This window comes from Antennarius striatus, chromosome 14 (assembly GCF_040054535.1).
Source record: "Antennarius striatus isolate MH-2024 chromosome 14, ASM4005453v1, whole genome shotgun sequence".
Classification (NCBI taxonomy): Eukaryota; Metazoa; Chordata; class Actinopteri; order Lophiiformes; family Antennariidae; genus Antennarius; species Antennarius striatus.
The window spans coordinates 10,858,860-10,993,472 of NC_090789.1; the positions used below are offsets into that span (position 1 = coordinate 10,858,860).

General features: G+C 39.7%; 6 protein-coding genes and 1 pseudogene across 18 annotated transcripts; 4 read left to right on the forward strand and 3 right to left on the reverse strand.

Moving 5' to 3' along the window:
• Positions 1–4,122: 4,122 nt before the first annotated feature.
• On the reverse strand, positions 4,123–19,135 carry khdrbs1b (KH domain containing, RNA binding, signal transduction associated 1b). Of its 3 annotated transcripts, none has more exons than XR_011037976.1 (11): positions 18,752–19,135; positions 17,092–17,213; positions 16,029–16,145; positions 15,494–15,640; positions 11,811–11,944; positions 10,936–11,173; positions 10,266–10,333; positions 9,898–9,956; positions 9,362–9,550; positions 7,221–7,290; positions 4,123–5,496 (listed from the first exon to the last, which is right to left on the reverse strand). XR_011037976.1 is itself a non-coding variant. In XM_068333180.1 (9 exons), exons 1-9 carry the CDS (start codon positions 18,843–18,845, stop codon positions 9,444–9,446), a joined length of 1,086 nt encoding a protein of 361 aa, XP_068189281.1. In that variant the 5' UTR covers positions 18,846–19,135; the 3' UTR covers positions 8,275–9,443. The 3 variants fall into 3 exon arrangements, 1 of the variants encoding a protein (XP_068189281.1); XR_011037975.1 differs by having other exon boundaries at positions 4,123–5,499; XM_068333180.1 differs by lacking the exons at positions 4,123–5,496; positions 7,221–7,290 and having other exon boundaries at positions 8,275–9,550.
• A 20,711-nt stretch (positions 19,136–39,846) lies between these two features.
• Positions 39,847–51,552, reverse strand: zgc:91944 (uncharacterized protein LOC436941 homolog). 9 transcript variants are annotated; one of them, XM_068333658.1, is made up of 11 exons: positions 51,262–51,552; positions 50,004–50,105; positions 48,262–48,685; positions 47,871–47,956; positions 47,221–47,331; positions 45,865–46,089; positions 45,249–45,405; positions 42,878–42,960; positions 42,295–42,390; positions 41,965–42,083; positions 39,847–41,686 (listed from the first exon to the last, which is right to left on the reverse strand). In XM_068333658.1, exons 2-11 carry the CDS (start codon positions 50,083–50,085, stop codon positions 41,543–41,545), a joined length of 1,527 nt encoding a protein of 508 aa, XP_068189759.1. In that variant the 5' UTR covers positions 50,086–50,105; positions 51,262–51,552; the 3' UTR covers positions 39,847–41,542. The 9 variants fall into 9 exon arrangements, with proteins under 9 accessions (XP_068189759.1, XP_068189761.1, XP_068189760.1 ...); XM_068333660.1 differs by having other exon boundaries at positions 50,004–50,108; XM_068333659.1 differs by having other exon boundaries at positions 51,132–51,271.
• A 4,063-nt stretch (positions 51,553–55,615) lies between these two features.
• On the forward strand, positions 55,616–57,184 carry LOC137607387 (gap junction beta-4 protein-like). Its single transcript, XM_068333108.1, has 2 exons — positions 55,616–56,288; positions 56,389–57,184. Exons 1-2 carry the CDS (start codon positions 55,753–55,755, stop codon positions 56,672–56,674), a joined length of 822 nt encoding a protein of 273 aa, XP_068189209.1. The 5' UTR covers positions 55,616–55,752; the 3' UTR covers positions 56,675–57,184.
• Positions 57,185–58,685: 1,501 nt separating this feature from the next.
• LOC137607849 (gap junction beta-3 protein-like) lies at positions 58,686–60,756 on the forward strand. The gene is made up of 2 exons (XM_068333871.1): positions 58,686–58,878; positions 59,397–60,756. The coding sequence occupies exon 2, from the start codon at positions 59,471–59,473 to the stop codon at positions 60,200–60,202; it is 732 nt and encodes a 243-aa protein (XP_068189972.1). The 5' UTR covers positions 58,686–58,878; positions 59,397–59,470; the 3' UTR covers positions 60,203–60,756.
• Positions 60,757–61,737: 981 nt separating this feature from the next.
• On the forward strand, positions 61,738–69,453 carry LOC137607848 (transmembrane protein 54-like). Of its 3 annotated transcripts, none has more exons than XM_068333869.1 (6): positions 61,738–61,981; positions 62,587–62,780; positions 63,644–63,703; positions 65,080–65,271; positions 67,575–67,721; positions 67,852–69,453. In XM_068333869.1, the coding sequence occupies exons 1-6, from the start codon at positions 61,966–61,968 to the stop codon at positions 68,188–68,190; spliced, it is 948 nt and encodes a 315-aa protein (XP_068189970.1). In that variant the 5' UTR covers positions 61,738–61,965; the 3' UTR covers positions 68,191–69,453. The 3 variants fall into 3 exon arrangements, with proteins under 3 accessions (XP_068189970.1, XP_068189969.1, XP_068189971.1); XM_068333868.1 differs by having other exon boundaries at positions 61,738–61,978; positions 62,492–62,780; XM_068333870.1 differs by having other exon boundaries at positions 61,738–61,978.
• A 334-nt stretch (positions 69,454–69,787) lies between these two features.
• On the reverse strand, positions 69,788–117,863 carry LOC137607805 (hippocalcin-like protein 1). Its single transcript, XM_068333799.1, has 5 exons — positions 117,502–117,863; positions 82,473–82,638; positions 79,531–79,812; positions 73,417–73,522; positions 69,788–72,800 (listed from the first exon to the last, which is right to left on the reverse strand). Exons 2-5 carry the CDS (start codon positions 82,566–82,568, stop codon positions 72,703–72,705), a joined length of 582 nt encoding a protein of 193 aa, XP_068189900.1. The 5' UTR covers positions 82,569–82,638; positions 117,502–117,863; the 3' UTR covers positions 69,788–72,702.
• A 446-nt stretch (positions 117,864–118,309) lies between these two features.
• On the forward strand, positions 118,310–118,410 carry LOC137607913 (U5 spliceosomal RNA; annotated as a pseudogene).
• The last annotated feature ends 16,203 nt before the right edge of the window (positions 118,411–134,613 follow it).

Consider the following 134,613-nt stretch of genomic DNA (forward strand, 5'->3'; position numbering starts at 1 on the left):
TGCAATAAAACTGTCAATCTACAGTTCCTTTAGACTGTAGCCTCAACACTGAGAAATTTAATAATGCACATTGATTTATTTTTGGTATAGAAAACATTTCTTTTAATATTTCAATTGTACATCTATATAAAGGGCAGGCTTTGTGATCATTCTCAACATCGGTTTGGCCACTGAATTTTGTGACTCCAATACCTTTTTTTAAAAAGATATAGCCATAAAAATTTATTTAACTGATCCTAGATGATCAGTCCGATCCTATAGATCTAGAGGCAATTTGAAAACAAGTTATTTTAAACTATGTTTAAAACAATCTTTCAGGAGCTGCTAAGCTAATGGTGTTAGCATCAATGAATACATACACCAGTAGATGATATCAGTGTTCGTAGAGCTCTGTCCTCTGTGGATCACACAATAAAAGAGAGAGGTAAGTACAAATCAAAAATTCTCTTTCAATGTGACTGAACCTCTCCATTCATAAATTGTTGCAGCCTCCTGTGAATCCATCTGCAAAATCTACACGGCTACAAAGGCCGGGACGAGGGGAAGTCACTTCCTGTTAGAAATCAGAAGTGGCAAAGGAGCAGGAGGACGTCACAAGCTGGGCCGGCTGGAGCACTGTTGTGTTTCTGCCTATGCTGAGCTGTCAGTGCATTAAAGAAAAGGCTGACTTCAGTGCAGCACAAGTCTCATTGATCTTTGCCTGCCTCACGGGGGAGTGTAGGAATTCAACATGTGAACATGTGCGCACAAAGACACAGTTCTGAATATCAATGAGATTAGTAAAAGGTCTGGCTGTCGTCAGCTTTCAGCTTGTAAATCACACTAAAAGACAGCTGTGTTGCTCTTTAAATGTGATCTCGCAACTTGATAAATGTTATTTAGGTAACATGACAGGTATGACATTCTCCAGCAATATCATCCCACACGCAGATGTAAAGGCTCTTCCTCGTTCTATTTTGCTTTCTATCACCCTGTCTTTCTGCAGATTCTGGTACACTTCTATGCGGCAGCACTCACCGTTCTTCTCACTATGTCTTTTATTAATAAACAACCCAAGCTGTGCTTCCAGTCTCTCTATTGCATGCCTGCAATCTCACAAATCACACACAGGCTTGCTCCAGTCCATCCCACATTGCACTGCGATATCTAGTTAGTCTTCCATGGCAACCACTTCAAATGTAAGGTTCATCCACTTTATATAGCTGGCCTAATTTGACTACTACAGGCCCCACGGAGCACTGCCATCCGTGATGACAACCATGCCCTGCAGTTTGCACAGGAAAGAGGGGGATAGATTCCCTAAGTCACGCCAACAAAGTATGTGTGAAACTTCTGTGTTCTATTTAATGCTTTTTAGAGACCTGAATAAATATGAAACGGAACTGTTTTAGTATAAAAATACATGTTAATGTTGAAGTTGTTTATACCTAAATTGCCACATGAAGAAACAGAGAAGCTTTTTCAGTTAAGGACCTGATCATAAACACAGTTCATATAAAAGCTGTCCAACACCTACAAAGGAGCAGCAGCTCTAAATAACTACAAATAATAATACAGTAATGACTACAAATGGCAAAGCCTCATCCTTCATAACCATTTTGTATCTCTTTTTTTGTGTCTCTGTAGTTTGAATGAATTTCCAACAAGAAATGTTAACATTCTCTCACAAACAGATCCGCCTGGAGTCTCTTGATAGTTCACACCCCTGGGCCCTTGTCTGGTTTACCGTCTCCGTAATCAACGCCAGGAGTCGAGTCCCGTCATCATCTGCTTTAAATATCAGACTCCTGGTTCCAGCATTCTGATGGCAAAGAACTTCTGTCTCATTCTTCACTGGCAAGCAACTACTCAGGGTTTGCATTCACCCAGAAAAAGTGGTAAATGAGAAGAAATCATTTATTTATTGTTTTGTTAAGCCTCATGACAAGAAATGGTTGAAGTGCAGAATGCATCAAGACAGATGTAAAAAGCACACGTTCCTATTGGGAATGAAGGAAGACAACTAACATGTTTTAGGATTCCCATCAGATTTAGCTTTTTGAAATTGATAGTACCTGCTACAACATATTTTGTTAAGTTTTGCGTTGGGGTGAAAACTTGAAAAGTTTTGAAACAACTTGTTCATTTGACAACTGGGTCAGCAGCCTTTGAGATGGCACAATAGCACAAGGGCCATTCCTTGTTTATTGAAGCTGAATGCACCATAGGACGTGGCATATTTATAGGTACTTATACAAAAATATATATCTATTTATAATGAAACCCAACTAGTTTTGGTATCTAATGTGACATTTTGCAAATCTGTTTTACATTGCACAAAACCTTTTTGTTTTTTACCAGTGACTAATGGAATCATTGCAGTATTCACCTTTGACTAATAACGACTGTAGACGGCCTGTAGATCTATTATTGCCACCTCCTGGTGATACTGTTCACCTTTTGGCAACTAGCTGCTTTTTGAATCTCCTTTTTGAAACATTGTCAAAGAAACACCATTCTACTGCAAAATATCATCAGCAAAGACTAACAGCTGTGTTTTCAGATTTATGATGCATTTCTCAGCTAAGCCAAATGTTTTTGTCAAGGCATTGTTTATCTGGAAGAGATGGATATTATATCGACTCATGAAAACTCATTTTGTACTTCCCTTTTATCAGAAAAATTACTAAAATTATTTAACTGCAGATACATGGTCATGATTTGTCAGTCAGCGGGACGAGTGATGAAAGGACTCAAAATAAATCATGCTCATTTCTTATCTTTCATTAGATCATAGCTTATCTTTCATTAGATCATAGGAGACACAGAAATCATTATTTTAGACATAATAGCACATAAAGACTGAAAAATTATTTGTTTGGGACATGGGCCATTACCATTTCATCTCTGCAGCACTCATGTTCACGGTAATGTCAACCAGTATGTCACTGTGGAGCTCCACGCCACAGAGGAATAACATGCTTGTATTCTTATTGATACAATTAATGCTTTGTTAATGTAGGTGTTTTTAAAGGTTTTGACAATCACGTGGTACATGAGGTGGAGTGATCATATCAGAATCTTGTGGATTGAATAGGGTCCATGCTGTAGTGTCTGTCCTCAGGCAAAGGTACATTGTGAGTTGTTGCATGAAAGGTTATAATGCCAGACAATACATTTTCCTTAGATGAATGATCATCAGCACAACAGATGGGATGAATTGATAAACTTTCCCAGCTGAAACACAGCTGGATAGCATGGTCAAAAGTGTGTAGAGTGGAGTAGACTCCACTCTACACACTCCTGTATGCAGAGTGGAGTTTCCCCTCGGGGATTAATACAGTTAATAAAATTTTTAAAAAAAAACAATCCTGTAGCATGGCTGCTGTAATTGAAGGCAGATTGATCCTGTAGTGATTTTTACAACCTACCAAAAAACAAGTACATATTCCATGGATATTAACATTTGGCAAGGAAAATGCATGATTTCGACAGTCAGCTGACCGGTTTTAGCTCTCGGTTCCTGCAGCTTTCTCAAGACGACAGGCTGAGAACGTGAAGATACTGTACACAAAGGCTTTCATGTACTTCGATATGGTATTTTTGGCTAAATTATATGTGCACCAATGGAGCTTTTGGTTGTATGTGGACAAATTTGTTAAAATACTGTGAATATTGGGCGTTACTTCGGCCGCCCCAACTGAACTGAAAAACCCTTCATCTTTGTTCATACATTGTTGTACGTCACAGAAAATCCTGTGAACATTTTTCTTTAGGGTGGTAACATTCAAGTGTACGACTCATACAATCATTACTATAGCAGACATCCCTGTTCATTTTCCAAGCTTCCTTGTGTGACACCGCTGCTGATGAAGCAGGCTGATTGTCACCCACGTCATCAGCAAGCTGTGCGCCTGTGATGGTGTGATCAGGACAAGAGGATGTCTATCCATGTCTACCCATTGCTTTTCTACCTTTCACTCATTTTAACACGTTATACTCATGATTGCCCCACCCTCATCAAAAAGACAAGACAACTTGGCCTCCTGTCCCTCACTTGAATCGTCCTCTTCTCCCATTGTGAATGCACCACACCAGTGAACCACAGGATGTAGTTGAGGCCTCTACTGCTACAGAATGATGCCAGGATCAATCATATTCAAGTCTGCTTTTATTGATTATTGAATGGCAACAATATACTTTTTTCTTTCCACGCTCACACTCTTTGACGGTTCATCCATTCAGACATAATAGAACATAAAGACTGAAAAATGATTATGTTTGGATATGGCCCGTTGACATTTCATCTAAAATGACAGTTTCTATCCTAATATCTAATATTCTATCCTCAAAGCTGGTAGGTTTTTCAATAAACTAAATGGAGCCTCTGACTTGGCTAATGCTGCCTCTGACCAGTGAGTCGAGACAGAGAAATGTGTTTTTAATACAGGAAAGTGCAGTTTTGACCTCTAAATGCAACTCAGCACCACAGGCAGGCGTAATACCATCAGTGATAACAGCAGAAAATAGCATAGAGGGGAATCGAATCAACAGAGACATGATGGATTGATGGATAGATGGAGGAGAGTTAGTGATGTCTTCACCCTCTGTCCTTTTTCTCACATACAGCTCTCCTCCTGGGTCCATCACACAAAATTATCATACTTGCATGTTAAACCACTGAGAACGGGACACATTTGGTTATGAAAGTGTTGCACATTTGCAGGGAGAGTGTATGCAAATAAGACATAGCATTAGCATCTGATTTCCTCAAGGCTACATAGAGTGATGCCAAGTTATGGCTGCATGTGTGGGCACAGGGTAAACTCTCCTATAGTTAGATAGTAATCAGTGGTCTTGAGGCATCTTTAACTCTCCAACACTGAGTCTAATTTCAAGTGGTAACAAACAACATAGGGACAGATCATTAGAGAATCAAACACTTGCACTTGAAATGCAGATTTCACACCATTTCCCTTGATACGCACAGCTTGCCTCTTGTCTAATTTGTTAATTTGGGTCAATAGAAATTTTAAACAATTTCACAGCCTATTACAACAGCAGAGCCTATTTTATGGAAATAGGACTGTAACAATTACATTTGTTGGGAACAGGGTGGTCTGAGAATGTCTGGTGCTGCAGTTTGCAATCAATAAAGGCTTTTAAGTGGGCATAGAAAATAACTACCTGAGGATCCAGCATGGTAATTCAATAGTGCCATTGAATCTAGACAGAGAAAACAAACTATGTGAAATGTTTTTTTTGTCAGTCTCTGGTTATGCTGCAGTCCCTGTGAGCTGAAAACTTTGCTGACCAGCTGCTGTCTGAGTCCGGAGGGAGACTGAGCCACCTCCTGTCCTGCGCTACATCGACTTGCTTCTGGGGGTCGCCTGGCTTCCAGCCACCGCAACCCTTTCCCTGCCAGAGACAGTACTGGGTCTCCTTTCAACAGGGTGCCCCACGGGACCTTTGTCTGGCCACCTTCTTCTTGCTGAGCTGCTCCTGTGCACGGCCTCGCTGCTGGAGACAAGAGCAAAGGGGAGGAATCGGTATATGCTCACGTGTAAACACCAAACTACGGTTCTTCAGGTTGCAAATCCTCTTCTGCTTTGGTGACTTAATGACAGATAAGAGGCAGCATTTGCCTGCTTTAATTTACTCTCTATGCAAAGGCTGTATAATTACCAAGTAATTTTCTTGCTAAGCAGCACAGCTCGACAGAAGGAGTTAAGCAACATTTTGCTCGGTAAGACATAATTACTGGTGCGACTGCTGAATTTATACCAATATATTAATATTTCAATCAACAGCAAATGTGGTCACAAGCTTCAAGGATCTCATTTTTGATTGTTTTACAGCTCTTTTTTTTGTCATCTCCTTTCTGAGTATGATTATTTGAAAAAGGCTTTCTCTTGTTTGATACTAAAAACTGGAGGTAGTCATGGTGTGGACATGCAAGCATCCCTTCTATTGAAAAGCATCACAGAAAGGGACAGTTTTGCTTTCCGAAGTCTGACAACTAAGCTTTACTTTCACAGTTGTCATTTAACTTTTCCCTTCCTTCAAGGCGTGGGTAAAATGCCATGTGATAACCCCGTGACAACCCTCTCCTCCTGACGGTTCCATTTCAGGAAGCAGCAGTCCTTCCTCTGCTGTTTTGCTGCTGTCGGAGAGCCTTGAGCTACATATCCTCATTAGTCACTTTCTCCTAGGTTACACTGACACCGGCGACACATCCCTCGCTCAGACCTGCTGAAGGCCAGTGCTGCCACACACCAGTTCACAGACACTGTCATAACCAGTGGACTTACAGGAACTGGGCAATCATCAAAATCAGCCAACCTTTGAAATGCTCTGAATACCATGAACATGCTGCTGCATGATGGTACACCCACAGATATCTGCAGAAATTTCTTGCGCAATGATCTTTGGGCAAAATGAGGTAATGTTAAAGACTGTCTCAGTGGTTTTGAATGTTTTAGACCATTGCTTTCAAATTGCATTTATTTTACATTATAGATTCAGAGAGCTTATCTAGCAGAGAAGACATTGGTCAAACTTGTTTAGTTATTGCGCAAAAAGGGAGAAAAATGTCCCTTCTAGAGACTATAAAAGAATAATGGATTTGAAATTTTGCTGGAAAACTCTCAACAAATATGTTCTGTCAGGACTGTACAGCAAATATGAAGCTACACCCAGCCACTAGTTAGCCTAGTTTATCGTATTTCAACTTTGCTTTTTCTGAAATGGAGATTAAGCATCGAGTGAGAGAAGAATGACTGACTAAAGTATTTTAACTCTAGGTTAAATTAAATTGTCGCATCATATTTGCTTTGCATGAAAAATGTTGAAACATGAAATTTCTTAATCTGAAAATAATCCTCTCAAAAAAATTCCGCCTGGAAAGAGACTGTTACATCTCAACGATTTCCATGAATGCACCATGAAAGACTCCAAATTGAGCTCTGCATAAGACAAAGACAATTTGATAAGGTTTCAGAAGAATAACACAGGTGAAGAAACTGGATTTCATTCTGTGATAGGCGACACAGTTCATGCAAGATGACATGACATTACCAGATATTAATGGCTGCTGCAAAGGTTGAAAAATCAATCTGTAGGTCTTGCAGTATGGATAACGACACAATGGAAAGTGTGTAGCTTTTCATTTATGTACCATAGCATACAAAAACCAGGTGCATGGTCCTTTAAAATGGAAATGGGTGCAGCAGTAGACCAACCTGAGGTGTGTATGGTCTCAGTTCAGCAGACTGTCAGTCTACAGGGGAGCTCGGTGACCGATAGCTGTGCCTGGAGGAAGGACAAAACTCAAATCAATACCCCGTCTAAAAACACTGGGGGGAAACTTGAAACAAAGATCATGCAATGTCTACAGGAGAAGATATGCTCATGCAACTCAAGCTTTCTTTTTTGGATAATGTTGTAATTTTTAAATATTACAGTAAAAAACCTTTACACAGCAAACAAAAGGTAACAGCAGCTCAACTGTACAGAAGATATTGACATAGATTTGGCTTTTTTCATTTTAGCAAGAGTTGCATTAACACTATTCTATTTTGTTAGTACACAGAACAGTTATTTTGGTACATAAAATACACTACTGTATGATATTGGAAGTTACTTTTTTCTTACTTTTAAGTCGATTCTTTTTTTTTTGTTGCAATGACTGTAATGTTATTTTAAGAAACTATGCATTTACCAGCAAGTTTATGTCAATGGATAAACACATTGCGAAATTAAACATTTAGGGTTAGGTTACCTTTACAGTGGAGTTCTCTAGGTTAAAACCATCCTCTCCATTGCACTGCCATTACTCTACTAAAGTAGCCATCGCGCCAGCGTCTTTCATGACAATGAAGCCTAGACCTGAATGGTGGTTTGAATTCAGTTAATTTTCAGATGCTATAAAAGCAATTCTCACTAACGATTACGACCACAGGTAAGAGGATTGAAAAAGTCTTATACATACCCAGGCATTCAATGCTTTAGAACTCTATACACATTAGGAAGCTATCCAGGTTATTTTAGAGGTCTTACCTCTGGGTCCTTTTTAAAAAGTATAGAAAGAGAGAGAAAGAATAAGTTGTGCTCTTTTGATAATCAATCAAGACATCATTTAGTAGGGTTAAAGTCTTCAGGCGTCAATACATTCATTTAGATTTAAAATGCGTTTTTGAATGAGAAACAAAGGAAAACACCTACATCTGACTGCTGAATGTTGTTTTAAAAAAGCCATTTCAGAATTTTACTAGGACAGGAAACAAATAAAGCAAGTTAAGTTTCATAAAAAACAAACTAAGCTTTATTGACAAACTGCTGCAAAACATCTTTTGGACAGATTTAGTAACCTATTTAGGCAAGCTTACACATGTAGCATAATGCATTTTATGGAGAGGGTACAGATACTAGTGGCAGAATAAGTACAGTTAGGATGTTTTAAAATATATACAAGAGTTAGGATTGAGCTGCAGGATCCCTTCTCTATAGAAATAGAAGACCCATGTGGAGATTTTTGTCCCAATCCTTCTTTGTGTACTTTGTGCATGCAGTTTATAGAGAATCAGATCACAAAATGCAGACCTGAACTTTTTTTTATCATAACAAGAGGCCATCTCTCAGCCGTGTTCATTAAATAAACATTTTGTGCTTTTAACATGTAAAACAAATTGAGGATATGAGGACAGTCCATCTCAACAGTGTCTATTAGGGCTATATTTCAAAACTCTAAGTACAATGACAAATATTGCTTCCTAACCATTAGAACTATTTAAAAACAAACCATCAATAATGAATTGTGCTGATTCCATTAACACTGATTATTTAACCTTCATTTAATTTATGATTGTTTTTTTGTTTCTATATTACATACTTGAAAGTTTAAAAAGTTTTTTATTTTGTTATATTAACAGAATTTTGAAATGTAGCCTAAATGGGAATCTGCAACTGACCCTCAACAGATTCTTTGTATTTAAAAAAACAATTAAAATGGATTCTTTTAACAAGCGGATAATGAGCCACTAATTCCACTAGAAGACTACTCCCAACAGTTAAAAAAAATGTATGATCAACAATGCAAAAAAGCCAGAGAAGGGTGAAAAGGGTCAGAGAAATAAAATACAGCAAATAAACAAAACTCCAAATGGAAAATAAGAAAAAAAGAACACCAGCTTCTCCTCTCTAACCCATCTAAAAGCCGCTTTGGTTGGAAGGATTGGTGGCTGGTTGGTTGCCGGTGCGACAAAGTAGGGGTGGGAGATCGGGGTCAAATCTCAAAAACCAGGTCCGATTTTCAGTTCCCAATTTTTCTCTCGTATAAAGTCCAGTGTAAAAAAGACCAAACCAAGACAAAACAGACAATTACTTTTGTTGGGCTGCTTAAAGCGAGAGCTGCCGTGGTAGACAGGCGCTAGTCAGGGTGACACATTAAGGGTGGCGAGTCTGCTTCAGTACTGTCGGTAGGGGTGCTCCCGGTAAGACGTATTGGCACCTCTGGAGGGAGGAGGGGCCTTTCCTGGAGTTGTCCGCTGGGTCCCATTCCAGTCATCCTGACCTTCAAGGTTTACACAAAATCACAAGGCTTACATAGTGTGGTGGAATACGACCCACTAATAAAAATATTACTCCATGGTTGAAACAGTGGATTAACACTCAATATGCTAACTGGTGGCAGATTTTGGATAGCCATCTCAAGAAGTCAATATTTCAACTCACCAAACAAAATTACATTTATTCGGCTATACACAGACTGACAAGACTTAAGGGGGGGAGACGACGACGACAAATAAGCTACATTTTTCGCCAAATCTTCAGCTTTGGGGCCATATTATTCCTATCACTTTTAATATTCAGCATCTAAATGAAGTCATCTCTGCTGACAGGAAAAAACTTTCTCCTTACCGTAAGACTCGTATGACTCTGTGGTTTCTCCATGTCCGTAGTCGTAGTATTCTGGTTCCCTGGTGACCAGAACAAAGAAAAAATGTCTTAATCTTTGAAAACATCAAGTACCTGGTGAACGTAATGTCTTTGGGATGATAACTGGCTTTGAAAAATCAGATCAAGCTCTCTAACATGGCTCTCTAACATGGAACATGTAATTCCTGATCATTCTCTTGAATGACCATTCAAACCTTTAAAACATGGAGTACCATTAGTGCTAAAGCATCACTGCTGCTCTTGAACGTTCAAGTGCAACCAGCAACATAGTAATATGTGTGAACTTTGTGAAACGCAGGTGAAACAAAAGAGACGTGTGATTCACTCACGCCTGCGGCTGGTTGTAATAGTTGTCGTATGACTCGTAGGACGTGTCTGTGTAGCTCTCGTCGTAGCCCTGGAGAGAGACAAAAACGTAGTCAGATTTAAAGAGACTTGTTCATGAATCATGAATGTCAAGGTGTCCGCAGTGCTACACTTGTATTAAAGCAGACACGCTCCCTCCTGTCCTGAGCATCCCAAATCACTCAGGAAGTCGACAGACTCAATTAAACAATGCCGCCCAGAGGAGACCTGTTGGAGGTCACATTTAGCCGTGTCAGAACCCAAAGGCATCTAGTCTCAACAAAAACCAAAAACTAATCATATGGCTGTTGGTTATGTCTACATTATCGACTCGACATTTGTCTCCATGGACACAGACGCTCCTAAACCTTGAATACGAGACAACTGGCACGACTGAGGACTTGGTTCACCTGTGCATGAAGAAAACAGTTTGTAGATGCACACCTTTACGGCTCAACAAAACAAGTGTGAAATGTCACTTAACCCTGTCCGAGTGATTCCTACAAACTGAAGAGTGGAACCCAATACGACCTTTTTCTTTCATGGAGCATAAAATCTAGTTCACACTGATAATTTACAAACTTAGAATAATCGTATTAAAAGATATCCAAATGAAACTGACATTCACAGTTATGACACGCTGTCAATACTCACATATTCCTCATAGCCCTCAGCAGCTGCAGGGGTGTGCTGGTGAGGAGGTGGAGGTCCCATCCTCTGGGGGGGTCCGCTGGCCGGAGGCCTGGCACGGGCTGCTATGGCGCCCCTGGCAGGTGCTGAAGGGGGTCCTCCTCGGCCTGTTGGGGTACCTCTCACGGCACCTCCTCTGGCCGGACCTCCTCGAGACAGCCCTCCCCTTGGGGCAGAACCGCGGGGAGGCATTCCTCTCCCCCTGGAGAGAAAAACTGCATTACTTCTGTATTCTTTTACTTGAAGCAATCAGAAATCAGAATCAGTCGACATTCGGGGGGGGGAGGGGGTGCTTAATCACGTTCTTGCTTAATGTTACACAGATCAATACCATTAAATATGACGCTAGTTCCTGCAACCATTTGGCTTGGATTAGCCTGGAAATAGATGGAAACAGCCAGAGCAGCTCTCTCCAAAGGCAAGAGAATCTTTCTATCTTACTTGCTTAAATGACAAATGTGAACTTCTAATATGACTGGCAGGTGTATTTTACCTGCAGACTAGATATTTTAGCTTGATTTGAATCGTTTGACGCTAAACCAACACGCCTTGGCACCAGCTACATATTTGTGGTGCAAAGTAATAATGATCATCTCATCCAACTTGTAATTAACTGTGAGTCAGACAAAAGTAAATTCTGTCAGGAATGTCAAAAGCATTAGCAAGAAAATTGTCCAATTACAGAAAGGGAGTTAATATTAGTCTTCTAGTCTTGCTCACAATTTTCACAGATACAATGATACAGTAGTAAATGAACAATGTCTCTGTACTTCATTTTTTGGTCCACCAGCTGTTACACAAAAAAAAATAATCTGTGTCTTCTGCATGCATCTCCACACCTGTGAACTCCAGCAGGAGGGATGCCACGGCCCCTGACTGGCATGCCCCCTCGGACTCTGGCTCCATGCTCTTGGCCTCCGTTCAGGTAACTCATCTCCATGAACTGCTCCTGGCAGATATCATCCATCATATCCTACACACGCACGAAAAGAAAAACAGATGGTGAGAAACAGGAGCACACTATATGAGAAAGGCAAAGGTGCACAGATGAAAAGCAAAAAGGTGTGTAAGGAGGTTACAAAAGGAGACAGTGTGAAAGAACAAGTAATGAATAAAAGAGTGCAACACTATTACAGAGCTGTTTTCAATGCAACATCCTCCCAAGCATTCTTAGTGCCAATGACTCAGTGTTAAAGAGAACGGTGGTCCTGGATGTGGGAGGTTGGAAACCGTCCATCCACCCTCCCTGCCTTCCTTTGCCAATCTCCACCATGCACAAAATGTAAATCACTTCTCGACAAGTCCTGTGTGAACGCATCAACAGTTATCTTATTCTCGCCACAAAAACAAGTTTGCTTGTCTGAGCAGCACTGGTGTTTCTTTTGAGCTCAGTCCTTGGATCAGTGATGGAGCTCTAATGATGAGGAGATACTAGACTGTGCGACGCAAGAGGTAGAGCTCCTTATTGGAAGCAAAATCAAGCAAACAAAAATATTTTAGAACAAATTCATTTGATGAGGTGCAGCATACCTGCAGCTGCATTTAATAATAGTCCAATGAGCCGAATCATCTTTACCAACCAAGCAGTTTACAATACTGTGACTATTACAGTCTGCAGAAAATATTTTCTGAAGAGACAGTGTTGAGGATCTCCAAATCCTTCATGCAGGAGAAAGGTTCTGCTTTGTATTTACACTGGTAGACATACAGGTACAGTGATATAAGCCTTTAGCATTCAAGCCTTCAAGAAGATAAATCGCACATATACCCACTTTCTGAACATAAAGTGTGACTCAGTGACAACTGAAAAGCCTGACAGCAGGGAAAGTTATATGACATCAAACTAATATCACATTATCAACTGAGATGTAAATGGCTGTTTATCTTATCCATCTTCATCTTTTTTCTTTAACTCTGCCTAAATAGACCTGATCTGCAGACACAGAACCGTCTGAGAACATGTTCCCTTTGCTGACGCCTCTCAAAATGACACAACCATTACCACGAACACAATGTCACAATAACTTCATTCATTTTATGTTTACACTGTAGCATGAAGGACAGACCATATTCTGGGCTTGCGCTAGCCTTTCGCCACTTCGCCGTAGGCAAAGTAAATTCTAGATTGGCTACAAGGTTTTTAGACTGTGTAGCCACAGTGGCGTTCTTTTTTTACGAAAAAAGGCTAAAACTTAAAACTTTGTCGCTCGCTAGCACTGCTCGCCATTTCCGCTTGCGAGCAGCACTAGCCATTTCCGCTAGCGAGCGGCGCTAGCGCTAGCTATTACCGCTAACGCCGCTGTTTCCGCATGCCGACGGAATTTAGCCGAAGCATGCCGACGGAAATAGCCGAAGTGACCTGAACTCTCAATCACTAAATATGCACTCGGGTCATGACCACCTCTCGTCCAATGAAAAACAAAATATTGTTTTTTTACAAGCTGAACCCGCGAATTGGTGTACGACAAGGCGAGGACAATCGATCAAAAGAATCCAGTGTTTGTATAGTACAGTTTGTGTTAAAGTCCTCATTAATAAACAAATGGTGAATGCTGAGAGGGGGGAGGAGTGGTGACAGACCGATCAGAAGGTAAATGAAAGATATTATCAATACTTGTTTGTAGTCTTAGACTTTTGATACCTATGACTGGCAGGAATAACCAGTGATGCATGTAAATATGTATTCACCTCGATTGCTATTTTTCATGCCTTTTTAAATTGAAATGAAAAATCATGTCGTTGAATTAAAATAAATAAAATAGATCAAATAAACTATGGCATACCAATGGTGTTGGTGGTGGTCAAAGTCAAAATGTCTTCTAGTCTAAGTAAAACTTACAAGTAAACATTGAGTAATATTTTGTATGACTGTATCTTCACATAGTGAATGCAAGTTTTCAATTGTTGAATCTCACATCTATACCTGCATAAAGTAGGACAGAAATAAAGATAGTTAAGCTTGAACTGTTGACTTTAGTGCATTTTTGTAGGTAAACTGAACAGAAGATTTTGTCCTCAGAATGCAGGAAAACAACCCCATTTTCTAAAACATTTCCCGGGGCAGGCCCCCCGGACCCCCCCCCCAACAAGAGTCGTTCGTCTGGCCACTACGCCACTGTCTTGGAGACAAAATGTGGCTATTTGTGGCTTGCTCAATTCTTCTACACTGAGCCACAGTGGCTTAGTCATACTACCTCCTAGTGCAAGCCCAGATATTAGTGTTGAAAAATAGAATTAGAAATAAGTATTCATATTACATTACAGTCTGTTACTATTTTATGAGGGGGGAGGGCAGGGGCACTTCCTCCTTCTGGCGAACGATTCTTTTTTTTTTTTTTTGCCGCAAATGTATAACAGAAATTTAATGGGTGTATTAGGAAACTATTTTACCAAATCAAAATTATGCAAAATACATTTTGTAACAGGAAACCTCCTGTGCCCGTGTCTGCCAACTGCACCAGGTATAGTGTTTGTGATGACTACCCTTCAGGATCACAGAAAACTCTTTTGTATAAAAAGGAAATATTAAAAGTTAAAAAATGACACAGCCATTCTAATAAACATATGTCCTCATAACTTTTATGTTGGAGGGTATAAAAACGTCTCATGAACCTCTGGGCTTCAGGTGGCTTTGACAGCAGACAATATTGGCCCACACCCAAGAAGATCTAAACATAGAACCAATAAAGACAGTGTAGGCCCTGCACATACCTCTGGAAGCTGCACTGTGTATGTCCGATTTTCTACCCTCACTGAATGTAAAGGTACTGTGATGGAAGTAGATTTACCTTACAGTGATTCAGTGATGTCCAAGATTCTCACAGCTCTTGTACCGATTTCATGATATTTTTTAAATTTGGATGTGGAATGATATTAAATTCTGTTTGTTTTTTTAAAGAAAAGAGAGGAGATCTCCTGATGGTTTTTGTCCCTGTTTGAAAAAAGACCACTAGAATATCCCGAAAATTTATTTAGCTGCAGCTCCCTCACGTGATATCAATATTGCCTGCAATATTAATTTTCTTTTTTTGGGGCTATGCACTCCTGATGGTTTACCTCTACTTGTGCTTCCCACATGGATTTATTTACGTGGCTCAAATACATTATTCATTCATCCATTCATTAAATGAATAAATGACGATAAATCGATTCCAACAAAAAAATAACACACTGGACGTTGGAAAGACAAATGTGTATTTTTCTTTTTTTTATATCGATATTTTATTTACTGAAATTAATCAAGATATGAAAAAAAAAATTGAGCTGTTTTCAACTTGTCAATTAAATGCCTCAGGGAAAATAACTCAAATCTAACATTTGATCTTAAAGATGTTAATTGGGTACCTGCTACTTGTCTCGATTGTCAATTTTGACATTTTACAGATTAAGCGATTGCGCCACCAACAATATAATGACGTGGACAAAATAGTCTTTAAAAATGTTTAGGGAAAGGTCCACACAGAAAAGTCTAAAGACAGTCTCCTACAGGACCACACCAACGCACAAGCAGAGTCGGACTCACCGGGAACAGGAACTTCTTGACCTCCTCCATTGCATGTGCCATGCGCAGGTAGGCCTCCGGCACGGGAGCGAACACCTCGACAAATACATGCAACTCCATGGACAAGTGTGCATACTTGGGCTCGCCGCCTTTCCTCAAACCCTCTTCCTGTAACAAGATTAGTATGACAAGAGTATCCATGAGTCAAACAGAACACACTGCCAACTCTGCAAAGAAATTAATTCTGCAATGCATAATAGTATTTTCTCCACATCTACAGTGCACGAGACAAAACTGCAATATTCCTTTCCTTTATATAGCTTAGTAATTACATCAAACTGGTTGCTAAGCAGTTTATTAGAGTAGCGGTAATCTTAACTTTCCCTGAACAGATGTGAAGCACATGGATGCCCTTGGCTTTACATTTACATTCATCCTGAGTTAACAACATCTGGACTCTGCCTACCATCCCTTTCAAACATAGGCCAGATGTGTCATGGCTTCAGGTAACCTTCTCACAGGTGTGGAACACCAGATGTGTAAGTTTATGTATTACCTTGGTTTTGTCTCTCATGGACCCTTTACCTAGGACAGAAATCTTGGCTCCGGTTTCTTCTTGCAAACGTTTGATTGTATTGCCCTGAGGTCCCAAAATCTTCCCCACAAAATTGAACTAAGAGCAAAACAAAGAAGCAAAACATCATTTTACAGTAAAGTAAAAGAAAAATGTCTATTCTTGAGTGGAGCAGAAGTAATGTCAGGGGTTGTGTTGCAAATATTTTGTTGTAATTGATTAATCATAGATGAGTGATTATGAGCACTGAGGTCCTGCCAGGTCCATCATGAGCTGTTCACTGCAAATATCTAAGCAGTGCATACTTTAACTCTTCAAAGCGATAACTATGTGTACATGATATGTACTAGCTAGCTTTAACTACCGAACACATTTATGAAAGAGTTCCCCCAGAAAGAAATTCATCTGAGTTGTTAAAGTAGCTTCTGTAATTTTAAAACAACCATAAGTATTGACGTCCCTCTCAACTCATGTATATTTTCTGGAGGCAGTGTTACCCTCCAGACTGCCCACCTACATCATATCGATCTGATATTCTACTTGGGGGGGGGGGATCAGCAGATCTTAGAGCTTCCAAGGGATATAAATCATACAGAAAGTGGTCTCTCAAAACAGACAATAATTCATAAAGTTTACATAAGCGTCGCAAGTCTTTCAAGTAAATTGATGTCAATAAATGTAACAACATGCAAATCAAACATTATTTTAACTGCAATTTGTTGTTTTTGCAAGACAGATTCTACCCTAACATAGCCTCTTCAACATCATGCGATAAATGTATATCAGTATGGTAATTTATTTTACAACAATCAGTCTTCAAAAAAACGAAAGAGATCCAGATCCACTATAATCTTTTAGATATTTTAAATCACATCAGTGTCTTCTCTAACGATAATCTCGATCCAAACGATCAAAGCTCATAAAAATGATTTGACACTACAAAATAATCCAGTGTCCTTGTGTAATTAAAATCCGGTTTCAGAAAAAATTTATTCAAGAGGGACAAAGAGGAAGAAGAAAAAAGGCAAGGACAAATAAATCTTACCTTCGGGTATTGTTTGACTGGTATGAGCACTCGTTCCTTAAGTTTGATGTTCTTTGTTGTAAAAAGGTCCATGTATGCTTCTGCCTCCTTTTTTGTCTCACCTTTCTTGATTCTATCAATTTCTAAACAGGGAAAGGTAACATTTTAGACAAAAACGTTTGCGAGGCAGACTCAAAACAGATATCAGTTATGGGCAGGATTTATCTGCACTTATCCATGTACATATCAAATAAGCATTGATTTTGAAATTTTCAGGTCATAAGCAATCTGAGTTTACCGGATAAAATTAATAGGCACACATGTTATAGCAAAATTTGTTTTAATATCTGGTCCACTGACCACAGAACATTTAGAAGTTTTTTTTTTTGTCTTAATGTGAAAAAAGGATATATGTGACACATTGTATGAGCTGCTTCTTTTTGATTATTTGAAAACCCATAATACAGGTGAAATGGTTTACAGATTCATTCAGAACTATTTTGATTGTCAAACCAACCATTTTTCATGCAAATTGTCAAACTTTCTGTCCACAGCTTCTTTTCTGTATGGAATTGTTGCTTTTAGAATTTTTTGTTTCTGTCTCTGCAAACAAAATCTTTGATTTGTAGTTGCTGCACTTTAAAAGACTATTTAATAGAAAAAAGATAAACACAAAACAATGACCAAACAACCAGTAGAAATCTGTTGCTTTAATGAAAAACATTTTTTTTAACATATTTTCTCTGCTTCTCTGGACCTTTTATAATCTTTCAAAGGGCTCAGCACCTAGAGCTTCATCTCAAACCTGGTCCAGAGCCAAGGTGTCCAAACACAATTTAGCCGCCACAGGTCAAAGAACTCTCAGGAACTGTCTCACAGTTCAAAGTAACAACACGTCATCTCAGTGGATCGTTCTCATTGTACTTTTCAGGAACACGTCTCTATTCTACACATACTGTAAAACTAACCAAATACAACCATAATTAACCATCAGCCTTTCCGTTTATCTCTATTGTGCCTGAAACAGCTGTGATAAGCATCACTTGATCAGATGAAGTTAAAAAAAATGAATGGATGAATGTCATGGCCTCACAAAGAACTGTGCAGTCTGTAGACTTTATAGCTGCTCTATTACTGTATCCTGGACAGGTAACTCAGTAAACTCACATTATTTTATTCTTATTCAAGCTACTGGTGATATTCACGCATTGCTTTGTGTTTATTAATATATATTTCTAAAGCACGCTGTCAGAATTAGAGCCCTAACAAATCCCACGGTCAACTTTCCCTTTGTCTGCTCCCTGCCGCCGTCAGACCCGCCGGAGGCAGTGCGACAAACGGTTAATGTCTTCCAGGCCGCCCGTCAACTTTAAAATAACAAAACAAATATATAAACAAACTAAAACAAGGATTTCATCTAAAAGGAGCGTTCATATTCAAACAGCGGAGTCTGTACGTTGGTGGAGAAAACGCATTCGACGCCTGAGGAAGCGGGAAACGTTTCAAGTGTCGCCCCGCTCCGGTGTTGCAGCTTCCGGCGGGCGATGAGCTGCACTCACCGGTAACTCACACGGCAGTCGGTACGGGACGTGTCGTCGATAAATACATGCCGGGGGTGTGCGGGTCAATTTAAACACAAAGTATCATTTTTAATAATAAAAGCAACAATAAACAACTTTACCTGCGTTTAAAAGTTTCATGGCGTGCGTGAACGACGAATCTAGGCTGTCCTTTTCCGCCAGGAGCTCGGGGAGGTATTTGTCGTCGTTCTCCATTTTGACTTTAGAGGAGTGCGAAAAACAGGTGAAAAAGCCCAAAAAACTGTATAAAAAGTATTCCAGTTATGTAACTACGGACCGTCGCGTATCCTCTGTGCGGACAGTGCTTAGCATGTGGCTTCCGGCTGTTTCTTACGACGGACTGGTCCGAGAGTTTGCGTCGTTGGCGTTCCCTGTTGTCTTCCCTCCTCGCAGCGGCGGCGGCTGGCTAGAAATGGGAGCACCAACAGCGAGTGGAAACACACAGACGAGTAGTTGTCCGACTCCAGCCGGCGGAAGTGAGCTCAGACGGTCGTAGTCCTCCGATTGACACCGCCTACTGGGCGCTGAGTGGATGAGCACCGCCTCCGGGAGCGATAACGCTAATCCTGCGACCAGGTTCTCAGCGCTGGTCTGGGTGTGCCCGCGGGATGTGGATCAGAATACCCGATTACCCCAAAGTAGTGAAGGAGTTACTGCAGGACAACGTTACTTATTATCAACTTTATGTAATCCTCATCATATTCACAACCAAATGTGCCCCAAAGTGATTTAATTAATGAGGATACATGGAATTTTGATGAAAACATAATTTTCTGCAATATGTTTTATAAGCATTATTAATATAGATAGATAGATAGATAGATAGATAGATAGATAGATAGATAGATAGATAGATAGATAGATAGATAGATAGATAGATAGATAGATAGATAGATAGATAGATAGATAGATAGATAGATAGATAGATAGATAGATAGAATAAAATAGAATAAGTCTGTCACAGATAACGTAACTACAGATATATTCCAAATCTTATGTATTGAACTGCAACTGCAGAATAAAAGATTATATTAACTGAATATTAACTGATGTGATAGATTACGGACCTTCAGTATGTATTTTGTTAATATACAATCATTTCAGTCCAGGTCCCTGCGCTTCCATTCCAGCTCTCTCCTGCCCCTCCGTGGCAGTAGAAATTGTTTCTGCAACAGTCTCCCAAGCATTGATTCTGAAAGCTCAGATTGTGGTAATGAACCTTTCTCACAAACGAGTGAGGTGCTAAAGGTCAAAGGTTAGAGCTGGGTTCATGCATGCAAAACAAGAACAGATCATTCCATGTGCATTGACTCTTTAAGTATGCATTATCTGTAGGCAGATGCTCTGAAACAAACAGAAAAAATCCCAGGTCATTTGTCAGTCAGCAGATAGACTGAAAACCATTACGATTGACTGCAGCTGTACCCAGAAATGTAATCTGCTCCTAACAAATGAAGGCAAAAATTGTCTGCAATAAACACTTATGGGAGGCCGAGACCCGTTCTAACTATTAGCGTTCAGCTTGATCTATCTCTGACCGTTACAGCGTTATTAGTGTTGGGGGTTGCAAGGTTGTCTTGACTCCTCTTGTCATTGACAGAATGGATAGCATGTGAACTGAATTTCAATTGGCTCATAAAAGGAAGACTTACTTCTCTTGGCAGGTGGAGGAGTTCCAATCCGATAGCTCGTGCTCTTGCCGTCTGGTTGAGTGGACTTTGCCTGTCCCCTAGCATACAGAGTGACAGTCTGGGGTAAACGGGCAGATGGAAAGGGGTAAACAATGAGGTTACACTCACATAAGTCAAAACTATTCCACATTGTTGCATAAGGTCATTTTTTTATTTCCAAATGATTGCACATCTTCAAAGTTTCTTTGTAGCTTTATCCAACTTCGGGTAGAGGAGCCTGCAAAACAACAATTACACCAACACAGGACTCTGAACCTGCAATAAAGTCAAAATATTTTTAGTGATAACTTTTAGTGATTACAATTAAACACCAAGAATATCTGGGGCTGTTGTATTATTGTTAGTTTTGCATCCATTCACACTCCTCTAGCAACCATGAATATCCATACCAGATATGTTTTTGTCAGCCCATCAAAATGATGACATTCTACACGTTATATTTTAAAACCTCTTGGTGGGACTACAGAGAGGGTAACTGGATTTTAAAGAGTTGTGTTAATCTCCTGGGAACGTTAAATGTACAATTTTAGGGGATGTACAAAAATTCTGAAAAAAATCACTGTTTCAGATATTTCAATATGGACTACAAAGATGTTATCACCAATCAGCATATATATTGAGAGCCATTCTGCTGGGAAAGCTTAAAACAACTCTCACATGCACTAATTCTGTTTGGTAATAAAAGGAAAGAAAATAATTCTGTACCGACTACAGAGGATATTATGGTGGAGACCTTAAACACACAGTACATAGGCCCTGCAGTTCCCAATAGGGACAATAAATAAGCCATACATAAACTGTGCTCATGGGATTTGTGGTCATTATCGCCATCACTAAATGAAATCTGATATGACTGAGGTAATGTTTTAAATTTTTAATCACATTATGTTTAGCATAACTACTTCCAAAAGAATGATAGAAATGTTTCCTAAAACTAACATCATATCACCATTGCAATAATTCTCTTTAATTATTTTTATTTTTATTTGGTAGTAAGTACCAAATAAAAAGTATTTTTGAATTTCTTGTTTTACGCTTTGATTCTCTCTCTGGTTATGAAAAAATAACAGGCAAAAAATGCATTGTTTACATATTTAAAGATTTCCTTTGATTTGAATATTGTTGGAAGCCCTTGGAATGTAATTGTTTACATGAAAATGCATCATATTAGATTCGTAATTGGATTATATTCATCCCTTTGGTATTTAATAGTTCCTAAATTGATAATAGTCAGAAAAAAATGTGATGCAGTGACAAATGAAATTAGAGAGGGGATTTGTAAACTTACATTCTTTAGTCTATACACTGAGGGTATACCTGGTCTTCAGCAGTTTAGACATGAAAGTGAGTGAGAGATGACTGGGTTCAGTCTGAGGGTCACGCTCAGTTTAGCATCACTACAAGGCTGGAGAAACCTTTTTCTCCATGAAAGCTTTCAGAACTGTCACACCTGCTTAGGTCTGTAACACCCCCACCCCAACACCACTCTTTCTCCATAAGTTTCTCTCGCCACCCACCCATACTCCCGTCCCTCCTTCACCACCCACCCTGTTAAGCACAATAGGTGATTATTTTCTTGACAAGAAATGTCTCTGGGAGGCGTCTATATTTGAAGAAGTTCTTGAAAGGTTATAAATTCCAATTAAAGCCTGCAGATCAACATAAATTTCCATAGATGGTTTGGATTTTGATGAATAGCTAGTGCATTTAATATTACTTTGCAGTGCCTTAAGCATTACATTGTTGTTCTGGAACATATGGACTTTTATTGACATTGCAGGACACCTCTTGGAGACAGGAGCTGTAGGAGAATCCATTAGTAAAATCACTTACTTATTCTGTCAGTGCTGCAGAAACAGAAAATAAAACTGGCACAGCCCTAGCTGCCCAGAAATGTTAGTTAGCACCTTGTTAACAAAAAGGAAGCAAAAATTAAATGGCAGGTGAAATCACATTTTGTTGCTTCAGTATAATAGGTTATTTCAGAATGAAATATTTCTGACAAAGCAAAAACAAGTTCTTGAACTCAGTTTGGCTGAACTGTGATTGTCATTATTTTACTCTTTTGAGAATAATTTTCTGGTATACATTGAAATACCAATATCCACTGTGCACCTGGAACTGACATAAATTAGCAAATTTACAAGTGAAAAGATCTTGGATTATAAAATGCCCAGTCTTCCTCAAAAACACTTTTTAATATTGAAAATCACAATAGATTGGGTTAAGAATAATAATATTGTAATACTTAATATCTCCTAAAAATAACATTAATCAACAACCAAAAAAATGTCCAGTGAATAATCTTCCATTGTTTATGGGACCAGAAATAAATACTTCAAAAAGATGATAGAAATGTTTCCTAAAACTAACAACATATCATCATAGCAATAATTCTCTTTAATTATTTTGATATTTATTTGGTACAAAGGAGCTCAATAAAAAGTATTTTTTGAATCAGGATATTATTTACAGTTAAGTACAAATTGCTTTGTCTTTCAGTTTCATGAACACCACAAATAAAAGCCTTTGAGGCATCAACAGAAATCCCACAGGTGAATATCTCATAACCTGGAATAATAAAAATAATATATACAATATATCTGTATGACAATGAAGGTGAAAAACCATATATTTTTATGACAATGACTCACATGAGTAAAGATGTACCGACTTCTTTTAGTTACCTGTTTGGTTTTAAGTCCCATAATTCACTTTCTCATTAAGCCCAAGACTATCCTCCCTAAAGAGCAACATAGGGTATCCTGTGTTTCTGGTCGTTACAAAGCCCATTCACCTGAATTCTAGGGCACGTCCAAATGTTTGTACTGTACTGTACTTTCTCTTCAGGACTTTACTAGATTAACCTTACACAGAAATGAAATTCATTTGCATTTTTCACATCTGTGCTTCCATGTGACATTCAAAATGTTCTTTTGTACTTTAATTTATGTATTCTATCCATCAGTGTAGGATAGTGTTTCCTCTTTGTGCTTAACTCCTTAGTGTTTTGAAATTGGTGCGTGTGTGTGTGTGTGTGTGTGTGTGTGTGTGTGTGTGTGTGTGTGTGTGTGTGTGTGTGTGTGTGTGTTTGTGTGTGTGTGTGTGTGTGTGTGTGTGTTGGGGAAGAGGGGGATATTTTTTATGTCTATTGTTGGTTGTATTATTTTTCTGTATAGTACTTTGGGCTGCTCATTTTCTATGACAAACACTTTGTATATAAAGTTTGTTTGATTGAATGATCGATCGGTGTTACCTTTAACCTCCTTCACTCCTTTTTATTCCTGTTGTGAATCAAAAACGTTTTAAGTGTAATAATTTTTTTATAAACTGTTGAAAATTACACTCCTTGATTCACTCACTTCTACTTCCCTGTCCATAGTTTTACAGAAAAAGAGCCAGCTTCCTTCAAAAAAAATTCTACTGTAGTCAAAAAATACTATAGTTACAATGCAAATTAATTTATAGGATGAAGTAAAAGAATTGTATTATGTATTATGTATTAAGAATTGTAACTATAGTTACAATTCTCACTAATGCTCTGCAAAATGACAAGAGGAACAGGGAAATCAGAAGAGAATGACAATAAAAACTGGATGAGTTGAGGAGAGACTTCAATGAGTTCAGCAGTGGCTATGATAAGAAGTGAGAAGAAAAGCTGAAACCGGTACTAGACTGCATGGAAAAAATGAAGGATGACGTGGAGAAAATGCAGAAAGACGCATATGCAAAAGAACGAAGAATGGTTGTCCTAGAGCTAGGACAAAAAAAGGCGCACCAGGCCTTGGTTTAAAAACCTACTGATCAAAAGAGACAGCAATCCCTTACACGTCAACACTCGACTGTATTATAGCGTCACATGATTTTTGTCGACACAATTCCTCAGCTACGTCTCTTTTCTCACAATTTCAAACACATCCAAATTCCCAGCAGCACAAACTCGACATTTTTCACAGACATCACAGACAAGCTGTTAAAAGTATAGACAGTATGATTGTTACACAATGGGAATTTAGTTCAAATCAGCGCTACCTTTTTTCAGAGAAATAATTACTGAGTCATGTCTCCAACTAGCCACATAAATGTTTGAGTTACATTTCCTGTCGAGAAATTCTATTATACTTCTTATTTCCGTGGATATGGGAACACTATGTTATACATTCATTCAGTTTTAATAAAAAAGACCTTTGCAGTATCATGTCTATGCAGAGTCAACGAACAATTTCTAAACACTTTATTTCCAAATGCACCAAATGTAAGGGTCAATGTCATCACCTCATCTCATGGCTAGGTCTGGCTGTGGTAGCTCATCTGCATCCATTACGTATGTTCTTTCAAAGCAACGCTGGAAAAATGTCCATGGGTCACTTATTCAAACTTGCATAGACTCCACAAACACATCACTCTATTGTTTCCATGAAGGCTTGCTGTTCTAAGGGTTCATGCTTATACTGTCACCAACATCAAGCAGAGAAAGATCTAAAACCTTCCTTTTGTCTTTTTTTCCACATCCTCTTCCTTCATATTTTTCTGAATCCATCATTCCAGTAGAGGTCAATGGAACCATCTTTTATCAACATTATCCTGAAGATTTTGATTTTTAAAAAACAACTATTTTCTTCAGGGGTGATGATTTGAGTTGAAGAGAAACCGGTGCAGAGGAAAAACTTTATTGTCGCTAAAATTTAAGCAATCCCATTCCATTTTTGTTTCACTTTGAGTTTTATCACTCATTATGCTGATACATAATGATACATTGCTGCATAACCAAATATGCTGCAATGTATATGTAACTCTCTTTGTCAGGAAAAAATACTTTCTTGATTGTGTCTAGTTGGGAAATTAATTGACATTTACATATGTTTTAAGTAACTGATAAACATCTCTGTTCTTATGAATAAGTGACAAATTCAAGAAATGCATGTTGAGGTTTGGGTTTTTTTAACCTGAAATTGGAAAAATCTCAATTATGTGTGAAAGCAGGGGAAATGTATTCATAGTTTTAGAAATAGTCTCATCTTTTGATAAATGCTGTCATGGTTTTGGATGCAATGTTAACTGATTGAGTTATAATGTAGACAGGAGCAGGCATTCTCCTTTTTACCTGCTTCTAACTTCTGAGAAAAAAAAAAAATTGTCAGGCTTTCATTTCAGCCGCTTCTCGCCAACAACAGGAGCTCTGTCACAGCCAAACCTCAGATCTCACGCTTCTAGCTCAGGGACACAGCAACATCAAACAGTCCATTTGATATGTCAAACCATGGTCTCTCCTGCCTTTCTGAGCTGAATATTGTCTAGAAAGCATAAACTTTCTCAATACTGTCTGAAACCAATAGAGGATTTAGAACCTGGTTTTGTTAGGCAGTAATTAGAAATGCATTTGGGGTTTCAAAAGCTGGCAGCAGATGGAGATCAGAGGCCTTTCGTACCTTTAAAGCTCTGTAAAGAAATGTCAGGACTGTTGAACTGTTCCCAATCTTCACCTGCTTTCTACCTTCAGGGCATTTATAAAAAATACAGCCCCAGCTCATCCCACACCCAAATCTCAATGATGCAAATGACTCCCATTTATAGTGCCTCTTTAAAGCTGCTATTCTTTTAAGGTGAAATAAGAGGGGGGAAATCCTGTCTCTGAGCTTATTTTCGCGGTTGGCTTTGATCGTGAGTTATATGTGTGTTTGTGTGGCTGTGTAAATGCAAACACATTTATGTGTGTGTGTGTGTGTGTGTGTGTGTGTGTGTGTGTGTGTGTGTTTGCATGTGTCCATGTAAACAGTAAACAAAAATGCAACGTTCTCGGGAGCCAAAGCTGCTTGATCAAATCAAGTCCACGGAGGTATATGAAAGAATATGTGTGCATGTGTGTGCACCGAGATTGAAATGAAAGATTAGACATCACAGACACAACCTCACAGGCAATTAAAGAAGATGAGGCTGCAGTCGCTAAACTTTCCTTACATCATTACCCCTATCTCTGAATGCTTTATCTAACAAAGCCTTACTTTTGAATTTATTTCTCAGGTGAATGACTGCATCATTCTATCTGATTATAAAACTATAATACATAGATTTTGTCTCATGGTGTGTCTCGTCTACAAGAAGATGAATGAACGAACGAACGACTTTATTAATTACCAAATGTATTTTATGTGTTCAGATGCCATGTGTTAACACAGTCATGGAACTTCTTGACCAACATGTTATGGATAGTTCAAGTCTGGACCCCAAGGAGCAGAGACTGACACATGAGTAAAAATCAACAGCTTTATCGCTCAGGCTAAACAAAAACGCAGGTGAGCTTGATAACAAAAAGGCAGCTGAGCAAAAACGACAAAACTCCAAAAACATAGAAAAGCGCTGGTAACTGAGAGAAACACTCGACCCTCGCATCACAGAAACAGGACGGAATAATCTGGCACCCCAATAGGAAAAAGCCAGGCTTTTTAAAATGAGGCTGATGAGCAGAGTGGTGTGGCTCATCAGCTGCTAAGATCCAGCCACACCCTCCGCCACAGCTTGACCTGTCAAGAGATTATGAGCTTCACATAATAACAGACTGGGAACATACCAAATGAACAGAATCATGACACAACAGTTGAAATAAACTAAATGCCCAAAGAGAAATCTTGTTAATTTGTTACATTTTCCCAGAAAACAACGGAAGAATTATTATATTGTTAAAAAATAAATTACGGTAATGAGATGAGTAAATATGTAGAATAGACATTTCCCTATTCATTTGCAATATTGCAATTCATCCTGCTGTAGGCAAGTCTGATATTTGGTTAACACATCAATATTTCTGTATTGTCCCTGTTCCACTCTTGTTCTGTTTGCCTTTGTAAAGCTGCACACCAAAGCTAAAGCTGTGTAAGTTAGCTGTTCGCCTGATATCTACATCCTGTTTTGCATTCAGCATCAACCCTGCAGCTTCACAGTGAAAAATCATGTCACACATGCAAATTTAAAGCACAATGTTTTATCTCACACCTCTCTTCTCTGCTCGGAGGGCATTCACAAACCCAAACTGCACATTTTATGAATGTTTGTTGTGAGGCTTGCTTACATGGACAACAAAGTGGCCATCAATCCAAGCCCTGAGGCTTTCTTCTGTTTTCACACATATCAAGAAACTTACCTCTGTCCTGTCGTTTTGGGTAATCCGATTGTCTGACAGGCTCAACTTCCTCCTCATGTTGAGGTTTCCAGGTCTTTTTTAAATGTCGAGTCACATTTGTCAGGTTTGGCCTTTAGTGAAGGCATGCACCCGCACGCCCATGGATAACACACAGAGCCACACGCCTGAGTAAAAATACACTCACGCATAAGCCGTGGGTGAAGCAGAGGGTGAGGCCTCGACTCAACACCTGGATCTAGACAGCTGGCTTGATGAGGTCTGATGTGGCCTTGGGCGCATGAAACTCTGCATACTCAATAGACTTGCTCAGCTACCAGCAGTGTTTCCTACAGTGCTGAGGTCAGGTAGTCATCTAACCTCAGCAGCAGAGGCTGTTGCTCAGATGAATTTTTAAGAAAGTTTTTCCGTGGTGTGGTGCATTAAATCCCCTTCACACCTTTCAGTCAAGGAGGACAATTCAGTAAAACCTATAGCGCTGAAAGAGTCTCTAAAGAAATAACAACTATGCTTTCCTCACCTTTAATGACACACTAGAAAAAAAACAGGAGATGACTGACTTGTGCTCTACATAATAAATTATTAAATACGCATTAAAATTTTAAAGATATTATATGCAGCATTTCTTCCCGGTTGGCTGTGTTTATGAGCTCTGGGTAGCGACTGAGAAAATGATCACAGATATAAGCTCATGAAAAGTGGGCTCAGCCTTGAATGAGGAGCTCAGAGAAGAGCTGCTGCTTATCCATGTAGAAAGAAGCAAGGTGGTTCAAACATCTGGTTAGGATGTATTGCGAAGTGTATTTTTTAGGGTTTCAGGGCATGTCCAACTATAAGGAGACCCTGGGAGAAGACCCACAATTCACTGCAGGGATGACATACTCTTTCTCATTTTGTCTGACATCAACTTAGATGCTAGCTGTCTGAGAAAAGGATAGGTTTTCACATTTAAAAATCTATGATTCAGTGCTCCTCACCATAGCTTCAAACTGTGATCAAATCTTGTTTAGATTGAAAGATCCCTAGCAACAGAAATGACTTTGAGGTTTTTGTATCCACCTTCGACTGAAATGACAAACATGCTAACAGCCACATGGGATGATCAACTCCAAGTCATAAAACAACCCTGTTTGTTGCTCCTGCTCGCCTTTAACGATTAAACAAATTAAATTTCCAAAATTTATGACCTATATGAGGCAGCATGGTGGTGCAGTGGTTAGTACTGTCACGCCTTAGCAAAGTGGATTTCAGGTATAAATCCAGACCATTCCACATGGAAATTGGACGTTCACTTTTTGGATTTCGTCCCACGGTACCAAAACCAATAAATGTGAACGCGAGCAATACCGTGTCAGTCTTGTAATGATGAAGTGGCAACCAGGGTGCATGCATGTACTGTACATATTTATAAACATATAGGAAATAACATTGGAATAGCAATACTCATTCAATCACCATTAAACCTTGTGATTACACCTGCTTCTTTGGTGTGAACTAATCTGTTCAGTGTCCCCCATATGAGCTTGAAACAACTACATTTATCTACAGTATATTTCAAATTCAGATCATAACTTCATCTTCACGCTCATAAAATCTGTAAGTGCTAATTTGTAATCAACAGGAGGCTAAGATGGCATTACACATCACCATAATATGCTGGGCCCCACGCATCTGCAAAGCACAGCCAAAAGACTCAGGGATTCAAATGCCTGCATCTCATCTTCCCTGATAATTAGGCTCTATGTATGGAATTAGAACCATTGGAATTCTATTAAGACATTCCACCCCCACCACTGTCTCCCTGTGGTTTTTGATTATGATATGAGTTGAGTTTTTAATAAGCATATTAATTACCTGTGTAGGAGACAAACCAGCTCCCACAGTGAGCCAACAACCCCCCTACCCCCCATTTGTTCTACAAAACCATCCAAGGTGTTAAAATGAGCCATCATCGCCCAACTGTCTCTGAGGTCAGCAAAGGATCCGCTATTAACACACTACCTACTAGGGATGGTGTCCCCACTAATGAGAATTATTAGAATAATACAAGGTCAAACAGGAGAGAGAGACAGAGAGATAGAATGAAGGAGGAAACAAAGAATTTCATTAGTCCTTTTGTATAAGATGCCACCATCGCTTGACGCCTCAGTTAGTATTTAGCTGTCTCTATGACATATGTGAGGTTCTCATTATAGCACAATATTACACACATACACACAAGCAAGTTCTCCGTATTTCAACATGGCTCTACCCATCACTTCGGGCATGCCAGGACATTGGAGGTATCCTGGAGCAAAGAAGCAGAAGAAGCCAGAGGCACACTGATAAAAGAAGAGCATCATTGGATGCATGTGCAGTGCATAAAGTCTAAGGTCAGTGCTCAGAAGCATCCCACAGCCCAAACACAAGCAGCAAGATCGCTTTCTCTCACATGAATTTTTACTGGAACTCACCAGTGCTGCCGAGTGAACAGAATTCTTACTTTCATAAACATTCAGCTTGGATGTTTAACTTTTAGTTAGCTGAGGAAAAAGTATCCTCAGAATCCACGCTTAATGAGATTTGTGAGAATTCTATTCATGTTTGGCCAAACTTTTCACTATTTTAGAGGTTGTTGTATATTCATATGTAGGGAAACATGATTATCAGCATACAAAATCAGATCGTGGCTAAGTGATTTTTGTGCATCTCAAAACAGTTCGAAGAGGATTGCTTCTGCAATCAATGCTTATAGGTAGATATTTATTTATAACACTTTTCCTGTGAGGAAATTCTTGAAGAAATAGAGTACCACCATCTTGGAGTCAAAAATTCTAAGTAGAGACAGTTGAGTGTCTTTGTAAGAGCAAAATGTTTTGCAGTTGTGAGTGACTCCATCTGAGTTTGGATTCGGTTGAGGATATATTTGATATATTTGACCCTGACTGCTGCAGCCCCCCTTCAACACCTAGAAAGCAGCAGCTTTACCTGTCTATGTCTACGTCGAGCTTCCTCCTTCGAGCCATTCACAGCCTATGGCTGTGATATGCAATTTGATTCTTGCAAAGACAAATTTGACAGAAACATAGAACACCTAGGAGGCACATTCAATGTTTGTTTTTGTTTTTTAAATGTACAGAACTGTTATTTCATTTCATATTCACCAAGAATACAATGTGAGTGAGGCATCACAGGCTTCAAGAAGAATCAACTCTTGCACATCAGCTGTGGAAGTGGCAACTACAAGCTTTTACCTTGTTGGTTTTTGTGTGTCTACTGCTCCTCTATAAATCCTCAGTCTCATTTGCATTCTGGTGGCTCAGCAGCAGTCATAAAAGAACATACTGTAATGGCCATTTTTGAAATAATAATATACTGAGTGGGTATATTTATATGCATATCATAAAGTCCGAGATGTAAAAAGGGCAAGACTTACAGTGTGAGCTCATATGAGTGAGGCAAGATTTACTTTATGGTTTCGTGTGGTTGCTGCGCATCATTACCAAAGTGAAAGACAGCAGTCTTTCACACACACACACACACACACACACACACACACACACACACACACACACACACACACACACACACACACACACACACACACACACACACACACACACACACACACACACACACACACACACACACACACACACACAAGCAACTTGCTGAGAAGCAAAAAAAAAAAAAATCCCTCTAAGCCGTTGATCCTGTTTGCTGCTTTGAAATTTTCCAGCAAATCTTCCTTTTCAATCTTTTTCACCAACGGATGAGAGCGTGGCGAGCGAGTCTGGTGGAGATGGACTCTTATCTGTCACGGGGCAGAGTAGCACTCTTTTACGCTCAGCACTCTCACGTGTCCTCTGCCAGTAAGCCTCAACACTTCTGCAACAGTGGGCAAAAGGAACATGAAATCATATGAGGGAGAAGTAAGCCCTGATGATGGAAATGTAATACGAATGTTGTGATATCTGGTGATCAAGCAGATTCCCTTTGTCAGCTTTGGTCTGACTTGTCCTCCAGTGCAAAATGTTTGTAGAATGAAGCAATCAATGGGAGCTTTACAAACGCATGCATAAATGCTCAAGGAACCGCCATAACAGAAACCCAGTTCATGTTGGTTATTCCTAACTTGTATTCATTCAAAGCAGAAAAGAAGACCTTGTAGTTCTGAATGTGTGTGTGTGTGTGCTGCACAAGCGATCCACTGTCTGCCTCAAGAGGAACAGGTATACATTTTTACTGACCTTTTCAACTCCACAACAGAAACCTGGGAAGAGCTGGGTTTGTGGCAGACAAAATTTGAAGCAGGTTCAGTTCAAAGCCAGTATCCAGGTTTTTTTTCTTGACTGTAATGCGGCTGGATTTCTCCAGAGGTATTAGGATGGACTAGTATAAACGATAGAGGAGAAACTTTGACAAAACATAGCAACACAATAAAATCACAACTTCTTTTTAAACGTTTTAAACTCAAGTTTAGTTTTTGCAACATACACAAACTAAGAGAATTCACCCAGGAAATGTTTTTAATGGATTGTAAATGTCTACTTTAGATTAAAACGGAAAAATTTGACTCTAAGAATGAATGAGTGACTTTGGAGCCGGGTCTTTGGCTGCTCATCCAATCAGAAGGCCCATTAGGTATTTCCCCACCTACAGTATATACAGTGGTACTTCTACTTTCGAAATTAATTGGTTCTGGAAGAAATGTTTTCAGTAGAAAATTTTGTAAGTTGAGACGCGTTTTCCATGCAAATGCCCTAATCCGTTTCAGACATACATGTTTTATAAAGCATAAAAATGCATCAAAACATGTAACAAACACATGTTACCATTAGATTATTACACAATAAATGAGAGTTGTGCATAATGTAAAAAACAAAGAATAGAGTAAAGAATAATAATGATGGTCATTTACCTTTTAACAGCTGTCCTCATTGTTTTTTGCCCTCTTTGGGTCATGCGCTCCTGCCTCACCATGCCAAACAACAGAGTGAATTCCAGTCCTCCTTCTGAACTTCTCCAACCACCCACGCGATGCCTTAAACTCCTTAAACTTCCTTTTGTTTTAATAACATGGCGATTGTAGATGCATTACAGCCATATTCTTTGGCGAGATCAACCAAACGCATCCCTTTTTCATGTTTTTCTATGATCTCTTGCTTTGTTTGTATGGACAAAAAAACGCTTTTCTTCTTTTCTTTTCCTCTTTTCTCCATCACTTTCTTGGGGTCCATAGTGAACACTCTAATAGTTAATATAGTTACGTAAAACTGTCAGACTACCTCATGGGTCGAGGGCTGAATGCCAAGGACGCTGCATAGACAGCTATAAGAATGTTGCGTTCAGGAACCTTTGGGAGCTGCGAGCAGCAGCCCTTACTGTATTTTTACCTTTCGTATCTTGAAATTTCTTTCATAACAAGAGGCAATATTTTCCTGTTGAGGCGTTTCGTAACTTGAAAATTTTGTATGAAGAGACCTTTGTCAGTAGAGGTACCACTGTATTTGAATAAGCTCAATTGAAAACCTCATGGTGTCACGTTTTAACTTCACCCACTTCCGCCCAACCAATCACGGCGCATCAGCCAGAAGGAATCACGTGACCAATATGGCGTCAGGCATCGGCCAGTTTGACTTTTTGTTGCTGCTACGCCTTTCGTCCACATGACAACGCAGATATCCGGGACGGAAACGCTGGCAAAATTGCTTGTCATGCATTGTCGTGTGGACGCTGTAACCAAAACTTTTTCTATCCGGGGGGCCTCTCTCTGCAAGGAAAAGCGCTGTGACATTAGTGTGTGTGACCCGTGTCTACATGTACACACAGAACCAGCTATTTTCTGACGTATAACAGCTCCACGTCAAAGACATGTTGATAAACATGCTTGACAGTTGCATATTTGTTAGTCTGTTTCTTTCTTTATGAGTCATAAAGTTTATATATTTATGTATTTATTCATTCATTCATTCGCATTCCTCGCCAAAGACGCCAACTCCAGTTCTGGGTCAGACCGGCATGCGCTGCCTGCTGGTGGGAGAACTGTGTGATGGAGGGTGCACTTGGTTTATAGTATAATACCAATACATTTGTTTTCATATGTTTGGTATGAACTCTGATTTTATTGTGGAATTTTTTACGGCATCCCGCTGTACAAATTCTTCACTTTTGATTGGAAGGACAAGATGTAAATTTAAGCAGGCTGAGTCAACCTCTGCACCTTGATATCACCAAATGCAGGATAAGAGTTCTGTGACCATTTTAACAATTCAGTTTAAACTGCGTCATAGGAGAGTGTGTGCCGATAAAGTAGACAGTTTACTTCGGTCAGGTTAATAAATGGATTGGGTAGTGATGCAACAAACATCAAGTACACCATGTCCACTTTACCTCTTGCATCTACGAAAAGGCTGCAAAAAAACACACCTTGCTGGTAGGTCATCTGTTTTTACTGAAGAGGTAACAATGGTTTGTCTCAGAAGACTATATCCGGAGATGTTACTTAAACAAAAAGACTGGGGAAGGTGTCGGCGTGACGGGTTGTTTCAATAGAGTCCCACTTAAGGGAGAAGAAATCCAAAGAAGCTGGTATGTGCTCTTTAGGAAGATAAATAGTTTGCACTGCTTCTGCAGCAAAATGTTTCCTCAGGGAAAAAACTTATAACTATAATAAGTTGTAAATAAAACCTTGATGTTTTTACCTTGACGTCACCACCGAGGAGCCCCATAAGAAAATAAAACATATGTGTTATAAATCACATTATGTACAAATACTAATAAAAGCTGGTCAAACAAAATAAAATGGATCCAGGAGGATGCTGAGTAGCTTTGATTGGTGTGAAATAGTTGGGATCTGACCTAAAAAGATCGCCTCTCGTCACTGGAGACCTGAAAGGAGGACAGGCCACACAAAGACAGAGGAGGTGCAGTAGTTTGACACACATAGTCAGGATTACATGCAAACTAGGAACAGAGCATGAGGAGATGCTGAAGCTCCTGAGGGATGATAAAACATGAAGAACAGCTGGCTGCTCATATATCTGACTGGGTTGCCGCTGCCTGTTGTTATCCTCCTTCAAGAGTTTCTTCATATTTACCAATACTTCCTTCAGTCTCTGTACGCACAGAGAAATTAGATAGATAGATAGATAGATAGATACTTTATTAATCCCGGAGGAAATTGCATATATCCACTGCTCAGGCATTACTTAACAAATAATACTGGATAAACACCAGGAGAAAAGGAAACACTGACATCACAGGACATACCACAAGACATACATTACACTAACAGACAGGCACATGCAGCACTAACAGGACTTATATACTAAACTATAACTAAAAATATAAACAGTATAAAATTTAAAAATATTACAGTATTAAAATATAAACAGTATAAAATAAAATCTAAACAGTATAAAATTGAATTAAAATATAAAAACAGTATAAAAAATAAATACATTTTATATATATATATATATACAACAGTATAAAATTAAATTTAAATTAAATTAAATCCATTTTCAACCCCGTGCTGACCTCGCCACCTCCCCCCCGCTCCTCCTGAGAGAGTCATTGTACCCCCTGATGGCACGGGGCACGAAGGAGGACCTCAGCCTCTCTGTGGAGGCGCTGTGTGACAGCAGTCTGCCGCTGAAGGTGCTTCTCTGCTGGGAGAAGGTGGTGTGTAGGGGGTGCCTGGTGTTGTTCATGATGGCCTTAATTTTAGACATGGTCCTGCTCTCCAGAAGCATATCCACAGAGTCCAGGCTCAGCCCGACCACTGAGCCCGCTCTGCGGATGAGTCTGTTCAGACGGTCCATATCTCTTTTCCTGGCCCCCCCACCCCAACACACAATGGCATAAGACAGCACACTGGAGACTACGGACTGATAGAACATGAGAAGGAGCTTAGGATAGATGTTGAAGGAGGCCAGCCTCCTTAGGAAGTACATCCTGCTCTGCCCCTTCTTGTACACACAGTTGGAGTTGAGTGACCAGTCCAGTCTGCTGTCTAGCTGCAGTCCCAGGTACTTATAGTTTTCTACCACCTCCACCTCACTGCCATTGATGATCACCGGCTGTGGAGAGGGAGGTGCCCGCCGGAAATCCAGAACCATCTCCTTTGTCTTGGAGACGTTGAGCTGGAGCTGGTTCTGTTGGCACCACTCCACGAAGTCAGCCACCAATGCCCTGTACCCCCCCTCATCACCCTCCCGGATACATGCCACTATCGCGGTGTCATCGGAGTACTTCTGTATGTGGCATGTATCCGAGTTCACCATCCGAGAAATTGTAGGTAAAATAAGCATCTTTGGTTCAATTCATTACACCAGTGAATCGTGGGTGTTTCTCTCAGTTGGTTGGTGGTGATTAAAACGCGAAGTGGGATTAGCATTGAGTTATCTCTTCATTGTATTTTTGTCCATTTGACTGAGACCTTTTCAGATTAAATAAATAATAAAAATAAAATACTGTAAGGACAACATAATGGGGCAGCAAGTAACGCTAACAAAAAGAAAGTCCTTGGATCAAATACATCTCCCCTGAAACAGTATTGTTACAATTGTACCAATTTCAACAAACATCTGGATGCACACACAAATATGCACACATACACCAGGTACTGCTGAGAGAAGCTTTGAATTATGGGGGAAATAATTTGAGAAGGGAGAAAAGCGTGTCCTTGGTGGATATTCTTATCTGTAGGAAGAGGGACTGAGGCCCTGACAGATTCAGGGCATTCTGTGTCATTGTGTAAGTGAATTTCTTTATTTGTCCTGGGATATAGGACATGGTAAAAAGGTCCCCACTCATCCACACACACATCTTCCAAGGGCAGACAACCTGTCCGGCTAGTGCCAAGGCCTTATTTAAAACACACACACACACACACACACACACAGTAATATGTCCAACACATGAAGTAAAATCATAGAATTACAGTAGAATTTCTCCCTCACATTCACACAAATTTCCCTGTTTGATGTGTGAAGACACACCTTCACTTTACCTCCTCCTGTATTTGTTAGTGTAACACCTTCTCCTCGCTTCATTTCTCACCTACCATCTATCCCCACACAAAAGGACACCTCGCTAAAAGGTGAGCCAGCAATGAGGCAAAATTTCAGCAGACAAGGGAGTGGATTTAATAGATCTCTGAAGGAGAGAACTAAACACTTTTTCCTCTGCTTTTAAAACGGTTCAACTGACAGCCAACTCGACAGAAAATGCCCCTAATCAAAACATAACGGTAACTGTCGGTGCCACAAAGTAATAACCTCTGACAAATTGAATTGCATACTTTTCGTGGCACTTGTGTCATCAAGTGTTTTGTGAGGCAACTAAAATAGCCGAAAAATCATTTACCAAGGCAGCGGATGGGCTGTACAGTCAGCAAAAAAGCTGACAGGTCATGAATTCTGTTTTCCATGGGGAAAAAGAGGATGAAAAATACTTCTAAGGGAATGAATGATATAAGAGCCGCGTCGGTCTCAAAGCCTGACGAGGCCAAAACACACCACAGTGTGTGTGTGTGTGTGTGTGTGTGTGTGTGTGTGTGTGTGTGTGTGTGTGTGTGTGTGTGTGTGTGTGTGTGTGTGTGTGTGTTTGTGTGTGTGTTAATTGCATTTCGGAGAAAAAAAGTTCATTTTCAAATTAATGCGTACACAAAATAAAACACCTCTTTCAGACATGGGAAACATGTAAAGAAAAGGTGACAAGAAATTGTCAAAAAGGTTTGAGTTTTGCCCCAGAAAACCAGAGTGAACCTTTAAGCATGAAAATGAAAAAAGAGAAAAAATAGTTAATTCAAAAAAATAACAAAACAAAATTCAATGACATGTAAAATGCAATGATGTGTAAAAATCAGTGACACAAATTTATGGTTTCAAGGAACTGAACAGTTTTTGAGAATCACTCCTGAAACTAATCTTTTAACTCACAAAAACAGCTACGCAATTTACCAAACGGCACCTCTTCAGCTCACGGGAGTTTTGTGTTTACTGTTTGGTTCAGATTTTTCCTGGAATAGATCTTTCAATAAATGTGTCCCTGAAATAATTAGTGTAGATTTATCTAGTTTTTGACTTATTAAAAAGGGAATTAATACTGTTGGCGAGGTTGTCATTTCAATTGTAAACTGTAAATATGTTGCACTAAGTCAGGTACGCTATAAAATTAATTATAGTATAATTAAAATACAGATAAACATTTTTGAATAATATCCACCTTCCAATGAAGCTATTCTGCATGGTTTTTTTCAGGGGGTTTACTGGACCAGATGGCTGTATTTTCATTGATTCAGGACTTGCCACAGAGTGCCAGATACATTACATACAGTGACAATTTGACTTGTTAATATAGCAATGTGATTGTTGGCATTCATCAGATTGATTTGCCCTGTAAACTGATTTCTGTCAGCACAAACACATCTGAGAAGTCCTCAAAATAAAATTAAAAAAAAGAACCATTTTCATTCTGCTCTAAGGATTTTGAATATTTCCACTGGGAGTTTTTAATAGTGAGTAGAAATTCAAATAAGAATCCAGCACTGGTTTAGTAACAGGGCTCCACCTGAGGCCAATACGCGAAATTCAACAGCGGACCATGTCTCCCTCGTATGGTTCGAGGGGAGAACAACACGTACAAAAGAAAACGCTGGATAATAATGGAATTATTAATATTACTAATAATGGAATTACTAATAATTACTATTAATTAATTACTATTAATATAATAATTACTAATAATAATGGAATTACTAGTAATGGAATTATTATTCCAGAGGAATGCATGTGGGATGTGATGTGTCCTTCAGGCATGTACACACAGGAACACACAACCACCCTAGCACACAGGTGAAAACACACACTGATATGAGTGTGTATTTAACGCATGAAAGAAAAACACTTGGAGCATCTCCACATTCCTAAAACATGTTGGGTAAACTTGAAACTGTCATTACATCACATTAGTAAGTTCAGCTCACTTCACCTTTTTGCAGTAAGTGCTGAAAATCAATAAACACGATGGACAATATAAGTAGGAGTACATGTTATACATAATTATTTTCTAAGCTTATTTGAGGAAATCTCTCCCCTGGAAATGCTAATGCTACATAAAGTTGATGTGCTGCATCACTAAGAGGCAGATGGAAGCTGTAATGGTTTTTGCTCTGACTATTCCTCACTGAATCTAAGTCATAGTTCATTGATTAGACTCTAATCAATACTAACAATCCAACTGGGTATTACAGCAAACACAGACATTTATAGAATGCAGCCGATCTATTCTGATAATGCCGATAAGAACATAGAAATCATTGGTGGTTTGTTGCTCATGGGCTCTTTGTTAAGGGAAGTTTGCACCTTGAACCCTGTTTTTACAGATTATCATGTAATAAAAGTTAGAACACATGTGTACAGGAAAAACAAAGTTCACTGAAGTCCATCCAGTGAAAACTGCAGTACTAGTATGTACACTATTTATTTTCTATTCCCTCTGGTCGAAGGATTGTCTGAAACATTTCTCAGACTTCTCAATGGGTTTGTTAATGAACTTTGGTGTTGGGGGTGAGGAAAGGTTGATTAGATCGTCATAAAGATTCTGGATCACTTTTTCCACTTTCTTTGACATTGATAGAACCTTTTAGAGCATCATGCACACTCTTGGTGGAATCACCTATGGTCATTATCACCATGCCCTGTGTGCAATGGACCAAAAACTGATGTCAATGAATTAAAATGAAATGCATTGTAAGAACTCACAAAGGCCAGCATTCATTTTTCAGAGGTCCACCAGTGAACTCTTACAGATTTTAGTTTGCCGTGGTTGTTTTAGTCACACCGATGTCTGAGTTGTTAAACCTCTCTGAGAATCACCAGCTAGCAGAGAAAACACCCAGAACCGAATATTTTCCAGAATGTATTCATTCTATTTCACACTTAAAAGATATTTGCTTATTTTGCCTCGACCTTGACCTTTCCTTCAGATCAGCATCACAACACCGAGACTGGATCATTCCCTTGTATGCTACAGGAATGTGTTCACATTTGATTTGCACAAGCGTTTGTATAACGTGATCATTGGACATATTTATATTTAATTTTCTACCAGTCTTAGTGTTTAATTCTATTTTGTTTTAGACGCATCATTAGGTACATCGATCCCTTAGTTCCCTTGAAGCCCTTCATCATCTTCAGCACCCTGGAGCGTCTGATCCACCAGATGGGATCACACTCAGACATCACACAGTCATTCAAACAAGTCCTCACTATGAAATGAAATAACTTCAAGAATTTTGTTCTGCTTCAGGGTAGGTCAGTGTCCTGTTCCGCACCCGAACTCACTCACAACACTGTAAATAAAGACAAGTGACAGCCACTGATTACAGTTTTATTATAGTAGTTTCCTGGTTGTCAGATAAAAGCAGAGGAGCATAATAATTAGAAACAGCTTACAGCTTTTCGGATCACATCCAAAGCTGGACGAGACAACTGTTTGAGGTGATTATACATTAACAATACAGGTAAATCCCCACCCCCCACTGTCATAAATGCTACATAACACTGTCCCTGTCATAAACAGTCACAGTAATGGCTGCTGCCAGTTTCATGATGCCAAACCTGTAACACATTTCCTGACAGACTAATTCTGAGGTAAGCTAGAGTTAGCTAGTGGTGTACTGAGCAAATAAACATCTACATACTGTAAATCTATTGTGTTGCAACTGTCATGTTCTCTTCCTATGAGCAGTTTACTGTACAGTTCATCTCCACCTTGGCATAGCTTTGGCATTAGGAGGTAACATGGTAGTGGCCTGCTAGGGCCCGAATGACAACAAGCATCTTTGTCCATTTTATGAAGATTAAGGGAGTAACTCCCAAGGCCTTGGGCCAGCAAATACAGGGGACTAAGTAATACAGTTTAATTCAACTACTTAAATTTCAATTTTACAATTTACATTTTCTATGTTGTGCTAATTTAAGGTGAAGGAAAGCACCCAACAGATGTTCACCATTTCTAGGGTATGTACACGTCTGATGCGAGTACCATCTGTAATTCCCATCTTTCCATTAGAAATCCACTTTGAAGTGCAGCTTTTTAGTCATACAAACTTAGACAAGCTTGAGCTTTAGCTTATTCTGATAAGAGAAAAGGTGCTTAGAGCAACTAGAATGACACATTTCCATTTTTGATTAAGTTAGTATTAGCATTTTTTTTCTCCAAACATTATAAAAGAATCAAATAAACCACCTTGTGTGGCTCGTGTCTTACTAGACTGAACGAAGACGGACCCTAAACTAACCGATCGGCAGCAGTCAGTATAACAAAGGTTACAGATGACACACACATTATTTTGTCCTATGGCTGTTCTGCTAATATAAAAAGTTCCTGTTTTGGTTAAACACAGTTTTGATAAAGAAAAATCAAGATGAAGAAAAAAAAGCATCTGCATCTTCACCGCCTTTATCCATCTTTTTTGGGGGGTGAGAGGCATTACCTGAGATTCCGGCTGTCCCTCAGGCCATTACAGATCCAATAGCTACAGCACTCATTGATTGATCGACTGATTGAATCAATCGACTGATTGAGGTTAAAGCCTTACGAGACAGATGAGTCGAAGACATTCAAGCAGACAGCGGGGCCTTTAGTAATGCTGTGAACGAAGACACAACATACCGGAACACACCTGACCCGCAGGCTCACTACACTCATTTCACCGAGTGTGTCTGAAAGACTAAGAGGAGGTGTGGAGGCAAAGAAAAAGAAAAATTTAAATGGGTGAGGTATCCTTTACATAATTGTCTAAGGAATTTTAATAACATCTTGGAATGCACTATATATTGATATATTTATATATATGTATTGTATATTGCCGCTAATATAAGCAGGATTACTGTTGATAAATACAGTGGCACCCTTTCCCTTCCATCAGAGGCACCTCAGGCAGCCTCAGCACCCGTTTCCCATCAAGTGTCGGGTGCCACAGGCTCCAAAGGTTCTACGGGGGCAGAGGAGAACACACTTATTCTTTTCCTATTTCATCTGGTCAAAATTCAAAACACTTCAATCCGCTTTGTTCACTCTTCATCCACAGTCTCCCTTTTTGAATCCTCTTTTTGATCCAAGACCTGAGGGGTGGGACTCAGCAGGGCTGCGACCTCTGTAGTAGCCAATGAGGAGGGGTCTTGTTGGTCAACAATTCTGAGGGAAGACGTCTCTTCCTATGGGAAAGTAAGGATATGCAGACGATATTGAGAGAGTAGAAGAAACGAAAGTTTGGAAAAGTTCTATTTTTCTCTGCAGCAATGACATTCTGTTTATTTGTACATTTTACATTTCATTATACGTTTCTGTATTTGTGTTACATACAGTTCTGTGTCAAACTGGTTGCTTTTCTTATACATAATCTTGTCCTTGAGCTGAAATCACTAAAATTGTTACTTTTCCACTAATGGCTGTTTTCCATCTTTGCTGGCTAAGCGGCGCCACGCTGACTTACTTGCTCTGAGAATCGATGATTCACTTGATCGCCAAACTCTTGCATCTCTCCTTCCTCGCCGTTGGACTGGCAGCTCGGACTCGCCACCTCGATTCCATGGCTTTCCAAAATGGCAGCTTCTGGTTGTGTCAGAGAGCAAAGCAGAGGTGAGACGCCGGAAACGCCAGAAATTACGGAACATCAGATAGCTTCAGGTTTTGGTGACCTGAACTGAATGTACCTCTTCACACAATATTTAAGTCGCAGACCTGAAAGCTGATGTCTATGAAACCATGAGACACTCAGATTTTCACAGAAATAAAGAGAAGAAGGAATTTCTAATGCTCTCACCAATATTTGCTCTTCTTTTCATCTCCTTCCGACGATTGGCAAACCAGTTGTACACCTTCAATGCCGTCACACGCTCAAACTCAGAGAGTTTACAGCCTGAGGAATGAAATTTAGACTTCTCTCATTCATAGCGACAAGAGAATACATCAAACCAACAGGAGAGATGGACCATACCTCAATGCCGTCATGAAGTCAACACACACAGCTAAATTTTACATACATAATTTAGGACACAAATAAAACCCCCACAAAACAAATATTTTGATGAAAGAAGTCATACACAGCAGTTTTTTTTTTAATTCATTGAGCTATAAATAATTAATCAAAAACTAAGAACAAACAAACAAAACTGTAAAGAGAAACAAAAGAAATAAATGTATCGTTAATTCACAACATGAGGGAAAGAAAAGCAGCTGATCTTTACAGACGTGTTTGGTGTTTACTGCACGCCTAAAAGAATCATTTAAACAGCCCAACTAGTCGATAGTCGATCCGTGACTCAAATACAGCTGATCTCAGCAGCCTTTTTTTTCAACAGCAAGGCGTTTTGTGACAGGAAGCTACAGTGAGAGCATCTCACTACCTGGTTTCTGAATGACTGAGTTGCAGGCATTGGCGATCTCCTCCCGCTTGGCCTCGTCCGGATACTGGTTCTCTATGAAGAAACTGAAGCAGACCCACAGTGTGGGATCAGTTTGATGCAAGTCACAGCCTAATTTTACACCTCATCAATTGTGTCTTTGTGTTGAACCAAAGAAGAGTCACAGACAATATTTATACAGAGGAGGTCCTTACTATAATGGAACAGATTAATGGACGCATTAAGTTTATTAATATCTGCAATCCAAGCACTGAATGCTTAAACTAGAAAGCACTCAGGAAGTGCACGGTGCTGCCAACACCGACGACATTACAATCTGAACAAACTGAACTTAGTTTTCTCACGAGAGAAACCTTTCTGCAATTTCAATCAGCATTCAGGCCACCCGAGGCACATGATTGGCCTCTTGTATTGTGTTGTGTTGGGTTGTGTTGTGTTGTAAGATGAAATCAAACTCTCTCGTCCTCAACTCAAGAGGACGACCAACACAAAATGTAATTAAAATCCATAGAAAACTTTTCAAGCTAAACACCAGTCACATGACATCCCCCAAACCTGGAGTGTGGAGGTAAAAATCCTCCAGGACTTGACAAAAATTTTTTTTTCAATCCAGCTTAAATAAAAAAGTACCCTTCCTCTTGTCCGTGTCGGTTCTTAACCCCCCCCCCCCAAACTTCGTAGCCAGAAAAGATTTGTTACCTCACTTTACAAAACAAAGATCAGTTTCTTCCAGGTTTCTCTCCCCATCACCCTATGGTTCGTCCTATCCTGCCACTCTGTCTCACACTCACACACACACACACACCATCTTCACCTCTACTGTGTTGTCCTTGGGTATAAACTAGCTTGCAGGGATCAGCACTGCAGTAGAATTGCATAATCCAGGGGCAATGCTGGTGAGTGTTGTCTGAGGGCCTGTGTGGTCTTATTACTGTGAGTGCCCAGACTGCACACTATATTTACAGCAACCATGTAATAGAGAAATCAATTGCACAGAGGATGAAGGACTGTGGAGGAATGTCTTCGCCTCTTTCTCTGGATTCTTCTGAGTTACTGAGACGACTGGGATTCAAGGTAAAGACAAGCATAGACACAATAAAATAGAAATACAGAACAAAAAATAAGCAGACTCACAACAGTAAGGCACCAAAGAATATTTCACATCAGGAAGGTTATTCATTTTTAGAAATACGTGGCTGTGCTTCATCATAATAAAAAACAAACACATTCACTTGATCAGACATCTCAACTGGGAGGATGTGCAGCTTTTTTAAATGTGACTATGAGCTAAATATATTAATAAATGTCTACTGAGGTGCCTGTCACACAGAGGAGAGACAATTACAAAGAAGAACTTCAAGTGGTTCCTGTCAACCGCAATTCTCATTAATTGCATATCTGAAGGTTTAGTATTCAAAATTGAAAATAAATGCAATGCTTATAAATCTCCTATTGCTAAAAGCCACCTTTCCAGTATTGGAGATGTGAAGGTTGGTGAAAGATGATTGAACACAACAAACTGTAAACCCTCTTCTGAGACAAATAGCTCTCCCACGATGAGCATGTAGCCCATTTATAACCTTGAAGATTAACAAATACAAAACAATAAGTCTCTAAAAAAGCAAAAGGCTTCCCTACAGTACTAGGTTGTTCTGGGTAGAGAGTTTCATGTAAAAATATTAAATAGTTCCTGCAGCGATAATTTGTGTGATTTTAAAAGACGAGGTATAATAAATTCAAAAAGTGAGAATTTGTGGTTACTATTTTGTGATATTTTGTATCCAGAAAGACATATAAATATATTAAGGAAATAAGCTTCACTTGCAGCCCTGCTTTATTTTACTGTATCATCTGATCTGCTTGACAACAGTTTTGGTCTTAACGCTAGAACAAAGGAAGTCAGTTTTCCTACCTCCTCTGCGCTCTAAGTAGCAGTAGTCTCGCTTTAGGATTCCTCTGTTGTTATTCCATTTTCCTATTCTGAAGAGAACTGTAGAAATTTCTGGACTGGAAAATACGGACTGAAGGAAGGAATTGTTTTCCACTTTAAAGGGGCAGCAGAGCTTGAACAGGTAACAGGTACAGAGCCTGAATATAGAGTATGATTCATGCACGATGGGAGCCACATTGTATTGGTTATTCCACTTTGCTTCTGGGATTTCTGGAACACAGAATTATTCTGGAATCGTTTCAGTGTTAAAATTAACAAAGACAGCCTAATGTGTAAATTTCCCAGTTTTGTAAATTTCCCTAGTTGCGATCAATAAAGTACATCTATTTATCTATCTATGATTGGTCAAATTTGCAGCATAATCGACCATCTGTGTGAAAGGCGTTTCTAAGAATTGCTCACCTCTCCATTATTGATTGGCACTCCTTCCTCCAGGTGAACCTGCTTCCTCTACGCAGCCTCAGAGGCCCGCTCATCATCCCAGCTCTGTCGCCAGCCATCATTCCTGTCCTCCAATCAGGTTCCTCCTTCACCAAGGAGCGCATGGATAAGGTCGCTCCTGGTGAATAGACCAAAGGCAACAATTCATAAATTGAGAGTTCAAAGCATGACTTATGCCACATTTTCTGAAATCAAAATGACATTTTCTCATTACTGCCTATAAAGAAAATACATATAAATGTATTCAAGACTTTCTAATGCCTTCTACCGTCGTCTTTATACAGGAAATTAAAATCAAGGCTTTTAATGATGTACAGACTCCTCGTTTTAATCCACAGTCCCTATGAAACGATTCAACTAAACTAGATTTGAATGTACTCATGTTGAGCGACGCAGCCTGCTGCTACTGAGGCAACGTGACCTCAGACATATGGAGGGGTGCAGATGTCTGCATTATGTCTCTCATTTGCAAAATGTGTCCCAAGGTGACAAAGTAGCTAAGGGATAAATGACATGCAGGTCAGCTGATGTCTCCTGTGGCCAGCCTCTGGACCCCGGACAGGCAGGGCGTGGTTACCTGGCTGGGCCTGGGCGGCTGCAGCAGCAGCAGTGTACCAGGGCAGCAAGTGCATCAGCAGCTCTCTCTGCCTACTCCACACTGGGTTTGGGTTGAGGTTGGTGTTGGGGTTTGGGAGGATGTTGGGGAGGCTGCCACTTGCCCCTGCTACCGTCCCGTCTCTGTCCCCTCCCCTGGCCCTGGGCATGGGACTCACGCTGTGCTGGCTTTCACTCCACCTCAGCCCTTCAGTCGGGATAAAACCAATGGTCAGGTGGGCCACAGCCACGGATTAGATAATAGACACCACTTATGGCTTACGTGATCGAAAAAATTAGGAGTCAACTGACACACTCCTGAAGACCTGCCTGAATGTTTTCAGTCATGAACAACTTGGTATCTTGACAGCTACAAGTCAATTTGACTCGCAAACACTGGCAATTTTTGAAATTTATGATGGGCAGGTCAATAGGAGCCGATAAGAGAAGCAAAGCATTGTGGCCAGTGAGAAAATGAGTTATTGTTAGTATCACTGTTAGCCGTGTAGGAAAGAAAACCAGCACCAGAGTACCTCCAGCATGAGGGCTGAGAACTACATCGGGGCTACAGCAAAGCTGGGGGGGGGGGTTTAGATGAAGGGAGAGAGTGGGTCAGCGGATGGTTTGACGGCAAGTTGTCATTTTGTAGCGCTGATAAGGTAACAATGGGATTTATTTTTAATAGAAATGGAAGTACTGTATGCTATCTGCCAAGAACTGAGCAGTGAGTTTGTTGTTCAAAACCATCACAAATTTCAAAGTATCTAGCTCACTGTATCTTAGGACTTGGACAGGTCAGCACTAATCCAATCCGTCACTCTAGCCTGTACAGACAAACGACATTCACCCACTAAAGTTTCATTTCCACACCAGAAGCCTTAATTCTATTGATTAGAATCTCCTATGACAGGACAACATTTATCATTTGTCTTTCCTCTGAAATTATAGATTTGTGTCGTGTCCTTCCCTGACCTCACATCCCTCAAGGACCAGGATGGACTCAGCATAAGGGGTCATGTAGGAGGACGGGGTGAAGAGGAGGTCAGATGAAGGGTGAAGGTTAGGCAAGCAGTAGTTCACATTCAAGAAAGACGCATAATATTCTTTATCAAACAATCCTTATGTTCTAAATTTAATCTATAATCTTCTTTCATTAACCTGAAATTCAACCTTGAGGGGCCGATTTCTCATAATTAGTCTTATTGTACTTACCCATTAATCAACTCTGCAACCATTTATAAAGCCACTCCTCCTGCTGTTTAATAGGTAAATTCTAGACCGTGTATGAAACAAAACCCTCGTACTCTCCGTCCAACCATCAGCCTGTTCGGAGTCTCACCTGGGTTATTTCTCTCCAGGAGGTACCAGCGGTAGAAAGCTCTGCGCTTGGAATCGCTCATCTCCAGGCCCTGCTGCAGCAACCACTGGGAGATGTAGCTCTGGCTGATTCCTGTGTGTCCGAGCCCAGTTACGTTAGCGTCACACTTTAAAGACATTGATTTTTCTCATGGTGCACCAATAGCATCTGTACTATAGAAACGGGCTGGAAGCCAGCTCTGAAATGCTAAACTAATGAAACCATTCCATTGTTGGCTTTCTATCTGTAAAGCACTTTGAAATGTCTTCAGACGTGATTAAGCGCTATATAAATTAAAGTTGATTGATTGATTGATTGATTGATTGATTGATTGATTGATTGATTGATTGATTGATTGATTCCAGCATCGATAGTTTAAGTAAGGACATGTCATTTGGTCCAACACTTTTCTGGGGAGGGGTCCAATGCTTCAAAATAGGTCTACTTGTCAACTGAAAAAAATAGTCTGATATTTTGTTTGAATGGCATTGGGAAATTATTTATTAAATTCAAAATCAATCACAAGATTTTCAAACATTTTCTTCTCTTTGATCAAAACTGAAGAGACATTTGACGTGCACCCCTATCAAAGCCTGTGAGAACTAGAACCACCCCAGACGGCAGCAGCGTACCTGTGACTTGGCCTACGATTGCCTGAGAAATCCTGCGATTGTTGAGGAACGTTTTGATCTCTTCTTTCACCAGATTGCTGTCTCTCCTGTAAAAGCACAAAAGACATTGTGGGATTAGAACGGTTACACTGTGGTTAAAACAGCAGCCTTTGCTCTGACTAACCTTATTCATTGGTGCCTCTCTTTTTCCAGCCATCCCCAAACACCTGACCTGAATTAACTTAAAATTCTGGAGAACAAGCCTGAACCTCTGGGGACGCTAGCTGTCATTATCTGATGTTATAATAGTCTCTCTTTGTCTCTAACTTTCTTTTGGTCTCACTTTCAAACTGTTCATCGCCCAGCTCTATGATAACACTCAGCACCACCATCCTCTCTCTCCACTGTTCACCTCATGTACTCCTCCACCTTCTCCTCCAGGTCCCACTCCTCTTCTCCTATGATGTCGTAGCTGAATGACCGCTGAACAGCCACGCTGGGGGGATACAGAGGCGGGGGTGAGGCCTCGCAGCTATTGCTCGGCGACAGGGCAGCGCCATCCAAGCCAGAGGTCTGTGTGGTAGCAGAAGTCAGAGAGAGCGAGGAGGAGGACGACGAAGACGAGGAAGGGGCTGGGGCCGTGGCGGTGTTGTTGTTGGATGGAGCAGGTTGAGAGTCACAGTGTGATGGGCGGTGGTCTGGGTCGAGCCGCTCCAGGGACTCTAAAGCGTGGATGATCTGAGGTTTGGTCATGCCTGACAGACGCAGGCGCTGCAGGAGGTCGATCTGCTCGATGGTGTAGCGTGGCTCCACCTCACAGCACTCCATTCTGGCATCTGCATGCATAACAAGGCAGTCAGAGACCGCAACATCCCAACATTTGTTTCATCTTTCTATCTTCAACGTTTGTGAAGATATTTGGTGGACATACGGACGAACACACGAACACTGACAATCAGAATACATCACCACATTGAAGCGGGATGTAATTAGGGTAAACACATTTTCAAAGTGATTTTGGGAGTGCTAATTTAACTGAACCACAAGACTAGTTTTGTTACTGACTTTAATAAAGCTGTAGTCTCAAATATCTGTGTGTTTAAGTTGACTTTTTGCCATATAAGCAACACCCCCAACACTTCACAGAAGTGTTACATACACTGCTATATTTATCTCTAATCAACACTTTTGACAGGCCTTAAATATAGATAATTTGCCACAATCTTTTTGGAACCTTCAGATAAACTGATAAATGATAAAAGGATTATTAATAGATAAAAACAAGCATTCAAAAGACGCAAAAAGCTCAGTTCAAAAACTAGATTTCCACTGATAATAGGTATTAATCTCAAGTACAACACTTCATAAGCAAATCTGACTGAATTATTTTAGTTATGGTAATGTGAAAAACTTTGGATAAACACAAGACTGAACTTAAAGAAAAAAAGCAGACTGCATTCTCCTCTGACAAACCCTTGGGTCATTCAACATCTTGGCATCCTTTCAAACACTTGGCACAGACACTTGGGGCTAACCTTGCTCCGTGTCTAGGGTGGAATTAAAGTAAGATCATCCCGGCATACATAACATAACATTAGGTAAACCCACGAACCCACCTACCCACCCACCCATGCATCCATCCATCCATCCATCCATCCATCAGGCCTAGAGAAACTGACTTACACTTTGACTTATCATTCACTATTTCTTATAATCATTGCACTATGAGAATCACATCAATCCCCTTTATTGATTACCTTGCTTGCTTAAAAATACACAGTAGAAATTTCTCTTCCACTCTGCATCGGTATGCTGTTATAATGTACTTAGTACATCTACAAAACATACAAAATGGTGAACTACAACCAGCAGAGCCAAGTATCTTTAAAAAGTTGACATTGCTTTATTTTAGGTGTTGTAGTTTTAAAACTATCATGTAATTAATCCCCTTTTGAGCAGGACAAACTTTACCAGACATTTCTTTTCATACAGATTTACAGCATAGTGTCTCATCTCAGCGCCACAGCAGCGGCACTTACAGCCTGCCATTACCCCACGCTGGGCTCCTCTGTGCAAAACTAAGACGATCAAAACTAAGCTGCAAACTGACCTTTGATTAAAAAAGTAAGTTAAACCGTGCCTGTGCCATCCTACCTGATGGAGGGGGTGACACAGACAGGCGCCTCGGGAGTGGTTCAGTGCGAGGGGTCGCAGCGGGGACACACAACTGTCGCATGGCTCAGCTCTGCTGGACCTCTACTGAGTCAGACAGAAGACTTGCTGAAATGTGTTGCGGTTAAGATGCCTCTGTTAGCATGCTGGCAAGCCTACAAGAACAGATGACTCGCTAGCAGAACATTTTGGGTAAGCTAACAGCGACAACTCAGTTTGTTTCCAATAAGACCAGCCTCCCCATCGATAGCTGAGCGCTACCATTGGTGTTAAGTTGCAACGGAAGGCAGACAGCAAAAGGAAGCACTATAACCTTGCCTTCAAAATAAAAGCTTTCATATGAAATCATTTTTACAAACATACTCCACACTACTCCTACTGTATTATTACTACTACTACTACTACTACTACTAATAATAATAATGACATTAATAATAATATGACAATAATAAAATTAGTGTCTCACATTATAATACCACAAGCCCATATAGATTAGTAAGAGACACTTACTGTAACTTATCTGAAGTGTAGTAAGTGAAGGACACATCAATTTAAACGCTGGATACATACGCATGGTCAACCAGTGTCAGTGTTCTGACATTAAGCTGGTTGAGAAAACTACTATGAGCATTAACAGTGCTGGCAACTTGTCTTGTGGGCTGCCTGGTTTCCACAAATACCAGAATCTCTGCTATGTATTAGCTGATTAATGTTCTTGAAATGTAATTTATTCTCAGTTTTTGTGCTTCTTTAATTATATTGATATACTTACTACACAAGCACAGAAAAATCAATTACAATGGACTAAAGCTAGTATAATGATACTTATTGCAAAACCTGAAAAATATAAATAGAAAATACATTTTAAAATTCAGAAAATGTCACTTGATCTCTAAATAATTTCAAGCACCGCCGTTTTAGAAAATAAAAAACATCCATGCGCATAAATCGTGCTTTTATGTTGAAGGACAAAGGAAACAAAACTGTGAAGTCTGGAAAACTAGACTAAAATTTGTCTTGTCTTGCTAGCAACTTAGTTTAAACTTAAATCTTGGCTAGTACGCTGACAATGACTTTATGTAACACAGTTGTTATTTAGGAATCCCTTACGGATATACGATGCTGCAGGCAAACATGTGTCACCGGGAGGTAGACACAGCTAACAAGTTAGCTCGCTAGCTAGCTAAGTTAGCTGATAGCTAGCGTCAGACCGTCCCACCGCAGGGCACCGCTCTCTTACCTCCCTTTACTGAGGAGAGATAGCAGCAGCCGACTGGACGGAGAGAAGACAGTGAAAACTAGAGAAAGTAGACGTCCAGCCAATACTGGAGAAATTAATAAGTCAGTCCAGAGGTGACGGTGAATTAAGAAGCTCAGGATGAACGGTGCAGTGTCATTTTATGTATCGGCTGAGCAGTGGGTAAATGGTTAATGTAAATGTGAGGAGTCTCAATTTATGACCCCTCACCCGATACCACAGTCAAGCTAGCAAGAATTATAAATATGAGTTCCGGATATACTGTAGCATAACTACGGAAGCTTTTTACTGCCACACCAGAGAAATGAAAACAGTCAATTCACAAAGAAGCATTGATATTCCATTGTGAAAGATGGGCATGTTGTAACAATACACTTTTATAGTAATAAAGATATTACCATCTTGTTTTTGTTTTGTTTTTTAATTTTTTAATCAAATATATAATAAAGATATTACCATCTTGTCATCTTGTGTAACAAGAAAACTTTTTAACCTGAAACATTTCAGGGTATGCAGTGTTGCAAAATGGAAGCTTATTAATGCTGATGTTGGGTCAAAAGCAAAAAACCAGTCATACAAAACATAGATTCACTTCTTGTGATTTCGAGTTATCAATTCCTCTATATTACATGTTTCTTGGATTGTGGGAGGAAAGGGGAGAGAAAATGGAGAATCCACACAGAAAGGCCACATGTAGCTTGTCATTGAAATCCATAACTTTTTTTTTTTCTCGTAGCGTTGGTACAATACAGATTTTTTGATTTTTGCAAAAACACTTTAATCTCATTCAAACATTTTGCAGTTTTACATTAGATGAAAGCATTTAAGTGCCTCAGAACATCTTTTCCAAACAAACTTCAATCACATTTAACATTTAGAACATTTAGAACATTTTACAAATTTTCATTAGATGAAATTTCAAAAACACTAAACACTCAAAAACATTAAACACCAAGAAACAAAGGGAAATACAATATAAGAATTAGTACATTATAACAGGAAGTTTGCAAAAGTGAGGTGGTCATCTACTAAAGTGCATAGGGCTCTTTGTAACACCAGATGTTCCTAAAGTTATTCAGGTCTTTTGTCAATATATAGAAACCAAATTCTAGTTTTAAGCGACATCTGATGTTACAGCAAAAAACAGTAGCTGCTTCTTGAGCGGTATTGTTTTCAATTTTCCTCTTCCTGGTCACATGAATTGCAAGTTTTGCCTCCCCAGAAATAAAATTTAAAAGCTGCCACTTTCTCTGATTCGATCTATTGTACCCAGCACCGTAGATGAATTTCCTGATACTAAAGTTTTCATTGAACAAGTTAAAAACATTCGTTAGAAGAGTGAAGAGCACTGCAAGTCTCCCACACTCACTGAAAGTATGAAAGACTGTCTCCTGAAGAGGACAGAAGGGACACTGGCTTGACACCGCAGGGGCAAAAACAGAGACAAAAGCATTGGAACCGACGGCACCATGCAAAATCCTCCACTGGAGGTCGGCTGTTTTTTTCTTGAGGGGAGGTTTGTACAGAAGTCTCCACTGCGGGTCAGGTCCATTTCCCGTCATCTTGTTGGCCCAGGTAGTAGGTGCTCTGTTACACAGGTTTTTCTTGTTGATCACTTTTACACATTGTCTGTACAGTATTTTTTTGTTGGCCGTGTGCAGGCTGATCTGTCGTTCATCTCCGAGGAGAGGACCCTCCAGTTCTCCAAACAGGGGACTGATGTGGACCTCTGGGAAAGGATCTTTGCTGTCTGGTACAGTCCCTGTACTATAGTCCAGGAGGAGACTTCTCTCCTTCCAGGAAAGTCTTTGCCTCCACAGTTGTAGCACCCTCTGAGCCACCCTGGTGGACTGGATGTTCAGCAGGGAGCTCACAGCCTGGGCATCCGCCAGCGCAGGCCCGACGTTGTCTACCAGTTGCTGGAGGGTCTGGTTCTGCAAAGCGCTGCAGACAGACCAGGTGTGGCTCCACTGCAGACGTCCAGCCTGGCCCCATGCACTAGTGGTTCCCTCAGTAACCAGAACAAAGAGTCAGAGCTTTTTCCTGGGCTGCTTTTAAAAAGGGCCCACGACTTAAAAACACCATGATAAAACGGAGGCAAACCATTTAACTTTAGAAGCTTAGAGTCCATTAAAAACAGTGCAGCATCCAGGTCCAAGTGGCTCACTCGTCTGAATATGCAGCCGGCCACCTCTCTCCACGTCAGATCCGCTGGTCCGGTCAGAAACCGCTGGATGAACTGTAATCTGAACGTGGCTGTTCTGCTAGCCAGGTGGATGAGGCCCTGTCCCCCCTCCTCTCTTGATAAAAACAACACTCCTTGAGGCACCCAATGCAGCCCATCCCAGAAAAAGTTAACAAGTTTGGTCTGGATTTGGGCTAGAAACCCTGATGGAGGGTCCATACAGGCCAAGCGGTGCCACAGCTGCGAGGCTACCAGATTGTTTATCACTAAAACTCGACCTCTGTACGACATTCTGGGGAGCAACCATTTCCATTTTTTAAGTTTCCCTTCTATTTTGTCAATGACGCCCTCCCAGTTCTTCCTGGTTGTTGTCTCATCTCCCAGGTACACACCGAGATATTTGAGACCATCAGTCTTCCAACACAAGTTTTGAGGAAGAACTGGGAGGTTGCCATGCCACTCGCCAACAGCAAGGGCTTCACTTTTGTTCCAGTTTACTTTTGCAGCAGTTAAAACATTGAATGAGTTTGTCAAACCCACCAGAACATTAATATCCCTTTGGTTTTTATAAGAACAACAACATCATCAGCATAGGCAGATAAAAGAATGTTCTCTCTAACACCAGGTAAAATCAAACCATCGATGCTTTTGCGAATTTTACAGAGGAGGGGCTCCAGAGAGAGTGCATAGAGCATCCCAGACAGGGCACAACCCTGCCGGATGCCCCGATGCCCCCCGAAGGGGGCACACAAACTGCCGTTAAACTTCAGAATACTCTCAACGTCACTGTACAACACCTTGATCTTGGCAATGAACTCGGTGCTGAACCCAAACCTCTCCATGGTTGTCCAGAGGAAGCTGTGCTCAACACGGTCAAATGCCTTTTCCTGATCTAACGAAATGAGACCAGCGTTTATACCCAATGATCTGGACACCTCCAAAACATCACAAATTAGGTAGACATTGTCTGCCATGGACCTGCCGGGCACACAGTAGGTCTGATCCCGGTGGATGACCTGCTCCATAGCTCCCCTCAGCCTGGTAGCCAAAGCCTTGGACAGAATCTTGTAATCGGTGCAGAGCAATGACACAGGGCGCCAATTCTTGATGTCCTGCAGATTGCCTTTTTTAGGCAGGAGGGCAACGACCGCCCTCCGGCAGGACAGTGGCAAAGAGCCTGAGGATAGACTTTCGGTGAACACTTCCAGCATATCACATGCTAGAATGTCCCAGAAGGCTGTATAGAACTCAACCGTTAGACCATCGATACCCGGAGAACGTCGTCCCTGCATGTTCTGCAGGGCAGTGTGGAGTTCCTCTAACTCCAGCGGAAATATAAAATGAGACACTGTAGAGTACCGGAAGAAAGTCTCCCTCGGTCATATATTAATCAAGAAGATCAGGATTTTCACAATGAAAATTATATCAACCACATATGTCTAGGCTTGTTTTTGTCACAACACATTATTTCACAAAAGAAGGGGGAATATCTGAACAAGCCTGTGGAAAGTTGGTTAAAAAATCCCCAATCTGTGCCTTTATGTGACTCTACACGTAAAAGGTATGTTTTTTTTCCCCCTGATCCATGCACCACTCAACAAATCTGGAAAAATAGCTCAGTGGTTGGGTTTTTAAAAAATTTGAAGAAAAAGGAAGAGAGACATCTTTAAGTTTTCAGGAAAATCTAATAAAAATTCAAGATCTCAGAGGAAATTTTGAATTCAGTGAGAGCTTTCCTATATAAAGAATACAATAACACTTTCCTATGTGCAACAAAGACAGCTGTATTGACGCAAAATGTATTTAAGGAGTAGCTTCAGTCTGGCTACATTAATATTTGTCTCTCGGGGCTCCTAAGGCTCACATATAACCAATGTATGTCTTCTTGTGTCTAAAATATTTCTCTTCAGTGTCTTATATTAAACTTACATGAAGTTGCAGTAGATTGAACAGTAGCAGGGTTGTGGGAATTATAATCTAGAAATCAAAACCTGCCTCTCTCTATCTCTCTCCTGCCTGTTAATCAAAGTGTTTGCTTTCACCATTCCACCAGTGACTGTAGCAGAAGAATGAGTCGATGTTTGCTTTGTCTAATAGTCTTCCCTCCCCTTCAACCTGAGCCAAGAATGCTGAAGTAATGTGTTGTAATAAAGAAAGAACTGTGCCTGACTTGCTCAGTTCGGCTTGTGTCAGTGCCCCTTGCATGAGCAATAATCGAGCATCATTTTGGGGTATTTGGGGCCCTCTTCTTTCTCAGCGCCCTCCAGCTTGACATCTGAAACAACACTATGAACTGGTCCTTCCTGGAGGGCCTCCTCAGCGGGGTTAACAAGTACTCCACGGCATTCGGTCGCATCTGGCTCGCCATCGTCTTCATCTTCAGACTCTTGGTCTTCCTGGTGGCCTGTGAGAAGGTTTGGGGTGATGAGCAGAAGGACTTTGACTGTAACACGCTGCAGCCTGGTTGTCATAATGTCTGCTATGACCACTACTTTCCCATCTCCTACACCCGACTCTGGGCTCTCCAATTGATCTTCGTCACCTGCCCATCCTTTCTAGTGACACTCCATGTCTCCTACCGAGAGGAACGCGAGCGCAAACATCGACTGAAGCATGGGGAAAACTGTGCTCCTCTCTATGACAACACAGGGAAGAAACGAGGAGGTCTTTGGTGGACCTATTTCTTTAGCCTGATGTTTAAGATTACGGTGGATGCTGTATTTGTTTTTCTGCTCTTCCACATCTATGAGGCCACCTTCTTCCCGCCAGTGGTGAAATGCAGTGAGGAACCATGTCCGAATATGGTGGACTGCTATATTGCCAGGTAAGAGTCGGTCAAGGGTTGTAATGTTTTTAAAATCCAAGTTGCTTTGTAAATGTTAATCTTTTGCCCCCTGTCTTATTTGCGATTTTGTGTTCCTTAGGCCCACAGAGAAGAAAATATTCACTGTCTTCATGGTGGTCACCAGCTTTGTGTGCATCCTCCTTACGTTCTGTGAGGTTATTTACCTGTGTGGGAAGAGGTTTTGGGAGTGCTGCAGAGAACGACCCCACGCAACACATGGAAACTCCTTCAGGATGGCCAAAATTCCTCTGAATGGGACGGAGAATTCAGCGTACAATGAGCCTTTCAAAGACAAAACAACAAACAAAACCTCAGAATCTTGCGTAGAGAGTTCTGCTCCTTCATATTCATTAGCAATTTCCTAAGAGACACATATTATGTTAATGTGGTTAATTTGCTCTGTGGGAAGAGAACACGGTAAATGTTTTGGATTTAAAAAATTTTTGTTTTACTGTTGGCGAAGTTTGTGGTTTACAAAGGTAAACATTTCATTTTATAATATTTAGGATATAAAATAATTTGATCCCTTAATTTTGGTTAGCTCAGCGTTTATGTGTTCTTTCTAAAGGTCTTCTTTCGATTTTTCCCTTCAGTGGTCGCCACAGCGAATCAGTTGCCTCAATCTAACCCTGATTTCTGTATCCTCTTCTCTCACACCAACTACCTTCATGTCCTCTTTCACTACCTCCATAAACCTCCTCTGTGGCTTATAAACCTCGTCTTTGGTATAAAATAATATACATAAATAATATGTAGAAAAATGGTGAGGTTTTTTTTTTTGGACTATTTATATGATAATATGTGAGAAGAAAATTAATTATATGCTGTAATTTTGTGTCTGTATTGTAAATTAAAATTGCTTTATCCATGTCATGATGTGAGAGTTTTAGTGCCTGTTCTGTATTGGATGAAATCCTCCAATTAAAAAAACACAATGAATTCATTCAAGACATGAGGTTTCTATTTTTTTTTAAGTTTTTTTGAGCTTACACACCTAGCATTAGGTGAAAGGCAGGGAACTCCCTGGACAGGTCATCAGTTTATCGCTGAAACAACACAAGGAAAGACAAACAGCCATTCACACTCCCTTACATGTACGGGAGTCACCAATTCACCTCTAACCCACAAAGTCGTGGGTAGAGCTTGAAAATTTCATTCAAGCTTTGCTGCGTGTAACAGTACTACCGTTACACTGGCTGTCAAGTATTTTCTGGGTGTCAAGTATTTTCTGGGACACACTTACAGTATTTTTGTCAAAATCAAAAAGTTTGTCAAGTATATTTTCTACAAATATGTCATGCAAAATACAATAATATAATACAATACAAATGAGCATGCAAAAGGCAAGGCAGATTTACATGGTACAGTAGCATAGAGCAAATCATATCTATATATTGAATTACAAACTAAAACCAGAACCAATGCAGTCACAGACGGCAATATCCCGCGACACCCCTGTATTCAAAATTTTACCCTAACCTACTTGCATAAGTCAAAGATCAAACCTAGTGCTCTGACCTACTGTCGTTGATCAAAGCATTAGCTTTGATCTAAGGTCTTACACACTAGCCTTCAACCTCGTCTTTCTTTGTTATCCAGTTCCTAAGTGTTCAAAAGTTAAAATTTGACCTTGATTTACTTTTCTTAAGGTCAAGGTCATCGTCTCATTTTCATCCTCGTTGCCGCCCGAGTAATGCGTTTTTTGTTTCATCTTTCTATCTGCAACGGTTGCAAAGATATTTGGTGAACATATGAATGAATGTATGAATGAACACACGAACACCGACAATCGCGATACATGCGATGATGTATTTGAAACGGGATGTAAAAGCATGTCCTTAAATCAGTAGAAAACCCAGAACGAGACGTACCAAAGCCTTTTCCAAATCATCTACATCTGATCGATGACAAGTGTTCACATTCTACACTCCTTGGAACACAAAGAGTACATTATAAAGGTAACAAGGCAGTGGCATTTGGTTTCACATTAGCTAATCCATGTAAGGCTTTCTGACATGGATTAGCAAACCTCAGTTTTGATTCCCTGATAACAGCTATCCATATCTCAGATATGTATTTGCAGCAGTGGTTCCAGATTGCTTGTGCAAACCCAGCGTTAGGTGGAGGCCCTTTAGTAATGCTGATTAATCAAAGGCAACAAATGGCGTATCTTCACATGGCAGTTGCCTAATGGAACCAATACCTGTCACCTACCAGGAACATTGGGTGCAGAACAGACAAACACACCCAAAGGAGTTCTACTGAAGTCCCCTCCCTATTTACATAAAATGACATCTGGAATTCTTGGATAGCTGAGTGTAAATTCTTTTTAAAAAATCACACAAAAAACCGATGCTGACAGGGAGTAGTTGGAGGTGAAAGGTAAAATTCTGGGTGGATGACGAACATGGTCCCACCTCTAGATAATGTTTTGGAGCTGATTGTTGAACCAAGTCAATCTCAGAGCACCGCTCCAGGAGAGAGGTTCCCCAAACCCTGCTGAACACATTCCCAGCATCGGTTTCCTTCAGAGAGGACACAATGGACTGACTGGAAAACTTTTCTTCTGGTAAGCTGAGACATTTTGCATATGGTAATATACAATTCTAGTACTTTCTTTAAGCAAATAAATAAATTAGTAAGTAATAAAATGAATGGAATGTTGCAGTGTAATTCAGTGTGGAATACAACTTTCAGAGACAGGATGAGGAACCGTTTGATGAAAGACTACCTCTGAGACTCAGCTTTAATAATGACATTCATAACAGTGTCTTAGACTGAAGCAAAGTGTTCCTCTGTATCCTGGATGGGTTTATCTCTTGAATTACAGTTTTTCATCAATTATTCATTATTATCAAAACTAATGATAAAAATTAAATATTGTGACAAATAGGAGAAATAACTGGTTTGATCAGAGAACACAAGACATTTGTAATTGGCAGTGCAATATTTGGAACAGATTGGAGAATGTGTGCCATAATCAAAGGTTATTGCAGAATTTTTTATACCATTTTGTTCCTTAGACCTTTTCCTTTATTTTGGGTTATTGCTTCAATTCTTCCTCTTCATTGTGCTCTTGTTCCACAGTTCATAAAGTTTCCTCCCAATTACATTTTAAGTTAAACCTCTAAGGTCATTGGAAAACACCCAAAGCTGAGGTCATGGATTGGAAGTTTCTACAGGGTCTTCTGAGCGGAGTCAACAAGTACTCCACTGCTTTTGGACGCATCTGGCTATCAGTGGTCTTCGTATTCCGGGTGTTGGTCTTTGTGGTGGCTGCAGAGAGAGTTTGGAGCGACGACCAGGGTCACTTTGATTGCAACACCCGGCAACCGGGATGCAAGAACATCTGTTATGATTACTACTTTCCCATCTCCCACATTCGCCTATGGGCTCTCCAGCTAATCTTCGTCACCTGCCCATCCTTCATGGTGGTGCTGCACGTGGCCTACAGAGAAGAGCGTGAGCGCAAGTACCAAGCCAAGCATGGAGAGGGCACACGACTGTATGACAACCCAGGCCAGAAGCATGGTGGCCTGTGGTGGACTTATCTAATTAGTTTGTTCATCAAGACCACCTTCGAGATCACTTTTCTTTACTTGCTCCACTACATATATGACAGCTTCAAGCTCCCCAGGAAGGTCCAATGTGATATAAACCCCTGTCCTAATTTAGTGGACTGCTACATATCCCGTCCCACTGAGAAGACTGTTTTCACCTATTTTATGGTGGGGGCATCCGTAGTGTGTGTGGTGCTCAACATCTGTGAGATTTTCTATCTGATTGCCGCCCGAATAGCGAATCTTAAATATCGTGGCACGGTTCATACATCATTGAGAAAGGTCTGCCCTGGTATGGACAGTGATGGCTGCAAATCTTCTCTTAAATCATAGTGACTCAGTATAGGTAATTACTAATTCTAGTAATTTAACAGATTTATTAAAGGGGGAACCTTTTTGCTATTGAAGTTTATTTTCTTATCTAAACATGATATAACTATAAAATTTTATCATGATACATTTTTGTACATATAGATAGTACTTCATAGCATAACTCTTTTAACTTCAAGAATAATAATTATTTATGGACCGAAAGTCTTTTCCTACAGTGCATCATGAAATAACTTTACAATAATGAATGAAGAACTGAAGATGATTCAATCCTTGATTGCCATTACATTGAAAATAAATAATCTTTTCCTTTTCTTGCTTATTCTTTTTTTGTGTGTTTATCATGGAAAACTAAAGCAAACGACGCCAAACGCAGTCCTTGATTTGATTGAGTCAATTACACCATTTATCCGCATGGTGGCACTAAAGGCCTTCTACATTGTGATGTAGACACCGGTACTGTAGTTTGCTATGCAGTTTATAAGTATTATGTTTTGTTTCTACATTGTCGGACAAATTTGCGTCTGTATAATATTATCTGTGGGACGTGGGAGCAGAATAAAGACAACAACAACACCAGCACAACAACAATAATAATTATAATATTAATAATAATGGGTAACACAGTGCAGAGGTGGTATCATACGGCCATCTCAGAAAAAAGCCCAAAGATGTGTGATAATAGATAATAATAGATAATAGAATGCATGTATCGATTAATTAAAAAAAAACCAAAAAAATTGAGTATGAACGTGCAAACTTGGATTTGACGTGCCTCAATCTTTACACAAAATGTTTTATCTAAAATAGTTTTTGTTACAGACAGTGCAAATAATTCATAACAAATAAATGTAGTTATTATGCCACATTCTTTTGGCCATTTCAAACTTGGAGCAGACATTTAAGGAAATAAAATGTGATTTGATCAGTAAGCACTTGTTGTTTAGTATAGACAAGTTAACAACCATCCTGAAGAGTAAATGCTAACAGTGTGTTATTTGTCTAACTAAACAGTATCTAATCCAATTACACGCCTACATTTTTGTTTTGGTTGACACCTTTCGTCATCAAGTCACTAGAGCTATAACACTTGCCTGTCGTGTTTCTCCAGGTTTTGTTGACACGGTAAAATAGTTACATTCTTTACTACTCTCAGCAAAACGCTTAAAGCGTTATACGTCTGTCTTTAGCCCCTAGCTTAGCCTAGCCTAGCTTAATTAGGCTCAGTTTCGCACGAAGGCGTCGCGCACCAGCAGCGACTGGGCGGGGCTAACAGGTGCAGCTGTGTTACAGGCTCGAGGTAGCAAAACTCAAAAGCGTCGGCTTCAAAGTAAAAGCATGAAATTTATTCCACAACACGAAATCATTATTGGACGTGCCATTGATTATTGCATAGATTGATAAAACTATTATTAAGCAAACATAATTTTAACTTTCACAAAATAATTGCTTAATTTCTTTAGTTTTTGCCCCATTTCCCTTTTATTTTATTTTACTTTTATCTACGTAGTTGCTTAAAAAATAGTTATCGGGTTTAGGAATTTTCCTGAAAATCCACTGTAATTTGATAGTACGGTCTTCTAACATATGGCAACCCACTTTAGCCTTCCCAGTATGATTCTAGATTTATTTTGAAAGTATTTAGCAGAAGCGTCACTGTCAGTCAGGTGTGCTGAGTGTCCAGAGGAGAACAGACACGCCGTCAAGACAAACACGAGATTCAGGAGAGTCACACTCGAGTTTAAACGAACGATGACCTAGGAGAGATGCCCGGAACAGGTAGTAAATACACCTTAGAGGTTAAAGTAAATGTTCTTGTAGACTTTTGTTTGTTTAAAACTTTTGGAGTATTTTTGGGTGTGGTATTGCTGTGGAGGTAGATGACTGGGATGATGAGCTGGAGACGTCTGAACAGGTTCCCAACAGATTGAATCTATTTCTTTGCCTGAGATGATTTGGGGTGACTCGTTTCAACACTGATGTTTCAAACTGATGAAATTAGACATAAAAGTTCATTATGGTATACCATCGATTCATTTTAAAATGGTCCTGATAGTTAAAGGAAATTCTGTAAATACTGTGACATGTTAAAAAGGAAGTATGTCTTGTATGCACACCTCAGTCTCATCAATATTAAAAACTATTTTAATTAAAAACATGTATGTTTCATGCCATGTGTCATGATTCTTTTTATTATCAAACTAATAATCTTATCTAGGACAACTCTGGTCAAACCACTGTACGTATGTGTTTAGCAGCTAATCATTAATACTTGTGACATCTCTGCTGCAGTTCTGGCCTTGTCCTTGTGACTCTGATCAATACAAAATAGCCAACATGGATGATCTGCCACAATAACTTGCTTCTGTTCACCCTGTCCTCTGGAGTGTGTTGCGCCAGCCTGGAGGATCCAGCGGCCCTGATGAAGATGGGTCTGAGCATGGTTGTCACTGGTCATGTTAATTTCCTGTTGGGAGCTCTGGTGCACGGCGTGGTGCTCAGACACATCACGCTACACAAGCAGGCCCGGGCCATGGAATACGCCACCTCCAATGTTGTTGCCCTTACATCAGGTCTTGTGGTGAGTGCACCAACAAATTCATAGAGTTACCAGTGCGTTTCTGCAACATTAAATACGTCAATCCTTTAATCCTTTAAAAAGAGATTTTTAATGGTTCATGTGAGACTGTAATGGAGTTGAAAGAAATTCTCAGACTTGATGGGAAGTTGTGGCATTTTCTATCAGCGCTGTGGTTTTATCCTCAGTCACAAACTATGCAACCAAGGAATTGATGGATAGATAGATACTTTATTAATCCCGGAGGACATTGTATATATCCACTGCCCAGGCATTACATAACGAATAATACTACTGTATATAATAATAATTGAACATGCTTTGGAAATTTTATTTAAAAATAAATCCATATTGAAGTGACACCATTCCATGTGATAAATCATTTTAAAGTAATAAATCTTCCAAATGAGTCACTCGTTCTCCTGCCGTACAGTACGTTATTTTGAAAATGTTTGAAATCTAAAGTTCATAGGAAATCAATTTTAATTTAAATATGGATATTTTCATTTTTAATATCAAGTTGCTGTTTCAGTTGGTCACAGTTTCATGTGATGAGCTCAGACTGAGAGTTCCAGCTACTCCTGTGACTTAGATGAAGATAAAGGCTTCTGTGAGGATTTAACTTGCAAAAATTTCAAATGACACAATAGCACTTACACATACTTGAATTTCTTGTACAGATGAAGGGTTGACACATAATTTGTCATCTTGTTGACTCCTTGACTGTTAAGAGACTGGATGGTTATTACGAATTTGACTCATAATAGCCTATTTTCCAGCAAGTTTGTCTCGTCCTTTTCCCTGAATAGTAGGCAGTGGCTGCTAAAATGAACATTCTTGAACTGTTCTGTGACTTGTCTCTGCAGGGCATTGTCGTTGGTATTCTGGCTATTGTGTTGTCTAAAAACAAGAAAAGTAAATGCTTGGTTAGTATCATTTTTGATTTCTTTCTTTTAACTGTTATTTTCATCTGAACATTTTCAAGAAAATATGAAATCATAAAATAAACAAGAAAATGCACACTACAATCAAAAAGGGATGCTATCAGTCCTTTCCTGCGATGTTATTTCCTCTTTTGTCTACCTGCTCTTCTTCTGCATGCAACTCATTGATTTTTCTCGGGTATGTGAGATGATTATTAATCCCAGTTTCCATTTCTGTCTTTCTGGGTCGGTGGTCAAACCCTTTGTATTTGTGCATGTCACTTTTGTAGTCTGAATCTACTCCTGCAAAGCAGGAATTGTTTGCTCCTCCCATCCAGTTCTGCAGCTTTACCTCTGTTTATTCTGTTTGCTGCTTACCTCAAAAGGAGGAGTATATCTAGGCAAACCTGCCCTGATACACCACTCCCCTTCTCCATTGTTGGAAGCAACTGTGAACTGGGCATGGCAGCACTGACAAACAGTAGTTTCACTCCTGATCCATCACATTATCTCATTTAGTCATCATAGCATCACATACCTGACATACAATTTCAACACTCCCTCTTAATGCTAACACATTCCTTTGTTGTATATCCTGATTTTATTGTTCAGCAACATTGCAGCAATTTTACATTGACTTCATCTTATATTGGCTGAACTCACTCATCATCACCACAGTGAGTGATTTTATTTCTTTCTGTCTTGTGTTGCACCGTCTGAGAGAATAATGACCTCTGTGGCTTATTTGGCTGAGGTAAATGTTCAGTTACTGCCCCTCTGCAAACATAAAGGATGGATTCATTGTTTTCTTACCCAGACTATGATGTATCATTGTATGCAGTTAATCCCAATCCCTTTTACTAAGAATTTGTAGTTGATGTTATTTTTCTTAATGACAAATTCAGTCAAAGGCCAAAAGTAACTACATGTAGGCCCATCTCATCACACCCATCCTCAAGCATATTTTGCTCCAGCGTGGATATAAAATTTTGAAACTGGCAGCATGAGCATGCAGTTTTATGTTTCCTATGTATTTTCCCAAAACAGCTCTGGATAATGTAAATTTTCACAAAGAACACTTATAATACATTTGCTGTGAACTGTTTTAACTGCATATTGGGTCATTAATGAACATTTAAAACAGCAGGATGTTTGACTCCTCCTGAGCCACAACAGCCATTTTGCTTGCAATGTAAGAACAAAATACAGTGTGGCTAAATAAATTTTAATAGATTACACCACACAGGAACACAATACAAAAACTAATGAGCTCATCAGTTAAAACGTTTTTCACTAAACTAATTTCACTAATACTTCATGAAAGCCTTTTCTCATCACTCATCATGTGCTACACTGAAGATTTCTCTCTTCTTCCCCAGACATGGGCACTTTTTGCATTCGGTCTGGCTGCAACTCTCATGGCGGCAGCTTCAGCCATTGGACTTCTTGTGTCTGTTGTGCGGGCCATCATATTTGGTGGGCGGAGCCTCCTGACTCATTGCCGCTTCCCTGATGCCATTGGTTACTCCAGCATCACCAATGAGTGTCCTTTTGACCCGACCCGCATATACGTGAGTGTATTAGTGTGCATGAAAGAAGATCACTTTTTGAACAGACTGCTTTCTCTGTTGCACAAGTAAACGGAGTGTTATGGTTCTGTTCTGTGTGGCCCCACATGGGATGTGTTGTTGGCATGAGGCAGGATGTCTGTCTCTCCTGTCAGTCAGTCTTACCCTGTAGCTGTTAGGCTTGTGGCAGTATAGCTGACCTGACCCATTCGGCCCTCTTCAGGCTCTGTCCTGTTCCAGCGTGCTTCAAAGGACTGTCAGAGCTGCTCAACCTCACAGCTGCAGCTCACATCGGCGCTGCTTTGGCATTTTAGCATGACAAGTACTCTGCAGATCATCAGCAGGTGATCTCTGTTCTCAAGCCAGATTTATACATGATAATCGAAGTTAAAGGCATTCCTACCATTGATATTTACAATGTAAGTTTGAATAATAATCCATCTCATGCACAAGCAGAGCACGAGATTTACGACCTCTAAATTAGTTGTCTTTTTTTCTTCACACACTCCACATACAGAGACACAATGATAATGGTTGGCACGCCACATATTTGGAGAATGCTGTCATGCTAATGCAGTGTTTACATCACTGATACCATTCTCTGTCATAGAAAGTTTGATCAAGTTTGGTTGAATCATTTCTGTAAGATGTTTATATTTTATCTTTAATCAAAATCGCACGCACAAATTCTTATTTTCATCGCAATTGTACTGTATTTCTTATTAAAAATGCTGAATATTGAGGCCAATCTCATCAAATCAGTGTTATTTGTAGCTACAAAAAGCATGAGACTGGTTGCAGTTTTTCAGAATATGGTGAATGCATATTGGAGATAAACATTATTGAACAGACCAAGCTAATTTACTACAGGTGAACATGTAATTCTAACTGAGAAGCTGTCCAAGCCCTGGAGTAACTGGTTGACATTAAGGATATTGTTTTGTTTGTACTTTTAGAATTCCATAATAATAATAATAATGATAATAATAATAATAATAATAATGATAATAACAATGATTAATAATAATAATGATTAATAATAATAAAATTAAAAATAATAAAAATAGTAATAATAATAATAGTAGTATACTCATTCAGTCAATTGCTGCAAATGCACATACAGCTTGTTTCCTGAATTGAAGCCTTATTTTCTCAGCCAAAGACATTATGTTTTTTCAGTTTCTGTGTCCTGTTCTTGTGCTTGTTTGTTTTTTCTTCTGTTAGAAATTCAACTCAAAAACTAGCGGAGTGAGTTTTACAAAATGTGGTTAGGAGGTTGGACTTCTCCGAGAGTAGCCTGGTGTATTAATGGGTTAGACTCTAATCCATTAATGTGATAAAGAAAACTCTAATTATTAGAGTTTTCTTTACCACATTTCACATTCTTTTATCAGTTCCACAGAAGAGGTAATGTACAGTAGTACCTCGAGATACGAGTTTAATCCCTTTCATGACTGAGCTCATAAGCCAAACGTTTCCCACTTAAAATAGATAAAATCATTTTAATCTGTTCCAGTCTTGCAATAAATCTCCAAACCCCTTAAACTATGAGAAAAACAAAACAAAACATTGTTTAACAACCAATAGACATGCATACTTTGCCTGTACATAATTAATTATACAGCTTTGACTTTGTTTTCAGATAAAAAACAAATCTTTTATTTTTTTAATTTAAGGAACTATTGAATCTCAATGCTTCTAGTTGGTATTCATTTTAGTCATGCTCACTTTGGTTTACCTCCAAAAAAGTTTAAACATGATGTCTGATACTCAGGTTGAACACACAGCTACTCAGATTTATCCTTCTAAAACTTTGATGAACTCTCTTGGGGCAGCAGATGATGCTGTTCACTCAGAGATGCCTATTTGCCTTGGACCTTCAATATGGATGCTGGAGGGTACATTACTTTCACCTAAAAGAGTGTTTGAAATATTCAGCGCTGCTTAGCATTGGTAATGATGGTTGCATAAGGTTTATTTTTTGTGCTTACTGCATATTTCATCATGAATTCCACAGGAAGCTCCAAACTTGCGTAACATAAAATGAGCATTCATTCTCTTTGTAGTCAACCCAACAAAAGGCAGCTGTTTTTCTTTGAATTTGCCTCTGTACATTTACTTTGATACTCTCTGCTCTAAATATTTTATTCACACGCATCATACTCTCCTGTGAAAAGCGAAATTCCCAGACTCCAGATCATTGCCTACTCTGCTGCTCCAATTATGTAAAGCTGTTCTTGCCTCAAATTGTATTCCGTGGTCCAGCTGGTGCCTACCACTAAGTCCTCTCCTCCATTCCTCCCCAGAGCACCACCCTGATCCTTTGGGTCCCTCTGATCGTGACTTGTGTCATCCAGATGGTGTTTTCTGCCAGGTGCTTTGCAGTCTGCATTACCTTCCTGGGTCTGCCTTGTTGCCCTAACAGGAAGAGAACCAGAGACTATAGCAAACCGGTGAGATTTTGACTGAATCACACAATCTTTTGCTTTTAAGTATACCTGTAATTGTTTATATAATGCATTAGGTGTTTCTCAGTAGAACAGTATTGTGGGTTTCACTTTTGAGTAAATTCTGTTTGTGTAGGTCAATGTGACGTCCCTGATTGAGGAAACTGCCACTTCACGTGCTCCTGAAGACGCAAGCCACATTAAACCACGTTATACCAGATCTCCAAGACGCGACCACGGCCCTCCGAGAAGGGATACTAACATTCCAGTGCACCAGCCCCAGCCTCCTGCCGCTCCACAGCGTGTTCCCCCGCAACACCGGAGTCTCCCTCCCCCAGAAAGACAACCTCTTCGCCAGCCTTATAGAGAAAGGCCACAAAGACTAAGGCAAGAAACACGGGACCCGCAGACAGCACCAGAACACCACCAGCTGCTCCAGAGAGGTGCACTGGAAAGGTCCAGCTTCTGGATTTAACCTCATTTGACATATTTAATGGTTAAGTGCCACGAGAGAATATGGCGCTGTTCTAACTAAAATCCTTGGATTAAAACATCATATTCTCATCAGTACTTTAAACCTCAGAAGAGATCAATTTCCTGGTGATGCGATGGAGGTGTGGTTAAACTCAGCGACATGCAGGAGGAATTCCTGTCACGGGAATTTCTTGTTTACTTGTCTGTGCTACATTTTTCATATCAGAATAAACATGGACAACAGTAACGCTAATTTATCAGGAGTTCCAAGAGCAGTTCAAAATGCTTGTTCTTGCTGAATTGAGAGATAGGTGACAAATTCAAGATTATAATGTGAAATACAAATTGAGAGATTTTTTTTTTTCTTTTACGGTGTGTGTACCAAACCCAGAACAATTATTATATGTAGTGTATTTATATAGAAAGTCAATGCAAAGTCATAAATAGGTACAAAGTTGTGCCGGGTGATGCCGGATGATGAGGATGGTACAAATTTGTATCATCACACAAACTGAAAAAAATGTAACTTAGGCAAGAAATTCTCTAGAAGTCACATCCTGTTGTCAGTAGGACGCTGACAAGTCTTTTTTCCCCCTTTTTAAAAAAAAAAAAGTGCAAAAAAACAAGGCTTTCCTTTATTTTTACAAATGAAAATTGATTACCTTACACGACACAGCTATCTCATGAATTTCTTTCTCAAGTTGAACGGCTTCAAGTAAATGACATAAAAATTGTAAATATTCTGTGTCATTCCTATCACTTAGCATCACCTGGCATGAATTTGTGTCCACATGCAGCTTTGCGCTGACGTTTAATTGTTGTGCAAAGATGTTCTTGTGTTTGGTGTGCACACACAAAAAAATATTTTGAAGTTTTTTAAACATGCATGCATACACACAGACATACATCCACAAACAGTGTCATAGAGAGCAATGTCTTCCTCTGCTTTCAGTGCATATGCTAAGTTAAACTCTCCAAACTTTAGCATAATGTAAGACAGGAGTGCAGCGTTGTTCCTGTTATTTAATTCTAATTCTTTTTTAAAATTTTATGAATGTCATGGCAGGATAGGGTTGGTATCTTACCCTCACGTGAATGAATGAATGAAGAAATGCAGTGAATGGAGAGCATGTGGGTGTGTCTTGTACCTGTGTTACAGATTAATCTGTCTACCTTTTTAAGTTGCCCGTCAGGTTTGTCTACATTTTATGTGCAGTTAGGTCATAAGAAATTATAACTATACGTTTTTGGTTATTCAGTTAATAAATTTTTATACTCAATCATGCATCTATTTTATGAGTTATGTTACCAAAATATACTTTTTATATGTGGAAAAGTCAGCAGTAAGTGACCTGACAGGTATGACTGGTTACACTCAGACCCACGTGCACACATTGTGACGGTTTAGGACAACCACATTCACACACACTCATAATGGGTTTTATGTTAAAAAGGTCAAGCAATGTACCTCATACATCTGCAGAATTGAAATGTATGTCAGAAATGTTCAATTGTCAGACCATACGTTTGCCTCATGAACATACTACATACATTCCTGCATAACTTTAAATGAAGAAACAGTCCACACAGGCAGCTTTAAAACAGATATATTTCGCTTTCAGATTCACTGGAACAAACATGACATCCTCGTAAGGTTTTCATGCAACATAAAAATAGGAAGGAAGGAATGGGAGTAGTATATCCAACAGATAAGAAACCAGTTTGTCAGAGGCAGTGAAAATAGACAAGGGTTTGACTGTATTAGGTTAAGAGGTGGAAACTCTTGTTCCTTATCCTACCAGCAGGAGGCAGTGACACTAGGTTCCCCGGAGCGGAGGTGCAGCTGGTTAGGAAGCTTCTGAGCAAATGTTTTGTGCAAATGAGCTTCAGGTCAGTCATGCAATGTGGATGCAGCTACACCAGCACAGCTCCAAGATGACGACAGTTCACTTCAGACAATAGTTCATTATTAGCAGCACACATATTCAGCTGATACATTACCACATGTTTGTTAGAACAGTTTATGAAACAAAATAGTGTTTTTCACTTAAATCTGGCATGAGAGACATCTCAGATAAGCTGACAAATGAAGTAAGGAAAGAAGTAACTCAAATGTGATGTGTACAGGGTTTGCTTAGAAGATAAGCATGTGTAAAACACAGCTGAATAATCTGTATATTTCCATGCACCATTTCAAAGGAATATTATAGCATCAAAAGAGATATCAGAGAATCAGAATCAGAGTCTTTATTTGTCATGCTGACACAGGTTTTCACATATGACAGTACGAAATATGTCTGAAGGTCCCAGTAAGCCCGGTCAATAAATAAGATGAAGAAGATAAGTTAAGAAAAAAAGGTTAAAAACGTAAGATAAATAAGAGAACAGAGAAGTGGAATGAATTGTAGTATTTGTCCGTCTTTAATGCGGTTGGTGAGTTTCAGGGATACCAAAAAAGTGTTGGAAGAAGTATTTAGACCATTTATTATTAACCCTTATTACACTGTGATCACGCCCCTGTGATCAGATCACGTGATGGTTTTAAACCAATCGTAACAAAGAAAGTCTGTCACGTGGATTCCTGCGTGCATCTTTACACGACAGCATAGATGTGAAACTCTCTTCTAGTTTTTACTGGGAGCTGATTGACCACAGAAAACTGGAGATATGATTGTTTACATTTGATCTAAAACAAGTGGTTCAAATGTATACATGGGGATTTTTTAAGTGAGATAAAAACAGGATAGCTAGAGTACCATAGCTTCTCCTCACACAGAACTTATGCTGTAGCTAACCTCCACAACAGTAGATGGCAATAGCGAGCTGAAAATCAGGGCCTCACTGTCATACATGGGAGTGGTTCTGGTGCTGCTGCCACCAATGACTGATAACATACACCAAGTATTTCAGAAGGAGGTTTTTATTCTAAAGCAAAGATTTCAAGACTCAAGGTAACACTTTTATTTCATTTAAATTGATACATGGCATCGTATCAAGTATTTCACTTCCTTGCTGCTCCAAATATTGATATGTTAGAATAGGTATCTGTATTAGTTAACAATTTCTTTCAGGGTCAATTTAAAATCAGCCAATGGTTTTCGTAACATTCTGTATTCGTTTGGAAACCCTTAAAACTAATTAGCAGATGCATCTTTTTTTGCTCCCATCAGTTGCATCATGTCCCTTCATCTAACTGCTCTGCAAGCAGACTAATCCGGGAGGTTATAAAAGCATTCAGAATGAACGAGCCCTTAATGAGTTCTCTTACTGTCAGAGGAAAAGGGGAGGGGAGGGTTTCTCCAAAAATCAAGACAAATATTTAATTGTTCTGCCTGGTATAGTGCTGAAGAGGCTGCAGAGCTACAAAAAGATACTGCTGTGCGTTGATTCTTTTAGTGATTACACTGTTGTTAACTAGTTTGTAGGATCATGCAGTATAGTGACAGGTTACAACTATCTTAAGGTTACTGCTCATTGTCAAACTTTAAAATACTTACAAATTAGGAAAGGACACAATATGATAAAACTGTAAAAGTTAGCCTCAAGCTTCAAGTGCAAAGTCACATGCACACGCATTCAGAGTAAAATGCACAGCCATACTTTAAAGACTCATAGTGGCTCTAATATGTGCTACTGGTGTCACTGACCAAATGCAATATGGGATCCCTTTAATTCACTAAACTTTCACAACCTCCACTTTATAAAATCCACAAGTCACAAAAGATCAATCTCAACTCACATTTTCTCTCTCTCTCTGTCACTGTAAACTGGAATATGAAATCTTTAACAACATATCAATGTAAATGTACAATATAAGAATAAAAATGAATAAATAAATAAACCATGGATGGGGAAAACAATATGTACAGTTAAAAAACATAAAAGATTTAAAAAAAACAAGATGCGAGCAGATATTACTACAAATCTAACGGGGTATTCAACTTCTTTCCTCTGCAAAAAAATCACTAAGCAGTATTATCCAAATAGCTGCTACCCCATCCACCTCCACCAAAATCACTCATGTAAGTCAGGAACAGGAAGCTACGCTACATAATACTGACTTGCAGTGCAGAAAGTGTGCACCATACTCGAAAACAAATGTTCTTTATCTTATGATTTACATGGCCGTACAGTATATACATGATGTACATATGCGTGGACAAACTGAGATGTGCCTACATTGAAAAAAAATACCCACTTTGTCACCAGCTCCCTGGAAACATGATGTCCCAGAGAGAGAGAGAACGATACATTAGCAAACACCCCCCTTGACTGATCATTAACATACGCTTGTCCCTTCACTGTTAGCAAATATAAAAATGCAAACAAAAAATGATGGACCATTTTGTAACCCCTTTAAAATTCCTTCTCCGGCCTTGCAAGCATAAAAAAAAGAAAAACACACAAAAAAAAGAATGAAGATGATAAGAGAGACATCATGCGTTGAGTTAGGTGACCGTTTCAGTAGTAACAGAGAGGGTAGAGAAGTCAAGGTCGTTGCAGGACGGGCGGTTTAGAACTGTGAAGCCGAGCTCGGGTCGCACTGGAGTAGCCGGACAATGGACGGGTCACTTTTGGCACCTTTGATAAACTCCTCCAGGGACAATTTTCCTTTGAGGGGATGGAGAAGAAAAAGACGAGATTTGAAAAAGTGATTATACTGAAGGATTATGACCCTTGTTGCTCTGGGGTCACATAAATAACCAGACGTCTAAATTAAAGCTGTTACTGTTGTTGCTGCCATTTGTTTGTATGTTTTCTTAATTCCTCTCGACAAAATTGTTTTGTAAAGATATTACTTAATATGCTTCATAATAAAACCATAATATTAGAAAAATCAATTCAGTGGTTGAAGTAAGAAACTGACATACAACATACTAACATAATTTCTTTTTATCAGTGAATGGTAAAGTTTTGCACTAACATGCATTAACTGCTAAAATGTTTACAAGCAATATGCCCAATACTGGATCAGAATGATGCAGAGTTTTTTTTTTACAAGATCCAAACGAGATACTGAACATTTCAATATCTGTGAAGACAATTGCGTTTTATACTATTTATTTTACCAAATACATTTATTTATTGACTTTGAAAAGCCAAAGAAACCCCTAGTTTTCAAAGATTATCCTCAATAAACATATTTATTATTTTCATCCTTTGTTCCATACTCCCTCTTCTGCTCTTGACATACTCATCCCTCCATGATGCCATTTCCTGCTCTCACCATCATTATTGAGGTCCATTTGTCTGAAGATCTTATCTGTCCTCTTCTCCGGCGTGGATTCATCCTCTGGCATCTTCATCACAGATGACACCATCTTGTAGATGGCCTGAGAGATGGAGCAAAGGATGGAGAAAGACGTGATTAGATGGGGTGGAAGTGGAAGAATAGAAAGTGCATTCAAGCCAGCAGGGACCCATTAAGGAGACTCAGGAGGAAAAGACTAATATATGGCTGAAATGAGAACTCCAGTCAGTGTGACTTTCAACAAGCTGATAAACACGCTTTCTAAGGTCCACATGATTCACTGACATTTGCTACTCCTGGTGTTAAGAGTTGTTCCCTGGTCAGCGTTTTCCCAAATACCCGAGCAGGGTCTGTATGGTTGGAGAACCACCATCTATCACATCACTTGTGTATACATGGTAAAGGGGCTTACAGGCAGAGCTTACTAGACTGATCTGATACATCTTCATCTGTCCATGATATGTGCCTCCCATTCCCTGATAGCATTAAATTAACCTCTGCAAGTGAGCACAGAGAATTTTCAAGTATCAGATGGCCTCAGGTACAGAACTACAATCAGCTTATGTTCCCATTAAATCGTCTCTATTGGGAAAATAGGGTGTAAAACTGACTGTAGATCAGTGTCACAGCATAATCTACCGCGGAGAGTACAGCTCAACATAAGACTTCTGCACTTTTCATTTACGTGGCAGCTCTGAAATATTTTCTAGGCAGCTTCTCAAATTACTTCTTCATTTTTTTACTAAAACACATAATAACACAAAGGCATTTATATCATCAGATCCAGCCATCTTATTCTAAGTAATATATTGTGGAGAAACAAATGAGCACCATAGTCTCATCATACAGCTATATTTCTCATTTTTTAAGTAGTTATCAATATCTTTGATAATTGAGTACTTAAAACCAAAAGAGAGAGAAGATTTAAATTCACATGGACATATTTCATTTTATCCTAATTCCACAGTTGTGTAAAAGACAGTGAAATTAACGGGTTCCTCTTCCTATAACAGGAATCCCTCAGGAATCCCTCAGGTGAATAGAGGTATCCCCACCTATTCTGTTTGAGCTACACAAAGAACATTGCGTCCTTTTTCAAAACAAGGGAAGAAGGTAAGTGCAAAGTCAGATCTGGAGTGACGGAGCAAGAAGGGATCTGTAAAGATAAAGGAACCAGGCTGGAGGCTGAGGTAGAGGGACAGCAGAGAAAGACTGCAGTAGAGACACACACATCTCAACCTGCATATCATTCAATATAATAGCCCCTTCTTCAAAAGTAGAATGTAACACTATTATAAAGTATGAACATCCACGGATAGGATGACTAATGACAGGGGTCTATTGTCCTCTCTAAAGAATGAAATGCAGAGATGATGCACCTGTGCAGCCAAGACTGAAGCTGTCCCCATGGACTCCCATGGAGGAGGAGGAGGACCTTCAAGTAACATTTGCACATGGATAAAAGACACTCCATATTGTCATGCTCATAGATATTTCAGCTCTTTAAAAAGCTTGAGAGTACTCCTGCAGCACTGAGACACTGGAGTAAGATAATAGAGATTCCCTTGTAATTGTAGAGACTCATTCACAATATTTTGAATAGCATTTCACTGTTATTTGTTGGTAAGCCTTGGCTTCCACCTTGAAGGACATTAAAAAGTACACATTGTGAACTGATGTTTTCTACCAAGTCTCAGATTTTAAAAAAAAAACACCGGAAAACTGATTCCATGGGAATTTAATTATTTCATTCCAGAATAGGTCAAAACCAATCTTTTCTCTTAAACTTATAGGGCAGTTGAATGGAAGATGTTTTTTTTTACTTTATTAATCCCTCACTGGGGAAATTCCTCTTTTTTAATCTAATTTTTTTTACATGCATATAGGCCAAACACACACACACACACACACACACACACACACACACACACACACACACACACACACACACACACACACACACACACACACACACACACACACACACACACACACACACACACATCTATTAGCCAACCCCAATGAGGCATTGGCCTCAATCCTCAGGAACCACAATAAACATTCATACCTGAGTGCAGCTCACTATACAGCTCAAGTGAGGGTGGGAGGAACAATGACTTCCATTTGAATGTAATGACTTCTACTGAGATTTATTGTCTTGGTGTTTTTGATTTTTTGTTTTCTGGTCCAACAGGAGTATACATATCTGACTGTTTATCAGACAGTTTGAACTGAAGAGGCCTATCAAATTAGAGTTGATATTCAAATAAATTAGAGAAAATTCAAGGGATCTTTCCGTAAATCCATCCATCCATCCATCCATCCATCCATCCATCCACCCATCTTCCACCGCTTATCAGGAGTCGGGTCGGGGGGCTAGCAGCTTCAACAAGGAGCCCAAAACTTCCCTTTCTCTGGCCACATCCACCAACTCTGACTGGGGGATCCCGAGGCATTCCCAGGCCAGTGTTGAGATATAATCCCTCCACATGGTCCTGGGTCTGCCCTGAGGTCTCCTTCCAGCTGGACGGTCCAGGAACACCTCCCTAGGGAGGCATCCGCACCAGATGCCCAAAACACCTCAACTCCTTTCCATGGTACGGTGCAGCGTCTCTACTCTGAGCCCCTCGTGAATAGCAGTGTTTCTCACCCTATCTCTAAGGGAGACACCAGCTACCCGCCTGGGAAAGCCCATTTCCGCCGCTTGTATCCGCAAACTTGTTGTTTCAGTCATGACCCATCGCTCATGACCATAGGTGAGGGTAGGAACAATGATTGAACGGTAGATAGGAAGCTTTGCCACAAGATTTCCATGGACTTCAAACCTGGTAATGCACCTTTGACACCCCAAGGACAAAATGCCACGACACAGAGCAATGTAGTCTAAAATGTCTTCAGCCAGCCTTAAAGGGGTCATATTATGAAAAACACATTTTTTTCAGGTCTTTACATATACATAGTGGTCCTCCCTAACCCTACCAAATCCTAGAATCTTGAAAACAATGCATCCTGCATCAATAAATATCTTTAAAAATGCTTTTAAAAAAATGGGGGAAAAGCTCGGCTTAATAACACGGCCGTGTGTCACACCCAACGTGATTGACAGAGTGATTGATCTATCCTGACTCATATTCAATTGTCCACTCCGATAAGGGCATTTTCATCACCGAGGTGGAGTTCGTTCAGGCTTCACTAGCGGTGAGTGAACATGTCCTGGCTCAGAGCTACACACTGAAAGCTGTTGAAGTCAGCTAGCATTTGGCTAACTATTTAGCTCCACTTCAGTCAGGTGTGTGTGTGCGTGTGTGTATCCTCTTGAGGCATATCCTCAGTGTTAAAGCGAACATATAACCAGTTTCATAGCAGATGAAGACGTTACTAAATCACAACTGCTGTCAGGTTTTTGACGAAAAAAAGCAGTTTTGGCTCTTCTAAGTGATCTGAGAGCTGCGTGTACCCACAGCGACTACATCGCTCATTGACAAACAGCCTCTGCCTTTCTTACTGCTTAACAAATATTCACTGTCACCAGTCAAGGGTTACATTCAACTGACCTAAACCCTGCATGTGAAATAAGCCAGGCAGAAATCAAGAGGTGATTCCCTGCCTTGTAGGAGACAAAGGCTGGATATGTTCACCCTCACACACAAACACCCACACACACACATACACACACACACACACACACACACACACACACACACACACACACACACACACACACACACGCACACACACACACACGCACACGCACACACGCACACACGCACACTGACATTGCCTTGGGAGCAGTTAGAAGTTTGGTGCCTTGCTCAAAGGCAACTCAGCAGTGCCCATAAAATAAACCGGAACCTCTCCAGCTACCAGTCCACACTCCTGCTGGTCTGTCTGTCCGTCCGTCCGTCCGTCTGTCCATCCATCCATCCATCCATCCATCCATCCATCCATCCATCCATCCATCCATCCATCCATCCATCCATCCATCCATCCATCTCCAACATGTAAAACCTCCTGCTGGTTGTCAAGCCAAATCCCCGAGGACTTAATTTCTAGTAGAAAATGTTATTACTTAATAGCAAAAGGACTGACTTTGTGTGATTTGTCCAAGCTAAACAGTGGACACAGTAGAAAGCTACTTAGAAAGCTAAGAAGGTGGTGCTGAGTTTGGTTTTTCCTGTGTCAGGTGACACATATTAGCTCCTACCAGAGGGACAAGGGAGACTCTTTCACAGATTTTTACTATAACAAAAAATTTGAATTCTTCATCTTCCATCTGAAGAATTATCTTTTCATATTGCCAGGTTTGACAGAAGCCTTAATGAGTCCATATATTGTTTTTTATTACTGCATATATTTTATCTGTACCATTTCCGGTCCATTTTACAAAAAGGCCATTTTGTGAGATTGAATCAAAACCCTTCTCAAATTTTCCAGGCAGTAGAAAATGTCAGTAATTCACTGGATGTGATCTTTTTGATTAGGGTGTGTGGGGTGAAGATAAAGACCCACTGAGACAATCATTCTCCCTCATTCTCTTTCTCAATGGCAGAATGAGCCCCTCCCCTCCTATCCAATGGTGCATAACACTTGTGATCTTGAGCATAACACCAGAATTCTGCACACTAAGGGATAAACTAAATTTAACTCTATAATCCATTACAACCCTGGACACACACGCACGCACGCACGCACGCACGCACACACACACACACACACACACACACACACACACACACACACACACACACACACACACACACACACACACACTGAGCATACAGCAATAAGACAGACAGACTTATTTACAGCACCTTTAGTACTATATCAACAATACGTGTGTCAATATGGTTGTCAGCATTTAAGTGCACCTGTCTGTGTGTACATACAGCCCATCAGTCCTCGCTGTTACTTAAACAACTTGCATAATTAAAGTGAGGATATACGATAAGTGCTGTGTTCTTCTCCTCCCCTCAGTAGAAATGCCCTCACTCTGACTGGGTTTAAATAAAATGCATGGCCATCTGCGTCTGGGCAATGTGCATTGGCAAAGCTACAGCAACAAAGAAAGAACTTTGTATCTGTTATTAAAAGAAACAAGTGCGTCCGAAAGAAGCTGGCATTTCAACCAGGTTAAGTTAATTCTTGGAAGACAAATTTACACATTCTGAATGGTCTATGCTTTCAGAAATAGCTGATTATTACGGGACTGCTAACCAGTCATATCAACAAATAAATAATATTATCTACAAGGTGCAAATTCATAATTGCCAAAAAAAACCCTAAATATATGTAAGATCTGATGCTTTACCGCATCTTAAAATACAAAGAACAGCACATTAATTTGAAAGCAAAAGATTCTGTGAACTGTTCTCTTTCAGGATCAGCTTACACTGTACACTACAATAACATCAAGTATGCTGATGGCCCTTATTACATTACCATAGCACACCCAACACAAGTACAAAGAACTTGATTGATTAATTTTAAATAATACATTTATTTGAGCTGGCATTGACCCGCAGGGTGGATTAGGGGCTGTAGAAGAGACAATTGCAATGGTCTCATCTACAAGAAAATGGAAGGATGGATGGATGGACATCAAAATATTCACATTATCATCGTTACCTTTTAATCAGTGGACAGCTGTGTGTACAGGCGTGGAAGATCAAGAAGCTGATGATATTGATTTGCATTATGGAAAATGTAGGATTCATAATCATTTGACCGAATATCAGGTCCTAAATGTCATACTATCTATGTCAATCAGACCGTTTCTCCAATCGTCCTTAATTCCTTAAATCCATTTCTCAAGAGCCCTACAACATTACGCTTCATGGGCCCTTCCTGAGTCCCTTTGAATAAGAATTCCTCTACTGTCTCAGCATAAGACAGCTGTTGTGTGCTTTAAAACTCTCTTGTTAGTTATACCTGACCAACTTTCCTGTAGTACTTGAAGTTGTTGATCAAGAGCAACTAGACACAAAGCTTTTAAAAAATTAAAACTACCCTACATGATTTTAATTTTCCAAATGCCTTGACTCGTTCTTTGTACCCTGTGAACCAACCATTACCACTACCCCCCTTGCTCACCTGTACAATCTCCAGCATCTCCTCACGACTGATGTACCCATTTCCATCAAGGTCATACATACTGAAAGCCCATTTCAGTTTCTGCTCCAGCTTTCCCCGCGATGTCACGCTCAAGGCGATGATAAACTCCCGGAAGTCTATCGTTCCATCACCATTGGTGTCAAAAGTTCGGAAGACGTGTTCTGCGAACTTGGAGGCATCGCCATAGGGGAAGAAATTGGCGTAGATTTTCTTGAACTCTTCTACATTCAGAGTTCCACTGGGGCAATCCTTCAAAAAACCCTGAGAAAAATCAGACATGAGTCAAGACAAGGGTAAAAAGTTCTTTAACACTCTCTTTATAATGCATAGCTATGACAAAATCTAACATCAGCAGACCCAAATGAAACATTTTTAAAGCCCCTTGGAATAATCACAACTGAAATTTTGACCACTACATGTTTAATTCATGTAACACTTCATTCTAACAGATTAAAAATGATTTTTTTGATGAGATTAGTCTTGGGTAAAGGTTATTTCATCCTGCTTCAAAGTGGTGATGTATTGTAATTGTCAGTGTTTGTGTGTTCGTGTGTTCATCCATTCGTTAGTCCATCAAATATTTTCACAACCATTGCCGATAGAGAGATGAAACAAAAAGCAGATTACTCGGGCAGCAAAGGGGATGAAGATGAGATAATCCTTGACCTTGAGAAAATTAGGTCAAGGTCAAATTTCAACTTTTGTACACTCACGAACCGCATAAGATAGAAAGACGGGGGAGAAGGCCAGCGTTAGTAAGACCATAGATCAAAGCTAGTGCTTTGATCTTCCTACGCACTAGCTTTGATCTATGCTCAAAGCTAGCGCATAACTTTGACCTACCCTGAAAGGTCAAAGCTATGCACTTGTCAGGTACTACTTTCAGGGTATCCTGACCTACCCTTGGCGGGATGATGCAGTCTCTTACTACCTTGGTTCTTGTTCCCTCTTAATTTGAAGGAGTCACAATAGATAAAGCAGTATATGAGACAGTATATGAGCAGTGTACGAGACAAAAATGGAAGCAGTAGACATGTCAGTCTTGTTTGTTTTTTTCAACCAAAAAAGGTCTATACTTTTTACAAAATCTTAAATATGGAGAGGCAAGGTGACAGTCATATTCCGGATTTCAATGCTGGAATTACTTTTTGATTATCAAGTGAAATATTATTCGAGGTGGAAGTCAAAATAATCTGTTACTAATCTACTTTTCATTGCATTTTTCTGTAATAGTCTCACAATTCCTTTGCACAGATTTGATATACTGCCAATACATCCTGAAGAATGCCCCACATCTGGCACTTCGACACTGTGAAATGTACCAGACAGTTTACATAACATATCAGGAATCTTGGATCTGACAATCTTACAAGAGCAAGCACTATTATGACTACTGTCAGTGTGAAGTGACCCAGGTTAGGGAGAATGAATCCATAGATCTAGGATGTGATAATTTATTCTTAGAGCTCATATTCAAAACAACTCCCACAGCTGGTCTATACAATGAATCGGGCATAAGTTCTTATGGTATTCATGCCAAGCACACAAAGTAAGACACGTGTCACAGTCGGATCAATGCCCACTTCATTATGCCGTCATGTTACGTTATTGCTATAGCGGTGTCTGTGATTACTTTCAAACCTGCATAGACATATTGTATATTACATATATATTTCATCCTATTGCCAACTGTAACAAATTAATGTCTCTAATTTAGAAACCTACTTCAGCATGGAGATTTAATCTCACCTCTGCCGGTGTATGAGTATTCATCAAGATAGCTGCTATACAAACTCATTGAATGAATATGGAAGAACAAAAAAATGTAATATATAGATTGGTAATTTTTGAGAGATTTAATTTATCAATGAAGTTAGAATATTCAGTGCGTTGTTCATAAATTGCATGGATTGCAGATATACATCATCACTTTTTTTCTGCTAACAGATTTGCTGCAGTTAATATTCTCCTCATAAATGATGTATTACTTTACCCTCCTGTATTCCATTCATTATTAATCAGGATGATCATTTGATGACCTCGCTTCCCCTGATCTGTGGACAATGATCTGTGTATCTATCACACTCTAATGGAGGTGCAGCATCTTCATCCTCCTCATCAGCTAAATATCAGTGCATTAGCTCACATGGAGTCATATAGAGTTCAGAGAAGACACCTTATAGAATGGGAAATTACACTCTTATTGGTTGATTTTATTGTTTGTCCAAAACACACATATAAATAGTTAAAAGACTAAATAACGTACATACTGTATGTTTTAAATACTGTACTACAAATAGTTGCACACCACTTACTTGGTGGTTCTTTGCCAAGATCAACCTACACCATCAACCAAGAGGTGGAATTTCAAAACACAGATTAAACAGGATTATTATGCACTTTAGAGTAGAACAAGTCCAGAAAAAGGTGAATGTGAAATATGCAGCTTTATCACACAGCAGGATCCCTCAAATGCTGCAAGTTTCAAGGAATAAGCAGCTGACATGTTCACTACTGTCTAACACAGCTGCCTGGGTGGTTGATATTTTTCCTGGACTATAATCCATAATGGCTTTTTGGGATGACTTTTTTTTAAACAGTCAATTTTATATTAGACATCTACCAAAGCCTTGTTTTAGATTGCTTTTTGGTTTAATGGCTGTGAGCTTTAATACTTTGGCTCGCTCCCAGCATTAGATTGGATATCATCAGCACCTTCTCCTGCCACAGCTTTTCCTATCAAACAAGCTCTAATAAAGTCAACTTCTTGCAACTATTTGCAAGGCCATCCATTATCCACAGTTTCAACTTCTTTATAAACTTTTGTTTAGGCAAGCGCAATAGAAATTCATTTTTATCTACCACTATTATTCGATCATCATCCTCATTCCTAGTGGTATCTGGTGGCAATGTCTACATACCTTGTACCACTCCTGTAGCTCGTGGTCAGAGAACTCAGTATTCTCCCGGAGGTCCTGCAGCATCTCTGGCCGCAGCTTACTGTTCTGTTTCCCCATGTCGAAAGGACACGCCTTTTGGTTTCTTTCACAACAGTGACTGCAACACTAGCCAGGCTGCTTTTCACACCTGTCAGCCAGAGACAAAGACACAGGAGGTCAGCCACAATTAAGTAGACAGAAGGAAGACCTCCTGTGATAAATTAGAAGTGAAACATGGTGAGTAAGCAAACATTGGTGTAAGACATGACTATGTGAGATATTCATTTAAAAATTTGATGATTTTTTGCAAGCGGTAACTGGTTGCAGTCAGAATAATCCTTTATTAATTACTAAATACATAAATTTTTTTTTTAAATTAACCTTCAAGCAAGAAATAAAAAATACAGTTCCCCCCAAGATGTTGATTTGCTGACATCATGACTGCTCACACGATGACTGATGTGTTGTGTCCCAATTCTCATGATACTGCATGTTATGCAAGTGTTTACACTGCTGTGTGAGAGTCACAAAATATTAAATCATCCTAGACGCACCCATGTGACGTCAAGTGCTAACCTACTGATCACATTTCTGGGATTATCTGGCCAGCTGTGTGTTTGTGTGTCAAATCAGTGGTGTGGTGTGCGTGTGTTTGTGCGTGTTTGTGTGTGTGTGTGTGTGTGTGTGTGTGTGTGTGTGTGTGTGTGTGTGTGTGTGTGTGTGTGTGTTTGTGTAAATGTCTGAGAGAGCTAATCTTCATCTCTGCACGACCTGTTCAACAAAATGTTAATGAATTGATTAATGAAGGGCTACTTTGAAACTAAATCCCTATTTTTTTCCTTTAAAATGTTTATAGTTACAGTGAAAATTTTACAATTATTTTTTAAAAATTCAATGTCTTACTTTAATTAGTATTATAAATTTAAAAGATCGTTATTCTGCATGCATATCCCATATTTTAATTTTCATGCTGTCATTCACGTCTTGTCCATGTTCACTTTTAATGGTCTTCAGCTGTCAACTGAGATGCCAGATGTTGGCATCACCTGGTCATATCTGCTCAGTCGCACAGTCACACACATTCATTGTCAGCATATCATCTTGCTGATGTCTTACGTATCACTGTCTCTAAACTTTTGGTTCTTTCAGGCTGCTGTTGACAGAACCATAAACTTCATCATTTCATAACTATAACCTCCAGCTGTCTCAGTTTAGTCATCAGCCACAAGTGTCTGGACTCCAGTTTGTCGCTCCTGCTCATGGTTGACGGCTTTTAATCACAACGTTCTTCTTATTCTTCTTTTCCTTTCAGCTTTTGCCTTCAGGGGTCGCCACAGTGAATCAATTGCCTCCATCTAACCCTGTCCTTTGCATCCCCTTCTCTCACACCAACTACCTTCATGTCCTCTTTTACTACATCCATAAACCTCCTCTTTGGTCTTCCTCTAGGCCTCCTGCCTGGCAGATCAAAACTCAGCATCCTTCTACCAATATATTCACTATCTCTCCTCTGGAGGGATAGTGAAAAACTCTAGTAACTTTGTGACAGCTTAGTTATCACAGCAAATCTGTTGTAATAAACACTTCTCTTTATTTAATTGTTTCTCTTTATTAAAATATATAATTATTGTTTGCTATCTGGAATACAAATGTCTTAAAATATTGGAACTTTTCAGCTGTAAACATATCAAAGTTTCATTAAAACAATTAAGGTGTTTTCAGTGTTCTCAGGGTGAATAAATAGTTGGTAGTTCAGGGAATAATATACGGTATTTCATTCATGGACTCATCTTCTTGACCACTTATTTTCACAAGGGTTGCTGGAGCCTATCCCAGCTGACTTACAGACGAAAGCCGGGGGATACTCCGAGCATGACACCAGTACACTGCGGAGAATACGGTATTTATCAAAAACAATTACTAATATATGCAGGTTGAACACTGTTGTATAATGTACTGACTATGATTATAAAAGAGCAACCAACCTATACTTATTGAGTCTGCTCCCTTGTATAACACAGCTAATTAACCTGACACAACACCCAGAGTAGCTACTCATTTATGGGAATATGTGCATGAATAGTCATTGAAATTACATTATTACTGTGACTGAAAATGTCTGACGAGACTCGGCCAACCTCATCAACCCCCATCCTCAAATAACTCATGCCAGGTAATTAAATTGTGGATATATTAGAAAATGAAAACAGGCCTCTTTGTGTAAACACTTGAAAAAGTCAAACAACATGCAATGCTTGTGAGTCTTTATCGCAGCCTAGAAATAGTTTCACATGCATAAACGAAACCCACGCATTTGAGTTTCTTTACTAAGCTAATAAAATTATATTCATATTGTGTCCCCCATCTGGTAGGCGTCAGACTAAAAGCTTGTACACTGACAGCAATTCTTGCAGCCAGTTCTCAGGCTACTGAGGGGAAAAATGATGCCATTAATTATGATTTCCTCCTCTCACTTTGGGGACTGGTAAATGTAGTAGACTCTAAGGATTTGGAGACAATATAATGGTCTTTTGCCAAGTAGCATAAAAACACACTTCCATTTTGCCCATATTTCTCTTATTTTTTCCCCAAAAGTTTCCTTGAGATATTCTATCATTGTGGTTGACAATTGTCCCTTTAATGTAAAAAATTAAATTTTCTCCCTCCTGTGTCTGCAAGCGAAAATGATCATCCTGTAGCACTTGTCCCTACCCAGAATCGAAAACACAAAGTCATATACAAATTAATTTCTCAAGCTGCAATTGAGCGTCACCTTCAGAGTGAAAAGCTTTATATTTATATAAACTTGGAATTTGTATGTTTTCATTGTATATTTTGCAGTGCACGGCTGTCTTACATCAGCTTTTTGAAAAACATAAAAATCTAACACATATGTGTTGATGTACAGTTTTTAGTACCTGCCGAAACTAATAACTGTACTCCTTGCTGTCCAATTGTCATTTGGAGATGGCAGCCATTAAACTGTGTATATCTCTCTCTGTCAGTGGGTGGGTAAATGAGTTGGTGGGTAGGTTATGGGTTTATAAGAACAAAAATCAAGGAGCAAAAGATTAGATTTAATTGGTGAGACAACAAAGTCTTTCTGATGGTCTCTTTCTGATTGGCTTGTAGCAAAAGAGAAGCCGAAAGGACAATAGAGAGCGTATAGTCCTGCCAACACTATTGTTCCCAAAACATGAACAATCATAAAATAGTTTCAGCCTAATCTTCTTTTAAATCTTTTTAAAATTGAATGACAGAGGTGCATCACAACCATGCTGGTGTTAGTTCTTTCTCATGTCAGATTAAGTATTACCACGAAAAAACCTGCTCCTATCATTGGGAATCATGTGTTTGTCATCAGTATAACAATAATGTGATTTTCATAAAAGCCTGATCCAGATTTATTTTTCATCTAGATATAACCTCGTTCACAGAAAAATTAAATCCTTATGAATCACTCTGAATCTGCATCATTTCAGCTACATATTAGTGGTAGTACCTTGCCTCTAAACCTCTCTGTTATTGTAACATAATGCCACCTGACAAATATAGCTTTTAATATCGGATCCAATTATGCATAGTGGCAGAATATCACAAGTCACCCATGGAATGTTTATTTCACTTGGCCTATTACTGTTAATGCTTGTTATTGGCAAAATACTATTAAATGCAACAATGCAACATTGTCACAATGTTGAAGAATGAGTAAAAGTGCTCCATTGTAATTAATACCACACATTTTCATCAAAATCTGTTGATAATTTTTTGGTACATTTTACAAAGGAATAAAAAACAAGGGTTATCAAACTTCTCAGAGAAAGAGTAGAGAAAGAGTACTCTACTCTCTCTCTCTCTACTCTCTAAAACTGTTACAGCTACCATCATAGAGCTGATTTTATTGTACAAAACATTATTTTTGCTTTAGCTCCGAACAACTAAAGTGTTATTTTGTATTCTAATCCATGCTTAGTTGTCTTTCTATCCTCAGTGCACATTTGACCCGAGTGAAACAGATCTGTAAGTGTTAATCTGGTGATTAAACATTGTGCTTCCATAAAGCTGATGCCATCATTACAGCTATAATTTAAGACAAAGCTCCACTAGAGCAACAGGAACATCACGTTTACAGAATGCGTTGTATTAACCATGTTGAGAAAACTGACCTTTACAAGCATTGCTGGAGTGCCCCTTTGAAAACTCTACATGGGCTTTGAAATGTCATATAACATGACATTTAAGCATGTAATTGCACGCAATTTCCTGCTGCGAGACTCTGTTGGTGTTTAAGAAATTATTTTTAGAAATGGTATAGAGTTCCAATAAGTTACACATCTTCTCTTTTCTACAAATGCAATGCATGTATTTATGGGAATGCATTTTTTTCTGGACTCTAACTAACAACAACACTAACTAACAACATAATACCAGCTTATGGTATTTTCCGTTAATTTAGCCCATAGTCTCATAATATTTCTCAGTTGTCTAGTCATGCATACAGAAGGCATAGGCAAACACTGATGGGCTTTAAAGGAAGAGATCAGTTTGTCAGGGTAAATACAGTGAGGGTGAAATAATGTCTGTGGCAAAGGACTCATCAGACAATTGTTTGTTAGATTATAAATTGTCAGAGGGTGGGACTATGGATGTTTAATGTTGCTGACTTCTTTACAAAACATGCCAACATGAAGAGCTGATCCGACCACCTTCTATAGGTTCAGCAGACACCACCTCACAAAGATTGAGTGTGACTGACGGACAGTCTTACTGCACTCTCTGCCATCGCACAACAAACTTCTAACATACTGACCTTTTCACTGCACTGAACACTCTTTCGACACCTCCACCTAGCTGAAATGTGTTTTGTTTTTTTTACCACTGATGTGACCTGTGGAAGCTCACTGCTTCCCTGTTGATCTGAGAATGAAGGCAGAATTGTTCCTGTCCTCATCAGCCATTGCATTTTAATCCAACAGGGTCCCCCAAAACCTACTTCCAATCCCTTCATTTCATCCCCTCTATCGGTCAGTCCCTCCATCCCACATTTAATCTATGTCTACGGTCTAAACACTCAGTCTTAGGTTGTTGTTGGTCAGCTCCATTGTAATGCGACACACACACACACACACACACACACACACACACACACACACACACACACACACACACACACACACACACACACACACACACACACACACACACACACACACACACACACACACACACACACACACACACACAGTCTGTCCCTTCTGGGCAACATCTGGTCCAGAGTTACTAAGCAGGTCAATGGCCTCTGAGCTGATTCTTGCAAAGCAAAGAGAGGAGGGAAAAGACAGAGGAAGGGGAGACACAGGCATGCAAAGATATGATGTGACACCAACAATCCAGAGAGAGAGAGGGGGAGAGAGAGGGAGAACAAAAGCTAAGGTGAAAGACAATCATATCTTAGGCACCTCAAGAGATAAATGAAGCTTCCTCCTGTGTGCAGGGTCTCTAAATCACAAAGCGCTCCCCAGTTATCTTTTAGAATCACCAGCTCATTCTTCTCTTCATCCAATTACAACCTGCTGTGTTCTTCTTTAGCAATCATCTTCATCTCTGCTGTCATTTAGCCGTCATTTCAGTAGTGGAAGCTTCCACCCCTTCATCCCTGCACAGCTGGCAATCTTTAATCAAAGCTCCCAATTGAGAGTTTTCTTTTTTTGAAGATATCAAGCTCCATCTGCATTGACACCACCAGGGTCCAGTGCCTAGGGGGAAGTCACCATCATTATGGATTCATCTAATTCATCAGATGGTAGCGTACTCCTTCTGTTAAATCATTCATTCTATTCCATTCTCTTATTCGTATGTGTTCCTCTATCCTCTATCCTGATTGAAACTTTCAGTTGTGGTAAGAAAAAGAAAGAAGAAGAAAAAGAAGAAGAAGAAAAAGAGTCTTTCAGAAAGGACAACACTCATGCAGAAATTGACACTTGCCCCAATATTTATGCTTCATCATTGCTTCATTTCAGAGTTAATGTCAGAAAATCATTCTGTATTTCATGTCAGAAAGCTTGACGACTTGATGTTTTTTGATCAGTTTTTTAAACCTTAAGTATATAGCGTGAAGTATATAGCATAGAAGTTATTATTTTTATGAATATCAGACAAAAGCAGTCAATTTTGTTTATGATATTGCCAGCAGAAGGTCCAGTCTCAGAAAGACTGAAACAGAATCAACATCTCAGTCAAAGTCAAAGTCAGCTTTACTGTCAAATGTACCATATATGCATGACATACAGCACAGATGAAATTGCAGTCCTGTCTGACCCACGGTCAACAGGCAGTACACCACAGGCAGTACAACACAGGCAGCACAACAGGCAGGACAATTCAGGCAGCACAACAGGCATTAAGACATAGGCAGTACAACAGGCAGTAAAACATAGGCAGGGTTAGGGTAAGGGTTAGGCTCCACAGGGGCGGGAGATTCAGTGGGGTGGCAGTGGCTCAGCGGTAGAGCATACGCCCTTGGATCAGAGATCGGCGGATCGATTCCTGCTCCTGCCCAGCCGACCGGAGTTTGAGCTGACAACAGGAGGTGTTGGCTCACCTCCCAGCCACTGCCGAGGCGCCCTTGAGCAAGGTGCCGTCCCCCTTACAAGCTGCTCAATTGGGGTGCACCTCGAAAGTGCTGCCTGTCCCCATATACTGTTTGATGTTGTGTGAACTATTTGCATGCTTACAGGCCCTTTGTGTGCTGTAGTTGTGTTTCAGGGGCCTGTATACACACTGTAACTAACACAAAAAATGTACAGGTTCCTGGTGTCTCTGCTGTCGCTGAAGTGGGTGGCAATCCTCCTGGAGTGCTGTCTCTTGGCCACTCTGATGCCTCGTGACAGGTTGGCCCTAGCTGTCCTTAGGCCCACCTCGTCCTCAGCTCTGAAGGCCACGTTCCATGCCCTCAGGAGCCTCACTTCCCCTGTCAGCCATGGCTTCTGGTTGGCTCAAATGGAGATGGTTCTGGTGACCGTGACATCATCCATGCATTTCCTCATGCATGCAGTGACGGTCTCCGTGTACTCTTGGAGGTCTGTGGTGTTGTTGTGTACTGCTGCATCTTTGAATACGCTCCAGTCTGTGGTGGAGAAGCAGTCATGGAGTGGCTCTGAAGACCCCTCAGGCCACACACGTATCTGCCTTTCCGCAAGTCTTTGTAGGCATTTTTATGTGTCATGTAGACATTGTCCAGGATGTTAGCTCCTCTGGTGGCAAAGTTTCAAGTTTCAAGTTTCAAGTTTATTTATTTTTATATAGCCCAGATTCACAAGCAATGTCTCAAAGGGCTTTACAATCTGCACATGGACGATATCCCTCTGACCTTTGTGCACTGCAAGCAGTGCGACCCTCGCATCGGATAAGGAACAACTCCCCCCAGAAACCCTTTTAACAGGGGAAAAAATGGATGGGAGAAACCTCAGGAAGACTGCAGAGGAGGGACCCCTCTTCCAGGAGTGGACAGACGAAGCAATAGATACCGCATGTACAGATTAACAACACAATAATAATAACACTAACAATAACAGTAACAATAAATGTATAACAAAGGCATGCCGATCCATCCAGTAGAGCGAGTCACCACCAGCCGATGAAGCACACAGAGGTCACCGATTGCTGAGGATCCACCACTCTGAGGACAGACCAAACAGTGCCTAAGTCATTCAGCTCAAAAAAGTTAAAGTCAAGGTTACTCTGGCAAAACCCCAAAACCACAGCAGAACCAAATGAGGCAGAACCAGCACTCCCCTAGTGGATGGTGAAACAGGACCACTGTACAGCTTGTGCTATCGCCAGCCATGGAAGCAGACAGAGGTAGCCGATTGCCGATGAAAGTTGATATTTTCATGCAATTTGGGAAACACACTCTTGGAGTTTGCATGTTTAAAGTCCTCTGCCAGAATGAGGAAGGCATCTGAGTGGGCTGTCTGCTGCTCACTGATGTGATGGTAAACTTCATTCAGTGTCTCACTCCTGTTGTTGCTGGAAGTGAGACGGATGTATACTGCTACAAGCTATATTGAAGAAAACTCCCGACCAATTAGAATGGCCGGTATCTGATGATCATAAACTCCACCAGAGGAGAGTGGTGTGTGCAGATACAGCAAAATCGCGGCACCAAGCATCCCTGATGCAAACACGGAGTCCCCCGCCGCGGGTCTTCCCCCACTTGACGAGCGCTCCGTTAGCCCGGTAACATGTTAGCCGGTCCAGCTGAATGGCGCAGTCCAGGACGCTGTTGGTGGGCCATGTCTCCACAAACACAAACACGCAACACTTATCCACAGACTTAGATGATGACCTGGATGTAATCCAGTTTATTAGCCATCGAGCGTACATTGGCGAGTGTGATGGTCGGGATAGCTGGCCGGTGAGAGCTAGCCTTGCTCGGATGCCACCATGCTAGAGTAGCGGTCTGGGTGCAGGAGTGGGGGTCGGTGTTTGAGCAGGCCTTAGGAGCAGGCGGCATTCGCGTAGTACTTCTGCGTCTGCTTGGTTTAAGTCTGAAAAAGTTGTTCTGCGCATGTCGAGTGGAAACTCACGGGAGTATGAGCATCAGTGCATTTTGAGGTTTATCAAGATCAACCTCAGAATTCACTAAATGCTTCCTTTGCCCAAGAGTCATGTAAAACATTTTGAGGTATATCAAAAATATGAGATATGATATCAACAAACATGACTGGTCATATAGCTTTCTTGATCACGCCTTTGAGGCACTGATAAATATTTAAAAAAATATTTATGGAATATAGTGTATTTTCAAGTGACTTTTAGAGACAAATTCAAAAATGCATTGTCTTTTTGTATAGCTCTAAATCAGTATGCAACAGCCAATGCTTGATTTCATGCAAACGCCACTTGCAGATCTGTCAGAACTGCCTCCTGTGCTTAGGTTAGAAAATGGAGTCACACATTGGGAAATGTGTGAAAATCTTGTTTAATGATTTTATCCTGAGTTTGTGATGACTTTAAAACTCTCTCCAAAACGTCAGTAGATGTTCTCTCTTGTTGAAATGAGATGTAATGTGTGAGGTGCAAACTGGTGCTTCTAATTAACTTAATGAAAATGCTTTAAAGCTTCTGCATTTATTTTTCCTTTAGCTGCAAAAGGCTGATTTTTTGCCAACATTATAATTGGATTTTTTTTATAAGGCCATTTCATTGACCAAAAATCTCTCAGAAGCACTTTTGAGCGCATCAGTAGACAATAAAAGTAATTTATTTCTTTGAGTTGGGTTCCTGGAGGAGGGTTGAAGCAGGATTCGCTGCAGATCTTTTAGTCCGATGAGTAAAATCCTCCTGCATCAGGATGGAATGATTTCCCTGGGCATTATAAATATTAAAAGCATATTGACCAACAACGGTCATAGAGGTACCGTCATCATAACAGAGGTAGATAACGTAGTGACACTGGCTGGCTGATATCAGGTTTTAATAAAAGCCCTGTGAAAGTGCGCCAACCCACATTAACTGCTGTAAAGTGAAGGAGAAAGAAAGCAGTAAAAAACAGAAAAAGTGAGAAGGAAAGGAAGGAAAAGGGCAGGAGCAATGTGACAAAGAGAAAAGTGAATTCGACAGGAGATAAGCCTTAAGTCCAATTTAACATTTTCCAGAGCCAGTCTTTTTCTCAACTCTTTAATGTGCTTACGAAACAAGAAAATGCCGCCTTCATATCGCCTGCCAACAGCTCAGTCATTAGGGAGGAAGAGGACTTGAGAGGGGGAGAGACAGCAAGGGGACTGGAGATACAGGCAACGATGGGAGGGGCTGTTCAAGTGGTATGTGGCGTCAGAATAAAGCAGCCAGAGCTGGTGCCATAACAAAAAGCAACAGATCAAGAAATCTGACAGGCATCATTGATTTTTTTTCCACTCAAGTGATTTCTTCATCTCAAAGAGGAGCAACCTGATAGGGCACCTAAGATGCAGCTAACAGGAAGCCTTTTATAAATATCTCTTTTTGTCCCTTTGCTTCTTGGTACCACGTTCCAGGGAATAAACATGCACCTGCATTAAGGGACTAACCAAAGCACTGGCACTGGAATGGAGATGAGGAAGATGAGACTGAAGGGTTTTCACAGAATAAATGTTATTTCTTAAACTGTTCATGTTTTGCTTTTTAAATTTCAATCAAAACCCTGTTCTCATTGTCTCCACTTATGACATCACTCTATGGTTGTAAGAATCCAACCTTAACAGCCACATCACAAAAATTGAATGCAAGCCAAGTAAGGCTGCAAATAAGAATTATTTGTATCATTAAATGGACAGTAAAGTAAAAATTAACCAGGTCTGTATTTGAAGTACATAAGTAAAAAAAAGGCTTGGTGGCATTTTCATTTTTTTATGAGCAATGGGGACTTAAAAAGATGAAATTTATCGTAAGTTATGGAGTGCGCCATAACAACGGAAGTGATGCAATCGTAGACATCGCCACATCGGGGTCAAGCCATATAAATGCAGTTTAAGCAAGAGACAACGTAACGAGCTGACATTTTCACTATTATTTATCAGGATATTGCCTAAAATCATGTCATCATAATCAGATAATGAGCACGAGTTCCCTGTGAACCCACCTGGGGGTGTAATTATCCCGTATAATTATCACCCAATGTACTGTATGTGGAGGATGACAGTTTGGACATCTGGCGACTCATCCCAGGTGTCTTCATCTGAATCACATTCTGACAGAGATATCCAACTAGTTATAATGTCCTGTTTTGGTTTACTGTGTGTATGGAAAAGTTCATTGTGCTATCGATGCTAACGCACTAGCCCTTCAATGGCCCCCATTTGTTACTGTTGGACTGTGTGGAATTAATAATAACTCTAGTTTATATTAATATGTCTTGTATTTAAGAATGTATAAGGATCAGGGCCTGACATGCTGTTTTTGTATGTTTTATTTCAGTTTTACAGATCGCCTCAGTAAAATGACCTGTCAATCACTTTTGATATTGTTTACCTTTCGCAAGTGCCATAATCGCATGATAATCGCACTGTGTTCTAATGGCTGCCCTGACTGATGAAGCGAAGTATGTCGCCAATGACGTATGACCCCCACGTGACCACTGGATGCGGAAGCTGCTGCAGCACAGATTTGAAGGTTTTCTGACCAAAGGGATGATGTTAGACATCCAAAAAAAATTCTATTTCTATTCTATATAATATATTTCACTTAAAAATGAGTTTACTGTCCCTTTAGTTATTCTGACAATAAATTGTTATTCTCCACTTCAATTTCAAAAACAATAAGTATGTCCAACAGTTACTACATCTAGACATGACATCTGGAGATACCTTGTATAGTCCACGCCAACAGTGTAAAGCCCATCCCCCTGCAAAAATCTCCTATAAGGGGAGGTGATGAAAGCAGGAAAACATTCTCATTTTCACAGCACAGCTCTCAATACATTCTCTCTCTTCCAAAACTCAGAACCAACAGATCTGTAACTTTTCATTTGAAAGTGCCTGCCCCATTCCTTTTGTGCACCAAAACTTTCATCAATGCCTTGATTACAGACTTGTATTCTCTATGGTACATCCTGCAATGAGCTCATTAGCTTGTGAACATACATGTTTTTAAGGGCAAACTTAAGGCACGAACAAGGGCCCAGTGAGGTATCAATAACAGATTAAGGTATGGTCTGTGGTTGTTTTGGCTGTGAGTTGCAACAGAAAAGCAGCTGCTTAATTATGCATTCTTGAGAGACACGGCTTCTTTTCCAGGCCAGTGTTCACACATATTGTGATTTTCGATGCCTCGTGGAAAAGTCCTCTTTTAAAACTGCACTATAATCATCAGCTAGTTGCTAACTTTGTCTAATGTTTAGCGCCAGCCACAAGTAGTGGGTGTAAATATTTTTTTCTGCCTGCTTTTCAGGAAAAGATACTGATGTGGGCGGTGAGACTGAACCATAACAGCACATTTGTGGGCCATAAAAACAATGTAAGCGGAAATGCAAAGTCACTCCATTCACATGAATGTAATTACATGAATCACTATTAATGAAAGAATCTTCTTTCTTTTGGCTTTTCCCTTCAGGGGTCGCTACAGCGAATCAGTTGCCTCCATCTAACTCTGTCTTCTGCATCGTCTCCTCTCACACCAACTACCTTAGTGTCTTCCCTCATTACATCCATAAACCTCCTATTTGGTCTTCCTCTAGGCCTCCTGCCTGGCAGTTCAAAACTCAACATCCCTCTACCAATATATTCACTATCTCTCCTCTGGATATGTCCAAACCATCTCAGTCTGGCCTCTCTGACTTTATTTCCAAAACATCTAACATGTGCTGTCCCTCTGATGCACTCATTCCTGATCCTATCCTTCCTGGTCACTCCCAAAGAGACAGTGACACAATTCATTTAAGAATATAATTTAAATAAATTAAGAAAGGTATCTTACACCCAAACTATAGAAAACTGTTGATCATGGGATAAATGATGGCCTCTATATTGCACCAACAGAGGAATGATTGCAGAAAATACAGAGAGAAAATACAGAGAGTAATTTGAGGAAAAAAAACATTAGTGACAAGGTTAAAAATAAGAATGAGGACTGTTCCGCAGTGTGGAGTGCTCTCTCCCCTGATGCATATGTTTCCAGAGCACATCCAAATCCTGAGAATGACTCCACCAAAGGAGGAAAAACAAACTCATGCGTGTATTCAGGCATATAAGGACACACCTGGGCTCTTTCTTCATTTGAAATGGCCAGTGAATAAAATTTACTATCGTCTAAATATCCAATGAAATGCATGGTCTGAGGACTGAGGAGGGTGCAGAGAAGTAACATTTAAGGTCACATGAGTACAGAGGGTAAAGGCTCACAAGGCTCAGGGGGCATTCCTGTCAGAGAGAGGATGACAGTAAACATAGGGACAGTTGTGAAGGAGAAGGAGAGTTACAGTAAATCGTGGATGAAAGCCGCAATGAAATAAGTATAAATGAGACGGATTACACTCCTGATAATATCATAAACTAGTAAATTTTATAACTAGTTAATATCTCAACTGTTCAATGAGTTTAGTTTTCCTTTTTCTGCTGCTTACAAATTACATTGATGACACAGAGGATATCATTAATTAGACATAACCTAAATGTAAGCTATTTCCTGGAAAATAGAAGCAACTCATCAAAAGTTAAAATATGAAAATACAAAACACAACATTGGTTGTCAAAATAGTTGCAGATTCATTGTCTTCGACTAATCATTGAACTGTAATACACTGTGTGATATAATCAGGATAATGAACGTGACTATGATGGGAGAATTAAATTTATTTGGAATGTATTATGATGTAGATTTGTTTTGATAGTTTTATTCAAACTTGGTCAGAATATTCACTAATCCGACTGAAATATTTCTGGTTCAGTAAATAAAAAAAAGGTTTAGATAAATTTATTCAAAAAAGACCACTTAAGCCCTTATGATGCTGTGTCTTGGTCACTATCATGCTGGTAGTATAATTACTCTGTTGTTTTCTTATTACACTTGCATATTAATATATTATTATTACACTTTTTTGTTTTAGATTACTAACTCTAGTTGATGTAAAAAAAGCAATAGTAACGACTCTGATTACATTAAAATAAAAATATGTCATAGTATATAAAAAAACAACAGCTTGTGTTATTGAATCCCACTGCTTTAAACATTACATTATCCGGACTACACCAAATTCTTCATGGTTGTATATAAATAAATAAAAAAACAAAAAAACAAACCAAAAACTTCATAGCTGCCATTGAGCTAATGAGGACAAATATAACCTGGGCTATGTTCACATAAATCACGTTCCAACAGCTATCTGACTGGGTTCCAGGTTGGGCTTGTCCTCCTCAGGTCTCGCTCTAATAGCATACTGATGTCTCCAACAGCACCAGTGGATCCATTGGGGTTTTAAACACATTTCTGGCCAACTACTGCCGCCGCAGGAAAAATGATGCAGACATATTTTCAGGAACTCCCACCTCCTTTTGGGAGGCATATGACCTCATTTAAAACACATCCACTGGAGGGCATTGCTATTTCAATCTGGGTCACAGAGACAGGAAATAACGTTCTCCACCCAAAAGTAAGAATCGTGTTTACGTGACTGAAAACCTTAAGTAACCCGAGAACCTCCGTGTAGTCATTTGTTATACTCCAAAGTGATAAATTCTCTGCTATGACATCTGGGAATATTTTCATTCTTTTTTAGAGAAAGCCACATCATGGCTAGAAGCTAGTGCTTCTATCTACTGCTTTCTATGCATCCAAGAACACAGGTTTCTTATCTTGTCTTGTGTCGTCTCCTGATGATTGACCACAAAATCCACTCTGCTCAATAATTAATTAGAGAAAAGACAATCAAATATGAATGCACAAATATGTTCGTCTTTTCTCACAGGCCACATCTACGAGCCAGCGGATACAACAAAGAAAGAGAAGTAGTTCATTTATGTGATACTTTTGAAGATGCAAGACTTGTGGAAAGTCCCCTCCCTGCAGCAGATCCTTTTGAAATATTCACACTGGGATGCTCATCTTCATGGTTGGCACACATTTATTCACCCATTCTGTTCATTTGACATTCAGTCCTCTAGCGCTATAGCTACACCACTGTTCTCTCCCTCGACATGTACGACAGATTTTTTCATATGAATGGGAAATTATACCGGACATTTGCATATAACAATAGAAAATATATGCAGTGATCTCAGATGTGAGTGAAATACTGTATGTCCAGCTGGGTTAAAGACAAAAGCAATATACCGATACACATAATTCTCACATTTCCATGCACAGTCAATTCAATCATTTAAATAGGCCTTCCTGCATTTACAATTTCAGGAATGCAGAAGAAGAAAGAGCAGAGTAACAAAGCAGAGTGAGCGTTCAAAAAGAGAAAAGAGTGGGAAGTTGTAACAACGCCTCTTTCTTATTCATTTATTTTTCAATTATTTAAGCCAACATTCAACACTCTTTGACAGTATCAGTTAATCAAAGTACCAATCCATCGTAGCAAACATTCCTAGGTGATGCTTTGAGGAAGACATGTGCTTCTGAGCAGATGGGCTGGGTCAATGCTGCCCCTGTCTGTGTGGAAACAGCAGGGGAGGGAGCCCTCGCCGGCTCCCCGGCTGTAGTGCACCATGTGGTTCTGAGGAGCCAACGAGCCGTGTCGTCTGCACAGTTGCTGCATTCAAGTTTAGCTATAACATTTGTTGATTACATAATATATGGGTGCAAGGAAGGATGGGGGGGATGTAAGATTATATTGCACTGAGTTAAGGTAGAATACAAATGGAAAGAAAGGAAAGGGCAAGAAATTGCAGTTATGAATAAAACAAGAGGATGCTTACATTCATGCCACTGATTCTCTTCCCCTTCTGTCTTTTTTTGTCTCAGTATCTGCCAAGTGCAGTGCTATGATCTTTACTGGGTGTGTAATTCTATCACAAGGCCTTTGTATAATAATTTATGAAAATCCATAGAGCCTGCTGTATACAGAGGGGACAGAAGGCAGCAGGAAAGGCTGCTGACAGGCCGAATTGTGGCCCTCCACCCAGACAGCTTATTATATCAGCAGTAGATACACTCCCATGGGGGAGATGCTGCCACAAGTTAGCTCATCTTCCTCTTGGAGGCAACTTGGCCTCAGCAGCTGATCTAGTCACAGTTCAGAAGCTGGGTTCCAGTTGCTCAAGGGCATATTGATATTTTTAGATACCATATGAGACATCTGAATGAGACATCTAAGATAATCCAACCAATTGTCACGGAACTCTGACAAGATATTCATGCTCTAATACAACTTTGAAATATGTTAAAATAAAGACAAAGAGGAACAAGGAGGGGAAGAAAACTGCTATTACTATATTATTCAGTACTGTATTGATTATAAGGCCTTAAACAATAGCAAAAAGTGAAGAATAAAATTTAATTTTAAAGACATAAAGTTGTGTCTACATGATTTTAGTGAAAATGCTACCACATAATGATTTATTTAAACAAACAACAAACCGACCAATATAAATGTTTTCCCAGTGAGCCTTTTTGACATGCGACATTAGAACAAACAGAGCTGTTAGTGATGATAATAAGTGTGACTTTGTTCCGTTTGGGTCAAATACAGGCAGGGTGCTGCTATTTTGCATGTTGGCTCAATCACAGCCTCCGCTACAATAAATGGAACCTGATTTAATAAATTTTATCCATTACCACTACCAATGAGAGTTGGAACAATCATTATGCAAGACCATGTGCTTGTTTGTGAATCATCAAGTACTGATGATAAACACATTTTTTAAATAATATGAATTCAAAATTCAATAAATTATGGAGCATTAACAAAATTTGACATCAATCATATAATCATATATAACCATAATGCACAGATCAGTTTAATGATACCATCTTCATGACACCACTATGTTGTGTGCTGTGCCCAGGGGTGCAATGACACAACAAATGATAATGTTTCAACACCGACCATTTTCTTTGGGAACATTAAGTATTTATCCATCTGAAAATGGAACATAGTTTTGCAAACATGACAATTTCTTCTTCCAGAGGTCTGTGTGCTGACAGAACTTGCAGACATGTTCATTACATTAGAGAAAATTTTAGCCACAGCAGCAAAGAGGCAATCACTCTGAATAGTTTCTGGTTTTACCAGTCTTTGCCTGCAATTTCATATCAATAAGTCTGCCAAAAAAGCCCAATATAGATTCACACATGTGATTCGCTATAATCTAGTACTTTCTAAGTTTTATAGTTTAACATTACCATATTATTAATCATTTAAATAACTTAAACCCATGATTGGAACACATTGGTCCTATTCTAACATGCTGAAGTACAAGAACAATACCACAAACAGGGTAATCCTGTGGATGAACTACAGATTATAGACAGATTATAGGAGCTGTTCTCACAAATGATTTGCTATACACAAGCACATGCTGATATTAAGTTAAGTAGAAGTGAAAAGAATGAGTGGACTACTTGGGTTTAGTTTCTTATCATTTGTGTCCCCAGTCATGAGTGTTCGTAGATTATGTTCCTTATTTTCTGTAACTTCTTCACAGTCTATTTTAGTATAGACTTCACACAGTCAATATGCCAATAGTTTACCATTAACCTATCTTCAAGAGACTCATCTTTGGCATCATGACTGTATCTGTATCCTTCCCCGTGACATCTTGTACCTCATATCTAATCTTTCACTGCTGCTTTAAATTGCCATTGAGAAGAGCTGCAATCCAATGTGGAACTATACAGATGTATGTTATATGTCAGATGTAGTTCAATAGCAGTATTACTACAGAGAAGAAGACATGTGGTCCTCTTACTATGCTGACACTTTGTGTCAACTTTACTACTTCTATGCTAAGACAAAATTTATTGTGACTTCAAATATTGTTTCAAATATTTATCAACTGAGCATCATACTTTTTAAAAGTCTGATGCTGTGTCTTTTCACCAAGTGTACACATTATGTGACTGAAGCTCCTCATATCTTTTTGTTTGTCATCATTTGAGCAAACTAATTACTTTTGAGGCGTAATAAAGGGATGAAAATCTCGTTACAGTCCCACAATATTAAGAAAGAACAAAATCCAATAGGGGTGTCTGTTCTTTTATAATATAAGATTTATCTATTTTATTATTATACAACATTCTTTTCCAACAACGACATGATTGACATTGTATCTGTCATGCTGATGCCTAAATAAATCTATAAAATCTACAGATTTCCCTTGGGGGTCACTGTGGCTATTCTCTGCTGAGGTGAAGGAGAGTCCTGATATAGCTCCATTCTTAGCTGCAATCGATCTGCTGACAAACAACACCCGTTTTTCCTATCCTCTCATTTAGCCTCTACTTTTTCTTTTCCTCCAGCCTGCATCTTTCTCCCTTGTCCTTCAGCCCATCTCCAATGTCAGTTTGTTGCTTTAACAGCCTTTGATCTTTGCTAAATGCCTTGGGCCCAACTTGCTGCTGCCCAAACTCCCCTGCTATCACTGCTCTAGATCTTTCCGTCCTACTCCTGCCAGCGCCAACTGGCAAAGGGACTGGCCTTTCTGCTTTTTACTAAACTTGTCAAACAGTGAGTTCATGTGTCTCATGATGTACTGGTATTAAAGAGTACTGTTGCAGCATCCCGTTTTAGATAAATAACTAAATGGACATTGCAAAGGAGTCAGGAAGGCTGATAGGAGTATGTTTCTAACCTTTGTATACTTGATATACTAAGTTTAATGAAGTTCTAGTGTACATACACATTAACTACAATGCAATCACTCAAAAACATTGTCAAAGCTTACACATCTGCACCCATCAGGAGAGAAACGTTGTTCTTGAATGGCCGTTCAGCGAAAGGTTTGAAAAGCTTGTGGCTAATGTGTAGTTGTAGACCCAATGTAAATGATATTATCAGGGCAAGTTAGATAGGACACAGAATCAAACCTCTCTGCTTACAGCTTGCCAGCAGTATCGTGTTGCCAGTTAGGTGAATTGGCCCACATGCACTAAGAGCCTGAAGGGCGACTGAGCTGATTTTGAAGCTCTTTTAAAGAAGCAGGACATCCCTTACTGACAGGTTCCTCCAGGGTGAAGGGCTTTCAAGACAGGAGTGTGTTTTAGATCATGTCCCATAGCACCAGCAGCACAAAGAGCAGGAATTACACACACCCATCTGCACACAAGTTCCAAAAACACACACTACAGAGACCCACACTTCATAAAATGAGATTATAATCATTCTTCCAGCATTAACTTCCTTTCTTTGTTGCCGGAGGCAATTATTCTCTTAGGCAGGTCATACATTATGATGACAAATCAGTGATAATAAATGACAGGCTGCACATGGAACACAGGGCATCACTCAGTGCTGGCAAGGCGGCTTGTGGTTTGGCTTTAGAATTTGTTTCATGGAAAATATCTTTGCTTTATCAATAGATGTTTTACGCATATACAGGATGTCACTGAATTAAAAGTTTTAAAGATTAGATGTTCTTAAATATATATAAAACAACTCTCAGGTTCAACTTTCGATTCAGACTGCATAGTTTCAGCAGGTCACAAACTTGCATCAGGCAATGGTCACACCCAGTGTTCCCTCTAAGTTGTGGTTCTTTTAAGATGGAATGGCTGTCAGAGTTTATGCAAATAGAAGAACAAGCGGTGAAACTGGTTGAGATTTTTTTTCTTTTTGAGAAAGTTCAAAGCAAGAAGCAGATAAAGCCATCAACCCGGACCAAGTGTACGACCACGTGAAAAATAAGGTAAATTTTAGGTCAGATTTGTGCATATTCTAGTGACATTTATTATCATTCTTTATTTAGGGATATTGATCATTAAATGCTGTTACTACTAGACAATTTGTGGGTAGTCAAAATGCTAATTTTCATTTCAAGTGGGCCAAATCACTTATATTGAAAGTAAATTAATGAAAATTGCTAATTTGATTCTTTTAATAAGCCATGCAACTTATGTGATACATTTGTGTGGCCACAGCGCGCACATCTGATGTGGCTCACAGTGGTCCGCAGTGCGCTCAGGAAGCTTGTGTGTTTGCCCAGACATAGGAAAAATTAGAGGGAATATTGGTTACACCATAGGACACACAACAGCATTTAAAAATGGTACGATTTTGCTTCAAAGAACAACATCTCATTGTTCCCATTCCATCATTTATAATGTATTGAGACACATGTTGTTTTCCCCCAAACACCTCCGTACCTATTTGGCTGCAGGCTGAATGAAATTTGATATAGACACACACATACACACAATTCTACTCACACTACTGCATGGAAGACTTTTCTAGTTTAATGACGTAAATCACCAGATTGACAAACTTTAAACCAATTTTCATAGACACCTGCATGGATCTAAGAATAGCTAGATGACCATCATGAACCAATGGCCTCTCATCGGACACTCCAGTGACACAACTCAGATATTCTATCACAAACCCACCATCACTTCAATCATCATTCAGTCCTGCACATTGTTCTCAGACACTTACAAATGCAGAACAAAGTATGAAAAATCAGGTAAAGGTTGTGTAGAGAGGAAGAAAGGACATTCTGTTCACGTGGAACTCAGGGGAAATGGGCCTGTGAAATGTAGTTGGATAAATCAGGAGCATCAGTCATTTCTAGCTGCACACTCTGAAAACAAGGTTAAAACCTCTCTGGCTTCCACTGTTCCATCTTTAAATTCATTTTTAAAAAAATCCCTTTTATTATTTCATCCATCGCTTTTTCTTATTACATTTCTCCTGGAGGAATCCAAACCGTATGACAGCTTCTAATCATGCTGTGAAAAACACCAGCAGAGATGGCTGTCAGCCCCATCTCCCTGTTTAGCCTGGGTGGCTCATGGTGATCATGCATCCTAAGAAATGTGTGAAGCCTTTGCTTTAATCTACAACAATAACTACCATTCTGGCAGTGATTGCTTTTACATGAAGTGTGGTGGTGTGATTAAATTTGATGAATATCTTGTGCTGCTCTTTAGTTCTGTCTTTGCTAAATCCTATCATCTTGGCAAATACTTGGCCATACTGTTCTGAGAAGATCCACCAATGTTATATTGACTGGGCCTCTCTAGTGCGAGGTTAGAAAAGTACAAAATACGGGATGGGCACTGTTTCCTTAAAGTCATCACATAAGTACAAGACTAAAGTTATCTGATAGAATTAACGACCATTTAGCTTGTGTTCTTCTCACCGTGTTCTTTCATTCAGCTTCTCTCTTTTACCCCACAATATTTGATCAAAGTGAGTTGAAAGCGGCTCTATGCAGCAAGATTTCACTTAAGCGTGCATGGACTATTTATATCTAGTCAGGAAATATAGGTAAAAACAATGGAAAATCAGATGCCTAATTTAATTTTAACTCTTAATTTATTGTAATGTTACTTCAGGAAAAACAAAGTGGAGAAATGTAGATGATGATGATGATGATGATGATGATGATGATGATGATGATGATGATGATGATGACGATGATGATACTTCACATTGCAATAGAGTGACTTATACTGTACTAGCATGTAAGGATCACCCCTGGGGTCGGCCAGGAAGATTACAGGTTCACCTGCTCTACGTCTTTCCTCCTCACCTCCTGCAGACTTGATGTTCACAAAGAAAAGAATTAGTTCCCCACTGCTTAATGGCACCCCCCAGTTTTAACACAAAGCTGTAGATTAGAACTGTGGGAAGCGTGACACTTTACTACATCTGGATGATTAAAAAAGAAGAAAAAAAATTGTCAAGATGAAAATCAACACTTCTCTCTGAATAATGAGCCTGCTCTATATTTAAATTCCAGCGAGGATGTATGAGGCATCCAGAATTCATGTGTAAAACTGCATCTACAAAGACAATGTGATTTAGCAGTTACATTTTATTCTGTTTAAGATTTGCCAATAGCTTATTGTATTTCGTGATATGTTTTTCTTTTTTTTAAAACGCATCAATTTTATCATCAGGGAGTACATAGAAAAAACAATAAGTGAAACATTTTTCTAAAATTAACTTTGAACAGAGAACATTTTATTATTCTGTATCATTGGATCCTCTCAAACCTGATGATGTGTTGATTGCTTTAGAATTATTCACTTTTAGGCTATTTTGTTTATTAGATTTTTGCATACTAGTGAAGTAATCTAGGAAAAGACAGTGATACCTCTACTTACGAATGTCTCTGCTTACAAAATTGTCTACTTATGAAATTTCCCGGCAGGGAAATACTACCTCCACTTACGAAAGAAATTTTGACCTACATAATGTAAAAACATTACATAAGGGAGATTCGGCTGATACTCGAATCTCGAATCATAAAGAACCATTGTAATGATGAACAGAAATACACAATGCAGTATATGATTACATTTAAAAAAAAAACCAAAAGGGCCACAGCTAACTGTGATAATCTTTGAGCAACCACCATGTAATCAGATAACTTAAACATTAACCAATTTAAACCAAAACCGATAAATACGAAATTAAACATATAAAAAAAGCAAAACAATATCAAAACATTCACACAAATATCCGCCCCTCCCTCCCCTCTCCCAGTCCCTAAATCTCCCTCCCCAATTAGGGGAAATTGAGGGAAAAGTCATCTTCTGAGCTCTGGTGCAAGAAACAAAAAACATCTCATCTGTGGTAAGAGGCTCAAGGATGAAAATTACACATGATCCAGTGTTTTTAACTAAGTCTTCTTATCAAAAAAAACATACTCGCCATAGGTCAGCAATGCATTAGCCAACGTAAAACGTAGACAACAGCGCTCAGTCACCTCTGTAACCCTTTTTCCCATTAAACAAAGTTGTTGGCAGCCAGCAAAATGTAGCAAATGTATTTTAAAAAAACACCACAAATGACCAAACCAGGGATCACACACCCTGGTTAAGTGAGTAACAAAAGTTTTAGTCCCAAAGAAAATCAAAAGCATGTGGTGGTCATTTAGTTCTACAAACTATAGTTTGCAGGCTAACAAAAACTTAAATGGACCTGTAAAAGGGCTTGAGGCTGAAGAGATCTAACGTGCCAGCACCATAGGCTCAACACCGTCAATTGTAAATAGCATAAGTAGACTTCACATAAAACTTTAAACTGCCAGGCAGGAGGCCTAGAGGAAGACCAGAGAGGAGGTTTATGGATGTAGTGAAAGAGGACATGAAAGTAGATGGTGTGAGAGAAGAGGATGCAGAAGACAGGGTTAGATGGAGGCAATTGATCAGACACCGACTCACATTAGTGAAAGCAGCCCTCTTCTTGGTAAAGCTGGCGATGAAGTCCGGGAAAATGTAAACATTTCGCCCGTCATGAATGAGCTGCTTCTTGTTGACGATCCCCCACCGCCAGGCTCGTTCCTTGTCCTGATGGTAATGGAACCGAACGATGAAAACCCTCGGCTTGAGCCTTTCGGCGTTGGGGTTCGATGGTTTAGGGCCAATACGATGAGCAAGATCCAGAAGCGGTGGCGACTGGAACACATCTGTCCCAAGACCATCCACGAAAAAGTTGGAAATATATGCTACTGGATCAGCTCCTTCTGCCCCCTTAGGTATGCCAACGATTTGAAGATTACGAAGGCGGGAGTGGGCTTCGAAATCTTCCATTTTATCCATAAGTTGTTTGTTGGCCGCAGAAAGATGTTCAATCTATTTTTCTAGCGACACGACCCGGTCACTGTATGAGGACAGGTGTTGCTCCAGATCAACGATACGATGATCTTGAGAGTCATTCTTTGCTGTAAATTCTTCAATTGCGACAGCAATGGGTGCAAAAGCAGTGTCAATCGCCACTTTCAGTTGTTCGGTAATGGCAGAGGTTAGGTCGGACATCAAAACAAAATGCAGATTGTCCAAATTAGGAAACTATAAGTAAAAATTAGGAAACTATAAGTACCTGGGACTGCAGCTAGACAGCAGACTGGACTGGTCACTCAACTAGGACAGTGTGTACAAGAAGGGGCAGAGCAGAATGTACTTCCTGAAGAGGCTGGCCTCCTTCAACATCTGTCCTAAGCTCCTTCTCATGTTCTATCAGTCCGTAGTCTCCAGTGTGCTGTCATACGCCATTGTGTATTGGGGTGGTGGGGCCAGGAAAAGAGATATGGATAATCTTAACAGAATCATCCGCAGAGCGGGCTCAGTGGTTGGGCTGAGCCTGGACTCTGTAGAGACAGTTCAGGGGAGCAGGACCACGTCTAGATTCAGGGTCATCATGAACAACACCAGCCACCCCCTGCACACCACCTTCTCCCAGCAAAGGAGCACCTTCAGCAACAGACTGCTGTCACACAGCGCCTCCATAGAGAGGCTGAGGTCCTCCTTCGTGCCCCGTGCCATCAGGGGGTACAATGACTCTCTCAGGAGGAGCGGGGGGGAGGTGGCGAGGTCAGCACGTGGTTAAATGGATTTAATTTAATTTTATGCTGTTTATATTTTAATTTTATAATGTTTATATTTAATTTTTTTTAGTATATGTACTGTTAATCCTACACGTGTCTGTTAGTGTAGTGTATGTGTTGTGGTATCTCCTGTTTTCTTTTTGTTTTTTCCTGGTGTTTGGCTGAGCGGTGGATATGTGCAATTTCTATCATTCCATCCATCCATCCATCCATCCATCCATCCATCCATCCATCCATCCATCCATCCATCCATCCATCCATCTATCCAGCTATCTACCTACCTACCTACCTACCTACCTACCTACTATCTATCTAGCATGGTCCGCGTTCTTATTCACAGCATGCAAAGTTGTGGTGATAAGTTGTTGCCGAAGTTGCTTCTCCATTCAAATAGCAACAAAAAAGCTATGCAAGTTCGAAAATAACGAAATGAGTTTGCAACAGCATGGATGAATAGAGTAAAAAATGAAAATTGTTTGCAACACCTGCGAGCTCTCTACACCTGTGTCCCCTATTCTGTTCTTCAATAAACCGATGATTTAGTGTTGTTCGATTCCAAATTACTTCATGCTCATTTAAATTAATGCCCATGTGTCATCGGCTCTCAACACTCCCAGTCCTTTCTACAGAGGTGTATTATATTAGATGGGTTCGGATTTAGGGTTTGCTAGGGCTAAGTTTGTGCCACTGGCAGATGTATCTTCAAAGATAAAAACATCAATTTAGGTGAAAGGTTGAAAAAAAATGATTTTTTCCCCCCTTAAAAAGAAATATATGTAGAGCTAAGAACATAAATGGGGCTCATAAATACAGCTGGTGAAGATGCAGTGGATAATAGCAGAGGACCACAGTCATGATGAGGTAGCATAAGCAACAGATTTATCCAGAAGCCAACAAGATGTGAGTACAGACACAGTTAAAATCAGTTTAGTGTCTGGAAAGCGTTTTTCACATTTGACCATGTTATACCAACTTCTAACTAATAACCAGCATCAAGATGTGGTATTGTTGCTAACAGGAATGCTCAGACTAAAAAGCTGCCACATAATTGAATGCTTGGCTCTAGCATCCAGTGATGACTGCTCTAAAGTGAAGAGAGATTATTGATCAACAACCAGAACAATGAATGAACCAGAACAGGCAATGATTGTTTTAAAGTTATTATACCTTGAGGTGAACAGCTCCTCCTTCACCATAGCATAACTGATCAAATCCAATCCAATCCAATCCAATCAAAGAAAAAAATGTACACATTTTGGCCAGGAAAGACAAATGATTTGAGACACAGATTATAGAAGCAATCCATGTCAAACTCGAATAGCCAACCCTCAACAGAGGAGGAGGCTTTTACCATCAGCTGACTATCAGCTGACTACAACCTCCTGAGGGTGGGAGCCTACAGTGCATCGGTGAATCCTACAGTATACAGTATGATTGGGTTCCAAGGACTCCCACTGTGACTGAACAACCTGAACCCCTTCCACTAGACCTGGAAACTATACATTCAGAACTAAAAAAGCCTTTTAGATGAGAGGTGACATTTTGTCAAGCTTTTCCAAGTCAAGTTGAACACGGAGACCTACCATGACCTGCATGAATGACAATCACTGATGACTAAATATGCAATATCTGACAGACTTTATGGGTTAATCAAGTCACAAGATCCTCATAGTGGTTTTACAAAATGTTGACAAACTTGAGTATCGCAACGTCATTGATGTGATGCTGTTTTAATTCTTAAATATACAGTTTTATTCACAAGCAGAGCGGGCACTAGAGGGCAGTGTTGAAATCTATCTTCAGCTATTTGACTCCTACATAGAAACATCACCTGAGACAGAAAGAGGACAGCACATGTGCGTCAGTGTAAACAAAAAAGACAGACCCAAACACAACTTATTAAAACTATAGTGCATTATCATGACACATATTGAATCTACAGACTCCAGGGACACAACTCAAATTCCTTTACATTTTCCTTTTGGACCAAGGGATTATAAATTTACAACTTGTGACTTATTTATAATTAAGACTATTTTACATGTACAATCACTGTGTCAGTGTAATTACTATGTGTCTGTTTCTTGAACTCTTTCTCACCTTCTGCCTCATTTAGTTACTTCTTTTATCTCCATTTTGGCTTTCATTTATTTGGTTCTCTATCCCTGTCTTATTTTGAGTTTTTCCCTGTCTCTGGCCTGGGTAATGTGTAGGTGAAACCATAAATACTCCTGACATCTCCAGTCCAGAAAGTAGGAGGACAGCTTGCTTAACAGCCCAGCAGAGTGATGACAGTTTAGTAAGCTTCAGTTTAATCACTGGCACTACTATACAAGACTTTTCTTATTGCGTTTTACTGTGAGCACTGTCATACAGAGCATCATTATGTAAAGGAGACTGATCTACTCAAGGACAACATCACAAGGCTGTTTGTATGTTTTCACCAATGGGATATGTTGTAGCTGTATGTCATGAATGTGCATGAGGGCAGCTAGTATGCAGTGAAGTGATACACATTCATACTTCCCATAACTGGTGGCAACAAAAGAAAAGCACTAGCAACTGAAATAAGGACTGAAAAACTCAAACAATGCAGGATGTAAAACATTAATAAATTTAAATTATATTGTATTTTAATGAAGAAGAAAATGGATTCATGTTTGCTGGACATGGATACATAAAAGGCATTTTTACAGACACACAACTAATCTATGATAGCACCATCTCATGTGGGTCGCCCTATGCTTGAGACCCCATGGTGACCACTTAACATGGCAGCTAAATGGCAACACTTAGAAACTTTGGGCCAATTCCAGATCATCATGGAGTCAAACAGAAATGAAAAGTACCATAAGCATTACAGCAGCTTATATTATGTGAATATCAGAAATGAAAAGTACCATAAGCATTACAGCAGCTTATATTATGTGAATATCATCATGTGCCCCGAGAGACAGGCAGCAAATTTAATTGAGAAGAGCGTATACAGTAATACTACTCTATACTTCACAGCTCCACAGAAAAATGTTGCCATGTGATTGCACCAGCAGCTGAAGAAATGAGTCTGCAGTCATTACAGCTGCTTGTAAATGCATCCAAAGCCAGTCGGCGCCACATCGATTTTTCTATTTCCGATTGTTTCTCTGTTATTGCTCTGAGAGCCTCGCAAAAGGCTAGCCAGGGAAAACACTGACCCTAATTGATGCTGTCACAGCATCTAACAGGTTCTCATTTTTGACCTGTAACATTTTATCTCTGTGTTGCACCACTGCCTTGCAATCATCCAAAAAATAACAAGGCAGTCAGAGACTGCAACATCCCGCGAAAGGTAGGTCAGGGTGAAAGCAACACCTAACAAGTGCAGAGCTTTGACCTTTCAGGACAGGTCAAAGCTCTGTTCTGGCTTTGACCATAGATCAAAGGTAGTGCTTTGATCTACCTATGCACTAGGTTTGATCTATGTTCACTCACACTGTCCTTCTCCGTATGCACTAGTCTATGCACTAGTCAGGTACTACCCTCAGGGTACCCTGACCTACCCTGAAAGTAGGTGAGGGTAAGTGGCGGGATGCTGCGGTCTCTGACTGCCTTGGTCTAGTTGTATTTTGCAACTGAGCTGGAAGCACAGCTGGTGGTTATTCTTCCATGAAATCTCTCATATTAGGCTCATAGAGGAGATGAGAGCTTTAATGTCTCTTGGGGTCAATTTTGTCTCCAGACAACAGTCATTAATAGGAAGTAGAAAATAAAAGGCATCTTCATTGATATGCAAATCTGCGCATATGACCATAATATATATGACTTTATTTCTGAAAGTACTACAGTAATGTCGATAATATGATTGCACATATCGAAAGCTTCAGCATCTCCATCATCTGTGGGCAGAGATCCTGTTAATACTCGTGGTTTTTTACATTCCGATCAAAGCGGTGGTGTATTGTAATTGTCAGTGTTTGTGTGTTCGTCCGTTCTTTAGTCACCCAAATATCTTCACAAACGTTGCAGATAGAAAGATGGAATAAAAAACACATTACTCGGGCAGCAAAGGGGATGAAAATTAGATGGTGACCTTGACCTTGGGAAAACACGGTCAAGATCAAATTTCAACTTTTGTACACTCAGGAACCAGATAAGACTGAAAAACGAGGGAGAAAGCCAGTGTAAGACCATAGATAAAAGCTAATGCTTTGATTTATGACAGCAGGTCAGAGCACTAGCTTTGATCTTTGACCTATGCAGGCAGGTCAGGGTAAAATTTTGAATTCAGGGGTGCCGCGGGATGTTGCAGTCTCTGGCTACCTTGTTTTTGTAATTCTTGCCAGTTTCCAGTGATGTGTTTTCTGCACATCAGCCAAGCTTAGACCATCGATGTCTCCATCCCTCTGTATGAGTCATGCACGTTTGGAGGCTTCACTGGAATTTTCAAAAGTACAGAAATATTGCATCTTCCTGAATTGAACAGTACATGTTCTTTTTCTTTCAAAGGCACAATAGAATCAATTACAAAACGTATTTATTTCTCCCATTCATTGCATTGTCGCAAATGTCACCCCCTGCCCCACCAGCTGGACTCGAGATACCACCACCTTTTTTGTTCCCTTCCAGATGCCCCTAAACCAAATTCCAAAGGGTTGCAATAGCATCACTAGTCTGTACCTGTAACAGTCTTGTGACCTGCCTCACAACTCGAAGAATTTATCATTAAAACTGTGTCTCACAAACCATAGATAAAGCTAATTTAACACACTGTCAACTCAGTGTATGATAGATAAACACGTCTTTTGCCTGTTATGAAGGGCTATGATTCAATCTTAACAGCTGCACGAAAGCAATTTCAAGATGCTAGATGGAAACTAAAACCTAAACTAAAAATGCATTCCATCTGGGAGTATTCTGAATGATAAGAGAAACAAAATGAGATGTGAAAATACACAGAAAGGCTACATTAAAATTGACAGGAATCTCAGTGAATATCAGTGACAGAAAGAAAAGTAGGGGAAACATTATGTCAGGATGTAATTTGAGGCAAGAGAAATATTGTTGTTGTTTGGATTGTCGAGGATAGGGGGAGGTAAGGAGGAAGAACCTGTTTTGAGATGAGGTCTTGACAGAGGCAGTGCTGGGTGTGTAAGCCAGTGTGTGCTCCCCACCCTACATTTTCAGTTGAGAGTTGTTGGCCCTTTAATGTTAAAGAACACACACATACACACTCGGTCACACACTTGTCTCCCCCATGACTTCATTAGCTAAACTGCATGTGGAGATCTGGGAGCAATGGGCTGCCCTTTCAGCCTCATAATGGCAAGTGGAGAGAAACGAAAGGGAGAGACAAAGGAAACTAGCAGAATTACTGTCATTTCTTACCAATGTTCACAAAACTTATAATCTCACTTGCGTTTATGACATTTCTTTTATGCTTTCTTTGTGCCACTGTATTTGCCACCTACACTATACAGTGTTTTTATTGCATATTGATTATTCTACTAGACAAAAGAATATATCACTTACCTGCTCCCTTAAATCTTTACAGATCGTTATTGACAATGACAGATCACTCACAAAACCTCCTCATTGTCTGCTTTTCTACAACATATCTCAAAAACATTAAAATGGTTTTGACAAACTTTTGCCCTTTGTGGATCTTCCACCAAAGACTTTATTACATTTATTATTATAATGTGACATTTTAAAGTCATTCAAATAGTTTTCATGTATCCAAATGGTAACAACTTATATTTAAACTTTATTTGTTCAGACATTAGCTATTTACATAACTGTTCTGGTTTGAAGGTTAGTAACATTGGCGTTCTGGTATGTTATTCACTAATTAATAACTAAAGTTAATTATATATTTTGGACTAATCTTGCCCTTTGGACAGCAACTATCATGTTGTTTTCATGGGTCACAACTGACAAATGGTCGTGAAAAAATTTTATCTTATAACCCTAATTAAACATAATTACTATTTGGATTTTTATTTAGTTTAGAAAATCTATTTTCGCTCAGCTTAAACCACAGCTAGTCTCATATGGTCCCATAGCTCTTTCTGAGATGTCTATGAGGTATTCATGAACTTTTTTTTGACCTCCTTTGTTACATCCCACGAAGCGGTGATGTATTGTAATTCTAAGTGTTTGTGTGTTTGTTCGTCCGTTCGTCCGTCCACCAAATATCTTTAGAATTGCTGCAAATAGAAAGATATGAAAGAAAAAGCACATTACTCGGACGGCAAAGGGGAAGCAAATGAAACGATGAACTTAACCTTGAGAAAACTAGTCCAGGTCAAATTTCAACGTTTGTAAATTTTTTGCATATATCTCAGAAACCAGATAAGTTAGAAAGACAAAAAAAACGGCGTTACATTCAGGGAGGAAAGGGGATGAAAATTAGATCACAACTTTGACCTTGAAAGACGAGGTCAAGGCCAGCTTTTCACTTTTATACCTTTTAGATACACATCTCGAAAACCTGATGAGATATAATCGCAAAACAAAAAGCAACATTTTCAGGAAGCCAGAGGCACAAAAATGTGAACATGTCGCGGGATGTTGCAGTCTCTGACTGCCTTGTTGTATTTGAATAGCTGTCCTATTCAAATACAACACTAGGTATCACTACAAATCAAATCAAGTCAATGTGATCTATTTAGCAGCAAACATTATCTAACTGGGCATCACAGTGGCACAATAAGTAACTTTGTCACCTCACACCAAGAAGTTTCCCGGTTCAATTCCTTTATGTGTGGGTTCTCTGCTGGTTCTCTGGCTTCCTCCCATCTTCAAAAATATGCAACTTAAGTGAACTGATGACTCCAAACTATCCGTAGGTGTGAATGTGTGCGAAAATGGATGTTTGTCTTTCATGTGGCCCCATGATGTACTGGCGACGCATCTGGGGTGTACCGTGCCCAGTGTAACATGTGACCCGCAAGGCAGACAAGTGGCTGTAGATGAGATGATTACAGTCATCTAGTCCACATGAAAATGGATGACAGAATCATCTATCTGACTAATAAAGTAAAGTGGGTCTAGACTGTACTTTTTAATGTACATTTTTTGGATGAGTACTTGGCAACTGTGGTGAAAAACAACAACAACCTAAAACAGACAAAAAGCTTACCCCAACCTGGAGTCTACTGGCTGCTTGATTTGACAGGTCATTTCAAGAGAGAGATAAGGTCTCACTCAGAGAAAGTGACTGACAGAATAACTTTGTCATAACACTTGACAGAGGGATTTGAGCATAGCTTTCATGCAGGAATTTAAGTCCAACTTCAAAGACAATTTCAAAAGATCAACAAGGAAAGAAACTAAGTATGAAAAAACAAAGTGTGCAGCGAGTGGCAGAAGAGTGGTGACTGCAAAGATTCGTTGTAAAGATTTCCAGAACACAATGACGTCACGTTTCACTATGTTCCATGGCATTGGACAGGATTTAAAATTTAAACTGATTAGATTTATATCTGCCTGATTAGATTTATATCTGCTGTTACTATATATAGAGTTAAACTGAGAAGATGCTAAATGTTGGATAGTATGGATTTTTCATTAACAGAAGGTTGACTGTGCATTAACGGCTTTATAGACTTGAATAGATAACTAAGAGGTGAATAGAACAACGCTTCATACTAAATTGTGACTAATAAAATATTATAAATCAAGGCAATTGCATGACAAACAAGACAGTCAGAGACTGCAACATCTCGCGACTTACCCTGACCTACTTTCAGGGTAGGTCAGGGTACCCTGAAAGTTGTACCTGACTAGTTCATCCATCATTGCATTTGGAGAAGGCCAGAGTAAGACCATAGATCAAACCTAGTGCATAGGTAGATCAAAGCACTAGCTTTGATCTAGAGTCTTACTCACACTGGCCTTCTCACTCGTCTTTCTATCCTATCTGGTTCCTGAATGTACAAAAGTTGAAATGTGAACGTGACCTACTTTTCTCAAGGTCAAGGTCATCATCTCACTTTCATTCCCTTTGCTGCCCGAGTAATCTACCTTTTGTTTCATCTCTTTATCTGAAACGGTTGTGAAGATATTTGGTAGACGGACAGACGGACGGACGGACAGACAAATGCACAAACACTGACAATTACAATACATTCCCTACGCGGGATGTAATAAAGGCCTGCTTCACATAAAAGCCTAATACCTTCTTCGGTAGAGGTATGAAAGCACACTGGTCCATATTTCAGGAAGAGTGACACATAACATTCATTGCCTAACAGCAAGTTTTCTTTACTCAATAAAGTGAAAAACTAGAACCATGGCAGTCAGAGACTACAACATCCCGCAACACCCTGAATTCAAAATTTTACTCGGACCTACTTTCATAGATCAAAGCACTAGCTTTGATCTATGGTCTTACACTGGCCTTCTCCCTTGTGTTTCTATATTATCCGGTTCCTGAGTGTAAAAAAGTTGAAATTTGACCTTGACCTTTCTTTTTCAAAGGGAAGGTCCTCATGTCATTTTCATGCCCTTTTGCTGCCCGAGTAATATGCTTTTTGTTTCATCCTTCTATCTGCAACGGTTGCAAAGATATTTGGTGGGCTAACGGACTAATGGACAAACAGACGGACGAACACACAAACACTGACAATTACAATACATCACCACTTAGAAGCAGGATGTAAAAAACATCATCTGAATGCAGACCGCTCAGGCATTTCACATCAAAATGGGGGGATGCAAGGATTTGGGATGAACTTAATTCATCATTTATAGTTGACTAATTTATTTACTATTTGTACTGCAGGAGCAGGGATTGCATAACCTATGAAACCAGCCAACCAACATCACATGTGCATACATAAACTTAAACAAATAATAAATTTCATCTCAAATTGTAACAACTCATTATCAGAATGATTATTTTGCAGATAAACTTTGCATCATCTGGCATTATTTTATCTTAAAAAAAGAAAAAATAATGATCAGCTCTTTTGAATCATAACTTCTTGGTCCCCTAAAAGAGTGTTCTTCTTACCATTGGATAACTGTCAGAGTGGCGCTCCAACACACATTTATCATCTTATGTAACAACTAGCATGTGCACATGCAGGCTAAATGCTGCCTCTGTCCAGTGGTAGCAGGATTTTACCTGTTTCATAACCCAATCAAATGAGGCTGAGCCATTTTCCCGTGGACACGATTTTCAAATAGAAATCAATTATTCAAGAGTGTTACTTCACTGTGCACCACATTCTCATTAACCTTGTCTCAAACCCAACAATGGTCACATTAATGGATCCTTCATCATTCTTGTTATCATTAGCCAGCCTAAAAAAAATTGCAAAACGTATAGGGTGCCTTTTGTCCCTGTAATTGCCACTTGTGTAACATATTCCTTAGTGGATGACAATCAATTCCCGTACAGCATCACACATCTTGGTGCCTAATGCCAAATCTGACAGGAACTACTGCAGTTAAAAATAACAGAATTGCACTGAAGGTGTGCAACTACTGGACAATATTTAGGAAAAGACAGGCTTATTATTTCCAGGAATAGAAGGGAAAACGTCCTGAACACAGAAAGGATAGAATGTTAAAGGTGACATGGCCTACTCTGATGGCCGACGGGTCGCTGCCTCTTATTATATTAATGCATTCCACAAAAATTTGGTCAGTAATGAGCTCTAATTTGCATCCACTGTGGACTGATATGATAAATTCTATATTAAATATGATACATGTTATACAGAGATAGCAGCTAACAAAAGGCTGTGGCCCAACTGAGGAGACCAAAAGAAACATTAGTTTGACTGTATTTTGTTAGTAAAGGTCAGTGGCGTCTCCAGACCCATTTAATTGGGGCACACGCCCTGGTATCGATCTACTGTTCCCCAGTCTACACAGAAGAGTTAACACAAGCTCCTATATGTGGTAGCAGATTAATTTCAATTCATAATGACAGGAAATTAATCCACCGCATCAAGGCAGCTTTACTCAAAATACAAACTGTAGAAAAACACCATATGGTCTGGTACCAGATATCACAGCTCATATGTTCATGTATAGTTATGTGTTTTTGTTGAGTCTTAGCTGGTATAATGAGGCTAACGACCACAATCATTCAAAAAAAAAAAAAAAGATAGAGGTAAAATAGCTTGCTTATATAGATAACCATTTAGAAAATCTGGTGAATATAGAACCTTTACAGATTACCACATGAATTTACTTCCAGGTCAACATCTACCAAAAATTAACATTACCTTGCTCTCATTTTGCTACTATGCTGCATCAGTGGCACACAAAAAGTGAATACAAATTTCTCACATTAAATTTATATTTATACTATAAAACATAATGAGAATGTTCATGATATATTTTGAAATGTATGTTTTCAGAACACTAAATGATTAGCAGTAGTGTAGTGGTTGAGTAGTGGGGGATGTGCCCCACTTCATCTTTACGTCTCAGGAACGCCTCTGGTCAGGGTGACAAAACAATTATAATGCAGTGACATGGTATACAAAGCACCAGAATGATCTGAATAGATTAAATATGACAGATATTTAATTATACCAACATGTATAATTAAAAATATTTGTTATAAACTCGTTATTAAATGTGAATATTAGCGCGTTAGCATCACACTAGATCACCATCCACAGAGGATAGTGATAAGTCAGACGCAGCTGAATGCACCAGAGCAGGACCACGCGTATCCTTCACTTGTCCCGCGGTAAGATCATTCATAAAACTGTCGGGACGACACTAAGAAGGTTTTCGTCCTTCCATTTCGATATTCAAACATATTAAACCTTCTCTAACAGCATCAACCAAAACATCTGAGTTAATGCAACCAAACCAGCTGCTGGGGGTATAGGGAAATGTTTCAGATTACACACCGATGTCTTTGCTTCACTCAGCGGTTTATTGTCGCCACACGGGCGACATACGCACCGTTTCCACTGGTAAACAAAAGCGCCGTTTCCCAGAAGACTAGGTGACTGAACCAGCTATATTATTGGAAAACATTAACAACATATACATATTTAGGATAGAGATAAATGCAAAGCCCTCTCTCTTACCCTACAAAGCCGTGGTGGTGGAGAGGAAGAGGTGATCCCTGTTCCGGATCAGCGGGGTCGGTGCGCAGGACAGCCGGGTTGAGATGCAGCGATGCTCGTCGCGCTCCTTCAGTCGGTTCTCTGGATGAAAATGTCTACTACTTACTATCGCCTCTTACTGTACACTCACACATCTACACACGCTGACTGACAGACTTGGTGGCCCCGGGCTACAACAGCCGAGTCCTGCAAACCATGTTAACGTTGAGGCGAGAGGCAGCAGTGGTGGTGCTGCTGAGGGGACCTGGTGCTGCTGCTGGCGGGTCCTCTGCTCCACAGACGGGCTTTGGACGGGATAACAGGACGGCGTGTTTGAGTAGCGAGCACCGCTGGAGGGGATTTAAACGGGGGGATGGTTTGGTTGGGATTACGTGCTGGGGGTTTAATTAGATAGCGCGGCGCCTATTGGCACCGACATTCCGCACAGATCTCCTCCTACTTCTGCCGCGTTTTCTCTCTCTGTCAGCGGTGAACTATAGTTGTGTGCGCGTCAGAACAGACAGCTGTGGCGCATATCTGGTACAGGTCTGTGGTTCTATTGCGCCACAACTTTGATCGAACTGATGGAGATTGCAAAACAAGCACAAACCTCAGAAACTACAAACACATCTTTATTAAATCCGCAGGTAGCCAGTGGAGAAAGTGTCCTTATTTTAAAGTTATGAGTGTGCATTCATGACAAAACCTCGGGTTATGTTGTGATAAAACCTCCCAGTGTTTTATTGAATTTTATGAAAATATTGCAAAAGAACCTCACATCCCTCTTCTTCTTCTTGTTTCACTTCAGATCGTATAAATCTTTCGCCTTTTGCTAAAGATTTCCGTGGAGTGGAACAACAAGAGTTTTACTCATTTTTTTTTACTCTTCTTCTTCTTCTTCCCCTGTGGTGTCCAGCCAGTGTCCCTTCTGTCCCCTTGGTGAGACAGTCTTTCATGCTTTCAGTGAGTGTGGGAGACTTGCAGTGCTCTTCACTCTTCTAACGAATGCTTTTAATCTGTTCAGTGAAAATTTTAGTATCAGGAAATTCATCTACGGTGCTGGGTACAATAGATCGAATCAAAGAAAGTGGCAGCTTTTAAATTTGATCTCTGGAGAGGCAAAACTCGCAATTTATGTGACCAGGATGAGGAGAATTGAAAACAATACTGTTCAAGAAGCAGCTACTGTTTTTTGCTGTAACATCAGATGTCGCTTAAAACTAGAATTTGGTTTCTATAAAATGACAAAAGACCTAAATAACTTCAGGAATATCTGGTGTCACAAAAATGTCCTATGCACTTTAGTTGATGATCAACTCACTTTTGCAAACTTCCTGATATAACGCACTCATTTTTAAATTGTATTTCCTTTAATTTATTGGTTTTTAATATTTTTGAAGCACTTTAGTTCTTTCATCTAATGAAAAATTATAAAATGTTTGAATGTGATTAAAGTGTTTTTGCAAAAATAAAATATTATTATTATTATTATTATTGTTGTTGTTGTTGTTGTTGTTGTTATTATGATGAAAAATCAACTTTATTAATCATCCGTTGGGGAAATGTTTTATCCACTGTAGTTGTTACCACACGCGTATATACAGTACATATGTGTGAGTGTACAGTGTATATCAGTGACGTGCGGTCAGGGTATGCAGGTGGGGCGCAGCCTCACCTGCCATCATGAAAGAAAAAAAAGAAAAATAAATTAAATGGTTATATTTATTTTCACTCAAAATCGCCGAATTTCCACATTCACCGCTGAAATAATGAGAGGAGACCTGCGGTGAGGCAGCAGCCAGCCGAGCCTCACCATGGATTGCTCAATGACTCGGCTGTGCTGGCATCCTGTACAATGAGACCATAATGCTATCTCTCTATATGTTGCTAATAAATTGTTCGAACACGTTTACGATATGAACTAAATTTCCATAGTTTAACTAATGAATATAATGTACAGTGTGTTTTTGTCAACAGCTGTATGTGTGTAACTACTTTCTTGAGTTGAGCGGTCCTGAAACGCCTGAGAAAAGGCACAAAGTGAGGCACGCAGTTCTACTGCCTCATGGTAGGGGGCGCTGGGATTCGGCCGAGGATTCTCCTTCCTCAGCCGCAGAAGACGTGACAGCAAACTACATTCTATAGTCAGCAAGTCAAATGCAGCCATTCATTTGCTTTCTGCTTGCCTTGCCTCACTATAAAAATGGAGGATTACATATCTCAAAAAATTTTAGGCCCCGTTTACACTACAGACATATCAGATTTCCTTCCATATCCAATTTTTAGAGATGGCTGCTCACACTTTTTAGCAAGTGTCCAAATGCGATCTGGATCTGTTCAGACTGGGCCACATTGTCTGCTGATCTGACAGGTTGCCATAGCAATGATGTCGGGGCAGCATCTGGAAGTGCGCTACTGGATACTGTCAGCCAGTAGAATGTGTGCTACTGGATGCCGTGTGCTGCTGGATGGAAGTGCGTTGACTTCCATGATAAGGTAATACAGAAAGAAGGTAGTTTAATATCAGTATGCGGAGGGTTCATAAACATTTAAATTACCGTAAATAATAAGATAAATAGTTTGTTGCTTTATTTCAGAATTCGTTATTCGCGTGTGGTTCCTGGAACGCATTAATCGTGAGTAAAAAACGGTGCACTGTATGTACATACAAGGGGCTGTAAGCATGCAGATAATGAGAGGTATAGCAGTGGGCAGCACCTACGTGGTGCGCCCCAATGAACTTATAAAGGGATGGTGTCTTGCTCAGGGGCCCCTCGGCAGCGTTAAAGAGGTGAACTGGTACCTTTCCAAATACCAGTTCAGGCTCCGTATCTGTCTGTCTGTCTATCTATCTATCTATCTATCTATCTATCTATCTATCTATCATCCACCTACCCCCATCCATCCATCTATCCATCCTTTGCAGGGGTGGGGGGATGAGGGGGCGGGAACATATCCCATTTGACATTGAGTGAGGGGTGGGGGATGCCCCGGACAGGCTGTCAGTTCATCACAGGGCCACACAGTGACACTCACATCCATTACTGCCGGCAATTTAAAGACCACAATTCCCCTCCATGCCTCAGAACTGTGTGAGGAAGCCAGAGCTCCAGAGGTTCAGGTGTGAATGCAAATCCAGACGCTCCTCACTGAGTGGTGACAGTGTTGATCTGTGTAACATACAGTATGTTCTCCAGATGATTTAAACCAGCTTAGTGTAGTGGCCACTCCTTAGAAAATAAATATATAAGAAGATCAATCAAACTTTATTTGTATAACATTTAATCACATCAGCAAACATTTCAAAGCACCTACGATTATAATGCAACTCCTCATGGGTAGATATGGAGAAGGAAATAGAGAATAAAAACAAGTACAAGCACTGTATCTTCAAATTTTTCCTCACAGTCCTGGTGGTGATGAGAGAAGAGGCACAACCATTTTTTGAGGAAACGTCAGTATTTTTACGTTCCCACATATACAGAGGCTAAGCTTGCAGATTTGCATATCATGGAAGATCTGGATATTTGTCTATTTGGTCTGTTTCCGTTGAATTTTCAGATGTTGACATTATTAGATTTATTTTCACATTTTTTTATACTTTGGATAAGATTTAAAAAAAATAATTATTAATGGTTCCTTTATTATTCAGTAAAAAACAAAGGAACATGTGCACACTACCTTTTAATTTAGCAGAAAAAATCCTATGTGTTAAATATAGACAAACACAAACAATTGCAGAAACACACATGCAAACTTTAGAAATAGAAGTTGAAGATAAGAGTCAGATATTTGAAAATCTGGGGACACTATGGAACGTTTGTACCAGCTCTCAATCACACATGCGCGCAAACACACACACACACACACACACGCAGGCACGCACGCACAGCTTGTCTCTGAGATTAGTCATCAGAGTCAGACATCAGCCATGCTTCGTCACACCTCACAGAGGTTGGGCAGCTGTGGGAAGGTTTTCTTTTATTAACTCCAAAGTTTGACAATGACTCACGGTGCCAGTGGTCTCTGGAGTAAGTTCAGCTGCTCATGGACAACAGGCCTGCATTACTGTGCCCCAAAAGGAACATTAGAAAAGACACGTTCCCAATGGCAGCACATATGCGCGTGAAGCAGCAACAATTTCCTTTGACAATGTCTGCTGTGGTGGATTTAAATGGGGAGAGAGGAGCATGGACGTTTCAAGGATGGTGTGTTTCCTAATCAGCCACTGTAGCATGACATGTCCTTTCTACCTTTTATCATTTAGGCAATGGCTGAAGCGACCACTGTGTCCTCTCTGCTCACCTCCACTAAATTTCTGCTGTGTAATGAACCCGTCTCCCTCCAAAGCTCAGGGTTCATTTCAGTTCTAGCTACAACAATGTGATCACAACACTGCAATCTACGTTACAGCTCTTCAAAGAGTGCACGGATGATTATTGGTTTGGAATTCACTGGCACAGTATGGCGGAGGTTGCAAATGTGAAATTGGAAGTTGAAATTGTCATATATTTTAATGAAAGGGAATAATTTATTTAAGGATGTTTTGCCAAGTTGTCATATACTAGCATATGAATGAAGGAGAAATGGAGCAATCACAGCGGGGCTGCAAAACATCAAGTGTAAACCACAATATGACAAAGGATGGCAGCAGTGAAATAACAATTTCTATACACAGCATGAGATTTACACTGTTTTACACTGCAATGAGTCGGTGTAGTGTAATAGATTCGAAGTGTGTGGTGCATGGATGAGGGATTGTTACAAGCCCAAGGTATTTTAAACATTTGTATGCTTAAGTATCCACTTACAGATGTATTGGATGATGTCTAATAGGTCTTGTGAGGTTTGTTCTCTTCGTTTCCAGCCAGACTGGCAGCAAAAGTGTTATATTTTATTTTAAGATATCTGTTGGTAATGGTTAATTAGAGTTGGGAAGAGACGATTCTCTTATCTCTTGACGCACCAAGGTTTCTCCTTAGTATGGTCATAACCAGATGTTATACTGTGGGACCCACCATTATTGTACAAAAGTAAAAAATGAAACCATCTCTTCTTAGTTTCATCAGTTTTGACAAATTTGACATCAAAATATCACCTGTGAGAAAACACTCTTATACAGATAAACAGAAGACAGCATATAACAGGTAAAACACCAGCATATAGCATCTCATAGGTTAGCTGTGGATTTGACCCGAATGAACAACCCTTTTATTCGTTTTCCCTTTTGGTGCTTGGTTGAAAGAGCCTTGCTTTCATTTGTTTTTTGTGGGCTACCGTATAAACACACTGAAACCCTTGATGACATAATGACTTTAAAGGCATGTTCACGGGTAATGAAAAGATTTGGATCAGATTGTGTTTGTTACAGTCTAACAAATACTCTAATTATAAAATCACATTTGAATTGTTCAGTTATTACGTGAAATTTCTGACCGTTGATCTGAAAAACTGAGTTTTTAATTTTCTAATCATTTATCATAAAACTGTATTTGAAGTGTTTCAAAGGATGTGAATTGTTTTCTTTTCATGAGTGCCACAATCGCATGATAATCTGGTCATAAAAACGTGACGTGCTCATGTCAGATTCTTTGATCTTTGGTTATTTTGACCCTGTCTATCCTTTCTTTCCTTTACTCTCCAATCTTTTCAGAAGTTACTTTGAAGAAAGTTAGGTTCTTATCTTTGTGTCTAACTCCTGTGGTGTTGGAACATCCATTCACCTCACAGGTAACCATGAATTTATCAGATGTATAGTTTCATTTTTCGTATTATGCTGTAATGGCTGCCCTGACTGACGGGTGTCGTCGATGATGTATGACCCCACGTGACGGAGCTGCTGACACCAGGGATGATGCCAGACATCAGGGAATTTTTCTTATTTTTATTTTTTCATAATGATAAACAAAATATACATTACTTTACAATGAGTTTCCCTTCCCTTTAATATAATAACAGACAGTTTAGCTGGGAAGTCCTCTGCTTTTAATGGTGCAACAAACCAGTGACATTACAATTGACAATGTGTTGTCATTTGTCCATCTTCATGAAAACGAGACAATCTTAATTGTCTTGTATTCAGGAGTGTTTTCCAAAATACGGGTTGCGAGTTATGCTGGAGTCTATCCCAGCTGGCTATGGGCAAGAGATGGGCTACATCCTGGATGAATCGCTAGCTTATTGCAAGTGCATATGTCACAATCCGCTCCTGGTTTTCCCCTCATCCGCCCAGCTCTACCTGCCTTCCACTCCAAACTCATCAGTGCAACTGCCTTCACCTGTGTTTCCTCACCTGATTATCACCTGCCTGCTCAGTACATATACCCTCCCATTCCTCTCAGTCTCTGCCAGATTGTCTTTGTGTCATGCATAGCTCTCTCGTGTTGATCTCCGGACTGCTTCCTTGGTTACGACCCTGCCTGTCTTCAACCAGTCTTCTTCGTCTCTGCCCCGGTAATCTGACCAGCCTTCTGTCGTTGACTACTCTGCCTGCTCGTTCCTTGTCTGATACCTGTCACCTGGGATTCCTGTTTACGGAGACTGTTTGTCTGGAATATAGCTGCCATTCTGTGCGAACCTCAGAATAAACTGTTAGACTATTCCTGATCTGGTCTCAGTCTGTGCTGTACGTGGGTCCTACCTCTGACCTGTTACAGCATACATACATGAACAAACATACATGCTCACACTCACACCTATGGATACTTGAGCATCTGTAATTCACCAAAATTGCATGTTTCTGGAGGTGGGAGTAAGCTGAAGAACCTGGCGAGAACCCACACAGACATGGGGAGAACAAGAAAACTCCACATGAAAATAACCCAGTTGCAATCAACCCAGGACCTTCTTGCTGTGAGGCAACTTCACACCATGCTACCCATGTTGTTCTGTGTTCATGGTAAATTGATTTTGTAACTATTCAGAAATATGACCTGGTGATTTCAGGCCCTAATTAAACACAATGAAATGAAACTACAGAGTTGGGTATTCTTGGATATTCATGATGATGATGATGATGATGATATTTATTTTTTTATTAATTATTTAGTTTGGCTTGATCTTCAAACACGTTGCTGTTCTGTCAGAAATTTCAACGGATTGTTGTCTGGGTAACAGTTCCAAATTCTTCCATGCTGTGTCTCCTTTAGAGAAGCCATTTCTTTCTGTTCCATTAATGACAGAATAGGTTTGCCATCAACTGAACATTGACGTTCATTGAGATCCTTTACTATTTATAAAGAATCCAAATCTGGGCAAGTGCAAGAGAACAGAATGGTATTATTTCATTGTAATTTCAGTGCCTGTCCAGCGACTGTCTGAAGCCATGGTCTCCATAGCTGTGTTGATCTTTTCATTGACTAAAGGAACTAACAGTCTCACAATTGTACGCTGTCTCTGGGAAGTCCTCATTGCCGTTTCCAACAGTCAATGATCAAATAGACTGTTCCACTCACCATTTCCTGTTTGATTTTACTTACTGTATCTGAGATATCACAAATAGATAGATAGATGGATGGGTGGCTGGATGGATGGATGGATGGATGGATGGATGGATGGACGGACGGACGGACGGACGGACGGACGGACGGACGGACGGACAGACTTTATCTATCCCAAACTGGGAAATTATGTATCTGCAACGATTTGGTACCAAGAAGTGAGCCAGCTTCCTCTCTACATACAAGACTCAAATGTCATGCTTTTGTGACTGTGACTTTGCTTAAAATCACTACACACTCATTATACTGTAATAACCATCTATTTATTTCAGAGCATCTCGGTACATTTTCAGTCTGTTTGTCTGTTGTTTTCAAAGACCACATATTTGGACATGTGCCATTTACGTTTATCTTCTTTTGTTTTTCCCTTTTGTAAGTTATATTTCCGCAATAAGCTCTTTAAATTCTCTCAAGAGCTTTGCAAAAATAAATAATGCTTTTTAATCACATCAGATTTAGATTAGGATTATTTTTTCTGATTAAAAACTAAACTGTCTCATTTTATCTCATTTTATTATTTTTTTTGCCTTCTGCGGCCTTTGCTATAAATATATACAATATAAAACTGTATAATGTTTATAACCTTAGCCAAATGGTTAAACCTTCAACATAATGATACCCTAGTTTTGCATATATGTAATTGTTGTCATGCGTAAAACAGAGTTATTGTTTATAACATGGGAAGAAATGTCAGTGTTTGAATGATGTTGACCTGAAGTAATGGTAGTCTACAGGATGACTATTATTGTTGCTGGAGCTACACGAGAAGAAAGGTCTCAGACTCAAGATCCAACTACAACCCTCGGGCTGAATGAGGATGAAGTGTGGATGATATGGAGCCTAGAAGTTTGAGGCTGTGCATTCAAAGCTACATGTGTGAGATCATGCGTACACTCCTCAGCTTGGACAGATAAGGCATAGCATAGAGAACTTGTATTCCTGATTATCTTCATAACCTTTTGACCTAACAGAATAGAAGAGTTACACAATGGGAAAGAAAAAGCTCTTTGTCTGGTCAGTTTCACTCCTGGTGTTTTCTCTGCCCACACCTTCATCCCTCCCAACATCTCATCTGTTCACTGAGACAAGGAAAAATGTGTGACTCAGCTCCTGCTTATTTCATTAGATGTTCCAAAGTCTGACTCTATGTCTGTCTGTCTAGTGAATGAGGACGGTGGAGTGATTCAATTATGCCCTCCTCCTCTTCTTCTTCTTTTCCCATCGGCTTTTCCTTTCAGGGGTCGCCACAGCGAATCAATTGCCTCCAACTAACCTCAATTCCTCAATTTTTCCTTTCTCTCCTTCATGTTTTGAGTACTGCTGGTACTCTCCCTCCTCTGAGCCAGAGTTCACTGCCATTGTTGCACTTTTTCCAGACTTGCGTAGCTGCACAGCAGTCAAGATGTGTTGTGTGTGCATCCTGCATCTCCTCTTCATCGGGCTGGATGGTCACCGTTGCAAACAACGTCCCAGTTAGCTGACCTTCATTTCTGTAATCTAGAAAGACCTGCACTCCCTGAAGGGAAATGTTATTAGGCCTTTTTGACCTTTGCTTAAGTTAAAGGAAGCCCTAAAACCTGCTCTAGACAAAGGCTCACGCCTCTTATGTGAAGGGAGCACCATTCAGTGTCATCAGTCAGCATTCAAAGCCTATTCCCGATGTAATTTAATTAATCTAATTCTGATTTAGATAGATAGATAGATAGACAGACAGACAGACAGACAGACAGACAGACAGACAGACAGACAGATAGATAGAGCCTACAATAGAACATAACAATGTTTGCTTTGTGCATACAAAACAAGGACAGACACAGATTCCATAGACTTCATATTAACAACCATATTAACATGTTAACTATTAGAATCTTAGCAAAGTCTCAAACATCAGTAAAAAAAACAGTAAAAATCAGTAAAAATAATTTTGAGGCTAAAACTAAGTCTAATACTTGGACATAAATCATTCAGCTATTCAGACAGAACTTATTTCTATTTGAGTAAAATAAAATGTAGACTAAATATCTGTCTGCAGCAGGACTGAAAATACACGTATCCATCTGTCTGTCTGTCTGTCTGTCTGTCTGTCTGTCTGTCTGTCTGTCTGTCTGTCTGTCTGTCTGTCTGTCTGTCTATCTTGTTTACTTGCTGTCTTTTGGTACTTATTGTAGTTATATACGTAGTGGCTCACATATTTTGAAGTCATATGTTCTTTGCAATGAGGTAAGATTGTTAGTTGAAGTTACAAGTACATGCTGCCTGGGACAGAGACTCACAAAATGTAACCTTTCTACACTCCACTGTGTACCCTTTTAAATAATAAAGTGAAAGCAATAAAAATTACGATCACAAAAGACTCCTTCCTGCTGCAGGGACACACAGAACAGTGTAGTTTAGGGTTTGCTGGTCAGGAGGACATTTAAAGAAAAATAAGATATGCCTTAAAAAGCTTGTTTGAGTCATTATGGATAAGGAAAATATTTTGAAGCAGCCAGGATTTTCTCAGCCAGATGTTGACATTATTACATTTCTGCATTTTTGTGACAACAACAAAAAAAGTAAAATAAATGCATACATAAATAAACAGTAATCCTCTCATTGCTAATCTACTGGTTATCTAATGAAGGTAGCTTGAGGACAGGAGAAAAATAACTTTTTTTGGTTTTCTAACACTTAAACGTTTTTTTTTTTCCCCCAGTTGAGGAGAGAATTTGATGTTACGGTTGGCTTTGTACATCCCCCTCCATTCTGCACACATTACAAAAACACCTCAAGCTTCAAGTTTGTTGTGCATATTATCAAACCCAGATAACCCTGATATTTCTCCTGTGAATTTATGTGTTCTTCATACTGGATGTTCAGTCCTGCAGGCTTCATCATCAGAGAAAACTCGTGTTACCAAGCTGAAGTGCCCAGCGTATGTTTTTCAGCTGCCAGTGGGCTGCACTAGTCAGCAATAACTAAAGAAAACAAAACAAAAAAGAAATGATGCATTCATTGACCTGTATCCAGTTCATGGACCACTTTAGAGCAATTGTGTTGCTATGAAACAGATTGTTTATTCCCATCAATGACTGAGGCTAAAAAGCACAGCAAAATAGAAATCAACTTTGGTTTATCTAATTTGCTTGTGATAAAGGAACATAATCAACACTTGGTGATATGAAATCAAATATTAACACTTCACATTGAGGAATATATAAGTAATTATCATTAAAAAAACAAGGAGCAATTGTAGAACGAACCAGATAACACTTGATTAGTGTGGAATTCATAATCAAATTTAAAAGAAGAACTTATTTTTATTATTTTATACTTAATTAGTAAATTAGAGAATGGAATGGCTTCGTATTGGATGGAGCATTAGATTGATTAGTGGCAACCCCCTAATGCCAAAAAGAGTAGAAGAAAAAGATTATTACTTCAGAAATATCTTGAATCATTCAGACTACACAGTTGTTTCAATTTCCTGATTTGTATCGGATTCAATTTGAAGCAGCTGATTAAAATAACAAAACCATTAAAGTACATTAATACATTAAACATTCATGTTGCATGGTCATGCATAGCTGGAACCACATATAAATGTGAATCAATTCTGATTTGAAAGGGGTTTTTGAATTGCTACAAGCTCGAGATTTAAAAAAAAAGATTATCATATGAAGCTACTGCAGTCTGAAAAACTTTGTCCAGACAATGGGCATTTAAAAATGGTGGTTTGAAACTTGTCCAGACACACCCTAAACACTAGAAAACACTCGCTATGGAGACATGATATAACTGTACATTACATTTTACTAGGGAAGTACTTAAAAACCATAAGGTAGTTTCCTATTTTATTTTAACTGATCTAATTAACTGAGTCTTAGGTGCCTAATAAAGAAAATATTAAGGTGCAAATTATTGAATGGTGAGCTAACAGTTGGTTTCTCCTTCATCCCTCAACTGTTCATTGAAAATTTAGTTAACCTCATTGCTGAGAGTTGTTAGATGGTATTTTATAGGAGCTGTCAGAGCATTTTCCGCTCCTCTATTTGACCTAAGCTCTGTGGCTGGTGGAAAACTGATGAATAAACAGACTTGTAACTGGATATTTGTGTTTTCAGGGCATACAATAGCAGCAGTGACGCTTTGGACATCACCTCCATCTCCAGCACGGAGACCGGATCCATGGCTGAGTTCTGTTTCTCAGAATTGACCTCCAATGAGAAGTATAATGTCGAAAGGCATAGATAGTTGCTCACAAATAGCCACACTATCCCTTTCTGTGTCCAACTTGTATGAAATGCGTTGCTACTCTCACTGACACTAATGCTGCTATTACCACTGCTACTGCTAATGCTACTACTGCTACAACTAGTGCTACTAATACTGCTGGTGCTACTCATGTTGATACAACTACAGCAACTCATGTTTCTCTGCCTCCATACTGCTACTAGATGAGATAATTACAGTTGTCTAGTCTACCAAAAAATGGATGGATGAATGGACTCCTGCTACTCATGTTGTTACCACAGTTTCTTCAACTACTAATGCTACAGCTGCAACATCTCATTACTAAGATCAGGTCACTGTTGCCATCCACAGAATTTTCCTTCTCTCAGGGTATAGTTTAGTTTACCATAGTTTATGGTGATAACAGTGGCAATTTTATAATTAAAATACTTCATCATCATTACCCACTCCATTACCCCGCGGGTCGAGGGATTGCTGGAGCCTATCTCAGAAGACTGGGGGTGAGCGGCAGGGGATGCTCCGGGCGCAACGCCAGTTGAAATATATTTTTTTTATTGCAGTTACACAATTATTCCTCTGTACTTTAAAATGGTACATTCGCCCATAAGAAACGTTTCAGTAGAAAGACCACTATCTAGCATGCTTTGTGAATATAATATCAAATGAGACTGAGGAGACCCCAGAGTCACTGATGCTGATCTAAAGCAGCTGTAACATATACAGTATCTGGTGTGTACTGTATGTGTGCTACTTATTACTACATTCAAACTACAGGTAGTCCGCAAGATATGAAGACTTGTAGATAGGAACAATCGTGCACCACCATGTTCACCACGTGCAGCCCCTTGGAGTTCCCCTTTCTACTACAACCCATGCTGAACAGTGTAACATTTAAGAACTATGGTGTGTCAACTCATGAACTTTAAGACTAAGGCAATGCTTTTTGAAAACACAACTTTTTTTACCCAGCATCGAAAACGATTCGCGTCCACACGACAGCGTTTTCAAAAAAATTTCCATCCACACGTAAACGCATCAGTGCGTTGATCAACACGTGTATAAGCAGAACAACTCCAAGAACGACAGGAGAGAGGACCAGGATGTGTGGAAATTCACTCCGTTCTTCCTGAAGGACGACCTTCATCACAGATTTCTCCCGTCGGCATCTTTGGCGAGGAACGGGAATGAATGGATGAATGAATGATTAAATACATTTATAAACTTTATGAATAAAGAAACAGATGAACAAATATTTAAGTGCAAAGCATGTTTATCAACGGATCTTCGACGTGGAGCTGTTATACATCAGAAAATGGGCGGTTTTATCTCCGTTTGTACATGTAGATACCGGTAACATGCATGACGTCACAGCGGTTTTGGTCCCAGGGACACGCCCCTCAGACAAAAAAAGTTGCATCTATAGCATCCACACGACAATGCAGACCCAGCGTTTTCAAAAAATTCCACCTTGACCAGCATTTTCAAAAAGTTGTGTTTTCGTTCCAGATACTGCGTTGTCGTGTGGACGGAAGGAGTAAACGCAACAAAAAAGTTGCATTGTCAAAAGGTTCCGGCATCGTGTGGACTGTGCCTAAGTGAATTGTTTGCCCCCCCAGCGTGAGGCAGGGGTGCAAACTGTTCACATCTTCTTTCCCCTTTGACTTTTCCCGTCAGGGGTCGCCACAGCCAATCAGTTGCCACCATGTAACCCTGTCTTCTGCATCCTCTTTTCTCACACCAACTACCTTCATGTCCTCTTTCACTACAAACCTCCACTTTGGTCTTCCTCTAGGTCTCCTGCCTGGCAGTTCAAAAATCCTCCATGTTACTGATCTCTTCTCCCTGTAACCTCACTATTCCACTTGAGTCCCTCTCATTCACACACATGTACTCTGTCTTACTGCAGCTAACCTTCATTCCTCTCCTTTCCAGGACAAACCTCCACCTCTCTAGCTTCTCCTCCACCTGATCCCTGCTCTCACTACAGATCACAATGTCATCTGCAAACATCATAGTCCATGGAGATTCCTGTCTAACTCGTCTGTCAGCCTGTCCATCACCATAGCGAACAAGAAGGGGCTCAGAGCTGATCCCTGATGCAGTCCCACCTCCACCTTGAACTCCTCTGTCACACCTACAGCACACCTCACCACTGTCTTACAGTCCTCATACATGTCCTGCACTGCTCTAACATACTTCTCTGCCACTCCAGACTTCCTCATACAATACCACAGTTCTTCTCTGGGCACCCTGTCATAAGCTTTCTCCAGATCTACAAAAACACAGTGCAGCTCCCTCTGGCCTTCTCTCAGGGCCAGAGGTGGTGGTGGGGGGTCTCCCCCTTCCCACCATATTGCTGATTTACTGCCGGCAATGTGAACCAAGCTCTGGCTTTGATCATACAGGGACCGGACAGCCCTCAGCAAAGGACCCCCAACCCCATACTCACGAAGAACTCCGCACAAGATATCACGAGAGACAAGATCGAATACCTTCTCCAGACCCACAAAACACATGTGGACTGGTTGGGCAAACTCCTATGGACCCTCAAGCACTTGATAGAGAGTGTTGAGCGGGTCCAGTGTTCCGCAACCAGGACGAAAACCGCATTGTTCCTCCTGACGGTTTGACTATAGGTCTAATCCTACTCTCCAGTACCCTGGAATAGACTTTCCCAGGGAGACTGAGAAGTGTCATTTCCTACGGTTGGAACACACCTTCCAGTCCCCCTTTTTGAAAAGAGGGACCACCGCCCCGGTCTGCCAATTTTTGTATTATTAGTATTAGTATTATTAGTATTAGTATTATTAGTATTATTAGTATTAGTATTAGTATTAGTATTAGTATTAGTATTAGTATTAGTATTACTTCAACGGGATTTGGAGACAACATAGAGCATTTCTTATCAGTCAAAAACAAAAAACGTCTAGTGTAGAAACCATAAAAATCATATGACTTTGCCTAAAGTCTGTCTTCTATTTATCCTCATAACTGTTTTTGGATTTTCGCACATGTAATGACAAATTCTCCAAAACAGTAGGTGGTGCTGTGACTCAACTTGAAAGTACCAGATATTGAATTTCACTTGTAAGAGAGTAAATTGCCAACAGTTGATTACGTGGTTGTGCTGACAAAAAATTAAAGCCATAGTAAACCGCAATGGTTATTGTTGTGTGTGTAGCTTAATGTGAGTTGAAAAGTCTACAATTACCTGAACTGAGATAACTCACATAATCTTAGGCTTTATTTTATTTGTCTTCTTGCCAATTTCGGTGATGGGTACTGCTGTAAACTAATCACACAGTTTATAATATATAAATTTCTGATAGCAGGTTGGACTGTAAACACATGTCCACAAATGATACACAAATGATAAGAAATTTGAAAAAAGATAAAGCCAAATACATGCACACATCTCTATTTTGACGCATAAGGGAATAACTAACAAACACAACTGCCACAAATTAAAATGGATTTGTCTGTTTACTAACTAAGTCAAGTTTACTTTCACCAAAGAACAACCTTGTGAACGTTAGGCGAAAGTTTACTGACCAGATAATCTGCCAGGTGGGAACCAAGTCTCCCTCTACACCTGTCCACTGTGGAATTAATCCTCCCGCAGCTGATATCACCTACAGTATATTCAGATAGAGAGATTATACCAGCGTTATTTCTGAGACAGGATGAGTGAATTTCTTATCTAACTTCAAACGAAAGTTATCCTGGGAGACAATTTCACACGTGTTTTAAATATGTAATGTTTCCTGTAGCAAGTTCTGACTCATATCCTAGTCAAAATTATACAACCTTTTAGAGGAGCTCGCCCTGTGGGATGAGTTAGAATATTAAATGGTCACAGCAGTTAATTTCCCAGAGACATGTAACTCCTCTGGAACACTAAAGTCCAGCCAGACTGAAACACCTAATGCTAACAAATGCTTTTACTTCCCGCTGTAATGCTTCCACTTAATCACCTTTGGCTGTGAAGAGAGGCTGGTCCCTGTGGTATGCAGGCATTATCTCAATTCAGTTACATATTCGATGTGTACATCTGTCTCCCTCTCCAGCGGACAGAAGTGGACAGTTGTGTATAACAAACCAGCTGGGTTGGCATGCACACAGACCATCTACATAAGGCCATCACAGACAGATTGCTACAGCAATCAAGATGTTATTGTTTTGGATGGGACAGAAAAAGGCAAAGCAAAAGCAACAAGAATTAGCAAGAAAATCTGCTACTATATGCAGAAGAGAGATGGCATCTTGATTCTTCAAGGATTCTACCACATCCCAGTTGGGGCACCATGTGTTACTGTTTGACAGTGGCTGGGGTTTGGTGCCAGCTTCACATAGAGAGTGCAGATTTTTTCTCACCAGTAAGTCGACTCGGCGGTCAAAGGGCAACCCCTGGGGAACAGCAGCATCCATCTGTCAGCAGGGGATAGGAACCCCCTGACGTGTTGTATGTAGGCAAGTGAAGAGATCTTCCCTTCACTTGTCCACTCACTCCGAGAACAGCCTTTATGATGTAACCTACAGGTCTAACCTGTGAGATTAACACAGTTGGTTTATATAAGAGAGACTGAAGGGCAGCTCAGAAAAATGTTGACTGCCCTTAATGAGCTCTTTTGCTATACAGATATTAATTTTGTGCATGTAACCATTAGAAAAAGATAAGTTAACTCCACTTCCACCATTTTCATGTATTTGCCCTCAGTATCTATAAAAGTAAAATATGGTGCATCTGTCATCACCATAATAACTATGTGTGCAAATTCTGCATTCCTCATAACTAATTCCATCCTAAGCAAGGCAACCTTGTGAAAGTCTGTGCTCTCAACCCTCACAACATTCTGTGCATCATAACCTAATCATGAAATTGGCCGCTAGTTCAAGGTCTTCCAGACCAAGGTGTAACATTTCAGTGTTTTCCTTTCTACTAATGAATCATAGAAGCAGAACTGTTGTTGCTAAAATGAAGAGAGCCATCTTTTAGAAAAGCAAGAGGAGTGACTAAAGCTTCAAAAAGAATTGCAGGAGTATTCATACCCATCTGCTCATCATGATGAAAGTTTTCTGTTATAACGAGGCTTTTCACAATCAATGTCTTTAGCATTCTGGCTTTGGAAACACTCATGGTGAAGATGACAACACTTGGCTCTGCTTTTTAGTTATGAATTTTTAATGGTTGACTACTTAAAAGTGAGAAAAACATATACAGAACTACTTTATCATGCTGAGTGCATGTATGGTTTAGCCTGACTGGATCAAATTGTCCTTAGAAATTAATACAAGGTGAAAGGTCAAGTAGATAGTCAAATATTTATTCTGCATATTGTAGCTTTTCATCCTTCCATGGTGG

Coding starts and splice junctions, on each gene's coding strand:
- khdrbs1b (XM_068333180.1), bottom strand. CDS start 18,845: ATGGAGAACGACGACAAATACCTCCCCGAGCTCCTGGCGGAAAAGGAC. Junction 17,214..18,751: donor CATGAAACTTTTAAACGCAG/GTAAAGTTGTTT, acceptor TTCCCTGTTTAG/AAATTGATAGAATCAAGAAA. Junction 10,334..10,935: donor CTGAGGGCTATGAGGAATAT/GTGAGTATTGAC, acceptor GTCTCTCTCCAG/GGCTACGACGAGAGCTACAC.
- zgc:91944 (XM_068333658.1), bottom strand. CDS start 50,085: ATGCGACAGTTGTGTGTCCCCGCTGCGACCCCTCGCACTGAACCACTC. Junction 42,391..42,877: donor CTCAGTCATTCAGAAACCAG/GTAGTGAGATGC, acceptor TTCATTCCTCAG/GCTGTAAACTCTCTGAGTTT. Junction 42,084..42,294: donor GAAAAGAAGAGCAAATATTG/GTGAGAGCATTA, acceptor TGACACAACCAG/AAGCTGCCATTTTGGAAAGC.
- LOC137607387 (XM_068333108.1), top strand. CDS start 55,753: ATGAACTGGTCCTTCCTGGAGGGCCTCCTCAGCGGGGTTAACAAGTAC. Junction 56,289..56,388: donor GTGGACTGCTATATTGCCAG/GTAAGAGTCGGT, acceptor TGTGTTCCTTAG/GCCCACAGAGAAGAAAATAT.
- LOC137607849 (XM_068333871.1), top strand. CDS start 59,471: ATGGATTGGAAGTTTCTACAGGGTCTTCTGAGCGGAGTCAACAAGTAC.
- LOC137607848 (XM_068333868.1), top strand. CDS start 62,541: ATGATCTGCCACAATAACTTGCTTCTGTTCACCCTGTCCTCTGGAGTG. Junction 63,704..65,079: donor ACAAGAAAAGTAAATGCTTG/GTTAGTATCATT, acceptor CTTCTTCCCCAG/ACATGGGCACTTTTTGCATT. Junction 67,722..67,851: donor CCAGAGACTATAGCAAACCG/GTGAGATTTTGA, acceptor CTGTTTGTGTAG/GTCAATGTGACGTCCCTGAT.
- LOC137607805 (XM_068333799.1), bottom strand. CDS start 82,568: ATGGGGAAACAGAACAGTAAGCTGCGGCCAGAGATGCTGCAGGACCTC. Junction 79,813..82,472: donor AGCTACAGGAGTGGTACAAG/GTATGTAGACAT, acceptor GATTTTTCTCAG/GGTTTTTTGAAGGATTGCCC. Junction 73,523..79,530: donor AGATGCTGGAGATTGTACAG/GTGAGCAAGGGG, acceptor TCCATCTCTCAG/GCCATCTACAAGATGGTGTC.